This window comes from Cyanistes caeruleus, chromosome 24 (assembly GCF_971803275.1).
Source record: "Cyanistes caeruleus chromosome 24, bCyaCae1.hap1.1, whole genome shotgun sequence".
In the NCBI taxonomy this organism is placed as follows: Eukaryota; Metazoa; Chordata; class Aves; order Passeriformes; family Paridae; genus Cyanistes; species Cyanistes caeruleus.
The window spans coordinates 1,743,429-1,866,456 of NC_141724.1; the positions used below are offsets into that span (position 1 = coordinate 1,743,429).

Genomic DNA, 123,028 nt, shown 5'->3' on the forward strand with positions numbered 1-123,028 from the left:
ATTCCAAATCCACATTCCCAATCCACATTCCCAATCCACATTCCCAATCCACATTCCCAATCCACATTCCCAATCCACATTCCAAATCCACGTTCCCACAACCTGGCAGCGACCGCCAAAGCCCCCCCAGCACGGGCACCCTTCCCACCTGGGCAGCGCCGCGTTCCCCACACTTGGGGACCTGCCGGGGGTCCCGGGGTGTCCCTGTCACACCCCCGAGCGTCCCTCCAGGACTGACCTCCCCCGGCAGCCGGAGAAGAGCCGGGAGCTGCCGATATTCCCGGGAAAGGCGCCGGGTGCAGCCCCCTGGGGCGAACCCTGAGAGCCAAAAGTGGCTTTGGGCACACCCAAAACCCCAAAGGTGACACGAAGGTGACACGAAGGTGACACAAAGGTGACGGCGCTGCCGCCCGCGCTCTCTCGCTGGGAGGAATCCCCGTCCACGCCTCGCGGAGGGTCGGGGACCACCCACGCCAGCCGGAACATCCCAAAATGTGTCGCGAATCCCACCCCTGGATGCCTACAGCCTCAGAAATCCATGGATAGACGTAGATATCCGGACAATCACGGATCGATTGTGTAATCCGGGGATAGATTTAGGCTCGGGGGCTGCACACACCCGGACCCACACAGGGGTGGGGGGCTCTGGGGCTGCTCCCACCCCACAGCGAGGGGCTCAGACCCCTCCAGCCCCACACCTGCTCCGGCCCCAGGGACGGCAGCAGCCGAGGGGGCTCTGCAGGCGGGAGAGGCTGCGGGATGAATTATGCATGATGATGGTGATGATGATGATGATGAGGATGATGAGGATGATGATGCCCGAGCCGCTCTGCCCGCCCGCCCGCTCCTCGCGGCTGTGGCAAGCGAGGTAAAAGCAGGGCGGGCGAGAGGAGGAGGGGGAAAAAAAAAAAAAAAATTAAAAAAAAAATAAAATAAATAATTCCGCGTCTCCAGGGAGCGGCGTGGTGGTTGGCAGCGAGCGAGGGAGCGCGCACGCAAGGAGGGAGGAGAGGGAGGAGCACATCCTAATGCAGAGATGCTGCAGTGGCTTTGGGCACACACATCCACACTCGGCCAGCCACCAGCCGAGCGCTGCCTCCAGCCCAGCCCCCGGCAGCCGCCAGGCCCCGCGGGCCCCCGGCTGATGCCCACGCTGCCCTCCCGGCCCAGGTAAGCGCTTCGTGCCGCTCTGCTGCATCCCGGAGAGCTCCCGGAGGGCTCGGGGCAGCATTCCCGACTCGTGCTGGGTGCGCTCCGGCCGGGGGGGACTCTGTGGGGTCCGCAGGGATGGGGTCAGGAGCTGGGGGTGCTTTGGGCATCCCCGAGAGGAGCCGGGGGTGGAGTTGGGAGCGGGGGGGCCGCGCTGGTGGCACTTGTGGCAGCGCTGCGCGGCCGAGCTCAGGGCGGCTGGCAGCTGAAATGTCTCTTAAGGGAAAAAAAAAAAAAAAAAAAAAAAAAAAATCGGGGAATATTTCGGTTCTCAGCGATTGTCGCGAGGTTTTTCCCGGCGCGCTCCGGCCCGAGGCGATTCGGGAGCGCGCTGGTGGGGTCGGGCACCTCCGGCGTGCCGGGGGGATCCACAGGGGGTTCTGCTGCCCCAAACTCCTTCAGCACCCCCAGAATGAGCTGGCAGAGCCCTGAGCGGCCCCAGGGTCTCCTCTCCAGGGAAGGGGCTCCAGGAAGGCCGTGGTGTCCCAGTTCACCTTCCCGAGGGCAGATCCCAGGGGAGGGGGGGGATTTGGGGGTGCTCCGGGGGGATTTGGGGGTCTGGGGCTGTGCCAGGCGCACTCGGGGCTGTGGGGGATCCAGTGAAAAGCCACGGATCCATTCCCACCCCATTCCCCGAGGGCACGGGGGGTCACCCACAGTCAGGGCACCCCTCTGCTCCCATTCCCTGAGGGATGGACGCTGGGATGGGGAAACAGCCGGGGGCAGGGAAAAAAACTGGGGGCGCTTCCTGGGGCTCCTTTTCGTGTCTTCAAAGTGCCCGAGCTCCCTCCTCACCCCACCCTCGCTGACCCCAAAACTCCCCCGGGCTGGCCACAACTCCCACCAGCCCCCAGCGTTATTCCCAGGGCTGGACCGGGGCGTTTTCCCAGGAGATCGCGTCTCTCCCGGGAAACACCGGTTGCTGTGAGGATGGGAGGCAGCAGCCTCTGCATCCCGGAGCTGGGAGAAATCCCAAGGCTTTCCCAAAGCCCGGCCCTGCTCTTCCCAGGCAGATCCACGAGGAATTCTGAGGGCGCAAATCTGGAGCAAGGGGACTTGCAGGAGATTTAGGATCAAAAAATGAACCTCTCCAGGCTGGATATTTGGGATTTAGCACAGAAACCTCTTGCTTTGCTCAGAAAAACCCAAACTTTCCAGAAATAACTGAGCTTCCCACAGGGTGGCTCAGAATTCCCAGAAACTCCAGAAAATGGGAGCTGGGGGGGTTCTGTCCAGCCCAGCTGCACCGGGGGCTCAGGTAAAGTGAGACAAAGGATTCCCAATGCTCCATCCATCCCCTGATTTATTCCTACAAAACAGAGCGGTCACTTTTATCCCTTTGGAATATCTGCAGAGGATTTGACGGCCTGGCTTAGGATTTTCTGGTCGGATTTACCACAAATAAATCATAAATGGCAGAAACCCCGAGCCGAGCCGTTAGGATTCCCCCCACACTCATCCCACCTGCTCCCGGCCCTTGGAAATGGGAATCCACGTGGAGCTGAGCCCACGTTAAAGCTGCTCAGCCACGCCGGGTGCGTTGGAAACGCTCAAAATCCAAATTATCCGTGAGATATTTGAGGAGAGGCTGAGCCCTGGAGGGGTTTCTCTCCCCGCACCTGCCGGCAGCTCCCGGCGGCTCCGCCGAGCGCGGCCGCGCATTCCCGGGGTCGGGGATGGATCCCACATCCCGGCCCGGAGCTCGGGATGGGGTTTCAGGGAGCTCGGATTCTCAGGGAGTTCGGGATGGGGTTTTCAGGGAATTTGGGATGGGGTTTCAAGGAGTTCGGGATGGATTTTCAGGGAGTTTGGGATGGGGTTTTCAGAGAGATCGGGATGAGGTTTTCAAGGAGATGGGGATGAGCTTTTAAGGGAGTTTAGGATGAGGTTTCAGGGAGTTTGGGATGAGGTTTTGGGGAATTTGGGATGGGGTTTTCAGGGACATTAGGATGAGGTTTTCAGGGAGTTTGGGACGAGGTTTTCAGGGAGCTTGCAATGGGGATTTCCCCATCTCCCACGGGTTTGCTCAGCGCAGCTCTCCGGCTGCACAAAATCTCTTTCTCTAAACCCAAAATCTTTTATCTTCCATGACAAACACCCTGATGTTTCCCTGCTGGAAAATCCAGGATCCCACTGGGCTGATCCAAGGTTCATTCCCGCCCGGAGCCGGCTGTGGATCCAACCCCAGCCCTGCCCAGCAATCCTGATCCCAAATTAGGACATTTATTATTTACTGGAGAGCCGTAAAAACCAGGGTGGGACAGGAAAATCTGTTTAGTGTTGATCCCTGCTAAGGCTGGGAATGTTTGGAGCCCGAATCCCAAACCCGAGGGCAGGAGAGAAGGGTTGGAGCATCCCAAGGAGCAAAACAAAACCAGCACCACCGCAGGGATCACCTGAGGGGCGATTTTAACTCCAGGGTCCCCTCGGGGCTGCTGTCCCTCCCCAGTATGACCAGTACAAGCACCCAGCGGTGCACTGGGAGGGCTGAGGAGCTCCGTGAGGCTGAGGAAGATCCCCGGAGCCAGGCAGGGATCCCCAAACCCCAAACCCTCGGGAAGGTTCTCGCTGCTGGATCAGAGCTTCCCTTCCCAACCCCTTCTCCAGGAGGTTTCCCGAGCTCTCCGCTTGTTTTTCCCGACTCCCAGGAGCGCTTCCAGCGGCGGGAGGGGCTGGAGCAGGTAGGAGCTATTTATACCTGAGGCACAGCAAGGCTCTGACGCCACCGGGAGCGCGAGTGGGAGGCGGGAGGAGCCCGGGATAGTCCCGGCTTTAGGCCGAGCTTCCCGGAGCTGATCCAGGCCTGGAGAGGGCAGTGGGAAGCGGGAATGGGGAGGTTTGTTCTGGGGAGCTCAGCTCCATCCTGGCTGCCTGAAATCCCCCCCTGGATCAGCGCCTCTTCCCGGCCCATCCCGCGGGAACAGCCGGAATTTCCCGGGAAAAGGGAACATTTCCCGGAAAAAGGGAACATTTCCCGTGCTCGGCAGCGCCCGGAGCGGGGCTGGCAGCACCGGGAATGTGCCCTATGGGATGTCTGTGGCTTCACCAGCCACAACCGGGATCTGGGGCGGACATCGCCTCCCGAATTCCCGCTGGAATCACTCCGGGGTGGATTTCCAGACTTCCAGCCTCATTCCAGCTGCTCTGGGCTGAGCTTTCCCTTGGAATTCGAGTCTGGAGGGAGAGTTTAGAGCTGCAGCGATCCAAACCCACCTGGGCAGGACAGAGGGATGTGGGACCCTCCGGAAGTGTTTTGGGGACACATTTTGTGGTTGGGAACCCAACATCGGGTCCTGACCCCTACCAGAGCAGAGACCCCCAAACTGCAGTTTGGGGTCAGTTTTTGGGGTGTTTTGGTCCTCGTTTGGAAGTTTTCTTGCTCAGGACGGGTTTGGAGTGGCCTGGAATTCCTGCAGGACCTGGAGCCACTGACAGATCTGGGAAGGGCTGAATCCAAAGTTTTCCTCTCAATCCATCCCTGATTTCCAGGAGGACGAACCCGTGACAATGAACTCGTTTGTTCCTCCTGTGCCGGGATGGACACGATGTCCCCAACCTTGGGAAGGTTCTGAGAGTCAGAATCCAGGGAACATCACACGCCTGCCCTTTCCAGCTTTAGCCACCATCCCGAATAAAAGAGGCACAGGAGGAATTCCAGCCTGGCCCCCCCTCCGGAGCGATCCTTCCCTGGGGAATGCTGCGGCAGAAGGAGCTGCCCCACTTAATCCCAAATGCTCCTCTCGTGGCTGAGAGCAGGAGATGGAATTACACTGATTTATCCCGGTAATGGATAGCGCAGGACATCTCCTGCCAAAATCCACCCCCGACCTCCCCAAAATCCCGCTGGAATCATCCTCCAGAGGATGCAGTGGGTGCTGTCCCAGGCAGTTCCTCCTCTCCCAGCACCCCTCAAAATCTCCCTGAGCTCCCTGACTCTGCCTCCCTGCTAATGGATCGCTCCCAGATCTTCCCGAGGCTCCGGAGGGAAGGGATAATGTGGAGTTCTCCATCCCTCCTGGCTCCCGGAGGTATCGGTGACAGCCTCCATTAGCGGCGGTGACAGATCCCCTTTCAGGACAGCAGCGGGCTCTCGAGGGGCTGTCAAAACACCCCGGCAAGAGCGAAAAAACTGCTCCCTGTGGCCCTTCCCCAACCAGGGAGGAGAGCAGGGCTCAATATCCAGTGCAGAGTGTTCCCGAGCTTTGGAGGAGCTCGGGGTCGGATCCAGGATCAGGAACTGGGGGTCAGATTCAGGATCAGGAACTGGGGATAGATCCAGGATCAGGAGTTGGGGATCAGATCCAGGATCAGGAGTTTGGGGTCGGATCCGGGATCAGGAGCTGGGGATAGATCCAGGATCAGAATTTGGGGATCAGATCCAGGACCAGGAGCTCAGGATCACGGCTCTGGAGATGGCTGCCCCATCCCTGGTCCAAGGTCAGGTTGGAGCTGGGGTAGTGGAAGCTCTCCCTGCCCATGGCAGGGACTGGAATAGGATGGGGATATAAAGTCCCTTCCCACCCAAACCAGCCCCAGATTCCATAAAAAATAACAAAATCCAGCTGTCCTGCACTCGTTCCTGTTTGTTCTCGAAGTGTCAGGAAAGGGAACAAAGGAGGCAAAGCCCAGGCGGCTCCTGGAGCTCAGCAGAGAATTCTGAGCAAAAACTCCGAGTTTAACTTGCGGCCGCTGGTGCAGGAGCGGCTCCGCCGCTGCCGCCTCCCCCGAACCCCGGAGCGAGGGAACTGCAGAGATTTGGAAAAGTCAACTCATTAATTAGCGCGGGCCTGGCATCTCCTGCAAGCCCCCAGCGCGCCCGGCTCAAAGCTGCCCCTTGTCCCCAGGGCGGAGGGCCAGGCCAGGGGAACAAAGGGACAGTGTTGGCCGCGGGGCCGTGGGCTCGGGACGCTCTTTGGGGCAGGATTCTCGGTGACATCAAGTGACTCCATGTGACCGAGCCACTCCAGGGCTGCTGGAACCAGCGGCTTCTGCGTGGGAGCGTCTCCCGCCCCGCTGCGCTCCGTCCCCAAATTCCCTGTCCCTGTCACAGCTCGTGCCTCTCCCACCAGGAGCTGCCGCCTCCCTCTGGCCGCGGTTCCTCCGTCCCCGGCCAGGCGCGATAATGAAGCTCCAGATTTATTTTGGGGCCTGTCAGGGAACAAAATCCCAGCAGAGCTGAGGGCGGCTGTCCCCTCTCTGTCCGCTTCTGTCAATCCCCTCTGTCCCCTCCTGTTTGTCCCCTCTCCGTCCCCTCTCTGTCCCCTCTGTCCCTTCCCTCTTCTGTCCATCCCCTCCCTCTGTCCCCTCCTGTCTGTCCCCTTTCTGTCCCCTCTCTGTCCCCTCTCGTCAGTCCCCTCTGTCCCCTCCTGCTTGACCCCTCTGTCTCCTCTCTCTGTCCTCTCCTGTCTGTCCGCTCTGTCCGCTCTGGTCTGTCCCTTCCCTGTCCCCTCCCCGTGTCCCCTCCCCGGCTCTCAGGAGCGCTGGGATCCAGCCCTCGCACCCAGGCGAGATAAAATCCCGGGATTTTGGGATGCTGGGAGCAAAATCTCCTCTCTGGGTGAGGACACAAAGGGGCCGGGTGTTTTCTGCGGCCGGAGGGGCTCGGGGAGCCGAGCTGGGCTCGGGCTGTTTGCTCAGGTGCGGTTGGTAATGAGGAGGGCTTGGAAAGGGGCAGAGAATCCCATGGGATGGGTTAATCCCTGCTCGGAGGGCTCGGGAGCGGACAGATGGGCAGGGACGGGAGTGGAAGCGGCACCAGCTGGAGCAGGGGGGATGAGCAGCAGGAGCGGCCCGGGAGCTGCTGGCAGCATCTTCAGCTCCTCACCGGGGTGTTCTGGGGAAATGAGGCCCTGCCGAGCTGGGGGAGCGCTGCTGCCAAAGGGTTTGGTAACAAAGAGGGATAAACCAGCCCAAAATCCCTGCTGGAGTTCCGCGGGAAGAGGTGCGGGAGGTGGAGCTGCTCCCGCAGAGGGCTCGGGGAGCAGCACAAAGAGCTCAGGGTTTGGTTGGGGGAGTTGATTTTTGGGAATATTTTGGGATCGCAGGAGGCAGTGGAGGAGACTGGGAAGGCCATCGGGAAATGCCCTGGTACTATGAGAGTTTCAAGTAAAGATTATTTTGTCAAAGAATCCCCAAATCCTCGAGTGATTTGGGTTAGGAGGGACCTTAAAGCCCACCCAGTGTCACTCCTGCCATGGGCAGGGACACCTTCCATAATCCCGGGGTGCTCCAAGCCCTGTCCAAGCTGCTCTGGGACACTCCCAGGGATGGAAAATCCCATTGCAGGGCATCCCAACCCTCACCAGCCAAGAATTCCTTCCCAATATCTTCTTTATTTTCACAAAAATCCAAATTATTCCTCCCTCCTCACCCCCGCCAACACCCGGTGTGCTTCCGGCTCGGAGTTTTCCATCAAAAACTCCTGGAAAGGAGAATTTATGGAGGAACGGGGGAGAATGGGAAACAGCAAAGGAGGAGGGACAACAATTCCCGTCCTGATTTGTCCCATCGGGGACAAAAACAGCTCCTTCAGCCGCTCCCGCTCCTCCGGGCACAGCTGGAATTTTGCCCTGGAGTGACTCTCGCTCGGGCTGGGGGCCAGCGGGGAGGCACAGCTGGAGCCTGGAGCCTCTGGAACTGCAGCTCCATGGAATATCTGGGGCTGGAAAGGTCCGGCTGACCCCAGAGCCTCTGGAACTGCAGCTCCATGGGATATCTGGGGCTGGAAGGGTCCCGCTGACCCCAGAGCCTCTGGAATTGCAGCTCCATGGAATATCTGGGGCTGGAAGGACCCCGCTGACCCCAGAGCCTCTGGAACTGCAGCTCCATGGGATTTCTGGGGCTGGAAAGGCCCCGCTGACCCCAGAGCCTCTGGAATTGCAGCTCCATGGAATATCTGGGGCTGGAAAGGCCTCGCTGACCCCAGAGCCTCTGGAACTGCAGCTCCATGGAATATCTGGGGCTGGAAGGGTCCCGCTGACCCCAGAGCCTCTGGAATTGTAGCTCCATGGAATATCTGGGGCTGGAAAGGCCTCGCTGACCCCAGAGCCTCTGGAACTGCAGCTCCATGGAATATCTGGGGCTGGAAGGGTCCCGCTGACCCCGCTGTGTCCCCCCCGCCAGGGTCGCTGTCCCCACGCGCCCGTAGAGGCTCCGCAGGACCCGGCGCAGGATGGGAGGCGCCGCTGGATTCATCCACGCTTCCCTGGCCGTCGGCACCTTCCTGGGTAAGAGATTCCCGTGGGAGCGGCGGGAGGGGCTGGAGCAGGCGGGACATCAGCCGGGATCCACCGGGAATGCGGCCGAATCCCAAATCTCGGGATGGGCTGTTCCGTGTCTGCGCTGTTCCCGATATCCCCTTGGGCCAGGAATGTTTGACACAATTTCTCCTTTCTAACCCCAGATTTCGGGAGGTGCAGGAGGAATTTCCTCCTGCCAGTGGGATTCATCCCGCTCCCCATCCCACTTTTTCCTGGGATTCCTTGCTGGCCAACCCCTGCAAAGATCCCCCTGCTCCTTAGGGAGCATTTCTGGATGTCAGGGAGGATTTCTGGATCTCAGGGAGCATTTCTGGATTTCAGGGATGAGTTCCAGATCTCAGAGACCATTTCTGGATCTCAGGGATTAATTCCAGATCCCAGGGATCATTTCTGGATGCTCAGGGAGCACCTCTGGATTTTGGGGACCATTTCCAGACCCCAGGGAAGGAGGAATTGAGGAGTTCTGGATCTCAAGGACCATTCCTGGATTTTGGGGCTGATTTCTGGATTTTGGGGACCATTTCCAGACCCCATCCCTGGATCTCGGGGAGGCTCAGGCCGCTCCCTGCAGGTCCCTTTTCCGCAGGGAGACATTTCCTCTCCAGCTGAGTCCGGATAATGTCCTCCAGCCAATCCATCACGCCGGGCACGCTGCAGGCCCATCCTCATAAATATCTAATTACCTTTTAATGTTCTCTGCATCCCCGAGGAGGCCCAGGCAGGGGGGGCTGCCCTGGATCCGGAGGCAATTATCCCGCTTGGAAATTGGCCCGACCCCCACGCGGCCACGGAGCCGGAGTTGGGGTCTCCCATCGAGCACCTGAGTTCAGGCGAACCCCCCAAAAATCCCGGGATGTCTGGGAGGGTGATTTTCACTGAGCTTTGGCTGATGGTGCCGTGGAGCTCTGGAGGGACAGGGAGAAATCCTGGGAATACAAGGAGGGATTGGGACAAAAGGATGGGGGCGATGGATGAGGCTCAGGGAAACCTTCTGGAGTGGGAAAAGAGCCAAAACATCCAGGTCTGGAGCGAGATTTAAATATTTAAAGCTTCTGAAGTGCACAGAGACTGCTCTAAAATCCCCAAATCTCCCTGGCCTTTGTTCATTTGGGAAAACCTCTGGAAAATATGGGAATCCAAGCCCTGACCTTTTGTTCTTCAGAAAGGTGCTCATTAAAAACAACCCAAAATAAAACCCCGGTTCCTCAGAGAGCCGGTCCTCAAAAAAAAAAACAAACCCAAATCCAGCAGGATTCTGGGCATAAATTTCCTGCAAAACCAATTTATTACCCAGCTCCCTCCCGTGATCCAGAGGCTGTGGACGTTCTCAGAAAAAGGAATTCAGCTTGGAAAACATTCCACCGAGGAAATCCATCATTTCCTGGGCTCAGCACAAAGTGCAGCCTCCTGCACACCTGGGCTTTCCAGGCCTGGCTCTCAGCATATTCCTAAAAATATCCCCGAAATAACCCAAAAGGGAACCTTTGGAGTCACCTCCCTGCAGCTGCTTCTCCAAATCTTCATTTTTAACCCGTTTCCCATTATTTTGGTGCTAATTATCATTTTCCCTAATAGTGAAGGTTATTTTAGGGGCGTGGTGGGGTTTTTCCTGTCATTCCAGCTCTCCCAGCTGGACAGAACATGGAAAATTCCCAACAGGTCGCTCCTCTCCTTTGAAATTTGGCTTAAAAACCTTTATTTTGTGCCTGTCTTCTCCCTGTTTTCCGAACACCAGAGCTCCAGGACAGATCCTGCATTGGCAACGTTAAAAATTGGGAATTCTGGGGTGGCAGATCAGTCTCAGAAGTTCTGGGATTGATCAGTTCTTCATTTTAATCTTATCCCCACCTCGTAACAGTTTAATTACTGCTTTAATCAACCTCTGATTTATTTAATGAGCGAAATCCAAGCGTTTCACCCCCAGCACCTTGGAATTGTGGATTAAAACTCACCTGAAGTCCTGGCATCGATTCCAAGAGGGAAAATCGATGCCTGGCACTGGCAGCTGTAACCTTGGCAGGGACAAAGGGACAGCAGAGGACAGCAAGGGGACACGGGCTTGGCTCTGGGTGGGATCAGGAGGGAGGACGAGCCTGATTTGGCTTGATTGGAATAAAAAAAATCCCACGGGAAAGGGCAGGGATGGAAGTGGTACCAATAGATATTTTATTTGTTAAATAAATAGAAATTCTTTACCTTATGCTCTCTAATTAACCTCAAAATTAAAGCTGTTCAGCCTCGGTCCTATCACCGCCATCTATCAGAGCACAATTAACTCATCTATCAGCACGCAATTAAATCTTTTCTTGTTAATTCCCCATTAACTCAATATTGTTTTCCCCCCAAGATCAGCAGAGTTTATTCCAGCCGGGACTCCCTCAGCACTGACCCAAGCAGGAGAAGATTTCCAGTTTTCCCTTTAGGAACGGGACCATCCTAGAAGGAAAACAACCCCAAACCCACTGCTTTTCCTTAATTCCAAAGAATCCCAGCTCAGCGCCTCTCCCTGTGTGAGGGAACCGTCCCGCGAGCCGATCCTGGCGGAGCTGGGATAATTGCCTGGAGCAGGGACACGGGGAGCAGCTGCTCCCAGCCCAGAGCCAATTACCAGATCCCCTCTTCCATCCCATCCCATCCCATCCCAGCCTCCTCCTGGAGCAGCCGGAGCGCGAGGCCAACCCCGGGAGCCGCGGGTCAAGGGCTGCTCCCGCTGATCCCAGGCCGTTCCCGGCTGGAAGTGGCTCTTCCATAAAACATCCCGCTCCCGGGAATCGCTTCGTTTAGGAGCGGCCCCGCTGAGCAGCCGGGGAAGGAGACAGATTGGCGTTGGCACAGCGGGTTGGAGACGCTCATTAATTCAATTACAGAGCAGGGAAGGATCCCGGAGCCGGGGAAGCAGCTCGGAGCTTATCAGTGCTGGTGGCTCCTTCCCTGATAAGGGCCAGGCGTCTCCAGGGGGACAGGGACAAGGAGGACAGACGTGCTGGCAATTATCCCACCGGCTGTTCCTGCGAGGAGGAGATTTCCAGGTGGATTCTGCCTGGCTCTCGCTCCCAGTGTCCCTTCCAGTGACCACCCCGGGCTGTGGGAGCTGCCCCGGCCCACGGCAGGGGTGGAACGGGATGAGCTTGAGGGATTCTCCCACCCAAAGCAGGCTGGGGTTCTGGGATTCTCCTGCGTGGAAGGGGATCCGCTGGAATTTGCTGTTTATCTGAGACAGGAAGGCAGCTGGAACTTGCCAGTGGCACTTTGTCCCCAAAGGGTGGCCCAGGCACGGTGTGGATCAGGCGGGGGGGGCTTTGTCCCTCTTGTTCCTCCTCGTTCTCAAAACCAGAGTGAAACCTGTGTCTGAACACCCCAAAAGCGGCTTCAGGCTCATCCCAGCCATGGAACAGAATGGTTTGCACTGGTTTGCACTGGTCTGCTCTGGTTTGCAGTGGGTTGTACTGGTTTGCACTGGTTTGCACAGGTTTGTACTGGTTTGCACTGGTTTGTCCTGGTTTCCACACCAGTAACCAACTGGTTTGAGGTGTCAGGAGCTGGGGGAGCTGCAGGGACAGAAGGGACCTGCCAGGTGTGTCCAGAGCCGTGAAAATCCTGGTTCTCCCCTCTCCTCCCTCTCCCTGGAGAGGATTTCGGAAGAACGCACCAGGCAAGGTCTGTGCAGGCAGAGGAGGAACCTCAGGGACAAGGGGACATTCCCAGCTCCAGCTGTGGTGCTCCAGGAGGTCCCTGGTCCTTCCTCCACGTGTCTCCAGGGATGCTGGTCCCTCTGGAAGGGCGGGAATGGCGCGGGATGCTCGGTGGGAAGGGCAGGTTGTGTTCCCACAGCCAGGGCCGGGCTGTGCTGACAGATGGGGTGGGGTTGTCACATCGCTCCTTCTCTCCTCCTCCTCGCTGCTGGGCACACCCTACAAAACTGAAGAGGAGGATTTTTTTTAGGAAAAGCCAAGCGGAGCTGAGCAGGTTTTCCCCTCTCCCGCAGTTTGGTGCCAAGCCCAGAGCGGCACGCGGAACTACGGGCCGGTGTTCGAGGAGCAGCCGTCCCACACCCTCTTCCCTGAGGGCTCTGCAGAAGAAAAGGTCACCCTGTCCTGCCGAGCTCGGGCCAATCCTCCCGCTACCTACAGGTGAGCTCCGGGCTCCCTCTGCGCCTGGAACGGGATAAAAACATCCAGAATTCTGCTTTCTCCCCTCCACTTTTATGTATGGAGAATTACTGACTTGGGAATGAGATTCCTTATCCTGTGAGGAGCTCAGGGAGCTGGGAAGGGTTTGGAGAATCCTGAGGGAGCTGGGAAGGGTTTGGAGAATCCTGAGGGAGCTGGGAAGGGTTTGGAGAATCCTGAGGGAGCTGGGAAGGGTTTGGAGAATCCTGAGGGAGCTGGGAAGGGTTTGGAGAATCCTGAGGGAGCTGGGAAGGCTCAGCCTGGAGAAAAGGAGGCTCAGGGGGAATTCCTGGCTCTGCACAAGTCCCTGCCAGGAGGGGACAGCCAGGGGGGATTTGGGATGTTATCCCAGGGACAGGAGGAGAGGGAACGGCCTCAGGCTGGGCCAGGGGAGGCTCAGCTTGGACAGCAGCAGGAATTTCCTCATGGAAAGGGCGGCCAGGCCTTGGAAGTGGCCAGGGAGGTTTGGAGTCCCCGTCCCTGGAGGTGGCAGCTGGAGGTGGCACTCAGGGCTCAGGGTGGGCATCGGGCACAGCTCGGACTCGCTGATCCCAGAGGGATTTTCCAGCCTCAACAATCCCACAATTCTGAGATATTCCAGTCCCCTCCCAGGTCACAGCTCAGATCCAAATCCACCTCCAGCCCCACCCCAGCTGGAAAACCAGCAGGCCCAGCCCCACGGGGATTTATCCCTGCCCCCATTTCTTCTGGCAGGTGGAAGATGAACGGCACGGAGCTCAAGCTGGAGCCGGATTCCCGCTACAGGCTGGTGGCCGGGGATTTGGTGATCAGCAACCCCGTGAAAGCCAAGGATTCCGGCTCCTACCAGTGCGTGGCATCCAATTCCAGGGGCACCGTGGTGAGCAGGGAGGCCTCGCTCCGCTTTGGCTGTAAGTTTGGCACCCCCAGGTGAATTAAACACAATCACAGTTAGGCCTGGCTTAAACTGGCTTAAACTGAGCCTGCCTGGAGAAAGGCTTGGAGAGAATCTCTCCAACACACCATCCCATGGAGAAATCCCCTGGCAATTCCATAGAAATCTGGAGAATTTGGAGTATTACGGAGAAAGGCAGTGATAATTTTGAGATCTCCCTCTGCACAAACCCAGCCAAGGAGGGGCAGAGAAAGCGCAGAGGTTCCTCCAGCTGTTGTTCCTGTCCGGGTTTCACTCTGCCTGTTCAGTTTTGCAGGAATTCTCAGCGGAAGAGCGGGACCCCGTGAAGATCACCGAGGGCTGGGGGGTGATGTTCACCTGCAGCCCCCCACCCCACTACCCAGGTAAGGGGGACACAGCAGAGCACGGGGTTCCCGAATTTTCTGGGAATTTCAGGGAAGGAAATTTGGGGTTAACTCAGAGTTTGTAACACAACAAAGCAGAGGCAGAACTTGGTGTGTCCATGCAAGGGCCAATTCCAGCTGGGAATCCCACTGGATCCATCCACCCAAGCCTGGAATCCCACTGGATCCATCCCACCTGGGAGGACAAACCCCTCCAGTTTATTCCTTTCCTTTTTCCCCAAGGTTTATCCTACCGGTGGCTCCTGAACGAATTCCCCAATTTTATCCCGGCCGACGGGAGACGTTTCATCTCCCAGACCACGGGCAACCTTTACATTGCCAAGACAGAGGCCTCGGACCTGGGCAACTACTCCTGCTTTGCCACGAGCCACATCGACTTCATCACCAAGAGCGTCTTCAGCAAGTTCTCCCGCCTCAGCCTGGCTGCAGAGGGTCAGTGCTGTGGGATTGTCCCAAAAATGCCAATTCTTATGGGAAAAGTCCGAATTAACAAATCCCTCCACAGCGCCCAAATCGCTCTCCAGCCTCCCTTAAGAGCTTCAAAAATACGGAGGGGCTGGGGTGGGAGGGAAGCAGCTCTCTCTCCAAGATTCCCTGTTTCCACTCCACCCATGGGGTTTCTCTATTTTTAAAGGATAATTCTGGTACTGGGAAAAGGGAATTAAACAGGAGGAAGGCCTGGATGGACACGGATTGGAGCCACCTGGGATAGTGGAAATTCCATGGCACGGGTGGGATGGGCTTTAAGGACCCTCCCAACCCAAGCCATCCCAGGATTCTGTGGTTCTCAGGAATTACGGAGCCCTGAGATGTTCCCAAGAGATTCTCAGAGAGCTCAGCAAGAGCTGTCTGAAGAAGAAAATGAAACCTCTGTCCCCCCACCCCAACACACAAAAGGGTTGGGAAGCCACCTCATGTGTCCCTCTGCCCTTTGAGACCCCCTGGGTGGCATTTCGGTGTCACCCAGGTGCCCTGAGCGGTGTTTTCCCCATGGCAGATGCCAGGCAGTTCCCACCCAGCATCAAGGCCAGGTTCCCCACGGACACCTACGCTCTGACCGGGCAGCTGGTGACCCTGGAGTGCTTTGCCTTTGGAAAGTGAGTGCAGCGTCCGCGGGGATCGGGATGGGGATTGGGATGGGGATTGGGATGGGGATTGGGATGGGGATGGGGATGGGGATTGGGATGGGGATTGGGATGGGGATTGGGATGGGGATGGGGATGGGGATTGGGATGGGGATTGGGATGGGGAGGGAACGGCAGAACTTCCACACCTCCTCTCTCCGATGGAGGACCAGAGATGGAGGGAAATGGGAGAAGGGAGGAGCTGGCTAAAGCCAAGGCCCAGTGGGACAGGTCAGGGGTGGTCACATGGGGAATGAGCTCAGCCTGGGTTCACCGGCTCGGCTTTCCTGCAGCCCCGTGCCCCGGATCAAGTGGAGGAAGCTGGATGGGCCGCAGTCCTCCAAGTGGATCGGCAGTGAGCCCCTGCTGCAGATCCAGCACGCTGGATTTGAGGATGAGGGGACGTACGAGTGTGAGGCGGAAAACGCCAAAGGAAGGGACACCCACCAGGGCCGCATCATCATCCACGGTAACGCACCCAAATACACCTCTTATCCATGGGGACACACCCAAACACATCCCTTATCCACGGGGACGCACCTAAACACATCCCTTATCCAAGGGGACACACCCAAAAACGTGCTCTTCATCCCAGAGGACACATCCAAAAATGTGTCCTTCATCTGAGGGGACACATCCCTTATCCACGGGGACACACCCAAACACATCCCTCATCCCAGGGGACACATCCAAAAACATGTCCCTCATCCAAGGGGACGCAAACACATGTCCATCCAAGGAACACATTAAACACGTGTCCTTCACCCAGGGAAGTGTCCTCCATCCAAGGAACACTTTAAACATGTGTCCTTCATCAAAAGGGACACATTAAACACGTGTCCTTCACCCAGGGAACACATTTTAACTTCCCAGAGCATGCCAAGGTGCCCCAGGCGATGCTCTGAGGGTTTGGGATGAAAACCACGAGCTCTTACCAGCCCTAATTAAATCATTGCCAAGCCCCAACCAAGACCTGCAGGACTCAGGGAAACCTTTCCCCAGTGGGCACAGTTGGGCCGTAGTGAGGGGAGAGAGAGAGCTCCAAACGGGCTCTAAAATCATCACAGCAAACATCAGGGAACCAGGGAAGGAAGGAGAGTGATAAAAATCCAATTTGGCTCGTGCTCAAGATCCTCTCCAAGCCTGAGGAGCTTCCACAGGGGCTAATGCTCCGAGCTGTTAACCAGATCTAGTCAAGCTAAAAAACTTCCCATGGTTACCTTGGCTTGATCCCAGTTTTTCTTGAAGCTCAGGAACAGCCCGAAGCTGAGAGAGGGAAGGTTTAGAGGAGATACCAGGAAGAAATTCCTTAGTGCAAGAGTGGTGAGGCCCTGGCACAGGGTGGATGGGCATGGTGGCACAGGAGCTGTGGTTTCATCCCTGGAAGTGTTCCAGGCCAGGTTGGACGGGACTTGGAGGAGCCTGGGATGGTGGAAGATGTCCCTGTCCATGGCAGAAGGTGGCACTGGGGGACCTTTAAGTCCCTTTCCAAACCAAACCATTCCATGATTCGATGATTCAGGAACAGCTGAATCTCACGAAGAGAAACCAATTCCTCAGCCCTGGATTCTGCCCTGACCTTGTGCAGCTGGAGCCCAGCAGGACCCGGCCGTGCCTCTCACTGCACAAACGGCCGAGGCTGTTCCCGTGGCAGGTCCCGCTGTGCCAACGACTGTGCCGGCGGCACTGGCACAGGGACATCCTTCTGCCAGCCTGGCACTGCCACCTCTCAGCTGAGCTCCTTGGCTCTGCCCCCTCTCTCTTGTCCCCTGCAGCCCAGCCCGACTGGTTGGACGTGATCTCGGACACGGAGGCCGACATCGGGTCCGACCTGCGCTGGAGCTGCGTGGCCTCCGGCAAACCGCGGCCCACGGTGCGGTGGCTGCGGGATGGGCAGCCCCTGACGTCCCAGGTACCCTCCAGCCAGCTCTGATCCCGCTCCTCCAGCCCCAGCCCCTCCTCCTGCCTCGCTCCTGCATCCCTGCCCGGGTTCTCACCCCCGCCTCCCTCCTCCATGTGCCCCCATCGGGCTGCGAAGCGACGGCACCATCCCCAAATCCCCTCTCCTGGCGCTGCCATCCCAGCCATTGCTTCGTGCAGCTGCAGGGACTCACAGCCGGCCAGCAGGGAGGACAAACAGCGCCTCGTGCCTGTCCTGGTGTCACCTGCACCTTGCTGCTCAGGTGTCTCGGCAAACACAGCACGGCAACGTGGCAGAGTGGCTTCACAGACATAAAAACAAATCCTGTCTTTTCCCGCATGGAAAACCAGGCTGGCCTCGAGGAGTCTGTGATGAAACTCAACCCTGACCCAGCCGAGGACTGAGCTGCATATTTTTTTTTTTTTGTTTTCTCATCTAATGGGTTCACCCTCTTGTTTGCACAGAACCGCATCGAAGTGAGCGGTGGAGAGCTGAGATTTTCCAAGCTAGTCCTGGAGGACTCTGGCATGTATCAGTGTGTGGCTGAGAACAAGCATGGCACAGTTTATGCAAGTGCTGAATTAACAGTGCAAGGTAATTCCTCTCTCCCAGAGCTCTGGGTTCCAATGGGACACTGAAAAAAAAATCTCTTCCTAATATCCTGGTGTGATCCTGACATTGTGACGTCGCAGTGAGATAAGAGCAGGCAAAAAACTGCTTCGCTCACCACTGAAATGTTTTCTGGTTCAACAAGACAAGCCCTTAAATTTTAAATCCTGTGTAAATTCTGTGTGAAAGCGAACAAAAAGAAATTTGTTTGCCCACGGGAAGTGGACAGGACATCCAGCAGCAGCACTACAACCTCTCTCCCACTACAAATTCTTCCTTTTTGGAGGAAAGAGGTCCAAAACCGAAAAGTTCAGTCTCCATTCCGCCTGCTTTGATGGATGGTGACTGGAGCTGAACTGCTGCCAAACTTGTTCCATGATGTTATTCCAAAAGTTTATCTCCTCATGGAGATGCCAAAGATAAATCAAAGGCCTTGAGCACCAACTGCTCAACAACAACACACCGAGGCCAACAGGTAAATCCCAATTCCATCTGCAATTCCAGGAGGAGTTTCAGGCAAGCTGGATGTCTGTGTTGGTCAGGATATTGAAGAGATTATCCTCGACATGTTCCAAAGCAGCTGTTGTTGTGTCTCTCAAAGACCTTGCACTTGTTAGGGTCATTCCCATCGCTCCGTCCCACTCGTGTGCCACATAATTCCTGCCTGGCAGGCATCAGGATCCACCCGGCAGCCGAGGAATTCCTCCCTTATTCCGCTCTCCAGACTCTGCCTCGCTTCTCTTACCGAGCCATCCAACAACAAATCTATTCCCGCTGAAATTCCCCCCAGGGCAGCGTTTCTAATCGTGCCTTAATCCTCTTTTTTTATCCCTGTAGCTTTAGCTCCAGATTTTAGACTAAACCCGGTGAAGCGCCTGATCCCGGCAGCCCGGAGTGGGAAGGTCATCATCCCGTGCCAACCACGAGCAGCACCAAAAGCCACCGTGCTCTGGACCAAAGGGACAGAACTCCTGGTCAACAGCAGCAGGTAGCAGCACAGAGTCAGCTCCCACCTAGAAAATGCAGCTAAAATCTTTTTATTTTTTATCAGAAGACTGGACTCGATGATCCAAATCTGCTGCTGCATCCATGAATTTTTTTAGTCCTCTAATTTCCTCTTTAGCAAACTCCCACGCAATGTTTTTCTGCCTGATTTTGTCAACAGTTTCTCTAAAATCAGAGGAGATTCCCAAATCTCCAGCACGAGCGGATCTTTTAACTTTCTTTGTGTGGCTGCTCTTCCTTTGCAGGGTGACGATTACGGCGGACGGGACCTTGATCCTGCAGAACATCAGCAAATCCGATGAGGGGAAATACACCTGCTTTGCCGAGAACTTCATGGGCAAAGCCAACAGCACTGGAATCCTCTCTGTCCGAGGTAGGGATGATCATCTGGGGTCAATCGAGCAAGAAACGGCTAAGAATGAGTGATGTGATCTTTCTCCCCTCCTTATACTCCCAAAAAACAGAATAATCAGGGAATCAAAGCGATTTCAGGTAGAGCAGCAAAACTTCTGCCTGAGCCACCAACAAACGGCCCTTAAAAAATGCGTTTCTATTTCCTAATCCCTCCTCTTCCTCCTGTGAAGAGCTGCTGGAGCAGGATGAGGAGCTGGAAGGGTTTGGATAATGGGATGGGGACGTTGCAGCTAACGGCCCTTCCCGCTCCTTCCCTGCAGATGCCACCAAGATCACGCTGGCACCATCGAGCGCCGACATCAACGTGGGCGAGAACCTCACCCTGCAGTGCCACGCGTCCCACGACCCCACCATGGACCTCACCTTCACCTGGTCCCTAGATGATTTCCCCATTGACTTCGACAAGTCCGAGGGGCACTACCGGCGAGCCAGCGCGGTAAATCCGGAGGGAATTCCGGACCATCCAAAGGGATGGAAAATTAATTCCACGCTCGTTATTTGCGTGTTTGTGACCACCAAAGCTGCTCCATCACTTTGCCCAGAGAGGTTGTGAATTCTGCATCCCTGGATATGTCCAAGGCCAGGTTGGACACGGCTTGGAGCAGCCTGGGATAGTGGAAGCGGTCCCTGCCCACAGCTGGGGTGGAATGGGACGGGCTTTAAGATCCTTCCCAATTCAAACCATTCCATGATTCCATGATCACTCCCTTCCTAAACCGGAGGAGAAAGGGAAAGACCTGTGGATAACGGCAGGCAGAGATCACTCAGTGATCAATCAATGATTGATCAGTGACCACTCACTGATCACTCAATAACCACTCAATGATCAATCAGTGATCACTCAATGGTCACTCATTGATCACTCAACCATCACTCATTGATTACTCAATGATCACTCATTGATCACCATCCCAAGCCAAACAGAACCAGCACAGGCTCAGCCTTGGCCATCACTGGATCCATCTCAGATCCATCCAGCTCCATCACCCATGGGGGAATCTTTTCCCATCTCCCTCTTCTCCACCTTCACCACAACCCAACCACCCAAACCCAAACCACTCTGAACTCTGGGCTGTGACCGGGCGCCTCCTGATGCTGTGCCCCTGTGTTCTCCCGTTGCCCTGCAGAAGGAGGCCATCGGGGACCTCAGCATCTCCAACGCGCAGCTGCGGCACTCGGGCCGTTACACCTGCACGGCCCAGACCGTGGTGGACAGCGCGTCCGAGTCAGCCACGCTCACCGTCAGAGGTAATTCCCTGTGGGAACATTCCCTGCTCCTGACAGAGCAATGGCACGTGGCAACGGCCTGTGGCCTCAGCTGCTCCTTCCTTGTAACCACCTCACACCCAGGAATTCTGTCACATGGCCTAGTGGGTTTTATTTTCACCCAAAACTTGGGTTTGATTATCTTGGAGGTCTTTTGCAACCTTTCCAATCAGGCTTAGGAGCTTTTCCAGAGCCTAAAGCTGGCGGGGAGGCTTCCCAGCTTCCAGAAAAGAAAGGCCGGATATGAATTTAGGACTTGCACAGTGCACAGAGGGATAAACCTCCAGATCTTCCATGTCAGTGACACATTTCCCATCCCTCCAGGACCTCCAGGCCCACCCGGGGGGGTGGTGGTGAGGGACATCGGTGACACCAGCGTCCAGCTGAGCTGGAGCCGCGGCTTTGACAACCACAGCCCCATCGCCAGGTACCTCATTGAGGCCCGGACCCTCCTGTCCAGCCAATGGAAGCAGATGCGCACCAGTGAGTGTCCCCACGGTGGCACCGGTGACAAACCGAGGCCACCGGTCACCGGCCGGTCCTGGCTCCGTGCTGCTCCTCGCTCTATTCCTTCCCCTCTGCTGTTACTGGATTTTACAGATCCCGTAAACATCGAGGGCAACGCGGAGACAGCGCAGGTGGTGAACCTCATCCCATGGATGGATTACGAGTTCCGGGTCTTGGCCAGCAACATCCTGGGAATTGGGGAGCCCAGTCTGCCCTCCAGCAAAATCCGGACCAAGGAAGCAGGTGGGTGTGGAGACAACTGCAGGTCCCTGTCCCCGCCCGGGATGGTCCCAAGGGATGAATCATCTCCTGGAGAGTTCCTGGAGCTGAGGCCACCACAGGATTTTCCACCTTTTTGCCCATTTCTGTGTCGAAGATGAGCAGGGTTAGAACTGCACTTCCCAGCGCTACATCCAGCTGGGAATGTTCATTCCATGTCCAGCTGCTTGGACAGAAGGGATGGGAGAACAGCAGGAGAACTGCACCCAATCCACCAAATGCAAACCAGCTTCTTCCTAATAAAACTCCCCTCCACATCCCTGCTTTTGAGTTCCATCCTTGTCCTCTCCAAAACCAAATCCTTGTCCCATGCCCCTAAATAACCTGGTCGGGCACAAGCTGGAATTCCAGCCAGGATTTTCATGGCTGAAAACAGAGCCCAGACTTTTCCTGGGATCTGTCCCATCCGGTGTCACCGGTGTCACGCCGCGTTTGTGCTCCTCCATCGTTCCCACCTCCTTAACCCAGACTCTGCTTTTCTTTGGGGACCTCACAGCACCGACGGTGGCACCGTCCGGGCTTGGTGGCGGCGGAGGGGCTCCCAACGAGCTCATCATCACCTGGACGGTGAGTTGGGAACAGGGAAAGCACCACGGGGGGACCACGTGGCATTTTCTGAGGGGGGAAATCAGCGCTGCCATCCCAGTTTGGACGTGGGGATGAGCCCAGGGCTGGTTTGGATGGACCAAGCGCATGTTTCCTTCGGGAAATCAGCACCACCATTCCAATTCGGATGAACCAAAGGCTGGTTTGGATGGACCAAGGCTCCCTTTCTCTTCCCAGCCCACGCTGCGGGACTACCAGAACGGAGATGGCTTTGGGTACATTGTGTCCTTCCGGAGGAAGGGCAGCCAGGCCTGGCTGAGGGCGCGGGTGCCGCACGCGGAGTCGCTGCACTTCGTGTACCGCAACGAGAGCATCGCGCCCTACACCCCCTTCGAGGTGAAGATCAAGGCCTACAACAGGAAAGGGGAGGGCCCTGAGAGCCTCACGGCCATCGTGTACTCGGCAGAGGAAGGTAAAGAGCAGGGGGAGAGCTGGGGATGTCCAGCATGGAGAGGAGAAGGCTCCAGAAAGAGCTCAGAGCCCTTCCCAGGGCCGAAAGGGGCTCCAGGAGAGCTGGAGAGGGGGCAAGGGATGGAGGGACAGGATTCAGGGAATGGCTTCCCACTGCCAGAGGGCAGGGCTGGATGGGATCTTGGGATGGAATTGTTCCCTGTGAGGGTGGCCAGGATGGAATTCCCAGAGCGGCTGTGGCTGCCCCTGGATCCCTGGCACTGTCCAAGGCCAGGCTGGCCAGGGCTTGGAGCAGCCTGGGACAGTGGGAAGTGTCCCTGCCATGGCAGAGGGTGGCACCAGATGAGCTTTAAGGTCCCACCCAAACCATTCCATGTCTGCTCAGACTCAGAATTCCCCAGCTTTGTCCAACCCACCGCCTTTCCTCAGCCAGACACCTGCAGATCCGTGTCCATCCAGGAGCTCCCAGAATGGCTTTTCCAGCACAACATTCCTCTACTCCTCCGAAGACGCAGAGTGACAATTCCCTGAGCCCAGCCCCGACCACCCCAGAGCCTGGGGGCAGACACGGATCCCAGAGCTCACAGCTGTGGCCCTGCTCGTCCTCCTAAATCCCTAAATCCCTTCCCCTCGCTCCGTAACACAACACCAGCTGTCTGCCCGCGGGATGATGCTGCGGGAAAACCTTTTGTTCCCAACAGGGCCCAAAGTCAGGAAAAGGATTTTATTCCTGTTTTTCAGAGCCCAAAGGGGCTCCTTACAGGGTCATCGCCAAGTCTGTCCTGTCCTCGGAGATGGATGTGTCCTGGGAGCCTGTGGAGCCGGGAGAAGTGACCGGAGTGCTTTTGGGATACGAGGTAGGAGATTCCAATGGGAACGGGAGACCCTGAGAGCCCAGCAAGGGAAACTCCCCCGGGTTATGTGAGGTGAAAGGAAACAGCTGTGATTCCAGAGGTGGGGATAATTCACACCACGTGGTTCTAACGGGGCTGGCACTGCTCTCTCAGGAGAGATTAAAGGGATTCATCCCGTTTTTCCTGCCTGCCTTTCCCAGGAGGCCGTGGCCTCATTCCTGGGCACACACAAAGCAAAATACACGGACACAAACACCCAAAGGCCCTTCAGCATGGGCTGACTCGGGATTTGCAGATCTCCTTCCTAAACCCATCCTGTCCTTCTCCATGCAGATCCGCTACTGGAAGGACGGGGACAAGGAGGAGGCGGCTGACAGAGTGAGGACGGCAGGGCTGGTGACATCGGCTCATGTCACTGGCCTGAACCCCAACACCAACTACCACGTGTCCGTGCGAGCCTACAACCGGGCAGGGACCGGCCCCCCCAGCCCCTCCACCAACGTCACCACCACGAGACCTCGTGAGTGAGCCCTGACCCCTCCACTTTCCACAGGATCCCCCAAAATCACCCAAGCTTTGATCTCAGTGCTCTTGTTTGACGTCCTTTGAATGCCCCGTAGAGCTGACAGCCCTGCCGAGGCTCGGGGGACAGCAGGACCAGCACAGCCTTCTCCTCACTCCCTCATTTACCCAATCCCTGTCTGCTCTTACATCCCTCAGCACCAAAAAGGCCACCTGGGAACATCTCCTGGACTTTTTCCGGCTCCACAGTCAGCATCAAGTGGGACCCCGTGGTGGCCAAGGCAGACGAGTCGGCAGTGACGGGGTACAAGGTACGGCCAGCGTGGCTGGGCTTCTCCTGGAGGAGATCCAAGGAAATCACAGGAACTCAGCGTTCCCTCTTCCCACAGATGCTCTACAGGCAGGATTCCCACTCGGCCCCCACCCTGTACCTGGCCAGCAAGAGCCAGATCGACATCCCCATCCCCGAGGATTTCACCCACGCCTTTGTCCAGATCCGGGTGACCGGACCTGGCGGGGATGGGACGCCGGCAGAAGTTCACATCCTTCGGAACAGCGGTACCTGTGTTCCTCCTGCCACGCCCACCCACTGACCACACCCACCCATTGACCACACCCACCCCACTGACCATGCCCATCTACTGACCCCACCCACCCCACTAACCACACCTGCACAACTGACCACGCCCATCTACTGACCACACTCACATCATCCCACTGACCACCCCCACCCCCACTGACCACACCCATCTGACCACACCCACCCCACTGATCACGCCCACCAATACGCTCCTCTGGCCACACCCATCAATGTGATTCCATGATTGCCCTCTCCATGCCCAAATTCCCCTTTCCAAGGTTCTCCCCAGGCTCTGGAGCTCCGAGACAGGAGCTCAGCCACAGGAAGGACTCAGTCCGCCCCTCCCATCCTGGCCACAGCACAATCCCAATAAATTGTGTTTTAAAATCCCTCTCTCCCTTCCAGGGCCATGGGAGAACATCCTCCCGCAGTGTTTTAGGTTGAGACTCTGGAACTGGGCTTTTCTGGAATTGTTTTTTCCTGGAATCAGCCTTTGGTTTCCTTGTGCTGTTCACTCATAGGAATTCCTGACTCTTCCCAAACTCAGTCCAGCCTGACCCAGCTTTAGGATTTGCAGCCTCGAGACCCCACAACACCCAACTTCCCAAGAGTTAAGAACTAAAAACCATTTAAGTTTTCCACTAAGAGTGAAATCCCAGCTCCGTGGGGCCACAGCTCCAGCAAATTCCCTAAATTCAGGGCTGAATTCTCAGTGCCCACCCCCAAATTCCTGCTCCCAGCATTCCCAGGAGTTTTATCAGTGCCAAACACACAAAAAAACCCCACAAAACCTCACTTCCCCCAAGTTCCCCGCAGTGTCCGCACCACCCCACAGCCGCCCCTTCCCTGTTCCCGGTTTTTCCAGGGACGAGCATGATGGTGGAGGACTCGGGGACGAGGCCAGCGCCACACGTCGCGGTCATCACCACCAACTCCCTGCTGATGGTGGCCCTGATCAGCTCCCTGGAGCTCTGACCGCGCCCCGGACGCGGCTCCGGACACGATTCCTCCCGATCCCGCGGGAACGAGGCGACGTTCAGCAAATCCCACTTGGGAGCGGGGCGGCACCGTGGGGAAAGGATTGGACCACTTGGTTGGAAGGGAGGAAGAAATTAAAAACAGCTTTTTTTTTGTCTTTTTGGTTTGGAGGAACAGAAGCTTTCGTACAAGACATGGGTCTTTAACCGATTAAATGTTTTTTAAGGAAAATGAGGAAAACGAAGAATTCTCCAGGAATTCTGCAGCCAACTGCCCCACTCCCCCTCACTGTATCCATAGGTTTTCTGCCTTATTGAAGCCATGTATGAGATAACCAGACTGCTAAATTTGACTTTTTTTTTAACTCTGTACAGTGAATTCCATGTGGGGACGGGGACTGAGGAGTTCAGGGACACCCATCCCACCACAGCCAGCTCGGAGCATCTGTGGGACGGGATTGATCCTTTTTTCCACCAAAAAAAAAAGCGCCAAATCCTGCAGGAACCAACCCAAGGAGACAAATCCTTGGGAGGATCAAGCTCTGCCCCAGCCTGAAAAGCTTTTTTTACAACTCTGGTGTTCACTTGCCGCACCAGCCTGGTGCTTGTCTCAGCTGTGAGGTGCAAATTCCGTGTTTTCCCATATCCCACCTGCTTTGGGGGTGGATTTGCCACCCTGTTTGCCTCTTTCCTTTCTGTTTGGAGAGAAGGGGTTCCTTTCCCAGAATCCCTAATTCGGGCAGCTCTGCCTAAAAATGGAGGTGCCAATAAATCCGATTTCAGAGGAGTTGAGAGAAGGACTTTTAAAAAAAGACAAAATGAAAAGAGGAATGGGAAACTCCAGGAAGCCACCGCTGGAACAACAAGGAAGATTTGGACTCAGATTCATCGCCCCGCACTGAGAATTCATCCAGCCAAAATTCCAGGCTGGGATTGGGACTGCAAAGGCTGAGATCCAGCCAGGAAGCGGCTCTGAATTCCATCTGCGATGGCTGCCGGACATCCCAAGGAAGCACTGGGATGCTGAGGAGCCCCCTCCACTCCAGAGGCTGGGAAAAGCAGGAACGCTGAGCTGAGCTCCCACAGGACTGGTTGGGAATTGATGTTGCCTGTTGAAATCTCTGTCTCCCAGTAAAGCAGTTGACCAAAGTTAACGAGAATTGATTGGTGTTGCCACTGGTTTCATCCCAAGGGTGGTTTTAGGGACTTTTCCCCGGCTCTGATTCCTCAATCCCAGAGAAAACAGCGCCAGCCTGGGCAATCCCAATCCCAGAATTTCCTGGCTGAGCCCTGACGAGCAGTTTTCCCTTTAAACGCCAGTTCCTCATTCTTTTTAGCCCAGGTGGTGGCAAGGAAATCCCTCTCCAGACAGGGCAGCTCAGGCTTTGCTAAGCCCTGTTTTGGGCAGTCCCTTCTGCCATTCCGTTGATCCAGGGTTGGGAGAGCCACGGGGAAGGATCTGCACCTGCAAATCCGGCATTCAGACCTCGGGAAACGACAAAAACCTACGTTTAAAGCCCAGCCAGAGCCACCAACAGGAGGAAAAGGCTTGGGATCCTCCCTAAAACCTCTCAGAGCTTCCTAAAATACAGCCCAGGGGTTAAAGGTGTGCAGAGACAGGGAGAGAACTGGAATGCCTGGGATTTGGAGGGAAGGATGGAGAGAGGGAAGGATGGAGAGAGGGAAGGATAGAGAGAGGGAAGGATGGAGAGAGGGAAGGATGGAGAGGAAAGGAGCTCCTCCCAGCTCCAGCCTCTGGTGATCCCAAAGATCCCGGAGCTCCAGGCTCAGCTGGGCTGAGGCAGCTCCTGCCTTGTCCCCAGGAGCTGCAGGGACAGCCCTGGAAGCTCCTGATGCTTCCTAAAGCTTGGGACCGCGGAAATTCCTCCTGCTGGGAATGGGGAGCACAAAGAATTCCCAGAAAGTCCAGGGTTTCCAAGGAGTTCAGAGTTCCCAGGGTTTCCATGGAGTCCAGGGTTTCCATGGAGCCTGTGCCATCATTGTCTCCAGGTGAAAAATTGGGAAAAAGGAGTTCAGGCACCAATTCAGAGCAGAGAGACACTTTTTTCCTAAATTCCTGCCATTTATGGTGGGAATTCAGGGGCAGTGATGAAGAAAAGATGATTTTGCAGGGAGAGATGGAAAAAAGGAGGGATGGGGATGCTCTTCCAAGGGTTTTTACTTCCCTGCTTGCACTAAGCTCCAGCCTCTGCTATTCCCTTTTCCTTTTCTCTCTCCTTCCCTCCTTCCCTCCTTCCTTCCCTCCTTCCCCTGTTAAGATGAACATCCCTCAATCCTTAAAATCCCTTCAGAAATCAAAGAGCACCCCAAAAAAATCCCATTAAAGGCCCTTTGTGACAGCTGGACCCCAGTGGCCATCCCAGCCCTCGGTCTTCAAATCAAAACTCCAATTACGGATTCGTTTTCCCTGCTCTGGGCATCTGCCTCCCCTTAGAAATTAAAAAAAAAAAAAACGCAATCCAAAGATGAAGGAGATTTTTGGCTCCCGCCCTGACTCCCCCAGCAGAGCTGGATTGTGCCGGAGCTTTCATCCCGCTGGATTTGGGAATCCCAGCTGGGCCCAAGACGCTGAAATTTCCATGACAAAGAGCAGAGAGGGTCCTGCAGATGGGGCAGCTCTGGACCATTAACTCCCAGCCCGCTGTGATGGGTCATTCCCAATTTTTCCACGTCCAGGAGGTGAAAAAAAAAGCCCTCTGGGAATCAGCTCTGGAAAGTGCCTGGTTTGGTTTTCATTCAAATAAATAAAATTATTTCCCTCCGTGTCCATATTATTCAACATCAAAGCATTTTTGTGTCATTCTGGTAAAAGGAAAAACTCGGGAATTTTTGATTTTTAATGTGCTGTGGTTTTCCCTGGATTTGAGTGTCCCTGTAGCTCACAGGAAAAAAGGGAACAAACAGCAAATAAGGAAGAAAATAGAAAAAAATGAGGTATTTTTTAAGTCACTCCATGGATTCCACTCCCTGCAGAATTCCTGGTTTATCCTCATCAATCACCGGGAAAAATGAAAGATCCCAACCCCACTGAGGAATCCCGTAAGGGTTTTAGGGATGAGCTCAGCTCTGATCTCATCTCCTGCTTCCCGGTGCTCCCTGCCCTGCACAAACCCAGGAATATCCCAGAAAACGCTTTTTCCAGGATCTCATGGAAGGGAATAAACTTCCAGAGGGAAGTGGGGCATCCCTCACCCCCAGAGCTTGGATCAGAGGGAAATGACGCCGGCTCAAAAATCACCACATTCCTCACCCCTGACCTGGGGCAGCTCCATCTCCCCAGAATTCTTGGAAAAGTGGGAGAAATGGGAGGAAATTTGACAGGAATAAGGATGGGAAGTTAAATTTAAAACCCCCAAACACCTCGAGGTAAAGCACAGCCCCTTCAGAGGAGCTGGCAGCTCTCTGCTGTGGCTCAGGGTGATCCAAAGCCTGGCTGGATCATTCCAGAATTCCACTGGAATCATCTCCAGCCCTGTCCCAACTTTCCAGGCTCCAAAGTGGCCGAAAATATTCAATAATAAACCTCGTCTGTTGAAAATAAATGATAAATATTCCTTTAAATTCCATGGGATCCATGGAACGCCCCGAGTTGGAAGTTGGAAAATCCAAAATGTAGATGACTCCCAAGAATCCCATCCTGAATTCCTAATCCAGGCTCCAAAGTGGCTGAAAATATTCAATAATGAGCTGTGTCTGTTGAAAATGAATGATAGATATCCCATTAAATAGTTATGGGATCCATGGAATGCCCCGAGTTGGAAGGATCACCAAAATCCAGCGGTGATTTCCCAAGAAATCCCAAGAATCCCATCCTAAATTCCTGAATTCCTAATCCAGTCTCCAAAGCGGCCCAAAATATTAATTTACCAATCTGCTGCAAACAAAAAAATCCCATTAAACAGTTACGGGATCCATGGAATGCCCCAAGTTGGAAGGGAAGGATCATCAAAATCCAACAGCGGACGATCCCGAGAATCCCAGCCTGAATTCCTGATCCTAATAAAGAGCGGAAGACAGGGAATTGCATCAAAGTCTGTTCATTTCCCGCGCCGCTCTGTTCCTGCACATCCTGCCCAGGCAGCAGAACCCGAGGCTGAAGAGGATCCCCAGGATCACCCCGCTCCCAACTCCCAGCACCGCCTCATAAATCCACTGCTTCTCCCACGGATTCCGCCAGCGTTCCCGCTCCGCGGCGCCGCTGGCGTTCCCCGGCGGCTCCTCCCCGTTGGCCGCCAGCTGCTGCTCCCAAGTCAGGGATTTCTGGAAGTCGAGATCCACCAGATCCCTGGGGATCACCCTGAGGCCGAAGTAGATCCTCTTGACGAGCTGGAAGGAGCTCAGCACCTGCACGTCGCAGCGGTAGGTCCCGGAATGCGACTCCAGAGCCGGCGAGAAGCTCAGGGAAGGGTTGGGATTGTGGAAAGGATGGAACAGGAGGTCGTTGGTGGTGATGAGCCCGTGGGCGAACCTCCAGGTGTAGCCGAAATTTGGTCCCTCCAGGCTGGCGGCGTCCGGGGAGAGGCAGGTGAGGCGGATGGGATTTCCCTCGGGAACGCTGAGGTGCCGGAGGCCGCAGATCCAATGGCTGAGGCAGCGGGAACGCACCAGGGAGCAATTCCGGCGCTCCCCGGCCGGGCTGACCTCGCACAGCCGCTCCTCCTTCACGCCCAGCCCGCAGGTGACGCTGCAGGGCGTGGAGTTCACCACCACCATGGCCTTCAGCCCCAGCGGGATGGGCTTCGATCCCGCGGGAAGCTCCGAGCCCGATCCCGATCCCGCGGGAGGCTCCGGCTCCGAGGGAAGCGCCACTGGAATGCACAGGGCGCACAGCAGGATCATCACCGCCATGGGGCTCTGCTCCATCTCTCCGGGTGGTTTTGCGTCTGGGTTCAGCGCTCCAAACCCCCCAGAATCATTCCATAAATCTGCCGGATCCTTTGGGATGTCTCTGACATCCCGCCAGATCTAATCCTTACACCTGGGAAAATCCTCCCCAAATGGAGCTGGAGGCACAACTAAAAAAAGACACGGCAAGGAGTTACTGGATCCAGCAGGGCGGGAATTCCAGGAATTCCATTGGGAATGTTCTTCCAAGAGGACAGGATGTTCTGATCCATTGGATCCAATCCAACTCTGCCTAAATTCCATCAGTTTTGGGTGTGTTGGGCAATTTAAGAGTGGAATTCTCCCCTCTCCTTAAGACTTCCCACAGGATTTTCGATGGATTTTATTTTAGGTGGATTTCCACTGGAAAAGGAGTGGCTCCAGTTTCGTTTTCCCACCAAACTCCAAACTTCCAGCGGGAATTCCTGCAGGAATCTCCCAAATAACGCTGCGGAGTGTGAGGAAACCCCAAAATCCCAATTCCTCGTGGTCCAATCCCGACTGACACAAACACATCCCAGAGTCTGGAGCACTCCCAATCCCAACATTCCAACCTCTATTCGGGCTGATCCATGGGAATCCGGGGTCGGAGCTGCTGTGGCTCCGGTCACTCTGTGTCCACACCAGGCCCTAGAGCTGTTCCCATGGGAGCAGCTCTGACATCACAGCCGGGGCACAACGGCCCCAAACATTCCAAGGAAGAACTCTCAAGGAAGGCCGAGCAAATCCTGGGAGCTGAGGGCTCCCAAGGATTTCTGGAAGCTCCAGGTGAGGCTCTGGATAAAATTCCCAGCCTTGGAAAGAGACACAGGAGTTGGGAGAGCACCCAGAGCCCTCATTCCCAAGGGGTACGACCCCAAGCTTCCACTGATGGATCCACAGGAATCATTCCCACGCTGCCATCCCAGGAAAACGCTTGGAGAGGAGATTCCGGCGGGATCCGTGCGGTGCTCAAGCATCCCAAAATAATTATGCAGTGCCAAAGTGGTCTTCCCTGGAAAATCCAGGTTTTTTGATGGAGGAACCTCCCCTAGCTCTATGGAACCACGTTCTCCATAGTTTTTGACGGCAATTTTATGGAAAAGGCATCCCATAATCTCCTGCTGGGCATCCCTGGATTCCCACAGGGATTTGGGTTTTCCGAGTTCTTCCGCAGGTAACGAACATCCGGATGTTTCCCTTCCTGACATTCCTTAAACTGAAGAATTCCCAAAGCTCCAAGAGGATTTTCCACCCCCGGAGTTGCCCTCCCCTCCCAGCTCCGTGTCCAGCTCCCCTTTCCCAGCCTGGCTCCCAAGGCACTCAGGGATCAGGGAATTCCTGACTGGTTTGGGTGGGAAAGAACCTTAAATCCCACCATTCCACAATCCCAGGATGCTCCAAACCCCGTCCAGCCTGGCCCGCGACACTTCCAGGGATGGGGCAGCCACGGATTCTCTGGGAATTCCATTCTCTGAGCGGCCAGGGTTTGGTTTTACTCTGGATTTCCTCCTCTCCCTTCAATAAAACCAACAAAAAATACTCTAAAAACCCCAAACTCGGGGAATTCCCAAATTCCCCAACTTTTCCATGGAAAAGCCAAGATTTACCCGTGGATTTTAGGAAATGGAAGGTACCTCTTTATTTACAAACACAGAGCCATCACCACTGCCGAAGCTGATCCGATATTGTACAAAAACAGGGAATAAAATAAGGACGGGAATAACTCGGGAAAGAGAATAAGGATGGGAATAAAAAGGAAATAAAATAAGGATGGGAATAAGGCGGGAAATACAATAAAGATGGGGACAAAGTGAGAAACAAAATAAAGATGGGAATAACCAGGACAGAAAATAAGGATGGAATAAAGTGGGAAATAAAATAAGGATGGAAACAAACCGGGAAATAAAATACGGATGGGAATAACAAGGAAATAAAATAAAGATGGGAACAGACCAGGAAATATGGATGGGAATAAAGCAGGAAAGAAGGATGGAAACAAAACAGGAAATAAAACAAGGATGGGAATAAATTGGGAAATAAAACAAAGATGGGAACAAACTAGGAAAGAAAATGAAGATGGGAACAAAGTGAGAACTAAAATAAAGATGGGAATAAAGCAGGGAAGAAAATAAAGATGGGAATAACCAGGACAGAAAATTAAGGATGGGGAATGAAGCGGGAAATAAAATAAGGATGGAGAATGAAGTGGGAAATAAAATAAGGATGGGAATAAAGCGGGAAATAAAGATGGGAATAAAACGGGAAATGAAGGAAGGGCTTTAAGCCAAGCTGCAGGAGCTCGGCCTGTGCCGCAGGAATTGGGGTCAGGCCCAGCCAGGGCAGGTTTGGCACGGCAGAGTCGCCCCACAAGCAAAAAAGAACAAAAATCCCAATGGGAATTGTACACTCGTGGTCAGAAATGTCCCAAAATGAACCCAAACGTCCCCAAAGCCTGGAGCGGAAATGTAGAGTTTTGAAGAATTACGAAAGCTCTGATTTCCAAATGTTTTCTCTCTCCTGGATTTTGTATCTGCATGGTTCTGGCTGAAAACTCATCCCTTCCCAACTCCCCTCCTGCCTTTTCCCGCAGGACACCCAGGAAATTTAAATACCTCCTGATAATCCCAAAAATTCCACCCGGGGGGAACACCGAGAGCAACGAAACGCCGAAGTCTGGGGGGAAAAAACGGGGATTTAGGGGTGAAATTTCCTTTTTTCGGGATGCTGGTGTGGGTAAGAGGTGCCAGGCTGTGGGTGCTGGACAGGGAAAGTGCTATTCCCATTCCTACAGGGAATCCTGAAGGAATAAAAGGTTGGGAATGAGCTGGCAGCTTCCATTTTTAACCCACGAGTGGGAAAAAAATAGAAACCCCTTTTGGAAAAGTTCTGTTTCAGTTCCGAGAAGAAAAAAAAACTGGGTTTAATTTATCTCCCGGTGAGGGAGGAGCCCGGATATTCCCGGGGCATTTCCCAGGGAAGAGAAGGAACAAAACCACTGGAAAGGACGGGAGGGAACTGCAGCAGAGCTTTGGGAATCACAGGCTGGGATAAAAACCATTGGAAAATGAGTTTTTTTATCTAAAGCTGCCCCTTCTGCCACCGGCAGAGTGGGAGAAATAAACACCAAAGCAAGGCAGATTCCAGAGGGGCCACAGCTCCTCACATCCCACCGGAAATTCCTGAAAATCTGGGCTGGGATCAGCGGCTCTGCCCTGATCCTGTCACCCAGGGAAAAGCTGGGCAGGAATGGGCTCAGCGAGACAGGAATTCCCAGCTGGAAAAGGGGGGCTTTGCAGGATCCAGCCAGGAATCCAAATTCACTCTTTGGGGTGTTCTTCCATCCGGGAATGATGCGAGATTTTGGGAGATAAAGGTGGAGAGGCTCTGGAGTGGCGGGGAAGGGGCTCAGGTCACTTGGGGACAGGGATTTGTCCCCGGAATTCCCAACCGGAGCTCGGTCCGAGCCTTCTCCGCGCCAGCTGTGCCTGATCCACGGAGAGGCAGCAGGAGGGCGGAGGCTGCTCCCTCTTCCAGAGTCATTCCTGCCCCAAATCACTCCCTGAATCCATGGAATTCAGTCTGTGCCAGTCCTGACTGAGAATTCCAGCGTTTCCACGCTGGGGAGCCAAGAGAGGAAAGGAGACAGGGAGAGAAGGAAGAGTCTTCATAGCAACTCTGAGATTGCACCACCTGCTAGAGAGAGCAGAGATGGAAAAATGAGTGGCCGGCCCCATCCGGAGGCTCCCAGAAAACCAGAGAGCCCCAAATGGAGCAGGAAAAAATGGGAAATGCAGGAAAAAAACTGGGAAATGCAGGGGGGGAAAAAAAAACTGGGAGAGGGCAAGATTTTTGTAGCTAAAACCCTAAATTTCAGCACCGGGAGGCTGCTCTGGGGTTGATTTGAGATTCTGGGAGCGCAGCACAGCTCGGGAATTCTTCATTCCCAAACTTACCTGGTGGCAAATCATTCCTAATTCCCAAATTTTCCGAACAAAACCCAAGGAAATCGAGGCCCACCCTCAGCGTGGGTGAAACCAGAGTGGAGGATTTCATCCTCAGCTGTGAAATGATGGGATTGCTCTGGGTTTTTTAAGCCGAGTTTAACACAAAAAATTGGATTTTAACGTTTGCTGCCAGCACGGAGAAATGAATCCCAGTCCCAGCCATGAAGCTCCCACGTGGAAATCCCAAAGATTTTCCAGGAAAACTCTCCCTGTGCAGCTGCTTCAGCCCCGAGTTAGTCCCTGCAGCAGAATTCCCGGAATTCCCACTCTGTGCAGGGAAAGGGAGCCTGGATCCAAATTCCTTGGGAATTTGGGATGTGCTGGAACCCCAGGAAAAGCTGGCGGCCCAAAATTTTGGGAATTTTAGCTACAAGGTGTGAAGAGAACAAAGGAAAGAGCGAATTCCACGGAATTCTGTGGGTTTGGGAAGAGCCAAGGAATGGATTCTTTCCTCTCCCAGTGTGGCTCCCACAGAGTCCAGCACTGGGATCCACTGGGAATCTGCTGGATCCTCCCAGGTCAGGAATTCCATGGAAATACGGATTTTCATGGAATGCCAGGGTTTGGATGGGAAAGGGCCTTAAATCCCATTCCATGGGTAGGGACACCTCCCACTGTCCCAGGATGCTCCAACCTCAATCCTCGGACGTTCCCAGGGATTCCTCTGGGAACACCTCACCATTCCAGGCAGGAATTTTTCCCTATTTCCCTTCATCCCAAACCTGCATGGAAAACACCTCCAAGCCAGCACAGGCAGCAGAGCCTAAAAGCAGATTTCAGGGAGCTCTGCCAAATCCAGCTGATGGGAAAAACCGAGCGGAATTCGAGTCTAAACCCATTTTTGAGGAAAACGAATTCCCAGGTTGGCTCAGGAATCTCATCCCAACCCAAAAGCAGGGAAATAAATCCCGGGGTTTCCTGCACCAACAGCAAATCCACACCAAAAATCCTTCCAAACAGGGCTGGGAAAGGAGGGGGAAAAGCAGAAAAGCTGGGAAAGGGATTTGGCTGCTGCATCCGGAACGTTCCGGAGGGGTCAGGATGGGATTTCCCAGCCAGGAAGGAATTCCCAGCTCTACAGAAAACAAGGAATTAGGAAGAGAAAGTTAAGAGTCAGCAGCCCCTGGCAGTGCTGAGCAAAAATGGGAATTAAAGACGAAACGGGAATTAAAAATTAAATGGGAATGAAAGATTAAACGGGAATTAAAAATTAAAGCGTTTTTCTGACAGCGCCCCCTGCTCATCCAGCCCCTCCAACACGGAAAATCCAAGGATCCAGCACAGTCTGGAAGCCCAGGATTGGGATTCTCCTCGGAAATCCCAATCTTCAGGCTCCAGGCCATGATCCTTCCTCGTTTCTGTTATTAATTTTATTAATTAGCAGCAATGGATGCAATAATTAACATGAAATTAATAACCTCCAAACCAGCCCTGTGAGGATCCAGGTGATCCCTGCCATCCTTGAAAACACCCGAAAATCTTGGAAAATCCCCCCCAAAAAATTCCCTCCCTGAGGCAAATCCCACCCAAGGATGCTCCAATCCTGGATTTTTCCAGGTGGAAACATTCCCAGACAACATCCCCGAGGTTTTTCCATAAAAAAATTCCCATTCCTGGAAGTAACAGAGATCAGGACAAGCAACAGCGAGGAGCTGAGCAGGAAGGAGAGGAAAAGAGGGAATAAATCACTCCTGGAAAGCCTAAAATCCACGGCAGCAGCTGCTGGAATCAAGGAAATGCAAAATTTGATCCTTCAAATCCGACTTTGGAGCTGGTTTTTATCCCAGCTCCGAGCTCTGGGTTAAAATCTGGTTTAAAAATCATCACTGCAGCCAAAATTGTGCTCTCTGTGCTGAGCCTGGAGGAGCTTTTCCCAAAAAAAAGAAGGAAATTGGATAATGGGAAACGTTTAGGACTCAACAGAGGTAAAATGTGGCCAAAAAAAAGGGGGAATCCAGATTTTTTATATATATAATTACATATATTATTATAGTATATAATTTATGTATATGTGTATATAATATATATTATGTAATATATAATATTTAATTGTATCTGTTCATTATATTATTAATATTTAATAATATTATAATTATATAAAATATATGTATTATATATTACATATACATAATATATTATATATATTATATATTGTATAATATAATATATAATAAATCATATATATTATATTGTATATTATACATTATATATAATATAATTATTATATTATATATTATATACATAATAATATATTATATATATTATATATAATATATATTATATATTACAGATTTATTATATTATTATATACACATATATATTATATACATACTATATACATAATTATATCTATATTACTATAAATAATTATAAAATAATTATCATGTAACACATAACTCAATTATAATTATATAAATACAACCTACATATAATTATAATTATATAAAATAAAGACAATAATAATTATAATTATAATATAATTAATGATTATATAATTAATATATAATCACATACTTATTATTATATAATTAATAATTATATAATTAATATATAATTATATACTTATCATTATTATAATAATTTATAATTATTAATTACAATAATACATTTATAATAATTAATATAATAATTATAGTAAATAATGATTTAATGTATTATTAATATAATAATATTTAATAATTATTATTAATTATACTAGTATAATTACTATAATTAATATTAATTGTAATATAATTTTTAATTACATTATAGTTATTAATTATTAATTAAATATAATTATTATAATGATTAATAATTAATATAATTATAGTAATAATCATTATTATAATAAATAATAAAGGTGCTATATTATTTATAAATATATAAGTTATATAAATAATGATTATAATAATTATAATTAATATATAATTAATATTATAATTAATAATTATATAATTAATATATAATTATTTATAATTATCATAATAATTATAATAATTAATATAAATTATAAATATATACATTATACAAATAATAATTATAATAATAAATAGATATAAAATAATTATCACTCCCACCCCAGCTCAGCATCCACCAATCCCCAGCACCTCCCACCATCCCTTCAACTCCAATTCCCTACACTAAAAACCCAGAAAAACCTCAAAAAAACCCAAAAAAAACCCCAATTTTGCCTCTCCTTGCCAGCAGCTGAGCGGGACAGGAGGATTTCTGGGAATTCTGGGGAATTCTGGGAATCTAGCGAGGCCTCTAAGGAACGAGGGACGACAAAGCAAGGCCACCGAGGGGGTGGCGGCGGTTCCTTACCTGTCAGGGGCTGGCCCAGCTCCGCCTGCACCTTCCCCTTGGCCGCTCCTTCCAGAGGTAAAGAACCTCTGTCCCCTTTGTAGAGTTTCGGTTTAAATGGAGAATCTTTGTCTTTACCTTTTGATCCTTTGGGCCTGCCTGCTTGCTTCTTCTTGGATTTACCGTCGCCCTTGACGCCCAGCAGCGGGTGCACCTCTGGGAAATCACGGGGTTTGGGGTCAGGTGTTGGGGGAAAATATAGCGGGATTTGGGGTGGGGGGTAACGGGGTTGGGGTGAGGGGTGATGGAAGGGGGGCCGTGGTGGAGTTGGGGGTGAGTTGTGGTTTAAAATGTGGGGGGAGTGGGGATTTGAGGTGAGTTGTGATTTAAAATGTGGGGGGAATAGAGATTTGGGGTGAATCATCCCTTCAAATGTGTGGGGAATTAAATTATGGGTCAATTATCCCTTAAAATGTGGGGAAATGGGGATTTGGGGTGAGTTATTCCTTAAAATGTGGAGGAATGGGGATTTGGGGTGACTTATGCCTTAAAATGTGTCCACAAGAAAATTCTGTGTGAGATATCCCACAAAATGTGGGATCAGATCCCTCCCAGTTCCCAAAACCCTTGGGACTGGATCTTTCCCAAACCCCAAAACCCTTGGGATGGGCTCCCTCCCAAAGCCCCAGAACCCCTGGGATTAGATCCTTCCCAAAGCCCCAAAACTGCTGGAATTGGATCCCTCTCAAACCCCAAAACCCTTGGGACTGGATCTTTCCCAAACCCCAAAACCCTTGGGATCAGATCCCTCCCAAATCCCTTGGGATGGGCTCTCTCTCAAATCCCAAAACCCTTGGGACTGGATCTTTCCCAAACCCCAAAACCCTTGGGATTGGATCCCTCCCAAATCCCTTGGGCTCCGCAGGCCCCCGAATCCCAGGAATAATCCACCCCCGAATCCCAGGAATAATCCACCCCCGAATCCCAGGAATAATCCACCCCCGAATCCCAGGAATAATCCACCCCCGAATCCCGGGAATAATCCATCCCCGAATCCCGGGAATAATCCACCCCCAAATCCCGGGAATAATCCATCCCCGAATCCCGGGAATAATCCACCCCTGAATCCCGGGAATAATCCACCCCTGAATCCCGGGAATAATCCACCCCCGAATCCCGGGAATAATCCACCCCCGAATCCCGGGAATCCGCCACCCACCGTCGTTGGGGACTCCCTGGAGCTCGATGTTGGTGGTTTTGGGTTTTTTCTTGGGGTTCTGGGGCCCGTCCGAGGAGCTGGGGCGCTTCTTCTCGGGGCCCAGCCCCTCGTCGGGCAGCGCGCTGGGCAGCGCGTCCGGGGGCGGCCCGTAGGGATTCTCCTCGGGATCCTCCACCTCCGGAGCGATGGGAAGGTAGAGCAGCGCCCGGGAATCCTCCAGCTCCTCGTCGCTGCGCCCGGAGAAACGCCGGGAATGTCGGGAATTGGGGTTGGTGGGGTTGGCAATGGGGTTTGGAATGGGTGGTGGGGATTGGAATGGGGGCGGTGGGGTTATAATGGGAATTTTGGGGTTTATAAAGGGAATTTTGGGGTTTATAAAGGGAATTTTGGGGTTTGGAATGTGGATGTTTGGTTTATAAAGGGAATTTTGGGGTTTATAAAGGGAATTTTGGGGTTTATGAAGGGAATTTTGGGTTTATAGAGGGAATTTTGGGGTTTGGAATGGGAATTTTGGGGTTTGGAATGGGTGGTGGGGTTTGGAATGGATGGTGGGGTTTATGAAGGGAATTTTGGGGTTTATGAAGGGATTTTTGGGTTTATAGAGGGAATTTTGGGGTTTGGAATGGGAATTTTGGGGTTTGGAATGGGTGGTGGGGTTTGGAATGGATGGTGGGGTTTATGAAGGGAATTTTGGGGTTTATGAAGGGATTTTTGGGTTTATAGAGGGAATTTTGGGGTTTGGAATGGGAATTTTGGGGTTTGGAATGGGTGGTGGGGTTTGGAATGGATGGTGGGGTTTATGAAGGGAATTTTGGGGTTTACAGAGGAAATTTTGGGGTTATAAATGGAATTTTGGGGTTCATAAAGGGAATTTTGTGGTTTATAAAGGAAATTTTGAGGTTATAAATGGAATTTTGGGGTTATAATGGGAATGTTGTGGCTATAACGGGAATTCCGGGTTTTGCAACAGGAATATTTAAGGGCAGTGCTGGGAATGCTCCACAGAGGTTAATTAATCCCCGTTAATGAGGTTTTTGGCCCAGGGGCTCCACACCTGCTGCAGAAGGCGGCGATGGGATCCACGCTGGTCACGTCCACCTCCTCATCTTCTGCAGCATCGGCACCTGGGGCCCGGAAAAACGGGAATTAAAGGCAGGAAAACCTCCTGGAGCGGTTCTTGCTACAGCAGAAAATAACCTGGGGTAATTGTTATTGCAGCAGGGAAAAACCCACTGAAATATTTCCACTTAAAGAGCCTGAAATAATCTGTATTAAAGCATAAAATAGATTTAAATATTTCTTACGAAAGCAGAAGAAAAATAATTAAAATTATTTGTATTAAAGGATGAAACAAATCCAAAATATTTCTTATTAAAGCAGAAAAAAATTAATTTAAATTATTTGTATTAAAGCATAAAACAAATCTAAAATATTTCTTATTAAAGCAAAAAAAACCTGAAATAATTTGTATTAAAGCGTGAAACAAATCTAAAATATTTCCTATTAAAGCAAAAAAAAACCCCTGAAATAATTTGTATTAAAGCATAAAACAAATTTAAATATTTCCTATTAAAGCAGAATGGGAATTTTAATTTAAATTTTATTTCTATTTTATTTAGAAATAAAATATTTCCCATTAAAGCAAAATACAAAATTTAATATTTCTCATTGAAAAAAAAAACCAACTAAAATAATTCCTATTAAAACAGAAAATACAATTTAATTTAATTTGCTAAAATCCAATTAATTAAATTCTGGGAAGCACTAAAGTCTGCAAAAAGGAGAGCCAGGAAAAATCCTTATTCCCATCGTTTTTCACTTCACAAGATCTTTTTTTTCCTTGTTTTTGGGCACCACCACGTGGCCAAGAGGGATCCAAAGGATCCCAGGGAAAGCTGGGAATTCCCTGGGAATTCCCTGGGAATGGTTTGGGGCAGCACCTGTCTGCTCTGGCTCGCTCTTATCCTCGTCCTCGATGTCGAATTCCGATTCCCGCTCCTCGTATTCCACGTTTTCATCCAGCTCCTTGAAATCGGGGGCAAAAGCGCTCCAGTTTTCCTGGGAAAAACGGCAAAAAAAAAGCAGTTTTGGTCTGAACAGCAGCGGATTCCTTGGATCCTGCAAATTCCAAGGAATTAAATATCCTGGAGAGGGTTTAAAAAATGGATCTGGCATCTGGGGATAAGGGAGAGAGTTGGGAATGGCTGGAATTGGTTGAGTTGGGAATGGATGGGATTGGTGAACTGGGAATGGCTGGAATTGGAGAGTTGGGAAAGGCTGGAATTGGGGAGTTGGGAATGGCTGGAATTGGTGAGTTGGGAATGGCTGGAACTGGTGAACTGGGAATGGCTGGAATTGGTGAGTTGGGAATGGTTGGGATTGGTTGAGTTGGGAATGGCTGGAATTGGAGAGTTGGGAATGGCTGGGATTGGTGAACTGGGAATGGCTGGAATTGGTGAGTTGGGAATGGCTGGGATTGGTGAACTGGGAATGGCTGGAATTGGTTGAGTTGGGAATGGTTGGGATTGGTTGAGTTGGGAATGGCTGGAATTGGTTGAGTTGGGAATGGCTGGAATTGGGGAGTTGGGAATGGCTGGAATCGGTTGAGTTGGGAAGGTTTTTCCAACCGGAATTACTCTGTTCTACAATCTCACTGAAATCCCATAAAAGCACCAAAAATCAAGGAAAAATCCCATAAATGCATGGAAAATCCAACCTCCTTTAGGTCCATGGAAAATAAGAGGCTGGAAAAATGAATTCCAGTGAAAATCCAGCATCAAAATATTCCTTAAATATTGCAGTGGACATCGCAAACCCCAGCTGAGGGTTCACATCCTGGAATTAAAGGAGGGGGGAATTCCATGGAAAACGTCCCTGGGATGGAGTTTAAGGATTAATCCAAAGCTGAGCTGGAGTTTTGAGCTCAAAATCCCAAATTAAAATGAAGCAGGAAAAGCCAAAAATGTGTTGGAACAGGAATTCCTCAAGGATTTAAACACACAAAAATTGAGTCCGTGGGGAATGATGGAATGATGGAATTCCAGACTGGTTTGGGTGGAAAGGGAGCTTCAATCCCATCCCATTCCATGGGCAGGGACATTTCCCCATCCCAGGGTGCCCCAGCCTGGCCTGGGACACTCCCAGGGATGGGGCAGCCATGGATTCTCTGGGAATTTGGGAATTCCCAAATTCCCAAAGCTGGGAATGAGTCAGGAATGCTGAAACTGGGAGTCTTTATGGAATCGTGGAATGGTTTGGGTTGGAAGATCTTAAGGATCATCCCATTCCCACCCCTGCCGTGGGCTGGGACACTTTCCATGATCCCAGGTTGCCTCGGGGACTCCCAGGGATGGGACAGCCACGGATTCCCGGTCCCTGGGAAGGATTTATTCCCAATATCCCACCCAAACCAGCACCAGGAATCCTGGAACGCTTTGGGGGCTGGAAGGAATCATAAACCCCACACTTCTCCTTATCCCAGATCGCTCCAACTCCAGGGATGGAGCAACCAAAATCCCTCAGGGCAGGCGCCATTCCCAAGGGAACGATCCCAAAAGCCTCACTCACCACCTGGTTCTGAGCCCATATGGAAACCACCCCGCTGGAAATGGAGGCGATGATGGGCCGCACCGGATGCCACTGCAACCAACCAGAGGACACAAAAAACCCCTCAAAATGAGCCAAAACGGGGCCTCATTCCCAAATCCCGAGGAGAGCCGGGGGGGTTTCCGTACTGCCACGTCCAGCAGGAGCTCGCCGCGCGTTCCGTGCAGGATTTTCACCAGGTTGCCGATGCTCTTTTCCCAGATGTAGAGCGCGTGCTGCCGCGCCGAGCCCGCCACGATGTACTCGCCATCCCCCGAGAAGCAGCACTTCTTCCAGGGGGTCCTGCAGCCAGGGGAAATCGTGGAAATTGGTTTGGGATCAGAGAGATGAGGTTTTTTTCTCCCTCCCGCTCGGTGTTTAGAGTTGAAGCTGTTCCCAATCCCGGATGAGGATTTGCATCCTCAGCGTGGGATGTGGGATGGGAATGTCCCCAGGCCACATGGGGTAGGGAATATCCCGAGTGGATGAAGAGCCATCAGGATCATTGATCCAACCCCCAGCCCTGCACAGGCCCCCAGAATCCCCACCCTGTGCCAAAACCTCTCGCTGCCTTTGGGGTCTGACAATTCCATGGGAAGCCTTTTCCAGTGGCTGAGCAGCCAGGGAAAAGCAGCCATCCCTGTGCCCCAAATCCTGCAGCCATCCCTGTGCCTGTCCCTGTTCCCCAAATCCCTCCCTGTGCCCTCACCCGTTCCCTAAATCCATTCCTGTTCCCAAATCCCTCCTTGTGACCCTCACCTCTTCCCTAAATCCATCCTGATTCCGAACCCCTCTCTGATCCCAAACCCTGTTCCTGTTCCCTCCCTGATCCCAAACCCCTCCCTGATCCCACTCCCTCCCCGTTCCCTCACCTGTTGACCAGGTCCTGCAGTTTCTGCATGGGCTCGGGCTCGCCGTCGCGCCCGCAGGTGAGGATCTCCCGCCCGTCGTACACGCGGATGATCCGGTCGGCCGTGTTGATCAGGAAGCAGCTGCAGGAAAACGGGGATGAATCCATGAGAAGCTGTTAAAGATCCCATCCCGTGGAGGAGCCGGGGGCTGCGAGCAGCTCCCTGCGGGTTTGGGATCGGCCCCGGAGGCGCTCACCTCCCTTTGCGGGCGAACTCGATGGATTTAATGGCCGTGGTGTTGCTGGTCCCTGTGGTCACTCTGAAGGAAGCAACAAGATCCTGAGTGTCTGTTTTTAAGACCAAGATCTGAAGATTGAGCAGACAGAGAACAATCAGTGGCTTCACCTGAAACAGAGCCCTGGGAGCCCACCCGGGGACACTGCGGGAGCTGCTGAGACACAAACGCCAGGAAAACATCCCAAAAACGCGTCAAAAACAGAGTCAGACAAAGATCCCAGAATCCCTGAGGTTGGAAAACCCCTCCAGGATCATCAAGAAATCCCTCACCTGTTCCCCAAACCATGCAGCCACCTCTGCACCTGTCCCTGTTCCCCATCCCTGTGCCTGTCCCTGTTCCCCAAATCCATCCCTGTGCCCCTCTCCTTTTCCCAAACACATCCCTGCACCCTCACCTCTTCCCTAAATCTATTCCTGTTCCCCAAATCCATCCCTGTGCCCCTCTCCTCTTCCCAATCCCATCCCTGTGCCCTTGACCTCTTCCCTAAATCCAGTCCTGCTCCCAGATCCCCTCCCTGTGCCCCTGACCTGTTCCCAAACCCCTCCTGTGCCCCTGACCTGTTCCCAAACCCCTTCCTGTGCCCCTTACCTGTTCCCTAAATCCATCCCTGTGCCCCTCACCTCTTCCCAAGCCCATCCCTGTGCCTCTGACCTCTTCCCTAAATCCATTCCTGTTCCCAAAACCCCTCCTGTGCCCCTGACCTGTTCCCAAACCCCTCCCTGTGACCCTCACCCATCAATCCCCACCTGGAGCACCGAGCGCCCCCAGGAATTCCTCGGACACCCCAAACCTCCCTGATCACTTCCACAGCCTGAGCCCCTCCCCTTTTCCAGAGGGCAATTCCCGGAGGGGCCCAGGGAGCGGGGCTGACCTTGCCCTTGGCGTTCCCGGTGTAGATGTATTCCCCTCTCCGGTCAAACGACGCCACCACGTTGAGGTCGGAGTCGTCGTCCACGGGCAGCACCACGTGCTTGGAGTCGGAGAGCGTCAGCATCACCGGGGCCGACTTCATGGGACACACCAGCACCCTGTTCCTGCCAAACACGGGAAACTGGGAATGGCTGCCTCTGGAAAGGGAGCTCCAGGTGCAGAGTGACAAAAAAGCGTCCAGGAGTTCAGGGTATCCGGGATTTCCAGCATAAAAACATCCAGCTGGAACGAGGAATTCAGGGTATTCAGGATTTCCAGCATAAAAAAAATCCAGCTGGAGTGAGAAATTCAGGGTATTCCAGATTTCCAGTATAAAGATATCCAGCTGGACTGAGGAGTTCAGGGTATCCAGATTTTCCAGCATAAAAACATCCAGCTGGAGTGAGGAATTCAGGATATGTTGGAAAATAATTTCCAGTGAAAAAGATATTGGGCTGGACTGAAGAATTCAGGGTATCTTGGAAAAGGACTTCCAGAAAAAAAAATCTCCAGCTGGATTAAGGAGTTCAGGGTATCCTGGAGAAGGATTTCCACATAAAAAACATGGAGTTGGATTGAGGAATTCAAGAGATCTTGGAGAAGGATTTCCAGCATAAAAAACATTGAGCTGGATTGAGGAATTCAGGATATCCTGGAAAAGGATTTCCAGCATAAAAAACATCCAGCTGGAATGAGGAATTCAGGATACTCCTGTTTTTGCCGTCTCATTTTCAGTACTCAGACAGCAAAACCAATTTCAGCTGGATTTTAACCTCCCTCCCTCCTCCGAGTTTGTGCAGGGATTTGACACCCAAGGAGACATTCCCACGGCGATTCCCAGGAGTTTCTGCCATCCCAGAAAGGCGGGGGGGCAGCGGGAGGCACTTACTGGTCGCGGGGGTGGTACTGCACTTTGAGGATGGGCGAGGGGAAGCGGAAGCGCTGGTCGCAGTCCCCGGACAGCACGTCCCACTGAGACACGATGTTGTCGGTGGAGGCACTCACCAGCTTGTGCCCGTCCCGGCTCCAGCTGCGGCACAGGGAGGGAATTCCCGGGAAGTTATTCCTTGGAAGGGTTAAACGGGGCTGGAGGGGGAAAGGAGCTTGGGAATTCCCAGGGAAGTTATTCCTGGATGGAATTCACTGGGGATTCCCTGGATGGAATTCCCTGGATGGAATTCCCTGGATGGAATTCCCTGGCTGGAATTCCCTGGAGATTCCCTGGAAGGAATTCCCTGGCTGGAATTCCCTGGATGTAATTCCCTGGGGATTCCCTGGATGTAATTCCCTAGCTGGAATTCCTGAGGATTCCCTGGATGGAATTCCCTTGAATCCCCGAGGATTCCGGGCTCACCACAGGGAGCAGACGGGGTGGATGTGGGCGCTGATGATCTTGGCGATGCCGCGGGTCAGGAAGTCCCAGATGACGATCCTGCCGTCGTTGCAGCCCACGGCCAGCAGCGTGCCCCAGCGGTTGAAGGTGCACGTCAGGGCCATGCTGATGCAGTCCAGGGTCCCGTCAGCCTCCTGCCGGGACAGTGGGGACCAGAGAGAGCCGTGAGAACCGGAGAGAGCCGGGAGAACCGGACACGGCCATGAGAACCGGCCAGAGCCGGCCGGACCAGGGGGGGACCCGGGGGGACCCAGCCCGACCCAGCCAGACCTGGGGGAACCCGCTCGGACGCAGTGACACCTGCTCAGACCCAGCCAGACCCGGTGGGACCCAGCCAGACCTGCATAGACCCGGTAAGACCCGGTGGGACCCTCTCAGACCCAGCCAGGCCCGGTAAGACCCAGCTCGGACTTGGTGAGACCTGCTCAGACCCCGTAGGACCCGCTCAGACCCGGTGGGACCCCCTCAGACCCAGCCAGACCCGGTGGGACCCGCTCAGGCCGCCCGGGGTGGGCTCGGGAGCGGCTGTGGGCCGGGAGCGCCGTTACCTCGGGGTAGTTCTGGCCGAAGGACTCTGCAGAGGAAGGGGAAGGCGGCGGCTGAGCGAGAGGCGGCCCCGGTACCGAACCTCCCCCGGTACCGAACCCGCCCCGGTACCGGTCCTGCCCCGGTACCGAACCCGCCCGGTACCGAACCCGCCCCGGTACCGGTCCAGCCCCACTCCCTGCTCATTCCCACTCTCAGCCGCGCCTCCTCCGCTTCCCGTTCCCGTTCGCACCGAGCAGCTCCAGGCTCACCCCCGCCGCCCCCGTTCCCAGCTCCCTCCCCATTCCCATTCCCATTCCCATCCCCATTCCCATTCCCGCCACCTGCCGGTCCCGCAGCGCCGCCCTCGCACCCCATTCCCGGTCCCATTCCCGCTCCGCTCCCGCCCCCACTCCCAGTCCCATTCCCGCCCCCATTCCCGGTCCCATTCCCGCTCCCGCCCCCATTCCCGGTCCCATTCCCGCTCCCGCCCCCGTTCCCGGTGCTATTCCCGGTGCTATTCCCGTTCCCGCTCGCACCGAGCAGCTCCAGGTTCATCGCGCCGCCGATCCCGCTCCCTCCGCTCCCGTCGCCGAAGGACCCCACGGGGCCCTGCCCGGTGCCGCCCCGCGCCGTTCGCCTGACAAACCGCCGCTCCTTTCCTCCGCCCCCGCCGCGCCTCCCGGCGCCTCCCGGGCCGGCTCCGCCCGCCGTTCCCAGCGGGCTCGGGCAGCGGCGCCGCTCGCTCCCGGGGCGGCGGCGGGAAGGGGAACGGGAAGGGGAACGGGCGGCGCGGATCAGGCAGCGCGGCGGGCAGACCCCGCGCGGCGCGCGGAAGAGGCCGGGTGGGCCCCGCGGCCGCGCAGAAAGGTTCCGGGTACGGGGAAAGACCCGCAGGGGGCGCTAATAAGGGAGCACTACTAATTAAAATAATTTAAATAATTCTTATTATTCTAATAATTAGCTAAAATAGCAAGGGGAATCTGGGCCCTTGCGGGTATTGCCTGGATTTCTACTGGATAGAGCTGTCTGCTTTTGGAAAAAAAGGGAAAAAGAAATAAATAAAAGAAAAATAAAAGAAAAAATTTAAAATAAAATAATAAAAGTATAAAATAAAATATTAACAATAAAGAAAAGTTAAAAATAGAAGAAAATAAAATGCTTTTAAAATAAAATAATAAAAATGTAAAATGAAATATTAAAAAATAGAGAAAAAATATAAAAAAATAAAATAAATTAAAAAAATTAAAAAATAAAATAAAAAAATAAAATAAAATAAAATAAAATAAAATAAAATAAAATAAAATAAAATAAAATAAAATAAAATAAAATAAAATAAAATAAAATAAAATAAAATAAAAATAAACCCTGATTTTAGGGATAAAAAGCTCTGGAATCTCCCAACACCAACTCCAGGCAGGCAGAGAAAATAAACTTGGGGTACCCTGGAGATTCCCACATTCCACCCCAAAATTCCCCCTGAAAGATTCCACAGGGAAATTCCCAAAGAAACCCCTCAGGGAATTGTGTGGGATGGGGCCACACAAAAAGCTCAGGAATTGCAGACACAGAGCTTGGCCTTTATTCCAGTTTATTATTTCCACACCTCCCCGCGCCATCCCGAGGGCCATTCCCGCTTTTCCAGAGGTTTTCCAGAGGTTTTTTTTCCCCCTCCTGGGGTCGGTGCTGCCTGAGGGACGGGGCTTTGGAAAAGGGTTGGGAATTCTTGGCACGAGCAGCTGGATTGGGATGGGACAGAGGATGGATCCATAAAAAAAACAAAAAACCCAACCAAAACTCAGTTTTGGAATGCCAGGAGAAAGGATGGATCCATAAAAAAAGTACCCTGGAATGGCAGATGGAGTTTGGATCCATAAAAAATCCCACTTGGGAGGTTGGATCCACCGGGAATGCCTGGGAAGGAACAAAACAAAGCCGAGTTTTGTTGTGGTTTTTTTTTCCTCCATAAAAAAAGCTCCTGAATCCGTTTATTGCACAAAGAAAGGGGAAAAAAAAAAATCAATCCCACCAAACCCAACCTCGGCCACGGGCAGCTGGAATTTCAGCCGAGGAATTCCACCTTCCCTGGGAATTCCAGGGAGAATTCCCAACTCCCCAGGTTCCTTGTGGAGCCAGCAAGGGGCGTTTCCTGCTCCAGATCAGCCCAATTCCACCCCAAAAATGCAGGAAGCAAACTGGGATTGCCAGGAATTTGGGAAAGACGAATCCCCCTCTTCCCCTATCCCCACTTTTTTTTTATTCTTTCCCATCCAATTCCAGTTCTGGAGTGAAATTGAGGAGAAGAAGGAAGGATTTTTTTCTTCTCTCCAACTTGGAAAAAAAAAAGCTGGAAAACCCTCATTATTTAAAATATTCCTGTGCATTCCCCAATTTAAAACTGCCACGACATTCCCATGAATTCCATGCCCCAGATCCTGCTTTAAAAGGAATTTTGGCACTTTCCCCTGGGAGGAAAAAAAAGATAAATTGGATAATTTGAAGGACTTTTTTGTGCTGCTCCAAAGCGGAACCTCTGAGGAACGGAGCGTGGAAACAAGGGAAGGTTTCTCCAGCCATTCCAAGGAATTTAAGGAAGCAAAGGAGAAGGGGGGAAGAAAAAAAAAATAAGAGGAGGAAAAGGTGGGATTAGGGATCAATAGCTTATCCAGGTGGGGTTTTCCAAATCCCCGTAGAAAAAACACGGAAGCTTTGCTCCTGTCCATGTAAACATTTCCAGCTCCTTGGAGCTTCCCAACACTTCCTCATCCTAAAGTTTTGTGCCTTTTCCTTCCTCTCCCAGCGCTCTGGAATCGCTGCCAATGGCTGAGGGAGGAGCGGGATCGTTATCCCGGAGTTTTGGGAAGGGATTTTTCCCATCCCATGGATCGCCCACGAGGCTTGGGATGGGATTGGTGAAGCCTCCAGCGAGTCCCAAGGGTTTGGATTTTCCATGCCTTGGCCGAGCAATTCCAATGGGATTTTCCATGCCTTGGCCACGCAATTCCAATGGGATTTTCCATGCCTTGGCCACACAATTCCAATGGGATACAGGGCTGGGATTGGGATGGAGCCATCACCCCCCTGAGCCCCCTCCGAGCTCCTCCCTGTCCCCCTCGGGGCTGGCTCGGAGCTCCACGGCCGAGGCAGGGCTGGAATTCCCAAATCCCGCCGCGATTCCCGAATTCCTGCCGCGCTTCCCGCTCAGGTGGAGTCGTCCAGGCCTTTGTTGGGATGCTGGGAGCCGGCCCGGCAGAGCCTGTCCATGATTCCCTGGAGCATGGGCTGCACGATTCCCAGGAGAGGCCGCTGGGAGGAGTCCCCCGCCCAGCAGGCTTCCATCAGCTGCCAGCATTCCTCGTCAAACACCGGGAGCCGCTCCGGCCGCACCCCTGGAAACACAGCGGGATCAGCGGGAACGCCAGGATCCTCCAGGGAGAGCCCGGCCCGCTGCTGACATCCAAGGGAGAAGAGCAGAGGGGTGGGAGCTCCTGGGAAAGGGGTGTGTTCCAGCCAGGGCGCTTCCAGAGGGTGGCCAAATCCAGGGAATTGGGGGTTTAAACTCATCCCATTCCATAGGCATGGACACCTCCCGTGATCCCAGCCTGCTCCAGGGATGGAGCAGCCATGGATTCTCTGGGAATTCCATCCCAGCCCCTCCAGGGAAGGATTTATTCCCAATATCTCAGCCAAAGCAGCAGAGGAATGGTTTGGGTTGGAAGGGATCATCCAATCCCATGGGTGGGGACACCTCCCACTATCCCAGGCTCCTCCAACCTGGCCCTGGATGCTCCCAGGGATGGAGAAGCCACAAATTCTCTGGGAATTCCATCCCAGCCCCTGCCCACCTTCACAGTCATGAATTGCTTCCCAAAAGAATCCTGAGGGATCTGGGAAGGGTTTGGAGAATCCTGAGGGAGCTGGGAAGGCTCAGCCTGGAGAAAAGGAGGCTCAGGGGAATTCCTGGCTCTGCACAAGTCCCTGCCAGGAGGGGACAGCCGGGGGGGATTTGGGATGTTATCCCAGGGAACAGGGACAGGAGGAGAGGGAACGGCCTCAGGCTGGGCCAGGGGAGGCTCAGCTCGGACAGCAGCAGGAATTTCCTCATGGAAAGGGCGGCCAGGCCTTGGAAGTGGCCAGGGAGGTTTGGAGTCCCCGTCCCTGGAGGTGGCAGCTGGAGGTGGCACTCAGGGCTCAGGGTGGGCATCGGGCACAGCTCGGACTCATTCCTGGAAATCTTCTCCAACTTTTCAGGGATTCTGGGATTTTTCCCTTTCACCTCCCCACCACCAGAATAAAACTGGATTTTCCCAGCAGCTGAGGGGTTTCAGAGCTGAGCCAAGCCCAGGTACCTCTCCTGACGTTGTTCCACAGGTGATCTTTGCTCGCACACCTCTCAAAGGCCTCGGGTAACTTCACGTGGCCCGAGCACAGGTACCAGAACAGGATCCCAAAGGCATAAACATCCACGGAATTGTCGTATTTCCCTGGGAAAAAAACCCACGTGGGATCAGCAGGGAAAAACCCTTGGGAGCTGGGCAGGCTGAGAGGTGATTCCAGGCTCGCATTTCCTCAGATTTAAACCTCAGTTTCATGGCAGGAAGGTAAAATTTGTGTGAAACCCAGGAAGGCAGCAGGAACTGGGATCAAGGTTAAGCTTTTCCAATTCCCAGGATTTATAAACTTAAGTTGTACCAGGAATTCACAAACTGAACTCAGGTGTATTTTAAACACCTGTAAAGCTCAGCTCCATCAGTGCCAAACATCCCAGAAATATCCCAGATATTCCCTAAATTCACTCAAATGGAGATGCTTCCATTTGATCCCAACCTCATCCAAGCAGGAGCAGCTCTGACAGACAAAAAGGATTTGGGTAAATTTAGTTAAATTTGGGATTTGAACTTCCAAGTGGTTCCAAAACTCAGGAAAAGCCCTCTGAGCAGCTGCCAGAATTCCCAGCAAATCCAAACTCACTCCAAGTTAGTAACAGCCTGGAAATTCCTTACAGGGAATCCTTCCTGCAGTATTTCCCTATGAAAACCAAGGATTTCCAGCTTCCTACTAATGACAATTTACCTTTCTAATTGCAAGGGTGTTAATTAATTCAGCAGAGCTGATCAACCCCATTACCCTCTGCCAAGAGCGGACTTAAAATACAGGAAAAATCCACAGCATGCATTGAAAACAGGGAATTTTCTGGTGCTGGAATGGCCTTGGGAGCAACTGAGGGATGAATTCCAAGGAATTGCCTTCAGAATTCCAGGCAGAGCTGTGGATTCAGGGGGAATCCTACCTGTGAAGAGCTCGGGAGCCATGTGGATGGGGGTGCCCACGATGCTGCCAGACATCATCGCCTCGGGTTTGCAGAAGCCCAAATCCGTGATTTTGGCCCGATTCTTTTTGTCCAGCTGGGGAAAAAGCCACAGGCGGGTGGGTGAGAAGCCCGTTTATCCCATAAAATACTGATTTTTGATATGGATTCCCACTGGGAGGGCTGGGCAGCTGGTTTTAAATCAGTTTCTCTGATTTCCTGGCTGCTCTTCCCCTGGGAGGCACCGCTTGTCTCCCACACCAGGGGCGTGGCTGGGATTTCAGGGAAGCAGGAACTGGAAATCCTACTCATGGATTAAATTGTCTACACTCCAAAGGAATCATTCCCTGCTCCCTTTGCCCCAGGCTTCCAGCCAGGAAAGGAGGCAGTGAAACCTCCCTGTGGCTGACACCAGCACAGCTTAAAATACTCTGTGTGGAGAAAGCTATTCCCTCATTTAAATCTTCTTTTTTTCCCCACTAAAAAAGGCTCTGGGATGAGGCAGAGACAGGGATTTTCCTTACCAGGACGTTTTTGAGTTTGATATCCCTGTGCACCAAGCCCTGGCTGTGCAAGTACCGGATCCCTTCCACCACATCCAAGGCAATCTGCAACCGTGGCTCCAACTCCAGCCCAGCCTGAGGGGAAAAACATGGATTTTATTCCTAAAAGTTGCTTTGGCCTGCTCTTCTTTACCAAAATGCTGAAAATCAAGGAATTCTACCTTTGTTTTATGGTTTAATGGGGATTGTTTTAAATTAGGGAGATTAAAACTCATCCCATGGGCAGGGCCGCTTCTCACTAAACCAGGTTTAGTCTGAGGGAAAAAACACAGATTTCATGCCTGAAAGTTACTTTGGCCTGCTCTTCTTTACCAAAATGTTGAAAATTGAGCAATTCAAGTTTTGTTTTATGGATTAATGTGGACAGTTTTAATTAGAGAATCAGTTTTGGGTTGGGAGGGTGATTAAAGCTCATCCCATGGGCAGGGCCACTTCCCACTAAACCAGGTTTAGTCTGAGGGAAAATACACAGATTTCATGCCTAAAAGTTACTTTGGCCTGCTCTTCTTTACCAAAATGTTGAAAATTAAGCAATTCCAGCTTTGTTTTATGGATCATTCGGGATTTTTTTTTAAATTAGGGTTTAAATTAGGGAGATTAAAGCTCATCCCATAGGCAGGGCCCACTTCCCACTCAAACCAGGTTGCTCCGAGCTCTCTCCCAGCACTTCCAGGGATAAAATAAATATGAAATAAATATTCAGCAGGAGGATTTGGTACCTTCAGCCCAGTGTAGAGGTCCCTGTGCAGCCTCTCCATGATCAGCAGCACAGCAATGCTGGAGCCTCCTCCGTAGCCGTAATCGATGACGGAGCCGTGCAGGTGCACCAGCCTCTCGTGGGACTGCAGGGACCTGCAGAGAAAATTTGGGGTGATTTTTGGCCCCTGAGTCCCTTTAGGGACCTGCAGAAGGTTTAGCACACAAAATTTTGGGTAATTTTTGGCCCATGAATCCCTTTAGGGACCTGCAGAATGTCCAGCAGAGAAAATTTGGGTAATTTTTGGCCCCTGAGTCCCTGCAGGGACCTGCAGAATGTCCAGCAGAGAAAATCTGGGTAATTTTTGGCCCTTAAGTCCCTTTAGGGATCTGCAAAACGTCCAGCACACAAAATTGGGATGATTTTTAGCCCTGTCCTCCAGCCCAGGCCAAGGGAAGAAGCCCCAGAGCTGCAGATTTAGCAAGAAACCCCAGCTCAGCTCAGAGCAGCACAATCCTCAGCTGTCTGAGCCAATTAAACTCAAAAAAAAAAAAAAAAAGAAAAAAAAAGCCTTTTTAAAGGTTAGAGTCACAAAAAAAACCCCTATTCTTCTCTCAGCTGGCTGTGCCTGCAGCTGTTTCCAGCAAAGCAGCTGCTCCCTGCACTGCACAGCCACCCCTGGCTTTTTTGGGATTCAGGCAGGAAAAAGGGTGGGAAAAGAGGATTCACCACCTGCAATCAGGGGAGGAGAATTGCTGGTTTTTAGGGTTCGTAAATTTGGATTTATTCTGAATTTGCACAGCACAGGCAGCAGAGAATCCAATTAAGGCAGGAAGGAGCATCCCTGCCCAGGCTAGGAATGGCTGAGCATTCCAGGAGCTCCAATCCCAGATTCCTGCAGCAAACCCGGATGTGGCACTCAGAGCTCTGTGACAAAGGGGGACATCAGCCACAGCCTGGGGGCTTGTCCAGCCTGAATAAAGCTGGGAAATCCATCAGATCCTCATGGAATTGGGGAAGCACTCGGGACACAGACCTCATGTAGTGGAATTCCAGCGCCAGGTCGTTCCAGTGCTTCTCATCCGGAGGGACGACGGATTTGAGGGCGCAGGGGAAGTGTCCCCCCCAGCTGTCACACAGGTACACCACCCCGTACTGGCCTCGGCCCAGCTCCCTGCCCAGCCTGGGCTTCCCTGCAAGGCACAAATCCCGGGAAATCAGCGCCCAGATCCGATGCTGGAAAATCCAACGGAAATCCAAACTCCTCTGGAGCCCTGGGGGAGGAGGGAGGAGATTCCCTGCTCACCGTGCAGCAGCACGTCCTGCAGGGATCTGCTCTCCAGGGACAGGCGGGCCAGGCGTGGAGCGTGCTCCTTCCTCACCTTCAGCCACAGGTCCTCGGTCCTCTCCAGGCGGCCCGAGTGGCCGTCCTCCAGCTGCGGGGAACAGCTCAGCTCCTGGGCACTTCTTCCATTCCAATTCCTCACTCCCAGCCCAAATCTGAGCTCCTGGGCACTTCTTCCATTCCAATTCCACATTCCTAACCCCAACCTGAGCTCCTGGGAACTTCCTCCATTCCAATTCCACACTGCCAGCCCAAATCCGAGCTCCTGGGCACTTCTTCCATTCCAATTCCACACTGCCAGCCCAAATCCGAGCTCCTGGGCACTTTTTCCACTCAAATTCCACATTCCCAACCCCAACCTGAGCTCCTGGGCAGGTTTTTTAGTTAAAATCCCGCATTCCCAACCCCAATCCAGAGCTCCTGAGATGTTCTTGCAGTTCAAATCCCACATTCCCAACCTCAACCCGAGTTCCTGTGCCCTTTTCTCCATCCCAATTCCACATTCCCAGCCCACATCTCAGCTCCTGGGCACTTTTTCAGTTAAAATCCCACATTCCCAACCCCACTCGGGCTCCTGTGCACTTTGCTCCATCCCAACCCCACGTTCCCAGCCCCAGTCAGGTTCCTGTGCCCTTTTCTCCGTTCCAGTCCCACATTCCCAACCCCAACCTGAGCACCTGGGCACTTTTTCAGTTAAAATTCCACATTCCCAACCCCAACCCGAGTTCCTGTGCACTTTTGTCTGTTCCCACCCCACATTCCCAGTCCCAGTTAAGTTCCTGTGCCCTTATCTCCGTTCCCACCCCACATTCCCAGTCCCAGTTGAGTTCCTGTGCCCTTTTCTCCATCCCAATCCCACATTCCCAACCCCAGCCTGGGTTCCTGTGCCCTTTTCTCCATTCCCAGCCTGGGTTCCTGTGCCCTTTTCTCCATCCCAATCCCACATTCCCAACCCCAGCCTGGGTTCCTGTGCCCTTTTCTCCATCCCAATTCCACATTCCCAACCCTAGCCCGGGTTCCTGTGCCCTTTTCTCCGTTCCCACCCCACATTCCCAACCCCAGCCCAGGTTCCTGTGCCCTTTTCTCCATTCCCAGCCCGGGTTCCTGTGCCCTTTTCTCCGTTCCCAGCCCACACTGCCATTCCCAGAGCCCCAGGTTTTCCCAGACCTGGCGCAGGGAGGAGGCGAAGGCCTCGTGGGAGCTGTTGAGGCGCGTTCGGAACTGGCTGCAGATGCTCTTGGCCAGTTTGGAGGCGCTGAGGCTCTCGATGGCGTCCTGGGCCACCTTCCTCTTCCACTCGCTGCTGATGGCCGGGGGGCTCACCCACGTCAGCCGCTGGATTATCTGGGAAAAGGCAGCGCAGCTCAGCAGGAGAATCGCCTTAATTAGCTCGTTAATTATTTAATTTGGTGGTTATTTATTCGCAGGGCGGGCTCTGGGAATCTGTGGATGCCAAGGATTGAGCTCGGGGCAGACTGGGATTGTCCATGGGATGGGATGAGCTTCGAGTCCTTCCCAAACCAATCCAGCCTGGAATTCTCCAGTATTTAATTGAGTCATATTAAATATTTGAATAAATATAATTAATGTGTAAATAATTAATAATTAATGTGTAAATAATATGTGATTAAATATAATATTTAATTATATTTATTAATTATTTTACTTAATGATATTAAATACTTGATTTAATGATATTTATTATTTTATTTAATTATATTAAATTATATTTATATTACTTTATATAATTTAAATAAATTAGAATTTATTAATTTATAGAATTTAAAGAATTTAAAGAATTTCTATCATTTATACAATTTATACAATTTATATCATTTATACAATAATTAATGATATTAACTATTATTCATTCATAATATTTATTAACTAATTAATTTGGTAATGTTTATTAAATATTTGTGTTTCTTAAATATTTAACTATATTTATTCAATATTTGATTTAATGATATTAAATAATTAATACTGTAATATTTATTAAATATTTTGTGTTTATTAAATATCTGCAAATTATTTATAAATATATATATATATATTTATATATATAAATATATTTTTTAAATATTTTATTTAATGATATTTATTATATCTTTAATAATGTTTATTAAATAATTTGATAATATTAAATATTGTATTTGTGTTTACTCAATCTTTAACTTAATATTTATTACATTTTAATATAATAATATTTACAAAATACTTTATTCAATAATATTTCTTTAGTATTTAATGGTATTTATTACCTTTTAATTTAATGATATTTATCTCATATTTTATTTAATAATATTCAAGCATTTAATTTAATAATATTTATTACATATTTAACTTAATGATATTTATAACATATTTAATTCAATGATAATTTAATAATATTTATTAACTGTTTAATTTAATTATATTTCTTAAACATTTATTTGAAAGCAAATACCTCTTGAAGGGGTTCTTTGTGTCCTGGAGGAGTAAAGAAATGATTCCTGGTTTTTTGGGAAATGAGGTTTATTTGGCTTCCTGAGGTTTGGTTTGCTGTGGGATTTTCATTTAGGACAATTCACTCTTCTCCCCTCAGATTTGCTCTGGTTTGGTTTCAATTTCTGGCTGTTAAAGCTTTCATTTCCAAAACATTTAATTTCCAAAACATTTAATTTCCAAACCATTTAATTTCCAAAACATTTAATTTCCAAACAATTTAATTTCAAAAAAAATTTAATTTTCAAACAATTTAATTTCCAAAAAGTATAATTTCCAAAAAATTTAATTTCCAAAAGATTTCATTTCCAAACAATTTCATTTCCAAATTACATATCCAAATTTCATTTCCAAAAAAAATTTCATTTTCAAACAATTTCAAAATTTAATTTATTTCAAATAATTTAATATTAATAATAATAATAATAATTTAATTTAATTCAAAATTAAAATTTAGCTGCTCTGAGCAGCTGGGACTTTATTCCTCCCTCGGATGGATGGGCAAGAACTCAACTTTTCTCAACAAATCCCAGTTCCCAGTGGGAACAAAGCACAGATTCCTCCTCCTTTCCAAGATCAGGGATCCGCTGGGAATTCCGTGCTGGCTAACGAAGGCTGAGGCACGGCAATTTAATTAATATAATTCATTTAATTAACATAATTACCCCAAGTGCTGCGCCCAACACCTGGAATTCCCACACCTCAGCCCAGGAAAAAGCTGCTTCCCTGGGAATTCCACCCATTTGGGAACACCTCTCCCTGATTTTTCCACTGAAAAATCCCCTCTGGATGAGAATCCCACAATCCCAGAGAGGTTTGGATCGGGAATTTTATCCCATTCCACCACCCCAAAGTCACTCCCATCTCCATCCAACCCGGCTTGGGGCACTTCCAGGCGTGGAAATCTCCAGGAATAAACTCCAGGAATAAAAATATAAGAGTGAATTCAGGGAGCAGCTGAGATGAATTTTTTTTCTCCCTCTGAAATTCCCTTTTCCGAGCTTTCCCACCTGTTTGATCTGTTCCCAGAGCATCCTGGTCACCGTCGAGCCCGAGTGGAACGTGACCTCCACGTGGTAGGCTGCGTTCAGGATCTGGAAAATCAGGGAAAAGAGGGGAAAAAATGGGAATTCTGACAGCTAGGAACTTGGCTACAGCCTGGGAAAATGGAAAAAAATTGGGATATCCCAATGATCACTGGGTAAATTGATTTATTGCGTTATTTTATGGGTGGTTTTAGGCTGTAATTTGATTATAATTGATTTATTGCCTTATTTTGTGGCTGTTTTTAGGCTGTAATTTGATTATAATTAATTTATTGCATTATTTTATGGGTGGTTTTAAGCTGTAGTTTGATTAAAATTAATACATTTTTATTTTATGGGTGGTTCTAGGCTGTAATTTTATTACAATTGATTTATTGCGTTATTTTGTGGCTGTTTCTAGGCTGTAATTTGATTATAATTGATTTATTGTGTTATTTTATGGGTGGTTTTAAGCTGTAATTTGATTATTTTATACAGATTTAAGAGATAATTTGATTAATTTGTACAGATTTAAGAGATTATTTACTTATTGTGTTATTTTATGGGTGCTTTTAGGCCATAATTTGATTATTTCATATAGATTTAGAAAATAATTGATTTCTTGTACTATCTCATAGGTGTTTTTAGGCCATAATTTGATTAAAATTGATTTATTGTGTTATTTCATGGCTAGTTTTGGGCCATAATTTGATTATTTCATATAGATTTAGGACATAATTGATTTCCTGTATTATCTTATTGTGTTTTTAGGCCATAATTTGATTAAAATCAAGTTTTTGTGTTACTTTATGGCTGGTTTTAGGCCATAATTTGACTATAATTGATTTCTTATGCTATTCCATAGCGGTTTTCAGTCCATAATTTGATTATTTCATACAAATTTTGGAAAATCTCTGTTCCACCACCCCAAACCCCCCTGATTTCCTTGCCTGGAGCACCCCAGACCTGTTTGAGATAGTTGCTGGTGATGTGCACGGAGCCATCCCTGGCTATAATTTGATTAAAATTGATTTCCTATATTATTTTATGGCTGTTTTCAGGCTGTAATTCCATTATTTGATACAAATTTTTGAAAATCTCTGTTCCACCACCCCAAACCCCCCTGATTTCCTTGCCTGGAGCACCCCAGACCTGTTTGAGATAGTTGCTGGTGATGTGCACGGAGCCATCCCTGGCCGTAAATTGATTAAAATTGATTTCCTATGTTATTCCATGCCTGTTTTTCATCTGTAATTCCATTATTTCACACAGATTTTCAACAATCTCTGCTTCACCACCCCAAACCCCCCTGATTTCCTTGCCTGGAGCACCCCAGACCTGTTTGAGATAGTTGCTGGTGATGTGCACGGAGCCATCCCTGGCTATAATTTGATTAAAATTGATTTCCTATATTATTTTATGGCTGTTTTCAGGCTGTAATTCCATTATTTGATACAAATTTTTGAAAAATCTCTGCTTCACCACCCCAAACCCCCCTGATTTCCTTGCCTGGAGCACCCCAGACCTGTTTGAGATAGTTGCTGGTGATGTGCACGGAGCCATCCCTGGCCGTAAATTGATTAAAATTGATTTCTTGTGTTATTCCATGACTGTTTTAGGCCATAATTTGATTATTTCACACAGATTTTTGACAGTTGCTCTTTCACCACCCCAAACCCCCCTGATTTCCTTGCCTGGAGCACCCCAGACCTGTTTGAGATAGTTGCTGGTGATGTGCACGGAGCCATCCCTGGCCGTAAATTGATTAAAATTGATTTCCTATGTTATTCCATGCCTGTTTTTCGTCTGTAATTCCATTATTTCACACAGATTTTCAACAATCTCTGCTTCACCACCCCAAACCCCCCTGATTTCCTTGCCTGGAGCGTCCCAGACCTGTTTGAGATAGTTGCTGGTGATGTGCACGGAGCCATCCCTGGCTATAATTTGATTAAAATTGATTTCCTATATTATTTTATGGCTGTTTTCAGGCTGTAATTCCATTATTTGATACAAATTTTTGAAAAATCTCTGCTTCACCACCCCAAACCCCCCTGATTTCCTTGCCTGGAGCGCCCCAGACCTGTTTGAGATAGTTGCTGGTGATGTGCATGGAGCCATCCCTGGCCGTAAATTGATTAAAATTGATTTCTTGTGTTATTCCATGACTGTTTAAGGCCATAATTTGATTATTTCACACAGATTTTTGACAGTTGCTCTTTCACCACCCCAAACCCCCCTGATTTCCTTGCCTGGAGCGTCCCAGACCTGTTTGAGATAGTTGCTGGTGATGTGCACGGAGCCATCCCTGGCTATAATTTGATTAAAATTGATTTCCTATATTATTTTATGGCTGTTTTCAGGCTGTAATTCCATTATTTGATACAAATTTTTGAAAAATCTCTGCTTCACCACCCCAAACCCCCCTGATTTCCTTGCCTGGAGCACCCCAGACCTGTTTGAGATAGTTGCTGGTGATGTGCACGGAGCCATCCCTGCTTTTCTCGGGCGCCCTGCTGGGATGCGCCGCGCCCTCCCAGGACTCCTCCAGGCTCCTGAGGCAGCGCTCCAGGGTCCCCACGAAGCTCTCCCGCAGATAATCCACCGAGCTGATGAGTTTGTTGGCCACGGCCTGGTTGAGGCGGGAGATGATCAGCTCCTGGATCTGCTGGATGCAGCGTTTGATGTCCCGGGAGCTGACGGGATCGCCGCTCTCGGGGATGATGATGTCTGCGCGGGAAAGGGAAACGCGGGTTTGGCACCGGTGGGAGAATGGGTGGTTGAGGTGGGTGAAATGGTCTGGATGGTGGGTTAAAAATAAGGGTTTTTTCATCTGTGAGCGTAGAAATGAGGTGGTTTTGTTTTATCCCAGATTATGGTAATTTTATTCAAGATTTATTAGTAATTTTATCCAAGATTATGATAATTTTAGCCAAGATTTATTAGTAATTTTATCCAAGATTATGATTGTTTTATCCAAGATTATGATAATTTTAGCCAAGATTTATTAATTATTTTATTCAAGATTTATTAATAATTTTATCCAAAAATATGATAATTTTATCCAAGATTTATTATTTTATCCAAGATTTATTAATATTTTTTCCAAGATTAGGATGATTATTTTATCCAAGATTGATGATTATTTTACCAAGATTATTATGATTATTTTATCCAAGATTTATTAATCATTTTATCCAAGATTTATTAATCATTTTATCCAAGATTTATTAATTACTTTATCCAAGATTATTATGATTATTTTATCCAAGATTATTATCATTTTATACAAGATTATGATGATTATTTTATCCAAGATTATTATCATTTTATACGAGATTATTTTCATTTTATACAAGATTATGATCATTTTATCCAACATTATCATTCTTTTATCCATGATTATGACCATTTTACCCACGATTATTCAACTAATTAATAACCAAGCCAAATATCCCTTCATCCAAGCCCAAAATTCCTTCATCCAAGCCCAAAATCCCTCCATCCAATCCCAAAATCCCTTCATCCAATCCCAAAATCCCTCCATCCAATCCCAAAATCCCTTCATCCAAGCCCAAAATCCCTTCATCCAAGCCCAAAATCCCTCCATCCAAGCCCAAAATCCCTCCATCCAAGCCCAAAATCCCTCCATCCAAGCCCAAAATCCCTCCATCCAAGCCCAAAATCCCTCCATCCAAGCTCAAAATCCCTCCATCCAAACCCAAAATCCCTTCATCCAATCCCAAAATCCCTTCATCCAATCCCAAAATCCCTTCATCCAATCCCAATATCCCTTCATCCCCCACCAAAACATTTCCAACCTCCCACCACCACCTCCCGCATCCACCCCAAAACCCACCCCAGGCACAGGACCCACCTCGGAATTCCATGCTGGCAGCGTCCTCCAGCAGCTCCTCCTTCATACTCGCCAAGGTCTCCACGATCATCTCCTTCATCTCCTCCTGCTTGCGGTTGGCGATGCCCATCAGCGACTCGTAGAGCTCGTTCTCCTTCCTGCGCGTGTACTCCAGCCGCTTGGGCGTGATCTGCAGGTCCCGCGCCATGTCGAAGGCCTGGTTGATGAAGATGTTGAGGCAGCGCCCGTGAACCTCGCTCAGCCTGGTGGCCAACCCCACCAGGTGTTGCTGCAGCACCTGCCTGGCGAAGGCGCTCAGCAGCCGCAGCTTCTCCGGCTGCTCCGCCAGCACCGAGGAGCCGGGAGCGCCGCAGGAGCCGGAGGGGTGCAGGTATCCCAGATCCAGCAGCTGGCGGTGGAGCGGGGATTTCTCCTTGGTGGGTTTTTTGGGAGAGCTCGGCTCGCTGCCGGGCTCGGGGATTCGGAGGAAGAAGATGGGGAGGGAGAATTTTTCCTTGATTTCCAGAAGTTCTGCCTGGTCCGATGGGGACAGCTGGGGCTCGCCGATGGCGAAGGTGACAACGGGCAGCACCTGGTTGACAAACTCGGCCAGGGTGGCCTCAGCTGACTGGAAGCCACGGCACGGAGCCACCACGATGTCCACTTCCTGGGAAAAACAAAAAAAGGAGAAGGTTTGGAGAGGATTTTCTGTGGGATTCGTTCACACAGCAAAAAAACCCAGAATTCTTCAAAGCAAATCTGGAGTCTCACCTGCAAGGCTGAGCTCAAACTCCAAATTCCTTATTTTGGATCAAATCCTTGGAGTTTTAGCCCAGATTAGGACAAGGCTGATCCCTTAACTCCAAATTCCTTATTTTGGACCAAATTCTTGGAGTTTTAGGACAAAACTTAGGAGAAGTGTCCCAGGAAAGAGCCAGATTGGGAATTTATTGATCAGGGCTGTGGAAGGCTCCCCACAGACCAGAGCAGGGACAAGTGGGGAATTGGGAATTTATTGATCAGGGCTGGAAATGTCACATCCCAACTTCCCTATGGACCAGGGCAGGGACAATTTGGGAATTTGGAATTTATTGATCAGGGCTGTGGCAGTGCCACCCCAAGCTGCCCACAGACCAGGGCAGGGACAATGAGAATTGGGAATTTATTGATCAGGGCTGTGGCAGTGCCACCCCAAGTTCCCCAGGGACCAGGGCAGGGCCAGTGGCAGTGCCACCCTCACCTTGAGCAGCGCGTGGGGCAGCACCACCTCCAGCTCCGCCACCCTCTGCGCGGGATCCTCGGCGTCGCCGGGCACCTGCAGGTCCTGCTCGGGGATGGTGTCCCAGTGCCCGCTGTGCCCCGCCAGCGCCTGCACCAGCTCGTACTGCCCGGGCAGCGCCAGGCTGAGCCGCGTCCGCACCCCGTGAGTGAAGCGAACGCGGCGGCGCCGGCAGCGCTCCTCCGTGCCAGCCCTGGGGCTGGGCAGCAGCTCCTCCGTGCCAGGGGTGGGCAGCAGCTCCTCCGTGCCAGCCCTGGGGCTGGGCAGCAGCTCCTCCGTGCCAGGGGAGGGCAGCAGCTCCTCTGTGCCAGCCCTGGGGCTGGGCAGCAGCTCCTCCGTGCCAGCCCTGGGGCTGGGCAGCAGCTCCTCCGTGCCAGGGGTGGGCAGCAGCTCCTCGGTGTCAGCCCCGGGGCTGGGCAGCAGCTCATGAGTGTCAGGGGTGGGCAGCAGCCCCTCGGTGCCAGCCCCATGGACAGCACCAGCGATGGGCAACAGTCCCTCGGCATCAGGGGTGGGCAGCAGCCCCTCGGTGTCCGGGGTGGGCAGCAGCCCCTCGGTGCCAGCCCCAGGGACAGGCAGCAGCCCCTCGGTGTCCGGGGTGGGCAGCAGCCCCTCGGTGTCCGGGGTGGGCAGCAGCCCCTCGGTGTCCGGGGTGGGCAGCAGCCCCTCGGTGTCAGGGACGGGCAGCAGCCCCTCGGTGCCAGCCCCAGGGACGGGCAGCAGCTCCTGGCCCAGCAGCAGGTTCAGCAGGCGGCACTTGGCGCGGCAGCTCTGGCCCAGGATCAGCAGGCACGGCCGCCAGCTCACCGAGCGCTGCAGCTGCTCCTCCTCGTGCGGCGGGAACGAGACGGGGCCGTGGCCTGCAACGGGGACAGCAGTTAGGGCTTCATCCCTGAGGGGAAAAATTGGATATTGCAGCCCTACAAATGTCCCTCAGAGCCCACAGGCTTCCCTCAGACCAAACAAACTTCCCTCAGAGCCCACAGACGCCCCTTAGACTCCACAGACTTCCCTCAGAGCCCACAGACTTCCTTCAGAGCCCATAAATGTCCCTCAGAGCTCATAAATATTCCTCAGAGCTCATAAATGTCCCTCAGACCCCACAGATATCCCTCAGACCCCATAGATGTCCCTCAGACCCTACAGACGCCCCTCAGACCCCACAAACACCCTTCAGACCCCACAGACTCCCCTCAGATGTCCCTCAGACCCCACAGATGTCCCTCAGATGTCCCTCAGACCCCACAGCTGTCCCTTAGAGCCCATAAATGTCCCTCAAACCCTAGAGATGTCCCTCAAACCCCAGAGATGCACCTCAGACCCCACAGACTCCCCTCAGATGTCCCTCAGACCCCACAGATGTTCCTCAGACCCCACAGACACCCCTCAGACCCCACAGATGTTCCTCAGATGTCCCTCAGACCCCACAGATGTCCCTCAGATGTCCCTCAGACCCCACAGACACCCCTCAGACCCCACAGATGTCCCTCAGATGTCCCTCAGACCCCACAGATGTTCCTCAGACCCCACAGACACCCCTCAGACCCCACAGATGTCCCTCAGATGTCCCTCAGACCCCACAGATGTCCCTCCCTTGCTGCTCCAGCAACAAACAAACACGTTCCCCAAGCTGGCACCGTTTGCCAGGGGTGGCTTTGGAGGGGAGAAAAGGGAATTACTCAATATCTGCATCTCCTCCAGAGCTCGCTGTCATCACCCTCCTTACTCATCCTCCCTCTGCGGCATCACGGGTGAAGAATTCCACGGATGGAATTCAGTGGGATGGAACAAACCCCCTGCCCTCACCTGGCCGCGCTAATTCAGGCTCAGGGCTGAGTTTAGCTCCCGTTTTGTTTGAAACAAGTCCTAAATCCAGCTTTGGAAAGATCTAAATTCAGTGTTTCCCTCGTGGCGCAGCGGTAGAACGACTCTGACAGCCCCAAAAATCACGGACACAAACAAATCCCTCATCTGCTGCGCTTTGGGAATACAAAAATTCCAGGGAACACGGCCCAGGAATGAAGTTAAATGGGAAATGGAGCCGCCAGTCCCTAAAAATGCCCAATTTGAGAGTTCCAAAGCACCAGGATTGCTCTGACACTGGAAGGAACAGCAGGAATTTTACAGGGAAGGTGCTGTTAAAATTCTTTTTTTCATGAGTCATGTTCTGGCAGCCGAAATTGTCGGGAAAACAAGATCCTCCCCTCCACCAGGATCCTCCTCACTCTCCAAACCTGATTAAAGAGATCCTACAGCACATCCTGCTCCTCACTCCGACAGCTTCATCACTCCACTTTAATTAAAATCAGCCAAATTTGGAGCACTTGGCCTAGTCTTAAACTGGTTTAAAGCTTCTTTAAAGCCCTGCCCAAGGTTTGACTTCCTCTCAAATCTTCCGGCTGGAAATAGGATTTTGGAGTTTTTCCACCCCAAAACTGAGGAAAAACTCTCTTTGTGGCTCAGCACTGAACCTCTGTCCCACAGAACCCCAATTCTGAGCCCCAAACCCCGAGTCTGGGAACGGTTTAAGGGAGGAATCTCTCCTTGGAATGTGATTTTTTTGGAACTGTTTTCCAAAACAGCCTTTCAAGAGCCGCATCAAGTGACCAAAGAGCTGGAAGCTGACCAGGAGCTCACAAAAGATAAGGATCTGGAAAAATCCCACAAATGGCACATTTGAGCTATTGGATGAAGGATGGCTTTGATCTGGGAACATTCCTTGGAGTTTCTCCTGGGATTCAGGCTCCGGAGCATGAAAAAAGCAATTCAGGGAGGGCTGCACAGGCAGAGCCTTTTCTCTGCTGAGGCTTCTGAAGGGAAAAGAGGCAGCAGAGTTCCCTCTCCTCGTTCCAGGCAGGAATTTGTGGATCCTTAAGTCAAGCAAAAATATCCCTGAAAAACTGCTGAGATTCAACAGCTCAATGGGAATTATTTTGCAGTGGGAAGGATTTTTTTTTTTTATATGGATGGAGAAGCAGAATCCTGGGATGGTTTGGGCTGGACCTTAAAGCTCATCTTGTTCCTCAGGGACACCTTCACTATCCCAGGGTGTTCATGCCTGGCTTTGGACACTCCCAGGATTCCCTGGGAATTCCACCAAGGTGTCCCCACCCTCGCAGAGAGGAATTCCTCCCTATATCCCATCAAAACCTTCCCTTCTTCAACTCGAGGCCATTCCCTTTATCCATGTGAAAATTCCCTTTCCAGCCTTCTTGGAGCTCCTTTGGCTACTGGGAAACTGCCCCAAAATCCTCCCAAATCCATCTTTTCTCCAGGATTTCTGGTTAAAACACCTTTCCTTTCCCAAGGTCTTCCCAAATCCATCTTTTCTCCAGGATTTGTGGTTAAAACACCTTTCCCAAGGTCTTCCCTTTCCCAAGGTCTTCCCAAATCCATCTTTTCTCCAGGATTTCTGGTTAAAACACCTCCCCCGTGATTCCACACCCCGTGACCAGCACGGACGCGGATCCAGGGTGGGAGGGACTCGACAAAAAGTGGGATCAGGAATTCCCAAAGGGACTCAGCGACATTCCCGTGCCCACAGGAGCAGTGCCAGGGGCTGGAGCCGGAGCTCCATCCCAAATCCATCCCGGATCCATCCCGGATCCATCCCGGATCCATCCCAAATCCATCCCGGATCCATCCCGGATCCATCCCACGTGAGGAACGCTTCAAGCCCCGGGGCGCGCGCATCCCATGAATTCCCCGGGATGAAAGGAAGCCTGTCCAGGGAACAAGGGCGGCTCTCACCAGGATTCCTCTCCAAATCCTCGGCAGGACAAGCTCAGCTGGGATTTATGGAATCTCTAAAGCTCCCAAGCATTGGCTCATCCCTTTTCCTACACTTTGATGGCCTCGCCCGTCGTTATCCCGTTTTCCAGGCTGTGTTTTTGAGGGTTTTCCAAGGATTCCAGCCATTCCCGGGCTGCTGGCTGTGCATTCCAACAGGCTTTGACCGCCACAAGATTTAATCTCAACACATTTGTGTCAACTGAGGCGTCCAAAAGCTGCTTGGAGCAACCTGGAATGTGAGCCTGGATGGGATTCAAGGTCCTTTCCAACCCAAAGCAGCCTGGAATTCTGAATAAACCCACTTTTAGTTCCATAGCAGCACAGAGGTGTTGATTCCAAGAGGAAAAAAAAAAACAAATTAATCCAAATTTCTGCTGCTCCAGGGTTAATTCCATGAGAAGAAAAAAAAAAAATCCAATTAATTCTGATTTCAGCAGCTCCAAAGGCTGCAGAGCCAAATTCCATCCTCTGGAGCTCCTTGGGAAATCCTCCTTTCATCAGCCTGAGGAGTTATTACACAAATTCCACCTCTCCATTGCTCTTAAATCCAAGTTTTTACCCCTGAAAGGAGCGCTGATCTTTAGGGGAACAGACTTGAAGAGGATAAACCCCTCAATCAGCACAAAAACACCTCCAAACCCTCTGGATAACTCCCTTAAAAAAATCCATTTATTGCAGGAAGCTGAGCCCCAGCACACACCATCAAGGGTAGCTTTGATTGCTGCCCAAAACTCTGGGGATTTTCCCAAAAATTCCTAAAATAAATCAAAAGAAACCTCCAAAGCCTCAGGTTTTAATTGTCCCAATTCTTACAGGCACAGCACAAAGAAAACAACCCCGAGGAGCAGCAAATAATTTGATTTTTCTTTTACATTTTTACCTATTTCATGCTGCAAGTCCCTAACTCGGGATTTGTTTTTACAGCTCCCCAAGAAGCCAAAAACATCAGGATTGGAGGAAAACATTCCCAAAAGGCAATTCCTGGAACACCATCCCAGGATTCTATCTGTTCATCCAAAGAAATAATCCATAAATAATATAAATAATAATATAAATAATAATAATGGTAATAATAATGGTAATAATGGTAATAATGGTGGTAATAATAATAATAATAATAATAATAATAATAATAATAATAATATAAAATATATAATCTTTCAGTAACTCCAGTGCATCTCAGTGATTTTTGGGGGGGATTTTTTTGGCTGGAATAAAATGATCCATAAATTCCCAGCCTGCCTGGGATGAGGAGAAGGAGCAAAATCAAAACCTCCCCATCTCTTTGGCTTCCAGCACATCCAGGTTTCTTTTCCAGGTTTATTTTCCCATGGGAATTGTGTCCTGTCCACTCCTCTCCACATCCCAGTTCCCTCTGTGCTGCACAAAACTGACCCTGCACAAGTCCTTGGAGAAAATTCCTCTACTCTGGTTCCACCTGAAGGGCAGATTTGGGGGAAAAGTCAAGGAAAACTGCACTGCTGAAACTTCCTGAAACCTAAAAACCTCCCCAGGGGAAAAAGGACGATTTCCACCTTCCTGCTTTGATCCCAGCCACATCCAGCCTGGCTCTGGGGACTTCCAAAAATGGGGCAGCCACAAATCCTCTGGGAATTCCATCCCAGCCCCTCCCCACCCTCCCAGGGAAGGAATTATTCCCAATATCCCACCCAAAGCAGCAGAGGGAATCCTGGAATGGTTTGGGTTGGAAGGGATCATCCAATCCCATGGGTGTGGACACCTCCCACTATCCCAGGCTGCATTTTATCCAACTTTTCCATTTTATCCACTATCCAACCTGGCCTGGCACACTCCCAGGGATGGGGCAGCCACAGCTCCTCCGGGAATTCCATCCCAGCCTCACAGAGAAGGATTTATTCCCCAAATCCCGTCTATCCCTGTTCTCGGGCAATGGGAAGCCATCCATCCCTTGGAAATATTCCGTCTTTTCTCGCCAGCTCCTTCAGATCACCCCAAATCCTTCTCTTCCCCAGGCAGAACAATCCCAAATTCCAAACACCACAGACTCACCTGTCCTGGCTCTGCCCCTTCCCAAAATCCCATTCCCCACCCCGCCCACTGAGAGGGGCAGCAACCACATCCCAAAATCCCAATGTGCTCCCAAAAACCTTTCCACAAGGGGAGAATGAACCCCAAACCAGCCCAAAACCAATTTAATTCTTTTTAATAGACAGACAGAAAAACCCAACGCTTCAACCGTGAAACCAGGACTTGGAGTGCAAGACAAGAACCCTGGACAAGAGATGACTCAGGAGCCATTTGGAGATGAATGAAGATCTTTAGGGACGTTTCACGTTAGTCAACAGCAGCAGATGCTCAGAGAGCCCCTGAGCGAGGCTGTTATTCCCACAGAACCCCGGGATAACCCGGGAATGCAATCCCCTCATCCCACCCTGTCCACTCTGTTCCGAATCCCCCTCCCTGTGGGGCTGGAGCCGCAGGTCAGGGAGAGGAGGAGAGGATCCCCATCAGCAAATCCCACAGGGATCATGGATCCAGCGGGAGCCGCAGGTCAGGCAGAGGGGGAGAGGATCCCCATCAGTAAATCCCACAGGGATCATGGATCCAGCTGCTGACACCCCAACAATCCCACCCTGTGCTGCCCAAACACTCCCGCAGATCAGCGCTCAATTCCCCGGGGAGCCTGCTCAGCGCCCCAAAACCCCCCCGGAGAAGAATCTTTTCCTCGCACGCCTCCTAAATCCCCCCTAAATCACGCCCTGCCCTCCTCCCTTCACCCCACAGAGCCCCTCACACCCTCCAGGCACCCCCATGCCAGGAACCCCCATTACAGCCCCCCCAAGTTGGACGCTTCACTCCTCACCGCAAGGCTCCCAAGCCCCCCAGAGACCCCTCACCCCCACAGATTTCCCCTTTTACCCCCACAGACCCCTCACCCTCACACCTCCCGCCCCAGCGCGGCCTCCCCGGGCCCGCCCGCCCCGGCCTCTCTCACCGCCGTCCCCGGGACCCCCATCCCCGGCGGAGGGGGGGCCGTCACCGGCAGGCGCCGAGGCGAAGGGGTGTCCCTGGGAGAACTTGACATCGCGGAAGAACCTCTTGGTCTCTCGCAGGTTGTGCTGCAGCCGCGCCAGGTGCCGGTTGTAGTGGCAGAAAGAGCGGCAGAGCTCCCGCACGGCCCCGCCGGGACCCCGCCATGACGGGGCCCCCTCGGCCTCCATGTCCTCCGGGTCCGCCCCGCTATCCCCTCCCCACAGCGGGCCGCACTCGGGCCCTGCCAGGCTGCCGCCGCTCAGGGAGGAACCTCCCCGAGGATTTCCTCGCCTCCCGACCCCCCCACCCCCCGCCCCTCCCGCCTCCCCGACCCCCGCGGCCGCCGCCTTCTCCCGAGGGGAAGCGCCTCCACCAGCCGCGCTGCGTGTGCGCGGAACGTTTGTCGGCGCGCCGCAGGGCAAACGGGGGAGGAGGCCGGGCGCACCCCGCGCGCGAGGCACTCCGGGAGATGTAGTTTATTTACGTTTAACTGTAGTTCATTATCCCGGCCCGCGGGGGGACGCCGGGAGTTGTAGTCTGTTGTGCCACAAAGCCTCATGGAAATTGTAGTCTCTGGAAGAGCGGCCGCCGACCTCTCTCTACGAGGCCTCTGCGCACACCCGCGAGGGACGAGAAAAAACACTCCAAAAACAGAGAACGAGCATAAAATGACGTATTTCAAAAGGGGAAGCAAAAGGGGAAGGTGAAACGTCGCCCGCTGCTCCCCCATCCCGCGCTGCGCGAAGGGGCTCGGCAGGAGGCGGCGCGCCCGTCTCCAGCCCCGCTCCGCCTCCGCGAATCACCAGCGGCGGCCCCGCCCTCCGCGCGTCTCCATTGGTGAATTCCCCCCGCCAGCACCGCCCCCCGAGCACCCTCCGCCAATCACCGCGCGCTTCCCCTCCTCACTCGCGCCGCCATTGGCCGGCGGCGCTGTCCGTCAGGCGCGGCGGCGGCGGCGATGCCGGTGCCGGCGGCGGGCGCGGAGCCGCCGCGGCGCGGAGCCGCCGCCCGGCCCGGGCTCGGCGGGGCGGGCGGGCCGGGGCCGCGCAGCCCGCGGGCCCCGCAGCGGCCGCCGGGGCGCCGCCCGCCGCCGCCGCCGCGGCCGTAGGCGCCCCCCGCGAGCCGCGGGCACGGCGCTCCCGGGATGAAGCGGTGCCGCTCGGACGAGCTGCAGCAGCCCGAGGAGGATCCCGGCGCCGCGGGGGAGTCGCCCGGTCACGGCGTGATGGAGGGCAAGGCCGGCGAAGCGGCGGCGGCCCCCGAGGCGGGCGCTGTCCCGGCGCCGCCGCGCTCCAAGCCCCCCGACCTGAAGGTGAGCGGCGGGAGCGTCCCGGTGGGAGACGGGAAAATCCCATGGGATCGTCCCGGGGTTCCCGGTGGTGGGGACCGCTGTGGGGAGATCCCGGTGGGGTCACCGGAGCGGTGGAGCTCGGGGGGGTGCCACCATCCCCACCCTCCCCGGTCCTACAGGTGTGACCTTGGAGAATGCGGGATGGCTCCTGGATAGGGGCGCTCCGGGATCGGGATAATCCTGGGAATGGCGTGATCCTGGATGGGGGCAGCGCTGGGAATAGCGTGATCCTGGATGGGGGCAGCGCTGGGAATAGCGTGATCCTGGATTGGGATGCTCCTGGGATGGGGACGGTCCTGTTGCGGGGATCCTACTGGATGAGGATGCTCCTGGGATGAGGATGCTCCTGGGATGAGGGAGGATGCTCCAGGGATGAGGATGCTCCTGGGATGAGGATGTTCCTGGGATGAGGATGTTCCAGGGATGAGGATGCTCCTGGGATGAGGATGCTCCTGGGATGAGGATGTTCCTGGGATGAGGATGTTCCAGGGATGAGGATGTTCCTGGGATGAGGATGCTCCTGGGATGAGGATGCTCCTGGGATGAGGGAGGATGCTCCTGGGATGAGGATGCTCCTAGGATGAGGATGTTCCAGGGATGAGGATGTTCCTGGGATGAGGATGCTCCTGGGATGGGGATGTTCCTGGGATGAGGGAGGATGTTCCTGGGATGAGGATGCTCCAGGGATGAGGATGTTCCTGGGATGAGGATGTTCCTGGGATGAGGATGCTCCTGGGATGAGGGAGGATGCTCCAGGGATGAGGATGCTCCTGGGATGAGGATGCTCCTGGGATGAGGGAGGATGCTCCAGGGGTCGGGATGGGGATGTTCCTCGAACGAGGCTGGTCCCAGGATGGGGCTGGTCCTGCAGTGAGGACACTCCTGGGATAGGGATTCTCCTGGGATGAAGAATTTTGGGGGCTGCCCCATTGCAGAGGGGCTGCGCAGATCCCGGGAAATCCCTGCCGGGAGTCGCGGGGATGTTCCGGGAGCATCCGGGAGGATCCGGGGCTGCGGCAGCCGGGAGTGACGGTGTGGAAATGGCCCCGAGGCTGCTCCTGGGGGCCGGAGGATGAGCAAAACAAATCCCGCGGCACTGCAGCGCTGCGGGAGGGACAGAGCCCGCCCCGGAGCGGGGATCCGGCCTGAAATCGGCAACACAATTCCCCTGCGACCGGGGAAGAAGCAGCTCCGGCCGTTCAACAGGGGTTTATCCCGCGGGGATGAATTCCCAGCGTGGAACTGGGGGCGTGGGAATGCCGTGGGACGGGCTCAGAGGCACCCCGTGCTGGGACGGGCGGGATGCTCCCACTCCTGGCTTCCAAAAAACCCTGGGGAAAGTGGGAAATGTCGCTGCTGAGCCGTGGGATCCCGGAGGGAGCCCCTGGCTGTGGCAGCCCAGGTGGCCCTGAAGGTGTCAAGGTCACCAGAAGTGGCCAGGACAGCCAGTGCCTGCAGCCATCCCTTCCAGACAGGGAAGAGAAAATCCCTGTTCCCGGAGGAGAACTCGGCTGCTGGGAGCACCGGGAGCCCCGTGACTGCAGGAGCTGCTGGAGGTGACACGTGGGGCCTTCCCTCCGTGTCCCTGAGGCTGCTTGGGCTGTGCTGCTGTGGGGGAACAGCTGCTGCTGCCCCAAAACCAGCCCGAGGGGCCAGGCACAGCCGTGGGCTGGGAGGGTGGCACAGGCTATCCCAGAGAAATCCCTCTGCCTGCCCCTGGATCCCTGGAAGTGTCCAAGACCAGGCTTGGAGCAGCCTGGGATGGTGGGAGGTGTCGCTGCCCACCCAAACAGGGTGATTTTTACCCAAACTGGATGAGCTTTAAGGTCCTTTCCCAGCCAAACCATTCCATGATTTTCTGATGCTGTATCTCCACGATCCGTGAGGATGTGAAGCTCAGGACCGCGCTGGGCTCGGTGGTTTGGGACATCCCGGCTTGCCCAAGGCGTTGTTTCCCACCCTCATCCTTCCTCCATCCCACCTGGGCCACAGAGGCTCGGGAAGGGGTGGGAATGTCGGGAAAAAGGAGCTGCAGCTTCCCAAGGCTGCTCCCACCACCCCAAACATTCCAGGCCTGGCACATCCCAGCTCCAGCGGCTCCTCAGCCTCCTCCAGCAGCAGCATCCGAGGCCAAATAAATCCCCATTGATTTTATCGAGCTGGCTGTGCCACCCTCCCGCAGGTTTGCTGCCAGTGCTCACCTTTAATGCGTTTGGAGCTCGGCAATTCATTAAAATAAATCCTCCAAGCGGGCAGAGCTGGGGCTGGGCACCGTGCCACCGCCACCCCGATTCGGAAATCCGAGTTTTCCTGCCCCAAACCCCCTCTGGAGCTGCTGCTGCTGGTTCAAGCTGGTCCTGTCCCTGCTCCAAATCCAGATTCCTGTTCCTGTGGATGGGGAAGGATCAGAGATTCCTGTCCAAGGATCAGAGATTCCTGTCCCATGGATGGGGAAGGATCAGAGATTCCTGTCCCATGGATGGGGAAGGATCAGAGATTCCTGTTCCCATGGATGGGGAAAGATCAGAGATTCCTGTCCAAGGATCAGAGATTCCTGTCCCATGGATGGGGAAGGATCAGAGATTCCTGTCCCATGGATAGGGAAGGATCAGAGATTCTTGTCCAAGGATCAGAGATTCCTGTCCCATGGATGGGGAAGGATCAGAGATTCCTGTCCCTGTGGATGGGGAATTATCAGAGATTCCTGTCCCATGGATAGGGAAGGATCAGAGATTCCTGTCCCATGGATGGGGAAGGATCAGAGTGAACTCTTTGCTGCCAGGTGCTGGAGATGGATTTGAGGTGTCCCCCTGGGAAGAACAGCCTGCCTGCTGTCACTTCCATCCCTGAATTCCAGCAGATCCATGGTTCTGGATCTCCAGCCCTGGCTCCTGCTGCTCTGCTGGGGAGAGGGAAGGAAGGAAGGAAGGAACAAGTCCTGGCAAGGAGCGGAGCTGGGATGTGACAGCTCTGCTCAGGAATCCCTCGGTGGTGGCAACTTCTGCAGGAGTGATGGGATCCATCCAAAACCCTGCATCCAAAACTGACACTTTTCCTGAGCCAAGGTTTTTCCCTGGATTTCTGTTTTCCCTGGCTCTCTGTTTTCCCTGGATCTCTGTTTTCCCTGGATCTCTCTATTCCCTGGCTCTCTGTTTTCCCTGGCTCTCTCTTTTCCCTGGATCTCTTTTCCCTGGATCTCTCTTTTCCCTGGCTCTCTCTTTTCCCCGGATCTCTCTTTTCCCCAGATCTCTCTTTTCCCTGGATCTCTCTTTTCCTGATCTTACATTTTGACATATTTTTATTTTGGATTTGGATTTTTTTATGGGAGTTTGGGCATGGAAGGGGCTCCCCAGGGAATCATTCCCAGAGCATTCCTTGTTATTCCCAGTGCATTCCCTGCTATTCCCTGAGCATTCCATTATTCCCAGAGCATTCCGTTATTCCCAGAGCATTCCCTGTTATTCCCAGTGCATTCCTTGTTATTCCCAGTGCATTCCCTGCTATTCCCAGAGCATTCCATTATTCCCAGTGCATTCCCTGCTGTTCCCAGTGCATTCCTTGTTATTCCCAGATCATTCCATTATTCCCAGTGCATTCCCTGCTGTTCCCAGAGCATTCCCTGCTGTTCCCAGTGCATTCCCTGCTGTTCCCAGAGCATTCCCTGTTATTCCCAGTGCATTCCCTGCTGTTCCCAGTGCATTCCCTGTTATTCCCAGAGCATTCCCTGTTATTCCCAGAGCATTCCTTGTTATTCCCAGTGCATTCCCTGTTATTCCCAGAGCATTCCTTGTTATTCCCAGTGCATTCCCTGTTATTCCCAGAGCATTCCATTATTCCCGGAGCATTCCCTGCTGTTCCCAGTGCATTCCCTGTTATTCCCAGTGCATTCCCTGTTATTCCCAGAGCATTCCCTGCTGTTCCCAGAGCATTCCGTTATTCCCAGAGCATTCCCTGTTATTCCCAGAGCATTCCCTGTTATTCCCAGAGCGTTCCCGAGCCGTGCTGCCGTGCCATCGTGAGTCACGTTTGTCACATGCCGCTGTCCCCGGAGCAGCAGCGGGTGTGGGGGAGTGCTGGCTGTGCCACTTGGGAACATCCAGACTTTTTCCTCGGCGTTTGTGGCAGCGGGAGCAGCGGGAATTCGGGATGCTGCTGGAGGAGGGGCTGGCTGAGCCTGTCCCCAGCCCGGCTGGAGGGTGCTGGGTGCTGGCAGGAGCCGTCCTGAGATTCCTGAGGTTTTTCCAGAGGAGAATCAGCTGGAAAAGCAGCAGCAGGAATGGGGAGTGCACACGGGGATGAGCAGGATCTGCCGGGATCCTGCTGCTGTTTGGGGGCTGTGGCCTTCCCCCTGTGCCCTAAAATATGGGATGGGATGGGATGAGAGTTCCCCATTCCCTAAAATATGGAATGGGAGGGATGAGAGTTCCCCCCATGCCCTAAAATATTGGATGGGAGGGGTGAGAATTCCCCCCATGCCCTAAAACGTGGGATGGGAAGAGGTGAGAGTTCCCCCAGTGCCTTAAAATATGGAATGGGATGGGGTGGGAAGGGGTGAGACTTCCCCATTCCCTAAAATATTTAATGGGAAGGGATGAGACTTTGTGCTGTGCCCTGAAACATGGAATAGGAGGGGTGGGAAGGGGTGGGACTTCCCCCTGTGCCCTAAAATATGGGATGGGAAGGGATGAAAGCTCCCCCCATGCCCTAAAATACGGAATGGGAAGGGATGAGAGTTCCCCATGCCCTAAAATATGGGATGGGATGGGCTGGGAAGGGGTGAGACTTCCCCCAGTGCCTTAAAATATGAAATGGGATGGGGTGGGAGGGGATGAGACTTCCCCATTCCCTAAAATATTTAATGGGAAGGGATTAGAGTTCCCCCTGTCCCCTAAAATATGGGATGGGATGGGGTGAGAATTCCCCCCGTGTTTGTGCAAACGCTCCAAGGATCCTGTCTGAAATCCCAGGAAAGGCTTTGGGTGTCCGGGAATCCTTCGGAGAGGAGCCTGGGGGAGGTTCCAGGCAGGAAAACCACCCTGGAGAGCCTGGCACGACTCATTGCCAAAGAATCCAAGACAAAACCGGCGTGCAAATCCCAGTTTTCCTGCAAGATACCCTGGTTTGGGTTAAAATGGGATTTTTTTTCCAGCTCTTCTCGGTGCAGTGGGACCTGGAACAGGTTTTGAGGTCCATAAAAACAAGTCCCCGGCACCAAGCAGGAGAGCCTGGCTGCGCTGATGCAAAATTCCAAAGAAATAAAGATATTTTTGGATTCACCTCGGTGTTTTACAGCTGAGAAATTCAATCCGTGCCCATTGCCATGGCTGCTCCAAAATAACCTCTGCTCTGAGCCACCAGCGCTTCCGTGCCAGGAAAGCTTTGGAAGTGCAGGAATATCCTGGGAAAACACGAGGGAACGGAGCTCCCACGGCAGCAGAGGATTTGTTTGTGGCCACCACTCAGGGCTCTTTAAAAAAGCTGGAATTCACCGGGTTCCAGCCTGGAGAAACAGAACTGGGATCTCTCCTTCCTTCCCTCGTTTTTTTCCACGCAGATCCCGCTCCTGCCGAGCCCATGAAAGCCTCTTTCAGGAAAACTTGCAAAGAACCTGAGGGGAGTTTGCTTGAAAAGGTGAATTTTGCTCAGTTGGAGCTGTCAAAGAAACCCTTTGAGGGCATCTGGTTCCCAAAATCCCCCATCTGGTTCCCCAAAATTTCCTTCCAGCTCCACTTTTAGTTTGTTTTCCCTCTCTTTGTTTCTTTTCTCCTGGACCTCGTGGAGCTCTGGCCGTGCCCTGGATGGGAGGAATCTGGGGGTTTGGAGTTCTTACCTCTCCAACGCTGCCTCCGTTTCCATAGAGACTCTATAAATAGAGGGAAAATTTCCATCGTTATTTCCTCCAGAAGCCGCTCAGCGCCGGGGATTTGTTCTGGATTTCCTAGGAAGAAGCTCAGAGGAGGGAGATTCGCCTTGTGGATGGCTCAGGGGGAGGAGGAAAGGCTTTGCCCGCGGAGTTTGGGGATGCAGGATCCCGACTCCTTGTCAATATTCCAGGTGTGGTGGGAGAGAGGGATTTGGAGCTTCCTTAGGAGCCCGTTCTGAGGATCCCAACTCCTTGTCAATATTCCAGGTGTGATCAGAGGGAGGGATTTGGAGCTTCCTTTTGGATTTTTAGGGGATGGAGCCTGTTCTGAGGATCCCAACTCCTTGTCAATATTCCAGGTGTGGGCAGAGGGAGGGATTTATTTTCCTTTTGGATTTTTAGGGGATGGAGCCTGTTCTGAGGATCCCAACTCCTTGTCAATATTCCAGGTGTGGTTGGAGAGAGGGATTTGGAGCTTCCCTGGGATTTTTAGGGGATGGAGCCCGTTCTGAGGATCCCAACTCCTTGTCAATATTCCAGGTGTGGGCAGAGGGAGGGATTTGGAGCTTCCCAGGGATTTTTAGGGGATGGAGCCCGTTCTGAGGATCCCAACTCCTTGTCAATATTCCAGGTGTGGTGGGAGGGAGGGATTTGGAGCTTCCTTTTGGATTTTTAGGGGATGGAGCCCGTTCTGAGTATCCAACTCCTTGTCAATATTCCAGGTGTGGTCAGAGGGATTTGGAGCTTCCTTTTGGATTTTTAGGGAATGGAGCCCGTTCTGAGGATCCAACTCCTTGTCAATATTCCAGGTGTGAGCAGAGGGATTTGGAGCTTCCTTAGGGATTTTTAGGGGATGGAGCCCGTTCTGAGGATCCCAACTCCTTGTCAATATTCCAGGTGTGGTGGGAGGGAGGGATTTGGAGCTTCCTTAGGAGCCTGTTCTGAGGATCCAACTCCTTGTCAATATTCCAGGTGTGGTCAGAGGGAGGGATTTATTTTCCTTTTGGATTTTTAGGGGATGGAGCCCATTCTGAGGATCCAACTCCTTGTCAATATTCCAGGTGTGGGCAGAGGGATTTGGAGCTTCCTTAGGGATTTTTAGGGGATGGAGCCCGTTCTGAGGATCCCAACTCCTTGTCAATATTCCAGGTGTGAGCAGAGGAAGGGATTTATTTTCCTTTTGGATTTTTAGGGGATGGAGCCCGTTCTGAGGATCCCAACTCCTTGTCAATATTCCAGGTGTGGGCAGAGGGAGGGATTTGGAGCTTCCCAGGGATTTTTAGGGGATGGAGCCCGTTCTGAGGATCCCAACTCCTTGTCAATATTCCAGGTGTGGTGGGAGGGAGGGATTTGGAGCTTCCTTAGGGATTTTTAGGGGAAGGAGCCTGTGTGGCCGTGAGATCCTCCTCTTCCTGGAGCTCCTGGAGATCCCATCTGGAGCATCACAGCTTTCCCAAAATCCCAACTGCGAGCCGCTGGAGCTCTGAGGAGCTCCCTGCTCCCGCTGCTTTGGGAACAGGAATATCACGGAGCAGCATCCCTGGGTCCTCACAGGACAAAACCAGGCCAGCTTTGCTCCTCGTCACCTGCCAGCTCCTGCCACAGCCCGCTCCAGGAGGGAGAGAGTTCTTTTCCTTATCCCAAATCATTTCTTGGCTGCCTGGGAGCGGTGCTGGAGCGGGATCTGGGATTTGGGATGCTCTGGACACTTTGGAAATGTTGGAAGGTGCTGCCTCACCCCTGATCCACTTCACACAGGGGATTGTGGAGAGCACGGGGAAGAAATCTCCTGGGAGGCAAATCTGGGTGTTCCAGGGGAAAATCTGGGTGTTCCAGGGGAAAACCTGGGTGTTTCAGGGGAATTTCGGGTGTTCCAGGGGAAAATCTGGGTGTTCCAGGGGAATTCTGGATTTCCAATGACAAATCTGGGTGTTCCAGTGGCAAATCTGGGTGTTCCAGTGGAACTCTGGGTATTCCAGTGGCAAATCTGGGTATTCCAGTGGCAAATCTGGGTGTTCCAGTGGCAAATCTGGGTATTCCAGTGGCAAATCCGGGTGTTCCAGTGGAACTCTGGATTTCCAGTGGCTGCAGGGAACCCTGGCCAGGCTGCCCTGGCCGCAATCGGGAGCGGGATCTGTTCCACCATCCATATTTATGACTTCCCCAGGGCCCTGATTCCCAGGACGCTGTTTCCTGGGAATGTGGGAGACCTGGGAATCCTCGGGGCAGCACCGTGTGTGGTTCATCCCCAGGAGCTGGAAAATGCCACGGGGAAATCTTCCTGATCCACACTGGAGCTCGTGTGGCTCTTGGTCCATGGCTGGGGCCACCAAGACTCAGCAATTCCAGTATTTCCACTAAAATTTCGTATTTCCAAATACTGATATTTAGTATTTCCAATATTTCCTTTAATATTTAGTATTTCCAAGTAGTAATACTTAGTATTTCCAGCATTTCTGCTAAAATTTAATATGCTATATTAATACTATATACTATATTAATATATTAATATAATAATATATTGTGTATTATATTATATTATATTATATTATATTATATTATATTATATTATATTATATTAATTATTATATTTATATAATTATTATATTTATATAATTATTTTATTTATATAATTATTATATTTTATTATAAATGCTGTTAATATAGTATATTTTAATATATTATAATATATTTTATTTATAGATATTTATACATTACATATTATTTATATATTATTATATTATCATATAATGTATATATTTTATATACACTATATATTATCATTAATAAGTATATTAATTATATATTACATATCTATTACATATATATATTACAATATATATATATTACAATATCTATAATATATTAGATATATAATATGAATTTAAAATACTATAGTATTTCCAATATTTCCACTAATATTTCCTAATTCCAAGTACTAATGATTCCTATTTCCAAGTACCAATATTTCCAATATTTCCACTAATATTTCCTATTTCCAAGTACTAATAATTCCTATTTCCAAGTACCAATATTTCCAATATTTCCACTAATATTTCCTAATTCCAAGTACTAATGATTCCTATTTCCAAGTACCAATATTTCCAATATTTCCACTTATATTTCCTATTTCCAAGTACTAATAATTCCTATTTCCAAGTACCAATATTTCCAATATTTCTACTAATATTTCCTAATTCCAAGTACCAATAATTCCTATTTCCAAGTACTAATATTTCATATTTCCATTATTTCCACTAATATTTCCCATTTCCAATATTTCCACTAATATTTCCTATTTCCAAGTACTCATAATTAACACTTCCAATATAAATATTCCCATCTCCCAATAAATTCCGACATCAGGGGCCTCGTTCCCTCCCCAGCTCCCTCCAGAGGGTCCCCGGAACCTTTCCAGAATCCCTCCGGAGCTTTGATTTGTGCTCGGGGCTCTCCCGGCCGCCGTCCCCAGGGCGATCCCGGTGATCCCAGCAGCCTTTCCCTCCCTTTTCCCGCAGAAAATCCAGCAGCTCTCCGAGGGCTCCATGTTCGGCCACGGCCTCAAGCACCTGTTCCACAGCCGCCGGCGCTCGCGGGAGCGGGAGCAGCAGAGCTCGCAGGACGCGGCGCCGCACGGCGCCTCGGACCACGACTCCCCGGACGAGAAGGAGCGCTCCCCGGAGATGCACCGCGTGTCCTACGCCGTGTCCCTCCACGACCTCCCCGCCCGGCCCACCGCCTTCAACCGCGTGCTGCAGCAGATCCGCTCGCGCCCCTCCATCAAGCGCGGCACCAGCCTGCACAGCGGCGGGCGCCGCGCCAAGAGCGGCTCGCTGGAGCCCCAGAAGGGCAGCCCCCACCTCGGCCGCAGAGCCCCCCAGGACAGCGGGCTCACGGCCATCCTGCACCAGCACCAGGGCAGGCCCAGGTCGTCCTCCACCACGGACACGGCCATCCTGCTGGCCGAGAGCGGGGCTGTCTACCTGCTGGCCGAGGATGGAGAGGGGCTGGCGGATAAGGTAGGGGTGGAGGGGGTGAGGGAGGTGGGAAGGAGGATCTGGAGGGGTTTTGTGGCTCTGGACAGTGTAGGGTTTTCAAGCAAGGCAGACACTCTGGTTCAGAAGCCAGCACGGTGGCCCCACCTTGGCCACTCAGACCGTTCTACCCACAAGACATCAATGGGATGGATGGCGAAGCAATGGCGTTTATTGCAGGGGAATTTAACATTTTATAGCCTGGGGTCACTGTGTTACTCCCATCTGCTCACATCACACATGGGTGCTATTGGCTAATTGCAGGAGGTTTTACTGTCCTAACAGAGAAAGTTTATTAACTTTCCGTTACATCCCAAAATCTTCAGATCACAAGCCCTTAAACTACAGCAGGACAGCTCCCTGATGGGAGCTGAGGAGGGGTCGGGCTCTGTTCCCACAGACATCACTTTCATCTCTACCTCCAGAGGTTTAGGTTGGTGGCAGCGGGAATTTCTTCCTCTGAATGGTGAGGAAGGGGCTGTCCAGGGGGGTTTGGGGTTCCTGGAGGTGGCACCTGGAGGTGGCACTCCGAGCTCCAGGTGGGGATCGGGCACAGCTTGGACTCGATGATCCCAGAGGGATTTTCTAGCCTCGGTGATCCTGGGCTTCTGTGGCTGCGCCTGGGTTGGGGAGCACGAGAAGAGAGAGGGGAGCCAGGGCAGGACTGGGTGCAGAGCACCCCACAATTCCCTTGGGATGAGGTTTTCCCTCGGTGGCACTGAACAACCCTTGGGAACCGCTCAGATCCAGAGGCTCCTCTCCTGAGGAATTGAAGGCAGGGACACAATTCCCAGAGTGGGATTTGAGGGATTAAACCCCTCAAAGATTTGGCCCTGGATTGACTCTGTTCCAATGGGATGGGGGGATCCAAAGGCACCTCCGGGCTCAGCCGGGCAGCTGCGATTTGGTCCCATCCTGAGTGATTTTGAAACCAGTCTGACAGGCAGGATGGTGTTTCCATCTAGTGTTTAGTGGCATTAATTATGCACCAGCCCAATTAGCACACGCTGAGCTCGAGGGACAGGCGCTGAGAGGTGCTCCGGGATCCAGGGGGGATTTTCCCTCTCGGCTTCTCCCCTTGGCCTTGGGAGCTTGGGCGTGCAGCACACCCTGAAGCTGCTCTCAGGAAAATGAGAATCCTTCTTTTTGTGTTTTTAATTCACCTGAGAGTAGCAGCAGGGAATTGGGAAAGCTTGGGATGGGGAGATGGCCAGGCAGGCTCCGGCAGGGACGTGGGAATGTGATCCCAGAGGATAAAAGTGTCACTCTATCAGCAGCTTCCCAAGGAGCTGCCCGGAATCTCCCCAAATCAGGGCTCCCCAACCCTTCCCTGCTCCTCCCTCCTGGAATATCCCAGCAGGACCAAGCGATGCAGGAGCATCAGGTCGTTCATCTCAGCATCTGCAGCCAAAATTTCTCCTCTGGGGCTCGTCCTTGCGAGGATCCCAATCCCGCTGGGATTGTGGCCAAAGCCTCCATCCCACTGGAAACATCCGGAGCAGATCCGTGTCCGCTCCCAGAGCAGCGCAGAGAGGGGATGGATGAATAATTAACTGCATATGACACAAAGAGTAATCAGAAGAGAGGCAACACCTTTGTGAGGCAGTGGAGAAATAACTTATTTAGAGAAACACGAGCCAGGCGATATTCCCGAGCCGGATTGTTTTTCCAGGAGCCCTCAGGAAGCCCTCGGCCTCCTGCCTGCAGCAAAGCAGCTCCTTTTCCTCAGGGGTGGGCTCCAGAGGGGGGGTTTGGCATCATCCCTGCCTTGTCCCCAGGGATCTGGCACCTCCTCCGTGTTCCCTGTCCCTTTGGGATGCTCGGGGCTCCTGGGAAGGAGCCGTTCCCACCACACACACACACACACACAAATTTCACGCTGGATTTTCCACCCCTTCCACGAGGAGCTGGATGGGTCCCTCGTGGGACCTCTCAGCAAGTGTTTTTTGAGCAGTTATTGGTGGCATTTGGAGGGTTTTTTTCCCCTTTTTTTCCCCTTTTTTTGAATTAATTAAGTTCCCGCAGTTCTGCCTTCCCTTTTCCTGCGCTAATTCCTCACCCCATGGACCCAGCCAAAGGCTGGCACACCAAATTCCTCCCCCCTGCACCCCCTAATTCCCCCCCAGGAGCAGCCTGTGGTGGCAGGGGACACCCGGAGGGGCTCCAGGGGGTCGGTGGGACCATGGAACACTCTGGGAATTCCGTGCTGGGAGCCACTTCTGCCTGGGGTTTGTGCTTTGGAGTCACCCCCACCAGGGCTGCCCACGCTGGGGACAAACCTTCCTCTGCAGCTCGGCTGTTCGCGGTTTTCCCTCTCCCCAGCCTTCCACGCCCTCCCTTTTCCCACCTTGTGCGTGCCAGGAGCTGCGGATGGCTTTGGGATGAGCCGGGAATGCCCGGGCTCCCGCTGGCAGCTCGGGAACCTCGGGGTTTGCTGGCCCGCTCTGCTCCGGGGGTCACCAGGAGCTGCCTCTGCTGTGCGGGCACAAAGGAGGAGCTCCTTCCCTGGGGCTGCAGGTTCCAACAGCCGGGAGCATCCCTGCATCCCAAAAATCCCTTTCCCGTGTGTCCCACGGAGCTCTGAGCTCCTTCCCCAGGGCCGGGAGCATCCCTGCATCCCAAAAATCCCCCTCCCGTGTGTTCCATGGTGCTCTGAGCTGCTTCCATGAGGACTGGGAGCATCCCTGCATCCCAAAGATTGGCTCTGCCCTGTGTCCCACGGAGCTCCTGGCTGGAGGAGCTCTTTTCCCAGGCTCGGGAGCATCCCTGCATCCCAAATATCCCCTCTCCCGTGTGTCCCACGGAGCTCCGAGCTGGCAGAGCTCCTTCCCTGGGTGTCGGGAGCATCCCTGCATCCCAAAAATCCCCCTCCCGTGTGTCCCGCGGAGCTCTGAGCTCCTTCCCCGACAGCCGGGAGCATCCCTGCATCCTAAAACTCTGCTATCCTGTGTGTTCCATGGTGCTCTGAGCTCCTTCCCTGGGTGTCGGGAGCATCTCTGCATCCCAAAACTCCGCTCTCCCGTGAGTCCCGCGGAGCTCCGAGCTCCATTCCCAGGCTCGGGAGCATCCCAGCTCCGCCCGGAGCGCGGCTCCCGTTTGCCCCGGGGTTTTGCCGTTCGGGGCGTACCGGCCGTGCCCGGAGCCGGTTCCGCCGCTGCCCACGAGGCCGAACCGGCGGCCCGCGTGCCGGTGCCGCTGTGGGTGCCGGGGGAGGCGGCGGCAGCAGGGAGGGCGCACGGCACCGGGAGCGTGCCGGGGAGCTTTCTCCTGATCTCCCTAATCTCCTGCTGGTGACCCGCCAGGCAGGGGCGGGCACACGGGAATTAGCGGCTGCAGCGCCCGCCGAGGCCCCGGCGCGGGCGGCAGCGCCCGGGGGGTGTCCCCGCAGCCCCCCCGGTGGCCGCGTTCGGGGCTCGCTCGGTGCTGGCGGGGCAGAGCATCCCCGGGGGCCCGCGCTCCCCGGCGGGGCGGCCGGAGCTGGAGCGGGGCGGGCGCGGGGTGCTGTGCCTGGTGCTGCCGGGGAGCTGCACGGACTGCGGGGACTGCGGCATGGTGCATGTGCAGGTGAGCCCCGGGGGGACAGCGGGACCCCGCGGGGGCACGGCCGGGGGGGAGCCGGGGAGAGGGGTGGGGGCCGCCGGCCGTTAGAGGGCGGCGTTACCGCGGCGGGGCCGGTCGGCCGGCTGTCTGTCTGTCTGTCTGTCCCTCTGTCCGTCCCTCTGTCTGTCCGGCTATCTGCCCCTCTGTCCGTCCCTCTGTCTGTCCGGCTGTCTGCCCCTCTGTCCGTCTCTCTGTCTGTCCGGCCCCCTGTCCCTCTGTCCGTCCCTCTGTCTGTCCGGCCCCCTGTCCCTCTGTCCGTCCCTCTGTCTGTCTGTCCAGCCGTCTGTCCGTTCTCTATGTCTGTCCGGTCGTCTGTCCGTCCCTCTGTGTGACCGTCTGTCCGTCCCTCTGTCTGTCCGTCCGTCTGTCCGTTCGTCCGTCTGTCTGGCTGTCCTCTCTGTCCGTCTGTCCGTCCATCCCTCTGTCCATCCCTCTGTCGGTCCGTCCGTCCGGCCGTGCCGCCTCCTCCCCGCTCCCCCCCGAGGTCTGGCAGTGTCACCGGTGTCACCGGTGTCCCAGCCCGGTCCGGACCCGCCGGGTGTCCCCCCCCGCCTCACCCCGCGGGCGGTCAGGGGCCGGAGCCGGTCGGGCTCGGTGTCCCTCGGTGTCCCTCGGCAAGTGACAGCGCCAGCTGCCACCGCGGGCCGTGTCCCCCTCTCCGTGCCCCTCCCGGAGCAAATGCTTCTCCCGTGAGGCGCTGGGGGCACGGGGGGGAGCTGGGAGCCCCCCTTTTTTTATGGAGTCACAGCCCAAAAGCGCCGTTCCCCTGCTCCAAACCCCTCTCTCCGTGCCCGTGTCCCTGTCCCGGCCCTCAGGGGTGTCCTGGGATGGGGGGGACGTGTCCCCGCAGCCCCAGCCCGGCTGTTGTGCTGCCCCAAGGGCAGCGGCTCTGGGGACACAGGGCAGGATTCATCCCGCTAAATTTAGCTTTCCCCCGGCTCAGCGGCTGTATCAGAGCCCGAGGGATTAGCGGGAGAAACCCGGAGTTCCCCACCCCGGGGTGGCCTGTGGGGACACAGGGGTGGCCGGGAGGCTGTGGGGTGGCTCGGGGGTGTCAGGGAGAGCTGCTGCTGTCCCTGCCCAGGCTCTGCTCCCTGCCTGGGGCACGTCCAGCCCGGCTCTCCTGGCATCCAGCCCCGCGGTTCCAGGGGGAGGATGTGGTTTCTCCCTCCCACAGCTCCTGGGCTCGGTCAGCAGCTGGGACAGGGACTCTGTGAGGATTGTCCCCCACATCTAACCCCGGGCAAAATTTCCCCGGGCGGGAGTTGTGCCTCGCTTCCTGCCTCAGTTTCCCCAGTTGGAATCCAGAGCTAACCCATCCATGAGTTCGGTGGAGTGTCTTGGATCTCCTCGGGAGGATCTTGTGGTGTATCCTCCCCTCCCAAAACCCCAAAATCCCGGGGGAGGAGGTGAAATGGGCAAAGGGAGCAGAGGGAGCGGTGTAAAGCCGCCCTCCCTGCACCCCCCCTGGCTGAGCTGGGCTGTGGGGACCCTACAAATGCCAGGGGTTTTGGGGGGGATGTCCCAACCTGGATTTGGAGGTGGGAGAGCCCAGGTGAGCTCCCACTCCCCACCTCCATCTCCCCACACGTGGCAGGGGAACGAGTCTGTGAGCCAGGGCTGGCGCTGGGAGCTCGTTCCCGCACTCCCGTTGGGATGAGCAGATAATAGCTGGAAAGACAAAGACACCCGAGATTGCTGCTTAATTAATTCAGGAGGAGAAGAAGAATATCAGACTCTGCTACTGATTCACCCCTCGTGAAGACATCGTGTTCCTCAGCCTCGGTGACATATGGCTGTTGATTGCAGCCCACCAGCAGCTCCCGCTCCCGGCAGGCAGCGCCGCGATCCCGGGGGATTTGGGGGTGGATGCCCAGGGTGCAGGGCAGGATTTGGGGTGCAGGGTTTGTGTCCCTGCCCTGATCTCTCCAGCTCGTCCTGCTGCTTTGGGCTTGGAGCGGGATTTGGCTCCGGAGGCTGGATGAGGATCCTGTTGACCTGGCTGAGGCTGTGGCTCGGTTCTCTCCTTGCTTCCCCCTTAAATCTTCCCCAAAAATCCCCCCTGGCCGCACAAACCCTGCTGGAGGTGCCGAATTGTCCCTTCAGAGCTGTCCCTTGCCCAGCCCAGGGCACAAGGGACAATCCCAGCTTGGAGGATGTGGCGTGGAGTTGGCCAACACCGGGTTCCACATGCATGAAGGGGCACGGAGACCCAGGAACTCCCCAAGGGAGAATCCCGGGGTTTTTCCATCCCCTTCACAAGAGCCCCGTGGGATGGTGGCACCGTCCCAGCCCCGATGGGGACCGGGAACAGTGGTGGCTCTTTGTTGGCTCCCTTTGGGAACCAGCGCTTGGCGGTGCCGTTTGTTCTCCCGGAGGGTTGGGATCGGCCCCGTGGCACCCGGCCTGTTCCTGCTCCCCCGGGCTCCCCCCACCAGCCTCTGCTGCTCCTTCTTGGCTGCCCTGGAGCCTCCTCTGCCAACCCTCTGCCCCTGGAGCTCCTCGGCCATGAGGGAGGGAGAGGATCCGGCCGCTTCCCGCAGCTCCGGCCCCGCGCCCTGCAGGAGCCGCCCTCCCAAACCCTGCCCTGGGAAAAGGACGCTGATCCTAAACTCCCTGCTGGGTGTCTTTGTGAGTATCCCCCCGTCCTGCTCTCCCTTCCAGGCATTTGGGATGTGCAGGGATGAGGGCTGAGGAGCAGGGTGGGACCTGCCCAGAAGCCGCTTGCTCCAGACACCGAGCCCGCTCGGGAATGGGATGCGAAGGAGCGCTGCATTTGGCAGATTTCCACCTGCATCAGCATTCCCAATGATCCATAGGCAGTTTTCCCAGTCAAGGAAGGTTCTCCTGCTGCTTTTAATTCCTGCTCCTCTGTGCTAAGCCCAGCCCCAGGCAAAGCAAAGCCCCAAAGCTTCCCCGAGCTCGTGTGGCAGCACAGGGGGACCCAGCTGGTGCCCAGACCAAGGCTTTGGAGCTGGGTCCTGCCCAGCACCAGCACACACCAAATCTGCCAGGATTTTCTGGAAAATCCAGGGTTTTTTCTTTGCATGGGAGCTGGTGTTTGCTTCTAAATTTGCCTCGTGCGGTCAGGCCTGAAGAACAGCTGCCAGGGGGGGAGGAGGATGGGTGACACCAACCTCTGGGGTAATTCCCTTGCAGAATTCCCCGTTTTTCCCATGCCAGGAGGGGTTTTGCATCCTGTGGAAGGGAGTCTGTGCCCTTGGGGCAGGAGATGCTGCTCCACTGCTCCGCCTGGCTCGGCTGGGGCGTTCATCAGCGATGCTCTTTGTTGTTGGCAATGATTTGTTAACCTTTCCCTGCTGCTGGGGAGCTGGGAGCAGGTGTTTTCCTGGGAATCCAGCACCTGAGGTCCTCAATAAGGCACAGAAATGCTCTGCAGGGCTCGCTGCAGCAGCCTGCCTGCACTGGCTCCTCCTGAACGTCCCAGCCTTTATCAGCTCGGCCTTTATCAAGTCCTCGCTCCATCAGCCTCCTCGGGGAAATTCCTGCTCCTCCACCTTTTCCCAAGGCCAGGAACGGGGTTTGTGGGGGCTCTAGGGCTGGCCCCAGCGCCTTCAAGAGGGAACTGGCGAGCAGGAAGGGGCTTTTCTTCCTTCTCCTGCCTGCTGAGACAGCACAAGAAATGGGAAGTGACCTCTGCCTGCTGAGCTGAAAGCAGAAGTGATGCGATGACAGACACCAGAACTGCCCTGGTCACTGCCCCGTGTCATGCCAGAGGCATCTGGGGCTACTGTGACCACCCCTGACATCCAGGGATGGGCCAGGAGCACCAGGGATGGACCAGGAGCACCCAGGGATGGGCCAGGAGCACCCAGGGATGGGCCAGGAGCACCCAGGGATGGGCCAGGAGCACCAGGGATGGACCAGGAGCACCCAGGGATGGGCCAGGAGCACCAGGGATGGGCCAGGAACACCCAGGGATGGGCCAGGACCACCAGGGATGGGCCAGGAGCACCCAGGGATGGGCCAGGAGCACTCAGGGATGGGCCAGGAGCACTCAGGGATGGGCCAGGAGCACCAGGGATGGACCAGGAGCACCAGGGATGGGCCAGGAGCATCCAGGGATGGGCCAGGAGCACCAGGGATGGACCAGGAGCACCAGGGATGGGCCAGGAGCATCCAGGGATGGGCCAGGAGCACCAGGGATGGGCCAGGATCAGCACCTGCCCACCAGGGAGGGGAGGAGCTGGTGCCACCCCTGGGGACAGCTCTGCGGTGTCACCACCAGTCCCCGGATGGCACCAGCAGGAAGCTCTGCCCCATCCTCACCCCACCCTGAGCACCTCATGGCAGGCACGGCCATGGAATTCCCGGGAATTCCCGGGAATCCGCGTTTCCCTGTGCCTGTGGGCACGGCCGGGATCGGGTGGGGGCCGGGGCTGGCAGGGGATGAGGATTTTGGTGTTTGGCAGCGCGGATGGGGCCGGGGCTGCCGTGCTTGCCATGGCTCGGGGGGCTAAAGCAGCACAGCCCGGGGTGCCAGGTGGTGCCAGGCAGTGCCGAGCTGTGCCAGGAGGTGCCAGGCAGTGCCGAGCTGTGCCGAGCTGTGCCAGGCTGTGCCAGGCTCTGGGGCCAGCCTGGGGGGTCATGGCTGTGCCAGGCGGTGCCAAGCTGTGCCGAGCTGTGTCAGGCTGTGCCAGGCTGTGCCAGGCTGTGGGGACAGCCCGGGGGGTGATGGCTGTGCCAGGCAGTGCCAGGCGGTGCCAGGCTGTGCCGAGCTGTGCCAGACTGTGCCAGGCTCTGGGGACAGCCCAGGGGGCCATGGCATTGCCAGGCTGTGTCAGGCTGTGCCAGGCTATGCCAGGCGGTGCCAGCCGGTGCCGAGCTGTGTCAGGCTGTGCCAGGTGGTGCCAGGCTGTGCCGAGCTGTGCCAGGCGGTGCCAGGCGGTGCCAGGCGGTGCCGAGCTGTGCCAAGCTGTGCCAGGCGGTGCCAGGCTCAGTGTGGGAGCAGCACAGGCTGCCCCAGCAGCCGCTCGTGCCTCCCAAGGCTCCTGCAAACCCATCCCGAGCTGCTGCCGGGGTTTTTGAGGAAGAACCAAAGCGGTGGCTCTGCCACCCTGCTCTCCGTGCCCACGCTGGCTCGGAGCTTTCAGCCGGGAGGGATCTGCACGATGCTCTGGGTTTCCACTCCGCTTCCCCGAGCTCCTCGGATCCCCCAGCCCCTTTGGGCCGGCTCAGGTGCTCCAGCTCAGGTGTCCTCGGTGCTCTGAGCTGGCAGGAGCGCGGCTGGGCCCGCTCAGGTCCGTCCCTGCTTTTTCCGTCTGTCCTGCTGAACGCTTTGGGCGCTGCTGGGAGCCTCCATCGGTGTCTGGGCAGGGGCTGGAGGAGTTCTGTGTGCCGGGTGTGTTCTCCCTGGCAGAATGGGGTCAGTGCCACCCCCACTCTCCCGGGGCGACAGGGACAGCTCCAGCTCCTGCTCCAAGACCCCTCCTGCTGCTGGCACGAGTGGCTCATTCCCTGGTTTTAACTCCCTCGGGCCGCCCAGCTCCTTGCTCGATGACTGGGTTTGTTTTTTTTCCTGTTTTCCACTCTCATTTTTCCTTTCTGGATGCCTCCGCCTGCCTCTCCCAGGCTTTTTTGTCCCGCTGTGTGACACAGCAGATGACAAGAGCCCGTCCCGACCTCCTGCGTCAGGGCACAGGCAGCGTATGGGGCTGGAGGCGTGTGAATATCCCGGCACGGGGACGAGGGGGGTTTTGCATTACAGCCCTGAAAGCTCGGCTGGCTGGGAGCTGTAAACAGCTCGGGCAGATTTCCTGAGTCGGCAATCCCTCCGGAGCCTCGCCTCCATCCCTGCGCGCCGGGATCGCGCCGGGAGCGCTCCGGGAGCGCTCCGGGAACGCTCCGGGAACGCTCCGGGAACGCTCCGGGAACGCTCCGGGAACACTCTTGGGATGCGGTGCCAGCCCTGACGGGGTCTGCAGGAGGCTTCTCCCCCTCGTCCCTCCCTGCTGCTCCCCCCAAAACTTCCCTGCCGTCCGTCACCGCCTTCCCGAGCCGGGAGCTGTGCCATGGCAGCCGGCAGTGCCCGGGCAGCGCTGCCAGCCTTGGGGACACTGCGGGGACACGGCCGGGCAGCCCACACCGACTAGCCCCGGGCCACCCCAGCGCTGCCCGCCATGGAGGTAGGTCCTGGCAGCTTTTGGGGCTCGGGGAAGCTGGTGGGGAGGATGGTGATGGGCAGAGAGAGCCGCTGGGGAGGTTTGCGGTGCCTCTGTTCCTCGGGGAATGAAAGCAGGGAGTGAAACCCCCCCAGCGCCAGCCGTGCCGGGTGGGAAACTCGGCTGCAGCTGGAAGCCTGAACGTTAATCCCTGCATTATGTAAGGAAAATCGCTGTCAGGCTGGGAATGAGTGCGGGGAGCTGCTGCCAGCCCGTTGTGCCCATCCAGGGGTGGCACAGAGGGGGACACGGCGCCGCCGGCCCCGGGCGCTGCTGCGGGCTCGGAGGGAGGCTGGGGGTTGTGAGTCAGGGCTCCTGCTGCTATTTTCAACACCTGGGCTGGGTCTGGTGGCACTGACAGCTCAGCTCGGGGAGGCACAGGGCTGGGAGCCCGTGTGGGGACAGGGACAGGACACTCGGGGTGTCCCCGGCTCAGGGGATGCTGTGCTGGGAAAGCGCTCCGAGGGACGGGGGCCACGTTCCATGAAATGAAATCCATGGAATAACCGCCCCAAAATCCCCCTCCCCACGTCGGCCACACACCTGGATTTCTGTGCCGGCCGTGGCCCCTCCCTGCTTGCATCCCACGGCCACCGAGTGCCACTTGTGCCGCGGAGCTGATGGATCGGGGCTCCCTGGATCTGCCCCGGATTCGGCACCAGTGGCGCTTGTTCTTGTTGTTGCCGTGCTGGAAGGTGCGCATGGTCCTGTTCTGTCCCGCTGATGGATTCCAGCCAGGAATCACAGCCACCTCCTGGCGTGGGGTGGGAGCCAGGGCTCGTCCCCACCGCGCTGTAGGGCAGGGAAAACAGAACAGTCCAGGGGGTGATGCCAAAATTTGCGCTGAACTTTGCGATAATTGTGCGATTTCTTAAGAACGGGGTTAAATCCAGGCGTGGATGTGCTGGGACAGCCACGGCCCCGAGCTGGGGACACGGACCCGAGCTGGGGGCACGGACCCGAGCTGGGCACACGGACCCGAGCTGGGGACACGGACCCGAGCTGGGGACACGGACCCGAGCTGGGGACACGGACCCGAGCTGGGCACACGGACCCGAGCTGGGCACACGGACCCGAGCTGGGGGGACATCCCCAAGGTGGGGGACACAGCCCTGAGCTGAGGGGACACATACCCAAGGTGGGGGGACACATCCCCAAAGTGGGGGGACGTCCCCAAGGTGGGGGACACAGCCCTGAGCTGGGGGGACATCCACAATTTGGGGGGGACACATCCCCAAGGTGGGGGGACACAGCCCTGAGGTGGGGGAACATCCCCAAGATGAGGGGACATCCCCAAGGTGAGGGGACATCCCCAAGGTTGGAGGACACATGAGGGGACATCCCCAAGCTGGGGACACAACCCCAAGGTGGGGGGACATCCCCGAGGTGGGGGGACATCCCCGAGGTGGGGGGACATCCCCAAGGTGAGGGGACATCCCCAAGGTTGGAGGACACATGGGGGGACATCCCCAAGGTGAGGAAACATCCCCGAGATGAGGGGACATCCCCAAGCTGGGGACACAACCCCAAGGTGGGGGGACATCCCCGAGGTGAGGGGACATCCCCGAGGTGAGGGGACATCCCCAAGGTGAGGGGACATCCCCGAGGTGCCACCTGGGCTCAGCTCCATCCAACCTGCATCCCCAAATAAGCCAGCATTGCATGATTGTGCCCGGCCGTGGCCCTCTGAGCGCTGTTTGCTCAGCTCATTAGCTCCAGCCTTTTGCAGATCTCAGCTCTCCTGGCCTCAGCTCCGTTGATAAGAAATGATTTCCCTCCCCTCGTCCTGCATTCCTCCCGCATCCCACATGGGCTCTGCCCTCCCAGCCCGCCTGGAAAACAAGCTCTGGGAAGCAGGGACGAGGTTTTTGTTTCAGCCGGTGCCTCCCCGCGGGTTTGCTGCATGTAGGGAAAGTGTGGCTTTTCCTAATCCCCCCGTTAAATCCCCGGCACAGGCGTTCAGGCTCGCTGGGATTTAGCAGGCAGGGTCTGTTAATGCTCCAGGGATCCACATTGTGGGGGTTTTTTTTGGGGGGTTGTTTTCCAAGCGAGGACCTGCTGTGCCTTCCCCAGCACGGCAGCGAGCGGGGGGCGAGGATTTCAGCCCAGCGCTGGGTGCCTGCTGTTCCCTGCCCATCCCAGATGTAATCCCATGGGTAAATCATGGAATTACGGGATGGTTTGGGTTAGGAGGGACCATAAAACCCATCCAGTTCCACCCCTGCCACAGGCAGGGACACCCCTCACCATCCCAGCTTGCTCCAACCCAGCCTTGGACACTTCCAGGGGTGGGACAGCCATTTCTGATCATTTCTGATCATTTCTGATCCCATTCTCTGGGAGTTCCACCCCAGCACCCTCACAGCCAGGAATTCCTTCCCAAAATCCCGTTTTAAACTCCTCCTCTTTTCCAATCCAAAAGATTGGCTTTACAGAGGGCAGCTCCCTCTTTGGGAACGGAGTTTGAGCGACTTTTCCCCTCGGCCCCTTTGGGCCTCTCCAGAGCTGCCTTTCCCTTTGCCACGGTCACTTTTTCCCTTTTCTGTCCAGAGAATTGCACATCTGGGCAAAAAGTCTGTTTCCTGCTGTTTCTAATTTCTGCCTCGTGATAAGAAACCAAAGCAAAACCCTCCGTGGAGAGCCCAGCCTAAAAATATCCTGGAAGTGGGGTCTGAAAGCCACAAGTTTGTTATGACTTCATTTTTATTTAAAAAAAAAACACAAAAACCTGCCACTCCAGACAGTGAATCCAGCCTTTTGCTCTCATCCTCCTGCCCTCACTCCATGGCAGCATCACAGGAAATCAAATCCCAACACCCCCAGTCTTCCAGGACACAAAAAAAAAACAGGGAAAAGAGGAGATGGATGGGAATAACAGGAGGGCTTTTCCAAGCCCCTGCTCCAGATGGGAGCATTCCCAAGCAGCATCTTGAGAGAACATTCCTCCCTCTTCCCCCCTGCATTTCCTGGTGATAACACACTCCCAAGCAGTGATCCCGCAGCTTTATCCCTATTAAAGGGTCATTCGGGGAAAGTGGGATGGAAATGAGAAATTATTCAGGTCTGCCAAGAGTATTTAACTTTCAAGCAGCTCTTAATTAGAAGCCAGGAGCCATTTACACAACCAGGGGAGGTTTTGCATAAGAAACTGGATATAAAACCCAGCAACTGGGAAGATTTAGGGATTTTTTTAATTTTTTTTGTGTATTTTTCCCAACTGGCCAAGCAGAGTGTCCAGGTTGGAGAGCACGAGGCAGGGCCTGGGTTGCAGTCCAGACTCTGCAAACGTGGCTTCAGGCGAGTGATTTCCTCCCCCAGAGCTCCAGTTTTTGCCATCTGTAAAATGGAATTTTGGCATTTGTCCCAGTTTCCTGCGGTGGCAGCTGGTGTTTGCACGAGGAGTTTGGCGCTGCCAGGTGAGGGAGCTTGGAAAAGCAGAGGAGTCCCTGCACCTGCAGCTCCGGGAGCAGGAGCGGTTCCCCGCTCTCCCAAAAACTGGGATTAGGGAAGTTCCTCTTGGGCTGGACAATTTTGGGGTTTATCCAGGCTGAAATACCTCTGGGTTGCTCAATCCTTGTGCTCTGTGCTGGTTTGGGGAGAGGTTTGGTGATGAATCCTGGTTTTCCCCGCTCCTTTTTTCCTGGCTGGCTGGAGAATCCCCAGTTCCCATCCGTGCACGAGGTGAGGCTGGAAAGGCAGAGTCAGTGGCTGCTCCTTGCCGAATTCCAGTGGGAAAATCCAGCCCTGAACCCCCAGCTGGCTGCTGTGCTCTTTTACTGGTGAATTCCCGGGATCAACCGCTGTTTTCCTGGGATTCCAGCAGCGCTGGCGTGGCTGGGAAATCTCCAACCAACCGGAAAACTCCCCAACTTCTCCGGTTAATTATTCTCCTGCCGAGTTCTCGCCTCCTCCTTGCATCCCAAGCCCGGTTCCCTCCCATCCCCTCCCAACCCTGGGGTTTTTCCTCCCTCCCCTGAGCATCCCCCTCCTTTTCCTCCACCTCCAGCTGGACAAGGGCGACGTGAGCACCCTGAACCTCCCGCCGGGCGCCGGGCACGGCGACGCCGACGGCCCCGTGTGCCTGGACGTGCCCGATGGCACCCCCGACCCTCACCGCACCAAAGCCGCCATCGAGCACCTGCACCAGAAGATCCTCAAGATCACGGAGCAGATCAAGATCGAGCAGGAGGCGCGGGATGACAACGTGGCCGAGTACCTGAAGCTGGCCAACAACGCCGACAAGCAGCAGGCGTCGCGCATCAAGCAGGTGTTCGAGAAGAAGAACCAGAAGTCGGCGCAGACCATCGCGCAGCTGCACAAGAAGTTGGAGCACTACCACAAGAAGCTGAAGGAGATCGAGCAGAACGGCCCCTCCCGCCAGCCCAAGGATGTTTTCCGGGACATGCAGCAAGGGTTGAAGGACGTGGGCGCCAACGTCCGCTCCAGCATCAGCGGCTTCAGCGGGGGCGTGGTGGAAGGGGTCAAGGGGGGGCTCTCGGGGCTGTCCCAGGCCACGCACACGGCCGTGGTGTCCAAGCCGCGGGAGTTCGCCAGCCTGATCCGCAACAAGTTTGGCAGCGCCGACAACATCGCCCACCTGAAGGACACGCTGGACGACGGGCACCCCGAGGAGGCCTCGCGGGCGCTGAGCGGCAGCGCCACGCTGGTGTCCAGCCCCAAGTACGGCAGCGACGACGAGTGCTCCAGCGCCACCTCGGGCTCCGCTGCCGGCAGCAACTCCGGGGCCGGGCCCGGCGGCCTGGGGAGCCCCAAGTCCAACACGCTGGAAAGCCACCACAACAGCTTCGACACCATCCTGGAGGAGCTGCGGGAGATCAAGGACAGCCAGTCCCACCTGGAGGACTCCATGGAGGACCTGAAGGCCCAGCTGCAGCGGGATTACACCTACATGACGCAGTGCTTGCAGGAGGAGCGCTACAGGTAGGGACGGGCGGGTGACACCCAGGGTGGCTCTTTGGGGACCGTGAGCCGCCCTCCTGGGCTTTTCCGGCCAAGAGACGCGAGGAGCCGCGGCCCTCCTCACTGCCAGAGCTCCACGCAGGATCTTGAGGTGTTTTCCCACGACCAGGAGAGGGTGGGAGAGGATAGGTGGCGTCCCCAGTGCCGGGGGGGGTCTCGGGGAGAGGTCCCAGCCCGGCTGCCCCGCGCAGGTACGAGCGCCTGGAGGAGCAGCTGAACGACCTAACGGAGCTGCACCAGAACGAGATGACCAACCTGAAGCAGGAGCTGGCCAGCATGGAGGAGAAGGTGGCCTACCAGTCCTACGAGAGGGCACGGGACATCCAGGTAGGGCTGTGGGAGGGCTCAGCCCCTCCCTGCCCCCTCCAGCCACGCGGTGAGGGACGGAGCTGGGCTGGGAAGGAGGGTGGGGCAGTGGGATCCCTTCTCCCAGCACCCTCCAGCTGAGGTTTCCCTGTGGTGCTGTCACTGCAAGAGGCAGGTGACAGCGTGTCCCCAAAACCAGGGAATCCCGGATTGGTGTGGGTTGGGACTTCAAAAAGTGCCACCCCTGCTATGGGCAGGGACACCTTCCACCATCCCAGGCTGCTCCAACCTGGCCTGGGACGCTTCCAGAGATTGGGCAGCCATGGATTCCATCCCAGGGAGGAATTTCATCCCAATATCCCAATATCCCTGCCCTCCATTCCCCCTTGTGCTGCTCTGGCTGTCACAAGCCACCTGTGGGCCAGCACAGTCCCCACATCCACCAGCCATCCCCAGGCAGCACAAAACCCCCCTGGAGAACCCCTGGGGGGGCCACCCCTGTCCCCGCTGCCACCGCTGTCCCCCCGGCAGGAGGCCGTGGAGTCGTGCCTGACGCGGGTGACCAAGCTGGAGCTGCAGCAGCAGCAGCAGCAGGTGGTGCAGCTGGAGGGGGTGGAGAACGCCAACGCCCGGGCGCTGCTGGGCAAGTTCATCAACGTCATCCTGGCCCTCATGGCCGTGCTGCTCGTCTTCGTCTCCACCATCGCCAACTTCATCACGCCGCTCATGAAGACCCGCATGCGCATCCTCAGCACCGCCCTGCTCGTCCTCTTCCTCCTCTTCCTCTGGAAGCACTGGGACTCCATCAGCTACTTCCTGGAGCACGTTCTGCTCCCCAGCTGATCCGCCAGCCCGGCCGCTGTCGTTTTCCCCACCAGGAGAGGGACGGGGGGGATGAGGGTCCAAAGCCTTCCCCGCACGCTCGGTTCGGCTGCTTTCCCGGCCCTCCGCGGATCTGGGATCCCTCTGGGATGTTTGGGAAGGGTGGGATGGGGAGCGAGGAGTTTTTTTGGAAGGCACCGGTGATTTTTGGCTTTTTCTAAGGGGTTTTGGGTGGTTTTTGAAAGGTCATCGTGAAGTCCCCAGGGAGGAAATCTTCTCCAGGGGGGGTTCTTCATTTGGTGGGAAGGATTGAGCTGGACCAAACCTGGCTCTGGGAGAACTTCCAGCACAGAGAGGAGAGGGGTTCATTGGGGCAGGATTTTCCCTTTTGGCCTTGACAAACCCAGGTGGCAAAAATAAAAAAAAACCCTGGGACGGAGCGAAAGCAAAGCAGGTGGAGATGGAGGAAGCAGGGCCAAGACAAACACAGCAGGACACACACGTCCCCACCAGCCTCTGCCACAGCCCAGCCAGGACACAGCGGGGCTGGGACAGTCCCCACAGGGGCTGGGCACAGCCAGGGCAGTCAGCACCGGCACAAGCAGCACCCCCTGCGCTGGTTTCATCCCCTGACTCCCCAACTCTTCGGCTTTCCGTTGATCCGATCTCTTCAGGGACGCCTGGACTCGTCCAGCCTCTGCCCCGTGTCGTGTGTGTGCGCGTGTGTGCGGTTTTTAATTTAATTCCAGACTCTTTTTGTTTCCATTTGTGAATCAAAGGCGGTGGGGCAGGGGGAGGAGGGGCAGCAGCTGCCCCCCAGCCCCACCCCAGAGCACAGCATGCTGTCTCGGATGGTTCTTAAATTATTTCATACCTATATATTTATGTAATATATCTATACACACACATATATATATAAATATATATATAAAATACCTGCACACTCAGGGCCTCCTCTGGTGCAAACAGCAGCTGCTCCACTCACTTTGAAACCCTCAACCACTTGGCCTCAGGTGAGAATTTGGCCCTAAACATTTTCAGTGGTGATTCCAGGATTTTTTTTTTGGGAGGGTTGAGGGTCCCTCTGTCGCCTCCTCCGTGATGCCAGGGCCAAGCCAAGCCCTGCTGTGGCCTCACATCGGTCCCTGCATCCCCTCTTGGGCATCAGAGCTGGGAGGTGAGAAAGGTTTGGTGTCAAGGGGGGATGCCCAGGTGAGATGCACAGGAGGGATGCACAGGTGGGATGCACAGGGGGGATGCACAGATGAGATGCCCAGGGGGAATACACAGGTGGGATGCACAGGTGAGATGCCCAGGAGGGATGCACAGGTGAGATGCCCAGGTGAGATGCCCAGGGGGATGCCCAGAAGGGATGCACAGGTGGGATGCCCAGGTGAGATGCCCAGGGGGATGCCCAGAAGGGATGCACAGGTGGGATGCCCAGGTGAGATGCCCAGGGGGATGCCCAGGAGGGATGCCCAGGGGGAATACACAGCTGAGATGCCCAGGTGAGATGTCCAGGAGGGATCCCGGGTGAGATGCCCAGGTACGGACAGGACAGAGCTTTGTGGGGGCTCCCGTTGCTCCCTGCAGAGGGAATGGTCAGGAATGGTCACCTGGGCATGGGGGGGCTTGCCCAGAGCTGGGGAATCTGTCCCGCCCTCAGGTCCAGCAGAATTCCCTCCCCTGCCCCTTCCCAGCCAGGTGCCTCTGACACCACGAGAGGAGCAAAACCGTGAGTGATTAAATCCCGAAATTGCCTGAACTCGGCTCCCTGCCCTGCGGGAGCCCCCAGCCCTGCGAGCCCGGAGATGGGGGAAACAAAACCTCTGTCCTGGTGGCTCCCAGAGTCCGGCTGGGCACGGAATGCTGCCAGGAGAGGGAGTGCGGGGAAGGGAATGCTGCAGGAAAGGGGATTTGGAGGGAAGGGGAGGCTCCGGGAAGGGGATTCTGAGGGAAGGGGATGCTCCGGGAAGGGGATTCTGAGGGAAGGGGATGCTCCGGGAAGGGGATTTGGAGGGAAGGGGATGCTCCGGGAAGGCTCCGGGAAGGGGATGCTCCGGGAAGGTTCCGGGAAGGGGATTTGGAGGGAAGGGAATGCTCCGGGAAGGGAATGCTCGGGGAAGGTTCCGGGAAGGGGATTCTGAGGGAAGGGGATTCTGAGGGAAGGGGATGCTCCGGGAAGGGGATGCTCCGGGAAGGAGATGCTCCGGGAAGGGGATGCTCCGGGAAGGGGATGCTCCGAGAAGGGGATTCTGAAGGAAGGGGATGCTCCGGGAAGGGGATGCTCCGGGAAGGGGATGCTCCGGGAAGGTTCCGGGAAGGGGATTCTCCGGGAAGGGGATGCTCCGGGAAGGGGATGCTCCGGGAAGGGGATGCTCCGGGAAGGGGATGCGGCGCCGCGGCCGCAGGAGGGCCCCCGGTCCCCGCCGCAGATCCCGGATCCGCTCCGGAGCCTCTTCCCGTAAGGCCGGGCAGGGGCAGGGGAGGAGAGGGGCCCAGGGTGGGGTCGCGCACCCCAAATTAGCGCATTAACCCCTTCCTCCCCGCAGCAATGGTGACTTCACGGGATGGTTTGGGTTGGAAGGGACCTTAAAGCCCATCCAGGGCCACCCCCTGCCATGGGCAGGGAGACCTCCCGCTGCTCCCAGCTCCATAACCTGGCTTTGAACGCTCCCCTGGGGCAGCCACAGCTTCTCTGGGAATTCCATCCCGGGGCCTCACCACCCTCCCTTTAAAAACCGCCTTCCCAATATCCCACCTGAACTGACCCTCTGTGGTTTAAACTGTTCTTTTTGACGTGCTTTTATCGTTAATTACAACAATCGCTGGGAAGCGGAGGGAGTTCGGGGGCAGCAGCCCCCCACGAGTGATCCCTGCCACCCCCTCCGCCGCCTGTGACACTCGGGGACATTCACATCATGGCCCGGCACTGCCCGGCCCCCGTGACCTCGCTGGCAGCGGCCGGAGGAGGCCCCAGCTCTGGGGAGCTCCTGCAGCCGGGGCGATCCCATCCCAGCGGGAACTTCGTGTCCCCGTGTCCCGCGGTGCCAGCCAGGAGTGACCTCCTGTCCCTCCAGCACCTCCCGCTGCCCAGGCGGGCACGGGCCCTGCCCCCCTCTCATGGGCGAGCGTCTGGCCCGGGGGGGCCACCGGCACCGGCCCACGGCTAGCGCGGGGCTGCGGCTGCTGGCACCGGGGACAATTCGGGGATGGCGCCGGGGACAATTCAGGGATGGCACCGGGGACAGTTCAGGGATGGCACCGGGGACAATTCGGGGATGGCGCCGGGGACAATTCGGGGTCTGCCTGCTGGCACCGGGGACAATTCGGGGATGGCACCGGGGACAATTCGGGGATGGCGCTGGAGACAGTTCGGGGATGGCACTGGGGACAATTCAGGGATGGCGCTGGAGACAGTTCGGGGATGGCACTGGGGACAATTCGGGGTCTGCCTGCTGGCACCGGGGACAATTTGGGAGAAGCTGCTGGCATCGGGGACAGTTCGGGGATCGGCTGTTGGCACCAGCGACAATTTGGGGAGCAACTGCTGGCACCGGGGACAATTTGGGGAGCAGCTGCTGGCACCGGGGACAGTTCGGGGATGGCACCGGGGACAATTCGGGGATGGCACTGGGGACAATTCGGGGTCTGCCTGCTGGCACCGGGGACAGTTCGGGGATGGCACCGGGGACAATTCGGGGATGGCACCGGGGACAATTCGGGAACGGCTGCTGGCATTAGGGACAGTTCGGGCATGGCTGCTGGCACCGGGGACAGTTCCCGCATGGCATGCGCGGGGCTCCCTGAGGACTCGCCTTGTCCCGGCGGGGTCAGGGGGGCTCACAAGGGCCCCCTTTGTGCGGGAGAGGTGAAGCTTTGACGTCAGCCCGGCAGGAATTCCTTAATTCCATTCAGGCCTCCCTGCCCGCCGCTAATTGAGTTTTATGTAAGAGCCGCGGCTGCGCTCCCGGCCGGCAGCGGGATAAGCGGGAGGCACCGGGAATGTCCCTGCGGGACCGGGCTGGTGCCACCGGGCACCGGGAGCCTCGTGGGGCCGCGGCTCGGGCCCCTCGCGGGGTGTGGGACATGCGGAGATGGGGGCGCTCAGCGGGGACACGGCTGGGTGGGGACACAGAGCATTGGGGACACAGAGCATTGGGGACACGGCTCGGTGGGGACACGGCTCGGTGGGGACACAGAGCATTGGGGACACAGCTCATTGGGGACACGGCTGGGTGGGGACACAGAGCATTGGGGACACAGAGCATTGGGGACACAGAGCATTGGGGACAAGGCTCGTTGGGGACACAGCTCAGTGGGGACACAGCTCATTGGGGACACAGCTCATTGGGGACATAGCTCGTTGGGGACACAGCTCACTGGGGACACAGCTCAGTGGGGACATGGCTCGGTGGGGACACAGCTCATTGGGGACACCCCGGAGGGCTGTGGGGGTGAGGCTGGCGCAGCAGGATGTCCCTCTGTCCCCAGTTTGAGGCTGGTTTGTCACATCCCACGGGTGCCCCGGGGTGCCCGTGTCCTGCAGGGCGGGGCCAGCGCTGTCCCCGTGTCACCGCAGCCAGCCCGGCTGAGGTGACAATGACCAACGGGGTGATGGCTGCAGAGCCGGGCGCTGGTTGATCTCCCCCCATTTGTGTTCCCAATTTCCAGCTGCGATAAAATGAGGTCCTCTCCTCCCTCTGCTCTGCTGGGGGGACCCCCAGAATGTCCCCGTGCTGTCCCCACGGGGATGTCCCTGCCTGCCCAGGAGCGGCAGGGACCCAGAGGGGTCAGGGAGAGCCGAGCCAGGCGCAGCGCTGGGGAGTTTTCCCAAGGAAAAGGAGGAGGAGGAGGAAGGGATTGCGGAGGGGGAATGTTGGCAGCCATCAGTGGGGACACGGCGGTCCCCGCTGTCCCCTCCCCCCGGCGGCGTGGCCGGGCTTAGGCGGTAAGAAGGGAGCGCTGGTACCGAGGATAACATGCCGCGCATTCCTGCGCTGTCTCCGGGGGAATTTCGGCTGTTCCACATGAAAAATCCTCCCTGCCCTGCGGGTCAGAGTCTGCGGGAGACATTTCCCAGCAGCAAAGCTCAAAGCTGCCAGGGGCACGGCCCGGGCACTGCGGCTCACCTGGCGTGGCCAGGGCCACCAGGGCAGGTGCCACTGTGGGTTATCCCCATGTCACTGTGAGCGCTGCCAATGTCACCATGGCAGGTGCAAATGTCCCTATTGGCAAGTGCCAGTGCCACCACAGCCAGTGCCAGTGTCATCCTTACCAGTGCCACCCGTGCCAGTGCCACCGTGACCAGTGCCAGTGCCACCACAGCCAGTGCCAATGCCAACACGATTTGTGCCTGTGCCACCGTAGTCATGTGCCACCCTCCCCATGTTCCTGTGGCCAGTGCCACTACAGTCAGTGCCACCACAGCCAGTGCCACATAGCCAGTGCCACTGCTACTGTGACCAGTGCCAGTGCCACCATAGTCAGTGCCAGTGCCACCGTGACCAGTGCCAGTGCCACCACAACAAGTGCCAGTGCCACCACAACAAGTGCCAGTGCCACCATGGCATGTGCCAGTGCCACCATGGCCATCACCTGTGCCACCGTGGGCTATCCCAATGTCACTGTGCCCAGTGCCACCATGGCCACTGTGGCCAGTGCCAACACCACAGGGTGCCCAGCACCCCCTTGAGCTCCGTGCGGCCCCGGCCGTGCCCCGCTCGTGGCCGCTGCAATCATTTAATTGCATTTGTTTAAAAACAAATCCTCCCCTGGGCTTGTGGCGGGGCGGGGAGGGGGAGAGAGGCCGGTGGAGGAAAATGAAGAAAAATTTAATTAAGGGCAGTGCCGGGAATGTCTCTCCCACAATAAAGATAAGGAGGATCAATTGCTGCTTCCCGGGATCAAAGCCGAGGCTGGAGGGGAAGCGGGGCTGGCTGCGAGGGGAGGGGGAGGCAGCGAGGGGAGGGCGCACAAGGGAAAGCGGTGGAGAGACAGAGAGATAAGATTAGAGAGATCATTGATCGCGGGGCTCCCCGAGGGCTGGAGGGACCCGCGGGACCACGGCGGCTGCCAAAATCCCGCCCTGTGCATCCCTGAGAGGATGATGTGCATCCCTGAGAGGAGCTAAAACACCCAAAGTTCCCACTCCTCCTCAGGAACGCGAATACCGGAGTTAAGGTGCTGGTATTGGAGACACCAAGATAAAAAAGGAGAGATCCTGGGATCACTGATCCAGCTCTCAGCCCTGCACAGAACAATCCCAAAATCCCGCCCTGTGCATCCCTGAGAGGAGCTAAAATACCCAAATTTCCCACTTCTCCTCAGGAACGCGAATAGCGGAGTTAAGGTGCTGGTATTGGAGACACCAGGATAAAAATGAGAGATCCTGGGATATCCTGAGCTGGAAGAACCCACCGGGATCACTGATCCAGCTCTCAGCCTTGCACAGAACAATCCCAAAATCCCGCCCTGTGCATCCCTGAGAGCGTTTTCCAAACATTCCTGGAGCTCTGGAAGGTTTGGAACAGCGACCGCGGAGCCTCTCAGTGCGGGAGGAACCTCTCCCTAAAATCCAACCTACCCCTCCCTGGCCCAGCTCCAGCCCTTCCCTGGCTCCTGCCACTGTCCCAGCGAGCAGGGATCGCGTCCGTGCCCACCTGAGCGCCCTGCCCTGCGCATCCCGCCCCTCCCCGAGCCCCGGGAATGCCCGCTGGCATCGCACTTCCATGGGAATAACGCCCCGCTCCCTTCCCAAGCGCTTCCCACGCGTGCAAAGCAGGCACGGGAGGCTGCCGGGGCTGGCACACCCAGATGCTGTCCCGGTGCCAGGCTGCCAGCCCGCTCCTCCCCGCCGGAGCCGGCCCAACCGCTTCCCCCGGCTGCTTCTTGCAGGAGCAGCTCGGGCCCGAGCCCAGCCCGGCAATTCCCAGCGGGATCCAAACCCGCTCCTGCCTCGGCAGCGCTGTCCCAGCCCCGCTGGGATCCGGGAAAAGCCATTCCCGGTTTTCCAGCCGCGCTCCCGAGGCCGCTCCGGTGCCCGGAGAGGCTTCACCGCATGGTCGGGACAGCCAGGCGGGCTTGGCTGGGCACCAGCGTCCCGAATTCTGGATCCGCCAGGCCCGGCCCTCTCCAAAAACCTGTCTGGCTGCTGCTTTGCATTCCCAGGCTGCCAGATCCGCTGGGAAAATCGGGAAAATCGGCCTCGCCCGCAGCTGCCGGCGGTGCCGCGCTCCCTCCCGGTGCGGGGCGCGGGGTGAGCGCTGCCACGGGCGCGGAGCCTCCCCGGGGAGGCAGAAGCGGAGCGGGGCAGAGGCTGCTGGAGCCTCCTGCTCGCCCCGGGTGGGCTGGCAGCAGCTCCGTGCCCACCCCCGGGTGGCGGGGTTGGGGGTCCCTGGGGCACGGAGCCATGGCGGGGGGGACAGGAGGGGACCCGAGTCACCCCAGACCCTGCCCGAGGGTGAGAACTCGGGGATTTTACAAGCCCGGAGTGTCCCGGGAGCGGCAGAAGGGTCGGGATGAGGGGCTGTGCTCAGGAGTTGAACTCCGTGATCCTTGTGGATCCTTCCAGCTCAGGATATTCCATGATTTTACATTCTGTGGTTCCCATCAGCTCATGGCAGGCACGATCCTGCAAGGCACGGGAGCAACAGGAGACGTCCTGATGGTCCCACAGCCACAAATTTTGCTCCAGCAGCGCTGGATCTGATCCCTTCTGTCCCATTCCACATCCCAGAGTTTGTGGAATGGGATGGACAGAGCTGTCCTGCTTGGAGAAATCTTCCAGCAGAGACCCAGCACCCCAAAAAAAAACATCACCACAGCTCCAGGAGGGCACAGGAGCTTCAGAGCGGCCACCAGTGCTCGGCCAGCAGGGCCCCCAGTGGGGCCTGGGGTCTCATTTTTGGCTCAGGTGTGACCCAGCCATTCCCTGTGCTCCAGAAAAAAAATGGGATCAAAGTTTCCGGGAGCCGCTTTCTTCCCCTTTTTTTATTTTGGGGCAGCTCCAGGCTGCCATTGGAGACGGGAGAACTTTCATGTGGGGATTTCTCTCCTTCAGATCTTCAAAGAAATCCAGCAATCAAACAGGAGGTTGTGGAGGCACTTTTAAAAGAAAAAATACCAAAAGAAAACTACAAAAGAAAAACAACAAAAAAAACACTACCAAAAAAAACTACAGAAAAAACCTGCAGAAAAAAAAACCAAACACTTTGAAAGAATCAGAGGCAAAGGAACACCTCGACTTTGTTGTGTTAATTGTTCCGGCGCTCAAAGTTCTGACAAAATGCCTCAGAAATATCCCTGGCTCCGAGCCCACGATGTGTCAGACACACAAAAAAGGGAAAACCGACAACGGGAGATTCCGACAGGAAGGAACAATCCCAGAGTTCCAAAGAAGGACAGAGGGGAGGTGACACCCAAGTTCCAGAGCTCCAGGGGCATCCCTGAGCTGCTCTCATTAAGAGCCAGCAGTTAATTGGACCTGCCTGGGCCCCTCATCCGTCCCATTCCCGGTGGGATCCAGTCCCATCCCCGCATTCCCGGCAGCGGAGGTGGCTTTGGCCACTGGCTGTCCCCAGGGTCACCCCCGTGTCCCCCCGAGCCTGCTCCTCCCACAGCGCTCCCCATCCCAAATGGTGATCCCAAATGGTGATCCCAAATGGTGATCCTGATTAATGATCCCAAATGGTGATCCCAAATGGTGATCCCAAATGATGATCCCAAATGGTGATTCCCAAATGGTGATCCTGAATAATGATCCCAAATGATGATCCTGATTAATGATCCCAAATGATGATCCCAAATGGTGATCCCAAATGATGATCCTGATTAATGATCCCAAATGATGATCCTGATTAATGATCCCAAATAATGATCCCAAATGGTGATCCCAAATGATGATCCCAAATGATCCCAAATGATGATCCCAAATAATGATCCTGATTAATGATCACAAATGATGATCCCAAATGGTGGTCCTGAATAATGATCCCAAATGATGATCCCGAATGGTGATCCCAAATGATGATCCCAAATGATGATCCCAAATGGTGATCCCAAATGATGGCCCCGATCCGGGCTCGGTGGATCCGGGATTCCCGGCACAGCCCGGGCAGGAGCCGGGGGTGACTCAGGGTCCCCGGGCTCTGTCGGGAAACCCTCCCGGGACCTGCTTGGGGCTAAAGTCACCCCCAAAAAATGACATTTTCTCAGCAAAAGGCGGCTGAGGTCATTTCCAGCCGGGCAGGGCTGGGGGAATTGCCAATCCCCGGGATGAAAGGGCCGCATGGATAAAAGCGAATAATGGTGGGGGGCTGAAAGGGGGGCTCGGAGGCAGCGGAAATCGAGGCTGGGATGAAAGGAGCGTTTCCAGGGGCTGGCGAGGGAATTCCGGGAGCGCTGGGATGGGGGGTGGGCACCGAACCGCTCCCAGCGACACCGGGGTGTCCTCGGGCTGCCTCTGCCTCATCCAAGGGCATTCCCCATCCTTCCCATGGCCCTGGAGAAGTCGGGAAGGGACTCGGAGCAGATGTCACGGCTCAGGGTTGGGCTGAGCTGACCGCGACACCGCGACAAGCTCCTCACACCCAGCGGGGCCACCCAGAGCTCCGGAGCGGCCACCCAGGTCCCCAGCGGAGTCTGGGGTGGCATTTTGGGCTCAGGTGTGACCCTTGTGCTCCCACAAGGAATTATGTCACCCCGAATTCCCATTAAAACATCTTCGGGAATGCCGCGCCTGAGGGTTTCTCCAGCCGTCCTTTGGCAGCCGGAGCTGCCACGGCTCAAAACCAGAGCGTGGGGAAGTTTTCCTGCAAATCCCGGATAAAACAGGGCCAAGGCATCCCAAGATACAAACCCAAGAAGGAGCCTCTGCTCCGTGCCCGGCTCATCCCAATCCCACGGATCCCATCCGATCCCAGCCCGGCAGCACCGGGACTTTGCCCAGGCTCAGCCGGGCGCCCTCGGAGCGGCTTTAAGCGCTCCAGAGTTTCCCAAAGGCTCGGGAAGCACGCGGGGAATGCGCGGAGGGGGGGCCGGGCGCGGTGACCCCCCCCTGCCACCGGCCGCTGGGACAAGGGGTGGCATTCCGGGCATGGCCCTGCCACCCTGTCCCGGCACGGAACGGCTCGGCTTAACCCCGCTGGAAACCGGGAATGGTCACCGAGCAAACACTTGGATTTCCGAGCCAGAAGGGCAAAGGGTGGAGAGGCGGCTCCTGCCACCAAAACCCGGGGAAATCCCCCAAATTCAGGTTCAGGGATGTGAGAGGGGTTTGGGAGCAGGGCTGGGACAGGGGGGTGCTGGTGGTGGGGAGGGGAGAAGGAATCCTGATCCACCACTGTCCTGCTTCCCCTAAATTTTGGGCTGTTTGTCCAGCAGCTGCCTTAAAATCCCGATTTCCCACTCGAGCCCCCACACCAGGGATGTGAGAGGGGTTTGGGAGCGGGGCTGGGACAGGGGTGCTGCCCACAGTGGGGTGGGGAGAAGGGGCTCCTCATCACAACTTCCCCTAAATTTTGGGCTGTGTTTGTCCAGCCTTAAAATCCCGATTTCCCTCTCGGGGGACGCTGAGCCCCCACATCAAGGATGAGTCCCAGTTCAGCACCACAGAGCGCTGGGGAGACACCAGTTAAACCCAGTTTGAGGAGCGGCTGAGCACACTGAGCTGTTCCACCCTGCAGGACCCGGCTGAGCTCGCCCACCCTCACCTGGGCTGAGCCACGGCCCCATCCCAGCAGGAAAAACACAGGGACAAGGACAGGGACAGGGACATCAACCCGGCCCAGGCACCTCCCTCACCCCCAGCAATCAAGGTGACAACTCGGCTTTACCGTTTGCTTTTAATTTAATGTTTTTCTGCAGCCCGTGCTGTGGGAAGAACACAACACCCCCCTGGCAGCGAGCACACGCGGCAATAGTGCAAGGGAGCCGTGTGACACAAGGACAGCTCCCCAAAAACACCCCTGGAGGCTCTGTGGAGCCAGGCACACCCCGTGCTGCTGCCCTCCACACCAGCCTGGACAAAGGCAATAATAAATAAACACTCGGTGCCTCACCAAAGGCACCTTATTTTTTTGCTTTTTTTTTTTTTTTGTTTGATTTCCACGTTACAATGAGAGATGTCGGCATCACAGCATTTCCTTTTGGCCACATCCAGTTTCTCAGCGCTCAGGAGAGGGCAGAGCCGTGGCCTGGGCACCCCCAGCACCTCCCAAAGCCCAGAGCCCACGGGCAGCACCTTTGAGCCCTCGCCAGCACCCTGCTACATCTGCAGCTTGTTTGAGGTATATCACCCGCCCCCTCCGGTACTTTGTGCAGCCAAAAAAACAGTGCAAAGAAAACAAAAATCCCCCCCAAAACCCTTTGCTTTCACCCCCGTGATGAGATGAGCCTGTTCGAGAGGGGAGGACGGCAGCGAGGAGCCCCCGGGACCCCCCAGCCCCTCCTCGGGAGTCACTCTGGGGGTTTTAAATGTCCATTCAAGGTCCATTAAATGTCCTGGCCCTGGGGCATCCCCCGGCCGCTGCCCCGCCCCGAGGCTGCCAAATAAAATAAATCCGTGGGATGTGGATCAGCAGCACCGGCAGCCCCGGGGAAGGGAGGGAGGGAGGGAGGCTCAGCCCCCTCCCCAAAACGCAGCAGCCCGGGGGAGGGGAGGTGGGCTCAGCTCAGCTTCACCCCCACGGCCAGAGCGCTCCGGTAGAGCTCGGTGCCGCCGTCACCGCCCGCCAGGGACGCGCTGCTCTCCGCCAAGGGGCTGCGGCAGTGGGTGACGGTCCAGCGGCGCGCCCGCCGCCCTTCCTCCCGCTCCTCCTCCTCCTCCAGCCGCAGGAGGCTCTCGGCGGACACGCAGCCCCGCATGGCCCCGGTGCCGGGGGGCCCGCGGGCGGGCAGGTCCAGCTGCTCGAAGGACTCTGTGGACAGGATGCTGTCCTCGCTGACGGCGCTGGCCGGCCGGCCGCGGGGGCCCTGCGGCAGCGACACCTCGCTGAAGCCCCCCAAGCCCCTCCCGGGCGGGGTCCCCGGCTCGGCGCTCCCCGAGGAGAATTTGCCGTTGTGTTTGAGGATTCCTTTCCTGCGGGCGGGGAGGCCCTGGCGGGGCGGGGAGGGCGGCTCGGCGAACACGCTCCCGTCCAGGTCCAAGCTCCCCGCGTCCAGCACGTCCCCGGACTCGGAGCATTCCAGGGACGAGTAATACCCCGATTCCCTGGCCGAGGGCTTCTTCAGGATTCCCTTCTTGGGCACGGCCGCGGGCGCCGCTCCCGCTGTTCCCGAGGGCAGGATCCTGGAGAAGCCCGCGGGGACCCCCTCCTCATCCTCCCCCGGCGGCGGGCAGGGGCTGGGCACCTTCTGCTCGCAGGAGCTCCTCTTCTTCAGGATGCCCTTGGGCCGCTTGAGGATGGACTTGGAGGGGTTCTCGGGGCCGGCGGGCACCTCCTGCAGCGCGTGCGAGACGTCGTTCTCCTTCTTGGACTTCTTGAGGGAGCGCTGCCGCTCCAGGGCCACGCCGGGGATGTGCTGCTTCAGGAAGCAGCGCACCTTGGAGCCGTTCTCCAGCAGGGGCCGGGAGGAGCGGCGCAGCCACTCGGCCACCGTGGCCAGCGGCGATTCGCTCTCCCGCAGCAGCTCCTGCTCGCCCAGCGGCATTTTGTAGCCCCAGTTGACCCACCAGTGCGTGGCGATGTCCTCGATGGTGGCCCGGCGCTCGGGGTTCACCATCAGCATCCAGCGGATCAGCCCGCAGGCGTCTGCGGGAGGGACGGGTCAGGCACGGGAGGGGACGCGGGGAGGGGGACACGGGGGCGGGGACGGGGCTGTCCCTACCTGAGAGCTTCGTGGGCTCCCGGTAGTCCCCGCTCGTGATCTGCTTGACCAGAGTCTTGTAGTCGTGGCCGTCGAAGGGCATCGTGCCGTGGACCAGGATGTAGAGGAGGACACCCAGGGACCAGCTGTCCACCTGTGAAAGGGACACAGGAGCCTGCAGGGGACAGCAGGACCCCACCCCACCAGGATGGGGACACAGGGAAGGGACAGAGCGTGGGGCAGGACCCCAGCACTGCCAGCAGCCCTGCAGTGCCCGGGCTCAGGGGTTCTGTCACCCCAAAATAGGCTGGGAAATGCCCAGAGCGGTTCCCACAGCCCGGAGGGAGGCACAACCCACCTCGGGGCCCTTGTAGGGCCGCCCGTTGATGATCTCGGGGGACGCGTAAAGGGGGCTGCCGCAGTAGGTCTGCAGGAGCTTGTCCTGCTGGAAAACGTTGGACAGCCCGAAATCTGCAATCTGGGGGGGCAAACACAGCTGTCATCCAGCGGCAGAGTCCCCTTTCCCCAGAGTCCCCTTTCTCCAAGTCCCCTTTCCCAAAGTTCCCGTTTCCCAAGGCTGAAAGCTCTCCTGGAGCTCTCCAGGGATGAACCTGGTCCAAACCAGGGCTGCCCTTGGTTCTGAGTCCCCTCAGGGGTCACCCCCAGCCTGGTTTTCCACCCCCGAGGTCACTCCTGCTGCTCTCTGCCTCCCAAAAACCTCATGCCCGGCACAGCAGCAGCTCCCTGGAGGCGGGAGCGGAGTGGAAAGGTGAGGTCGGAAGGACTTCCAGGCTTTCCTCCAGCTCATTCCCAGCCACCCCAGGCTGCAGCGGTCCCTGTCAGCTCCACCTGCCACGGGTGCTCATTATCCTCATTACAGCGTCACCTCGCTCCCAGCAGGAGCTTCCGTGGCTGCCCCCGAGCTCCCCATTGCAAAATGATCCCCGGCGGAGATAAACCCATCCTCGGGGGATCCCCGGCTGCGGCCAGGCCGTGCCCTGGCGGAAAGCATCGCTCAGGGCCCGCGGGGGAGCTGGGGTTTCCTGGCTGGCACACACAGGAACCAGGAAAAGAGCCCTTCTCGTCGGGCCAGCCTTGATCTGGGTGCTCAGACTTTGCCCCCTTATCAGCAGGCTGCTATCAGTTATGGCTCTACCAGATCTGCCAGATGCTGCCAGCTTTTCCTGGGCAAACAGCGTTCCAGGTGCTGCCAGAGCTCTGGGAAGCCCTGGGGGGACTGAGGTGTCACCCCCTGTCCCTCCAGGCTGGGCAGCTCCCCCGGGTGACGCCCCAGGCCGTGCCAGCCCCTCACCTTGATGTTCCCGTTGGCATCCAGCAGGATGTTCTCCAGCTTCAGGTCCCGGTGGACGATCCCGTTCTGCGGGAAGAGCCAGGGTGAATTCGTGGAGGTTTAGAGGGAGGGGAAGAGCCCGGCGCTCCCGGAGGTCACTGCCGGGCACGGGCACAGCAGAGGAGCCACACGGGTGTGGCCCCGGGGATGGGTGGCCCTGCCCGGGTGGCACCGGGAGCAGGGAGGTGCCCGCAGCAGGTGCCACCCTGGGCACTTCCATTGTCCCCAGGCACGGCAGCTCGTGGTGCCAGCCCCGGCAGGGCACGGCTGCTGCTCGGCCAGGGCCTGCCGTGCCCAGCTCAGCGAGCCCCGGGTCTGCTGTGGGGTCAGGAGCTGCTCTGCCACCCCCCGATCCCAGCGAGGGCTGTGGCACAGCCTGGGAGACTCCTGCAGGGAGACCCCCGGGCTGCAGCGAGACCCCCGGGCTGCAGCGAGACCCCCGGGCTGCAGGGTCCTGCCAGGGAGACCCCCGGGCTGCAGGGAGACCCCCGGGCTGCAGGGTCCTGCCAGGGAATCATCCCACAGCCCCGGGGAAGGTCCTGCAGGACATCCCAGACCCCGGGGAAGGTCCTGCAGGACATCCCAGACCCCGGGGAAGGTCCTGCAGGACATCCCAGAGCCCCGGGGAAGGTCCTGCAGGACATCCCAGAGCCCCGGGGAAGGTCCTGCAGGACATCCCAGAGCCCCGGGGAAGGTCCTGCAGCTCCACATTCCCGTCAGGAACAGGACAGGTGACCCAGGGCTTGGCTTCCAGCCCCGCGGGCAGCCCTGGGCGTCTCCGTCTGGCCGGGTGGGAGGGGAGGTGGCAACTCCCAGGCCGGGTTAGTCACCCCCACACGGCAGCAACCGAGGCCAGGACCTCCCAAAAGCTGTCGGGGCACTGCCACACCCTTCAGACCAAAGGCAGGATCAAAAAAACCCAAATTCCTTCTGCTGGGAAAGGCGGAGAGCCACGAGCTCCCCTCACTTTGCGTGGGGCTGCATCGCTCCCAAACCATCCCGCTGCAGGGCAGAGCACCCCGGAGCCCATCGAGACGGGAAATCATCAGGAGGAGCACCCCGGAGCCTATCCAGCCGGGAAATCATCAGGAGGAGCACCCCGGAGCCCATCCAGCCGGGAAATCATCAGGAGGAGCACCCAGAGCCCATCCAGCCTCTCTCCAGCTGGGAAATCACCGGGAAGAGCACCCCGGAGCTCATCCAGCTAGAAAATCACTGGAAGGAGCACCCCGGAGCCCATCCAGCCAGGAAATCACCGGGAAGAGCACCCCAGAGCCCATCCAGCCAGGAAATCACTGGAATGAGCACCCCGGAGCCCATCCAGCACCTCTCCAGCCGAGAAGTCATCGTGAGGAGCACCCTGGAGCCCATCCAGGCCCTCTCCAGCTGGGAAATCACCGGGAAGAGCACCCTGGAGCTCATCCAGCTAGAAAATCACTGGAAGGAGCACCCCAGAGGCCATCCAGCCAGGAAATCACTGGAAGGAACACCCCAGAGCTCATCCAGCCAGGAAATCACTGGAAGGAGCACCCCGGAGCCCATCCAGCCCCTCTCCAGCCGAGAAATCATCATGAGGAGCACCCTGGAGCCCATCCAGGCCCTCTCCAGCCGGGAAATGACCGGGAAGCCCCCGGGCAGCTCGGTGCCAGCTCACCTTGTGGCAGTAGTAGACGGCGGACACGACCTGGCGGAAGAAGTGTCGCGCCTCCTGCTCCGAGAGCCGCTGCCGCTCGCTGATGTACTCGTACAGGTCGCCCTTGCTGGCGTATTCCATCACGATGACGATCTTGGCGCTGTTCTCGAACACTGCGGGGCACCGGAAAGGGTTAAAAGGGATCCTCGGAATTGCGGGAATTCTCGTTAGGATGTTCCTGTTAATGAGCCTCGATTGACCCGAACCTGCCCGTCCCAATTCCGGTGTCACTCCTGGGCTAAGCAGGGACCTGCAGGGCAGGAGGGTCCCCAGAGGTGTCACCAACCCGCCCCGCAAAGTGCCACCAGGGCTGCTGGCCTCCAGCTGTGCCACCACCGGGGCTGTGCCACCACCAGGGCTCTGCCACCATCGAGGGCTATGACACCACCGGGGTTGTGTCACCACCAGTGGTGCCACCACTGAGGCTGTGCCACCACCGTCTCTGCCACCACTGGGGCTGTACTGTCACCAGAGCTGTGCCACCACCAGTTCTGCCATCACTGGGGCTGTGCCACCACGGAGGCTGTGCCACCACTGGGGCTCTGCCACCACCGGGGCTCTGCCACAACTGAGGCTGTGCCACCACTGGGGCTCTGCCACCACCGGGGCTCTGCCACCACTGAGGCTGTGCCACCTCCAAAGTGCCACCCTTGAGGCTGTGCCACCACTGAGGCTGTGCCACCACCGGGGCTCTGCCATCATTGAGGCTGTACCACCACCAGCTCTGCCACCACCAGGGCTGTGCCACCACCAGGGCTGTGCCACCATTGAGGCTGTGCCACCACCAGCTCTGCCACCACCGGGGCTCTGCCACCACCGGGGCTCTGCCACCACCGGCTCTGCCACCACCGAGGTGACCCAGGCACGCGGCTCCTTGCTGGAACCCCCGCCAAGGGGAAGGTGACAGCGCTGGGGACCTTCCTGCCTGTCCCCATTGCTCCCAAAAAAGTCCCTGGCTGGAGCCAAGAGCCGGAGCGTTTTCTTCCTGTTTGCACTCGGTATTTGTGAATTCCAGCGGCCGCTGTGAGTCAGCCCTCGCAAACAGCGCGGAGGAGCTGCCAGCCCGCTCGCCTTTGTTTGGAGCACAAAAGCGCTCCGGATCCCTCCCAAGCGCCGGGAGCAGCGGCAGAGCCAGCCCGAGGAGGGGCACGGCAGCCTCCAGGACCCGGTGGCCGCTGAGCCTGAGCCGCCTGCGGATTTGGGCTGAGTCTGGTTCTGCTTGGAGCTGGAGAAATTTCTCCTGGGTTATCCCAACCCCCCGGCAGCGAAGCCCAGCCCTGGCCATAAAACCAAGCCCGGCAGCACCAGGAACTCTCCCAGCGCGCTGTGGTTTGCTTTTCCAAAGTGGTTTTCCAGTGCCCCGGGGGAGGGAATGAGGAGGACTCCAGGACTGAGATTAAATCCCGCCTCGGGCTCAGAGCGGATCCACAGAGATCCCAAATTCCCCGGGCTGAGCGTCACACTCAGCCCCTGCTCCCCGGCACAGCTCAGCCTCCCTCCACAGCCCCACCGAGGCTTCCACAAAATCCACGCTTGGAGCTGGAATCCCGTCTGGGAGGGAAGGGAAGGGACAGGAAAGGCAGGGAAAACACAGCCCAGGATCTGCATTCCCTGTGAGTGACCAGGACCCGGAGCCAGGTCCTGGAAGGGAGGAGAGGACCGGGTCAAACCCACCCCAAGAGCCCCCCAGAGCCCATTCCAAAGGCTCCCATGGTGGATGCAGCTGGAAAAGGGAAGGGAAAGGAGGCCTCACCTTCGTGCACAGCGATGATGTGCGGGTGGTTGAGGGAGGACATGATCTCAATCTCCCTCCGGATGTGGACAAGGTCCTGCTCATCCTTGATTTTGTCCTTGCGGATGGATTTGATGGCCACCTGTGGGTGAGCACAGAGGGGACCGTGAATTCCCAAAGGAAGAAATTCCTCCCTCCTCCCCTCTTTCGGGAAGGGATTCACAAACGAGACCCCCGCGAGCCGAGCAGCTCCATGGAAACAGCTCCCAGAAAAGCGGATTTGATCGATTTGGGGTTTATTCCTCCCCAAGTGCTGCTGCTGCACGCGAGGGAGACGCTCCCCCCGAGGGAAACCTGTGACATCTCCTCGTTTTTGGGGTCCCCGAGGCTCCCCCCAGGTGGCACAGCCCTGCTCCCGATTTCTGGGCTCTGCAGGGATCGTGTCCAGCCACAGGAATGCCACACAACAACAGCAGCAGCATTCTGGGGTCAGGAAAAGGGAAATAAAACCCCAAATCTCGGGGGCTGATTACCTCCAAAACACTTTATTTCTAAATAAAGAGCAAGAGAAAGAAATAACTAGGAGCAAGAGAAAGTTTGGATGGAAAAGCAGATCCCTGAGTGAGACACCCGGAGTTTTCCAGGCTTTCCTTTTGGGAATTTCAAGTTTTCCTCTACAAGGAGACTGAAAAGGGAGGAGAAAGAGGAGTAAGAATAGACTCCTTCTAATCCCCTTTCAAAGGGGCTGCGGGCACACAATGCGCTCCCAGGGCTGAATTTACAACTGAATCCAGCAGAATCTTTTATTTTTATTATTTATTTTTTTTTCTCCTCCTTTTCCCCTCCCAGACAAGAATGCGGAACAGTTTTAATCCCCTCAAGAGACCCTCGCAGGAGTCTCCCAGCAACGGGGGGAGAGGGAGAGGGGCCAGGGACCCCCGGCGGAGCTGCCGAGGGCTGCGAGGGATGCCGGGCCCCGTGGCCTCGGAATTTCCCAAAGCCTCGCTCAACAAAGCCCAGCCCAACAGGCAGCAAAGTTTTGCCAAGCCAGGTCTGAGGCAGCCGAAACGGCGAGATCTCAGCCTCTGCAAAGGGGCTCAGGTGGGCACCTGAAGTCCCTTTGTGGCCCCAAACCGCATCTTTGTGGCCCCAAACCCCATTTTGTAGCTCCAAACCCCATTTTTGTAGCCCCAAACTCAATTTTTGTAGCCCCAAACCCCACTCTTCTGGCCCCAAACTCGATTTTTGTAGCTCCAAACCCCATTTTTGTGGCCCCAAATCCCATTTTTGTGGCCCCAAATCCCATCCTTGTGGCCCCAAACCCCATCCTAGTGGCCCCAAACCCCATCCTAGTGGCCCCAAACCCCATCTTTTGTGGCCCCAAATGCCATTTCTGCGGCCCCAAACCCCATCTTTATGGCCCTCAACCCCATCTTTCTGGCCCCAAACCCCATTTTTCTTGCCCCAAACCCCATTTTTCTTGCCCCAAACCCCATTTTTCTTGCCCCAAACCCCATTTTTCTTGCCCCAAACCCCATTTCTCATGGCACAGAACCACCTCAGGCAGCACCAGCCAGGGTGGGAATTGCTCCTGGAGGATCCAGCAGCTGTGGGAGCGAACGGACTCTGGCCAGGGGATGTTCAATAACCCAAGTTTCTGGAGAAAGCAATACTGAAAGTGTTTCACACTTCTGGGAAACCCAGCCAGCTTTTCTTTCTCCTGACCTTTGTTTAACAGGTTAAATTTTAAACGATTTCTTTTTGCTGCTGCCACGGTTACCTGAGCCTCCTGCAGCCAAGCCAGCCTCCCAAATTCCTGCTGCCTTCCCTCCATCCCTGCCCCCTGCAAAGCCTCAGCATTTTGGGGCCAAAAATTCGGAGCGTTTTTGAGCTTTTTTGTGCTTCCCCCGAGGTTCACACCCCCAAAATTGTGAGCCACAATCCATAAAAAGACGAGGCAGCTCCAGGAGATGCCCCTGGCTGTATCCAGCAGCGCTGGATCCTCACGGTGATCCCAAAATTAGTGACCTCCAGGCAGGTGGAGCCATCCAGGGGTGCCAAGAGGAGCTTTGTGCCCGAACTTTCCCTACCCAAGAGGGATGGGAGCAGAGGAGATGGGAAAAGCCACCCTGGAGCTGGGGACAGGCAGTGCCACATCCCCACCAGGAGAATCCCCTGCAGTGAAACATCCAGGAAATCCCTCCAGGAATCCCAGAGAGCTCGGGAGTGCTTTCCAAGTCAAAAAAAAAGGCTTTTAATTACAATTTTTTTGGGGGTAGAACCGGTATTTTCAGCAGCTGCTGAAAGATGTATGAAGCTACAACCCCAGGCAGCGCTTCAGAAGCTGCTCCGGACTCGGTGCTCCGTGAAATGTGGATTTAAATCCACCCAGGAGCAGAGCAGGAATAATAATAATAATAATAATAATAATAATAATAATAATAATAATAATAATAATAATAATAATAATAATAATAATAATAATAAAAAGAGGTTCTGGAATATTCCAGGTGCTGCTTTCTCGCGGCAGAACTCGGGCCCCAAATCGCGTCGGTGACACCGAGGAGAATCCCATGGGAGCTCCCCCTTGGCTGCGGGCCAGGGAGACGGAGCCAGGCTGGGAAAAAATCCAGGATGGGAGGAAAAGGAGGAGGCCTGAGGCTGCCCTGAAAACAGGTGGGGAAAAAAGGGGGGAATAAAAAGGGAAAGGGGGAAAAATGGAAAGGGAAAGGGGGGAAAATAGAAAGGGGAAGGGGGGAAAAATGAAAGGGAAAGGGGGGAAAAATGAAAGGGAAGGGGGAAAAAGAGAAAGGGAAGGGGGGAAAAAGAGAAAGGGAAGGGGGGAAAAAGAGAAAGGGAAGGGGGGAAAAAGAGAAAGGGAAGCGAGGAAAAACACAGAAAAGGAAAGGGGAAAAAAACCAGAAAAGGAAGGGGAAAAAAAACAGAAAAAGAAGGGGAAAAAAACAGAAAAGGAAGGGAAAAAAAAAACCAGAAAAGGAAGGTTAAAAAAAACAGAAAAGGAAGGGGGGAAATACCAGAAAAGGAAGGGGGGGGGGGGGGGGGGGGGGGGAAGAGAAAGGTAAGGGGGGAAAAATGAAGAGAAAGGGAAGGGGGGAATAACAAAGGGGAAAATATCCATCAGCTCCCTCCCCACCTGATATTGCAGGGATTTTTGTGTGGATTTGGAAAAGCACTCAGCAGGAGCATCACTTCAGATAAAGAAATAATTTATAATTAATAATAATATTTATAATAAATTAATAGTAGAATTTCTAATAAGAAAAAAAAATTTAAAAAAGGGATTTTTTTTCCCAGACAAATAATTCATGGAAGTCCCAAACCAACTGCGGGAGCCTGGAATTTCCTGTCACCTTCCAAGCGAATCGGCCTGCTCTGACTGCAGGTATTTTAAAATTCAGAGAGGAACCAGAAATCCGGGCGGTAAAACGAGATGGTTCAACACCTCAGCGCCTCTGTCAGAGGCAATTCCCGATTCGCCAGAGGCAAAAATCCCTGTGGATGGAGCAGCTCCAGCTTTTCAGCCCGAGCCGGTGCCGTGGGATCCCCACGAGGGGTGGCCGGTGGCTTTGGGAAGTGAAAACCACTTAGGGAAGGAGCAAACAAGAGCCGAGCTGGGGATAAAGGTCCGGATTAAACAGCCCCGGAAAAGCTGAGGGCTCCCAGAAAGAATTTGTGGGAAGAGGAGAGATTTGTGGGTTTGAGTCTCCTGTTCCCGGGGAGGTGCTGCTGAGCAGAGCCTTTGATTTTCTGCCGCGTCCATTGAGGGCTCCGTGGGTTGAATTTGCATGAAAATAAAGCGGTGCCCGAGCCCGTCTTGAGGGGATTCCACAGAGTTTTGGGGTAGAAAATTGAGATTTCGGAGCTGCAGGTGCGGGCAGGGAAAGGGGAATTTTCTCTCCCGTGCCGAGGGGAGGAATCCTCGCAGTTCTGGGGGTGGGAGCTGCATGGCCAGGCCCTGATCGTGCAGCAAAGCAGCGGCTCGGACGGGCTGGGGGCAAGGGCAGAGCTGCCCTGGGATGTGATTTCAGCGAGGTGACACGAGGGAACCTCGCGGATCCGCGGCTTGTCCCCCCGGGCTGTCCCCGTGGGTGTCGCGGATCCCACGCCCTGCTCAGCCCCTGGCAGGGCCAGTCCTGCCACTCGCGGGTCAAACCCTGCTCAGGCCGGGCTCAGAGGGGACTTCTGGGTCCCTGCCACCCCTCGAGGCTGGGAATTCACGTCTAAGGTTGAATCCTTGCAGATTCCCACAGGACAGAGCAACACGGGGGGGTTCAATCTCCTTTTCCCTGAGCAGAGCCGGGCTGGGCTGAGCCAGAGCCACTTTCCCCCGCGGGCTGGGGTGAGTCAGGATTTTGGAAAGCTCGGCTGCGCCCTGGGTGCCCCACACCGTGTGAAAACCAGGGTGAGAGGAAGGGAAAAACCCTTCAGACTCAAGTGCGGTGTTTGCTTTGGCGGCCGCGTCCCTGCCCGCTCCTTCCCGCAGGAAGCGCCGCCGCGGTCAAGTGGGCGAGAGGAGCTGCGGCCCCCCGGGAGGAGGGGGCGAGATCCCCCCGGGCTGCCCCCGGCCCCGCTGAGCCCGGAGCGGGCAGAGCCGCAGCCTCCCGCACGCTGCGGGGGGAGCGGGGCCCGGCCAGGGCTGCGGAGAACCGGGGGAGGCACCGGGATCGGGCCGGGGGGAGGCACCGGGAGCCGGCCCGGGGGGAGGCACCGGGAGCCGGCCCGGGGGGAGCCACCGGGAACGAGATGCTCGGAGCGGGGGTGCTCGGGGGTCCGTGAGGATGCGCCGGGCACGGCTTGGAAGGGGGAGCACCGGAGGGGGAAGCACCGGGACCGGGCTGCGGGAAGCGGAGGCGGCTTAGGGACAGCCGAAAGACGGCGGCGATGCAGCGGGGACGGGGAGGGACACGCCGCACCGGGGGGATGCAGCGGGGACGGACGCACCGGGGACAGGAGGATGCTCGGAGACCCCGCACGGTGACCGTGTCCTTCCATGGGGATCCTTACCAGCTTCCCGGAGCGCTCCCGGGCTTTCTTCACCTTCCCGTAGGTGCCTTTGCCCAGCGTTTCCAGGAACTCGTAGCGGTGCTTGAGGTTGTGCTTGTGGTGGTGTCGCTTCACCGCCTGCTTCTTCATCAGCGGCCGCGGCGATTTGATCAGCCCCTCGGCCAGCGAGGCGGCCAGCGCCGAACCGGTGCCGGTTCCGGGCCCTGCCGCCCGCTCCATCCCGATCCCGGCTCCGGCTCCGCCGCCGCCCGGCGCGTCCCGGCCCGGCCCGGCCGATAAATGCGGCGGCCCCGGCGGCCGCGCCCCCCCGCGCCCATTGGCGGCTGCCGGGGCCCCGCCCGGGGCCGGGAACGGGGATGGGAGCGGGGATAGGATGGGGATGGGGATGGGAGCGGGGATGGGATGGGGATGGGGATGGGGATGGGGATGGGAGCGGGGATGGGAGCGGGGATGGGGATGGGGATGGGGATGGGGATGGGGATGGGGATGGGGATGGGGATGGGGATGGGGATGGGGATGGGGATGGGGATGGGATGGGGATGGGGATGGGGATGGGGATGGGATGGGGATGGGGATGGGGATGGGATGGGGATGGGGATGGGGATGGGGATGGGATGGGGATGGGGATGGGGATGGGATGGGGATGGGGATGGGGATCGGGATGGGGATGGGAGCGGGGATGGGGATGGGGATGGAGATGGGGATGGGGATGGGGATGGGGATGGGAGCGGGGATGGGGATGGGGATGGGAGCAGGGATGGGAACAGGAATGGGAGCGGGGCCGGGAGCGGGGATGGGGATGGGGGGGCCGGGAGCGGGGAGACCCCACGGGCAGCGCTGGGAGTGGGGAAATGGGGAGAGAGATCCAGGGAGCAGCATCTGGAGGCACCCAAAAATTTGGGTAAGGGAGGGGGTGTAGGGACGGAGAGCAGAGGGAATTCAGGGATAAGGGAGAGAGGCGCAGGACAAAGGGGGGAACACGGGTGGTTCCAGGCTGGAGGGAGATGGGAATTTCCCAGTGAAGGGTGAGATTCTCACCCAAAGGTTGGGAAAAGATGCAGGCCCGGAGCGCTGGGAGGGCCAGAGGGGATTTGGAGAAGAGCCTGGAGTGCCTGGACAAGGGGGAATGGCTCCACAGTGCCAGAGGGCAGGGCTAGATGGGATATTGGGATGAAATTCCTCCTCTGTGTGCCCAGCCTGGATCCCTGGAAATGTCCAAGGCCAGGCTGGACAGGGCTTGGAGCAGCCTGGGATAGGGAAAGCTGGCTCTGCCCATCCAGAGGTGGCTCTGGGTGATGTTTAAGGTTCCTTCCAAGCCATTCTATAATTCCATAATGTGGAGAAAATTCCAGAGCCAGAGGTGATTTACTGTCCTAATGCACTCAAAGCCAGGAAAAAACCGGCATTTCGGGCAAAATCAGGGAGAGGAGAGGCCTGGGGAGTGCAGCCTGTCCATTCTCTGCACAGAGCCACCCTTTGCCCTCCCGGACACACAGCCTGGCAGGGAGGAACGGGAATGTTCTCCAGGCCTGGAGCCGGGGTGGGGAACCTGCCGAGGCTCCAGACGGCCATTCCCGGCTCCCTCAGCAGCACTTTCTCCCCGTGTGGTCTCCCTGCGGGAAATCTCCCTCCGGTGATATTAAAAGAATGCGATTATTTCCCAGAACAGCCCAAACAAAGGAGCTTGCCCGGCTCGGGCGGGTGTGAGGACAGCCGGGCTGGATGGCAGAGGGAGATAACTGCGGGATTACTCATCCACACCTGGATTTTCCCACCGCTCCCCGCAGCCCCGGGCAGAGCGGAGGGTCCCAAACCCCTGCCAGGGATGATTTAACCCAGCGCCGGCTCCTCTCGGGGGACCGCGAGGTGACACGGAGGTGACACGGATGTGACACGGGGGTGACACGGAGGTGACACGGGGGTGACACGGGGGTGACACGGGGGTGACACGGATGTGACACGGGGGTGACACGGATGTGACACGGGACGGAGCTCGCTGCACCTCAGTGCCAGGAGAGACCCAGCTGGGTGGCACCGTCCCCTGGCTGTTTTTGTCGCCGGGGTGAGCGCGGATGTCCCTCAGGGAAGGTGAAACCACAAGTCACGGGCACAACCTCGCACCAAAGCGCTCCCCACGCTCCCAGCGTGGTCCCACACTCATTAAATCTCATTTTGATATAATTAAGACACCCAGCTCTCCTCTCCTGCCGCTGTCACTGATTTTTATGGCCACGCGGCGCCTCCGCTCTTCACAGCAGCTCCAGGCCGCTCCTTCCCATCTCCAACCTCTCCCCGAGCTCAACAAACCAGGAACAAACCTCTGTCCTGGTTTTAAAATCAGCCCGGGACATCCGAGGCCTATCCTGGGCTGCAGCAATTGCGATAATGAATTGCGATAATGGACTGCGATGGAGCAGGGCGATAATGAGCGGCGATAATGAATTGCGGCAATGAATTATTTACTGAGCGCTTTCCGCGGGCCGCGGGGAGGATAAAGAGGGAGGAGAGGAGCCGAGCTGAACCGAACCGCAACAATTTCGGAGTCAAAACCAGGATCCTGTCCGGGCACGGCCCGGGAATTGCGGCAGAGCCGGGCAGGGGAGGCTCCAACCTCCCGGGATGCGGTGAACAAAGGGATCGCACCGGCCTGAGGGAAAGTGTCGCTGTCGCTGTCGCTGTCGCTGCCGCTGTCGCTGTCGCTGTCGCTGCCGCTGTCCTTGACATCCCTGTGGATTTCTCGAATGCTTCTCCCCAGGTTTTCCCCGCCAGGAAAGGCCACGCGGAGCTTCCCTTTCTGTCGGTGCCGGATAAATTCCTGTCCCCAGCGATGTTTGTTCCAGACGGGCTCAGGAAGCCTTTCCCATTCTCATGGAAATGCCAAGGGGCGCGGAGCGGAGCCCGCTGGAATCCGCTGATAAGGATCCTCCATTGTGGCAGCACCCACGGCTTTCTCCGCTGGGGAAATCCACGGAAATTCCCCCGCCAGCTTCAAAATCCCAAACGGGGCTTGTCCCTCGGCCCCGGTGCGTGTCCGCTAAACCCAGCCTGAAATCCAGCCGGGAATTTGGCTCCACGTCAGGGAAGCTCGGTGCTCGGTCACAGCCGGAGCTCTGTCTGCTCGCGGGCTCCGAAATTTGTGTTAATCAATTTATTACGTTAAAATAAATTCCACAGGGTTATCCCCGCGCTGAAAACATCCGCATCCCGGGAAAAAGCCTGCCTCGGTGGCCACAGGCTCTGTTTGTGGATTGGGGAAGGAATAAACATCAGCAAAGGGATTTTCTTGCAGCAGGGAGACCTCCCACAGGGAAAGGAAGAGCTCCCGGAGTCATTAAAATGCCAGAGACAACAAAAAGTTTAATGCTCGCCCCTCGTTTGGGGCCCTGCAGCCCCAGCGTTCCTCACCTGCTGCCGGGGGTGCTCAGGCAGATGTGAATCCCATTTTCCTTGGGAAAAATCCCAGCCGCGATTGCTCTGATCCTCCCCATCCATCAGGGAGAAGGGAAAACCATCAGAGCCAATGGGAGCCTTTGGAAAAGTCATTTATGGCCTTTCACAGATGATGGGAACAGCAGAGACCACCCCGCACCCCAGGAGTGCAGCTGGGGCTTCCATCTGTCTGTCTGTCTGTCCATCCATGGATTCCATCTATCTATCCATCGATCCATCATCCATGGATTCATCCATCCATCATCAATCCATCCATCCATCATCCATCCATCCATCCATCCATCCATCCACCCATCCATCCATCCATCCATCCATCCATCCACCCATCCATCCATCATCCATCCATCATCCATCCATCCATCCATCATCCATCCATACATCCATCATCCATCATCCATCCATCCATCCATCCATCATCCATCATCCATCATCCATCCATCCATCATCCATCCATCCATCCATCCATCCATCATCCATCCATCATCCATCATCCATCATCCATCC

General features: G+C 55.1%; 6 protein-coding genes and 1 long non-coding RNA gene across 17 annotated transcripts; 3 read left to right on the forward strand and 4 right to left on the reverse strand.

The window, feature by feature from the left end:
• The first annotated feature begins 1,027 nt into the window (after positions 1-1,027).
• Positions 1,028-26,171, forward strand: CNTN2 (contactin 2). Of its 5 annotated transcripts, none has more exons than XM_086861624.1 (23): positions 1,028-1,170; positions 8,332-8,435; positions 12,454-12,598; positions 13,352-13,527; positions 13,820-13,915; positions 14,159-14,368; positions 14,934-15,033; positions 15,354-15,529; positions 16,836-16,972; positions 17,446-17,575; positions 18,428-18,578; positions 18,841-18,968; positions 19,270-19,445; positions 20,137-20,257; positions 20,600-20,758; positions 20,876-21,025; positions 21,558-21,628; positions 21,845-22,079; positions 22,820-22,935; positions 23,266-23,452; positions 23,653-23,765; positions 23,844-24,012; positions 24,900-26,171. In XM_086861624.1, the coding sequence occupies exons 2-23, from the start codon at positions 8,381-8,383 to the stop codon at positions 25,007-25,009; spliced, it is 3,111 nt and encodes a 1,036-aa protein (XP_086717750.1). In that variant the 5' UTR covers positions 1,028-1,170; positions 8,332-8,380; the 3' UTR covers positions 25,010-26,171. The 5 variants fall into 5 exon arrangements, with proteins under 5 accessions (XP_086717750.1, XP_023798046.2, XP_086717747.1 ...); XM_023942278.2 differs by lacking the exon at positions 1,028-1,170 and adding an exon at positions 6,263-6,766; XM_086861621.1 differs by lacking the exon at positions 1,028-1,170 and adding an exon at positions 7,610-7,970 and having other exon boundaries at positions 8,152-8,435.
• RBBP5 (RB binding protein 5, histone lysine methyltransferase complex subunit) lies at positions 10,612-46,657 on the reverse strand. 6 transcript variants are annotated; one of them, XM_086861631.1, is made up of 14 exons: positions 46,504-46,626; positions 45,988-46,013; positions 45,401-45,573; positions 44,936-45,076; positions 44,009-44,171; positions 43,096-43,205; positions 42,861-42,980; positions 42,138-42,291; positions 41,971-42,042; positions 40,344-40,461; positions 39,458-39,527; positions 38,404-38,633; positions 37,323-37,400; positions 10,612-12,387 (listed from the first exon to the last, which is right to left on the reverse strand). In XM_086861631.1, exons 1-14 carry the CDS (start codon positions 46,520-46,522, stop codon positions 12,380-12,382), a joined length of 1,482 nt encoding a protein of 493 aa, XP_086717757.1. In that variant the 5' UTR covers positions 46,523-46,626; the 3' UTR covers positions 10,612-12,379. The 6 variants fall into 6 exon arrangements, with proteins under 6 accessions (XP_086717757.1, XP_086717755.1, XP_086717756.1 ...); XM_086861629.1 differs by lacking the exon at positions 10,612-12,387 and adding an exon at positions 31,513-33,591 and having other exon boundaries at positions 46,504-46,657; XM_086861630.1 differs by lacking the exon at positions 10,612-12,387 and adding an exon at positions 31,513-33,588 and having other exon boundaries at positions 46,504-46,648.
• On the reverse strand, positions 29,054-30,572 carry TMEM81 (transmembrane protein 81). The gene is made up of 2 exons (XM_023942152.2): positions 30,471-30,572; positions 29,054-30,047 (listed from the first exon to the last, which is right to left on the reverse strand). Exon 2 carries the CDS (start codon positions 29,893-29,895, stop codon positions 29,059-29,061), a length of 837 nt encoding a protein of 278 aa, XP_023797920.2. The 5' UTR covers positions 29,896-30,047; positions 30,471-30,572; the 3' UTR covers positions 29,054-29,058.
• Positions 46,658-47,538: 881 nt separating the features above from the next.
• DSTYK (dual serine/threonine and tyrosine protein kinase) lies at positions 47,539-69,602 on the reverse strand. The gene is made up of 13 exons (XM_086861577.1): positions 69,291-69,602; positions 62,483-63,381; positions 61,264-61,909; positions 59,842-60,116; positions 57,372-57,455; positions 55,045-55,221; positions 53,839-53,968; positions 53,569-53,725; positions 52,555-52,687; positions 51,797-51,910; positions 51,255-51,369; positions 50,314-50,448; positions 47,539-49,353 (listed from the first exon to the last, which is right to left on the reverse strand). Exons 1-13 carry the CDS (start codon positions 69,514-69,516, stop codon positions 49,166-49,168), a joined length of 3,279 nt encoding a protein of 1,092 aa, XP_086717703.1. The 5' UTR covers positions 69,517-69,602; the 3' UTR covers positions 47,539-49,165.
• An 843-nt stretch (positions 69,603-70,445) lies between these two features.
• TMCC2 (transmembrane and coiled-coil domain family 2) lies at positions 70,446-97,407 on the forward strand. 2 transcript variants are annotated; one of them, XM_086861578.1, is made up of 5 exons: positions 70,446-70,640; positions 80,061-80,561; positions 94,365-95,299; positions 95,530-95,665; positions 96,176-97,407. In XM_086861578.1, exons 1-5 carry the CDS (start codon positions 70,473-70,475, stop codon positions 96,485-96,487), a joined length of 2,052 nt encoding a protein of 683 aa, XP_086717704.1. In that variant the 5' UTR covers positions 70,446-70,472; the 3' UTR covers positions 96,488-97,407. The 2 variants fall into 2 exon arrangements, with proteins under 2 accessions (XP_086717704.1, XP_086717705.1); XM_086861579.1 differs by lacking the exons at positions 70,446-70,640; positions 80,061-80,561 and adding an exon at positions 83,961-84,140.
• On the forward strand, positions 87,889-93,096 carry LOC147649408 (uncharacterized). Its single transcript, XR_015278948.1, has 4 exons — positions 87,889-89,004; positions 89,082-91,283; positions 91,342-91,763; positions 91,871-93,096. It is a non-coding gene; the product is annotated as an uncharacterized LOC147649408 (long non-coding RNA).
• A 9,889-nt stretch (positions 97,408-107,296) lies between the features above and the next one.
• Positions 107,297-119,324, reverse strand: NUAK2 (NUAK family kinase 2). Its single transcript, XM_086861987.1, has 7 exons — positions 119,075-119,324; positions 114,071-114,191; positions 112,279-112,430; positions 110,586-110,651; positions 109,632-109,751; positions 109,295-109,427; positions 107,297-109,218 (listed from the first exon to the last, which is right to left on the reverse strand). The coding sequence occupies exons 1-7, from the start codon at positions 119,291-119,293 to the stop codon at positions 108,134-108,136; spliced, it is 1,896 nt and encodes a 631-aa protein (XP_086718113.1). The 5' UTR covers positions 119,294-119,324; the 3' UTR covers positions 107,297-108,133.
• Between the last annotated feature and the right edge of the window lie 3,704 nt (positions 119,325-123,028).

Bases quoted from the DNA above. Each gene is read 5' to 3' on its own strand.
- NUAK2 (XM_086861987.1), bottom strand. From the start codon at position 119,293: ATGGAGCGGGCGGCAGGGCCCGGAACCGGCACCGGTTCGGCGCTGGCC. The intron at 110,652-112,278 runs GTGAGCTGGCAC...CTCTTCCCGCAG, and splicing joins CCGTCTACTACTGCCACAAG to AACGGGATCGTCCACCGGGA. The intron at 109,752-110,585 runs GTGAGGGGCTGG...TTGCCCCCCCAG, and splicing joins ATGCCAACGGGAACATCAAG to ATTGCAGATTTCGGGCTGTC.
- TMCC2 (XM_086861578.1), top strand. From the start codon at position 70,473: ATGAAGCGGTGCCGCTCGGACGAGCTGCAGCAGCCCGAGGAGGATCCC. The intron at 70,641-80,060 runs GTGAGCGGCGGG...CTTTTCCCGCAG, and splicing joins CCAAGCCCCCCGACCTGAAG to AAAATCCAGCAGCTCTCCGA. The intron at 95,666-96,175 runs GTAGGGCTGTGG...TCCCCCCGGCAG, and splicing joins AGAGGGCACGGGACATCCAG to GAGGCCGTGGAGTCGTGCCT.
- CNTN2 (XM_086861624.1), top strand. From the start codon at position 8,381: ATGGGAGGCGCCGCTGGATTCATCCACGCTTCCCTGGCCGTCGGCACC. The intron at 8,436-12,453 runs GTAAGAGATTCC...CCTCTCCCGCAG, and splicing joins GGCCGTCGGCACCTTCCTGG to TTTGGTGCCAAGCCCAGAGC. The intron at 15,530-16,835 runs GTAACGCACCCA...TGTCCCCTGCAG, and splicing joins GGGCCGCATCATCATCCACG to CCCAGCCCGACTGGTTGGAC.
- DSTYK (XM_086861577.1), bottom strand. From the start codon at position 69,516: ATGGAGGCCGAGGGGGCCCCGTCATGGCGGGGTCCCGGCGGGGCCGTG. The intron at 57,456-59,841 runs GTCTGGGGTGCT...CTGATTTTCCAG, and splicing joins CCAGCAACTATCTCAAACAG to ATCCTGAACGCAGCCTACCA. The intron at 51,370-51,796 runs GTAAGGAAAATC...CTTTTTCCCCAG, and splicing joins TCAAACTCAAAAACGTCCTG to CTGGACAAAAAGAATCGGGC.
- TMEM81 (XM_023942152.2), bottom strand. From the start codon at position 29,895: ATGGAGCAGAGCCCCATGGCGGTGATGATCCTGCTGTGCGCCCTGTGC.
- RBBP5 (XM_086861626.1), bottom strand. The intron at 38,634-39,457 runs GTGTGGAGCCCC...CTCCGGGCGCAG, and splicing joins ATCGCCGCCTTCTGCAGCAG to CGACGAGGAGCTGGAGGATT. The intron at 37,401-38,403 runs GTGGGTGGCGGA...GTGATTTCCCAG, and splicing joins CCAGGGAGTCCCCAACGACG to AGGTGCACCCGCTGCTGGGC.